At 41.9% G+C, this 144,179-nt stretch overlaps 6 protein-coding genes across 7 annotated transcripts in view; 3 read left to right on the forward strand and 3 right to left on the reverse strand.

Moving 5' to 3' along the window:
• Positions 1-25,261: 25,261 nt before the first annotated feature.
• LOC136675828 (BMP and activin membrane-bound inhibitor homolog) lies at positions 25,262-28,017 on the reverse strand. The gene is made up of 3 exons (XM_066652595.1): positions 27,557-28,017; positions 26,921-27,172; positions 25,262-26,217 (listed from the first exon to the last, which is right to left on the reverse strand). Exons 1-3 carry the CDS (start codon positions 27,630-27,632, stop codon positions 25,796-25,798), a joined length of 750 nt encoding a protein of 249 aa, XP_066508692.1. The 5' UTR covers positions 27,633-28,017; the 3' UTR covers positions 25,262-25,795.
• A 2,085-nt stretch (positions 28,018-30,102) lies between these two features.
• LOC136676013 (WW domain-containing adapter protein with coiled-coil-like) lies at positions 30,103-41,800 on the reverse strand. 2 transcript variants are annotated; one of them, XM_066652861.1, is made up of 13 exons: positions 41,608-41,800; positions 40,792-40,825; positions 38,872-39,058; positions 37,841-37,929; positions 37,099-37,214; positions 36,900-37,015; positions 36,240-36,488; positions 33,817-33,939; positions 32,985-33,133; positions 32,667-32,767; positions 32,298-32,463; positions 32,086-32,213; positions 30,103-30,558 (listed from the first exon to the last, which is right to left on the reverse strand). In XM_066652861.1, exons 1-13 carry the CDS (start codon positions 41,682-41,684, stop codon positions 30,489-30,491), a joined length of 1,605 nt encoding a protein of 534 aa, XP_066508958.1. In that variant the 5' UTR covers positions 41,685-41,800; the 3' UTR covers positions 30,103-30,488. The 2 variants fall into 2 exon arrangements, with proteins under 2 accessions (XP_066508958.1, XP_066508959.1); XM_066652862.1 differs by lacking the exon at positions 41,608-41,800 and adding an exon at positions 41,066-41,368.
• Positions 41,801-43,797: 1,997 nt separating this feature from the next.
• On the forward strand, positions 43,798-98,603 carry LOC136675938 (MAGUK p55 subfamily member 7-like). Its single transcript, XM_066652756.1, has 18 exons — positions 43,798-43,912; positions 45,949-46,067; positions 51,473-51,554; positions 53,391-53,467; positions 53,710-53,853; positions 60,502-60,580; positions 60,749-60,834; positions 60,984-61,058; positions 61,202-61,398; positions 62,626-62,690; positions 67,939-67,947; positions 68,168-68,209; positions 78,224-78,394; positions 85,566-85,646; positions 90,847-90,940; positions 94,796-94,904; positions 96,527-96,670; positions 98,416-98,603. Exons 1-18 carry the CDS (start codon positions 43,885-43,887, stop codon positions 98,593-98,595), a joined length of 1,782 nt encoding a protein of 593 aa, XP_066508853.1. The 5' UTR covers positions 43,798-43,884; the 3' UTR covers positions 98,596-98,603.
• Positions 98,604-118,634: 20,031 nt separating this feature from the next.
• On the forward strand, positions 118,635-132,214 carry LOC136676100 (homeobox protein Mohawk-like). The gene is made up of 7 exons (XM_066652958.1): positions 118,635-118,698; positions 119,166-119,442; positions 121,436-121,583; positions 122,393-122,549; positions 123,169-123,477; positions 131,120-131,150; positions 131,911-132,214. Exons 2-7 carry the CDS (start codon positions 119,246-119,248, stop codon positions 132,110-132,112), a joined length of 1,044 nt encoding a protein of 347 aa, XP_066509055.1. The 5' UTR covers positions 118,635-118,698; positions 119,166-119,245; the 3' UTR covers positions 132,113-132,214.
• Positions 132,215-135,168: 2,954 nt separating this feature from the next.
• LOC136676090 (ras-related protein Rab-18-B) lies at positions 135,169-142,797 on the reverse strand. Its single transcript, XM_066652947.1, has 7 exons — positions 142,673-142,797; positions 141,762-141,817; positions 140,907-140,968; positions 139,485-139,557; positions 139,290-139,408; positions 138,754-138,820; positions 135,169-137,074 (listed from the first exon to the last, which is right to left on the reverse strand). Exons 1-7 carry the CDS (start codon positions 142,738-142,740, stop codon positions 136,902-136,904), a joined length of 618 nt encoding a protein of 205 aa, XP_066509044.1. The 5' UTR covers positions 142,741-142,797; the 3' UTR covers positions 135,169-136,901.
• Positions 142,798-144,161: 1,364 nt separating this feature from the next.
• The window catches only part of LOC136675451 (patched domain-containing protein 3-like), a 3,349-nt gene continuing 3,331 nt past the window's right edge, over positions 144,162-144,179 (forward strand). The window contains exon 1 of the mRNA XM_066652004.1: positions 144,162-144,179. This exon is cut by the window's right edge and continues 699 nt beyond it. Coding sequence (XP_066508101.1) covers positions 144,162-144,179 — 18 coding nt within the window.

The raw sequence follows: 144,179 nt of genomic DNA on the forward strand, positions 1-144,179 counted from the left end.
ACTATCCTCAAACAGCTCTATGTTTAAGTTAGGCCACTGTCCATTGGTTTTACCTTCCCAATTGAGACCAACAAGCTCTTTTCTGGAACTATCCCACGTTAAAACGCTGACCTGTCATTGGCCATACTGCTGCTCCAACAAACTTTCTGTTTTCTGTTTCCTTGGAAAGCAACCATTCTCCCACCGCTTTTCCTGACCACATCCGTGAGTCAATAGACGAATCCTTGTGTCAGATTGGTGACTGGGCCACTGACTCTTCACTTCAGGCACATTTGTGGTAAACCAGCCCAGAAGCTAAGACTGAACGGCACCAGGAAGACGCATCAAGCTGCCCTTTGTTTCCAGTGGGCGATTGCTTCTTCTGCACCAAACTAAGGGGCAGGGCACTAAAATGTACAAGGAGTTACAGTCTGCTCTCCCAGGTTATTTATGTTCTTTCTTTTTCTATATGTCTTTGTAAGACTAGAATTAGCTTCAGACAGGCTTCAAACTATAGCCCTATCCAGATTAGATCAAATTTCCATGGAGTCCTGGGGTAATTCTCTCCTGTGCAGGGGGTCCTCTGTAGTTAAGTTTGAATTAACCACGTCTGTGATTTTCCCCGACGTCCTCTGAGAAAATTGCAGGCTGATTTACCTCCTGTTTTTCACTGAACTCAGCATTCATCTGATAATTTTAATACCATCTGTATGAAAATCTCCACATTTTACCAGGCAGATTGTGCTTTATGTTGGATAAATACCAAATAGGTAATTGGGCACTGCCGCACACCGTATTTAGCCTCTGAGGGCACATTTCCATTGATACTCCCAGAAGATGTTTTCAGAGCAGCAAAAGAATAAGAAAATGGAAGAGTTACTAAACAATTTAATTGGTGCATACCCTTAAAAGTAAAGGTGCTGCAAAGAGTTCTTTAAACAGTGCCATGGAAAACCACTTTTGGTTCCATAAGAATCATTTTTGTTTAAGGGATGTGTAAGTGTGAATAACCTTTTACATTTTTTTTTTTAAAACTATCACTCGATCTTTACGATTTTCACTCATTTAAAGGTATTAGCAAAAATGTCTCTTTATGGAACCAAAAGTGGTTTAAGGTTCTCCAGACTTCACCTGAGAGAGCGTTATCAAAAGAATGAAAATAAAAATAAAATCAATGAGAAAATGGAGATGACACCTGATTAAAGGAATGATTATAATGGCAGCTTATATTACCATTGTGACAAAACAATATATAATTCAGAAACTCACTGATCTTCTAGTATTTCATTTCCATTTGGATACGAGAGTTTTATCACAATTTATCACAGAGGAGGAAAGTAATTACAGACATCCCCCTGAAAGGCTATTCCAATCCGAAGAGGGTTTGAGGAAACATATTACTGCCATCTTCTGAGTCTATTAAACATGGGCTTGCTCTAAGACACATGAGGCCAAACCACCACTTCTTTTTGAACTGCTGCTGATAATTTAAATTTAAATTTTAAAAGGGTTCAACTTTAAGAAAATAAGGAACGAGACAGGGATGAAGTGAAAGCAGAGAAAGGCAACCCCATTCTGATAAACACGCCTGGCTGGGCTCCTGGAAGACAGATTTATTGCTGAACTGTTAAGACCGGTTCTCTGAGCTCGTACAACGATAACACTGGGTATGAGTGTAAACAGGGAATTAAACAGAAAGGAAGCCCTTCCTGAAACACAATTATAACAGGAGCACGCTTAACGTCCTTAAACACCTGTGTACCTCAACTGCTCAGTTGAACAGGAAAAAAAAAGGAAAAAAAGATACAGTGAACCTAAATCTGTTCGTTTATCTGCAACCACTTCATTCTGATTGGGGTCACAATGGGGCCAGAGCCTACCCAGAATCATCCAGTCACACACACACATGTTCACACCTGAGGACAATTTCACACTCCTCCATCTACCAATATTTGTGTTTGGACAGTGGGAAGAAACCTGAGCACCTGGAGGAAACCCACACAGACACAGGTTGAATACACTACACTCCTCAGTCAATACAAACAGCGACCTAAAGTAAACACAGGACCCCTGAGACCCTTCCGTGACACCATCTGCAGCACCACCATGGCACCCTCAACTTACACGAGTTTTCTATAATGGTAAAATTGCGGGAAATCTGAAACAAATTATCAGATATTTTATCCCAAAATTTATAGGCAATGGATTTGTAACCATTTTGCATAACAACACTCTTTGTGGAGCTTTCAGAGGCTTTGGACGTCTGGTTCCTATTACTACTGGGAACGGTCTTAAATCCAGAGTGAAGCATTTCACATCAAAACAACATGATGTGGAAATTAAATGAGTTCCCCATTAAAACCCCTCTTTACTGCGCAGTGAAATCAGGAACATTTAGTCGTTTGAACGCTGGCTTCTTGCAACAAGAAAAATCTCTCTCTAAAATACTGTAGTTTTTATAAAACCAAGTATGAGGAGGTCGGGTTTGGGATTATTGTCACTGAAACGCCCCAAAAAGACAGACATGAGCTCTCACCAGGCCTACTGCTCCTCAGAGTGGCAGCTGAGAAGCTTCAGGGGCGTCGGCATTGGAAAAGCAGCCCAGCTCTCAACCGGGAGCACAGAGGGGAATGAGCCAATGTTGTTTCCGTAGATGAGCTTCTTTTTCCCATCACGCCATCCAAAAAAACCTGAAGATTTTTTCACTGTGCCCATAAAAACCGAAGCATAAACACACCCTGGTCCACAGCCAGAAGCTTAAACTCCAGGACAAGCATCATCTTCTGTCTGGTTATGCACGAGGCGGGCACCATTAGTCCTGAAGACATTGAGGTTTATGAATGACAGCTGGGCCAAGTGCTCGTAATTGTTTTCTTGCTCAATTCTGTCTGAGACTGGCCTGACATTTCATTCATGTCCTCCAACTCGACAGCATCTAGGCCTGCTCAGAGTTAGCTCCCACAAAAGTGTTTAATTAGCAAACCACAGCAAGAAAAAGGTTCTTTTTCCCCCTGCTGAAATCGGCCCTGGGGCCCTTTAAGCCGCCCCTGAGCTTTGATTCGCAGCCACATATTGAGCCCTTTTTCCGACCCAGGTCTGTAATTACGCCGGATTATCAGGAAGCCGAGTTTCCAGTGGTTTGCCGTTAATTCGCTTTTAAAAACATTGGAACACACACCTTCTCTGGATCTTATCTCCATTACTGTTGCCTTTTTGCAGCCACGTTAATTACCCGAAGCCTCCTCAACATGTGTTCATAACAGTGTATAAAGAGGCAAGGACGCTTTAAACAAAGGAGCTGTGTGTTTGTGCTACTTGCGGTCGCAGAGCAAATCTGATCTGGAGCCAGTGCTGATGTGTTATATTCATTATATTATATTTGTATGGATGTCAGCCTGATAGTTTACCTAAATGTCCGGTTCAATTTCATCCTCTTTAGGAACTTATCCAGTACAAACTTGTGTTTAGTTTCTATATATACCTACCAACAATAACATTATGGCCACCATCTTGTTTCTGCACTCTCTGTCCATACTCTCCGCTCCACTGATCATACAGGAGCACACTGTAATTCTACAATTACAGACTGTAGATCATCTGTTGCTCTGCATACTTTTGCCCACATTTCATCCTGTTCTTCAATGGTCAGGACCCCCAAAGAGCTGATATGATTTGAGTGGTTGACCGCTCTCAGCCCTGCAGTGACAGTGGCGTGGTGGTGCTGTGTTAGTCTGCTGTTGCTTTTGTTAGTCTGCTGCTCATTGATTTATCTACAAGCTTCAATTATACAAAACATATGTTTATATCTTGGAGAGGAGAGTAACGTAATATCAATCCTTTGCATGTCCTGTACATATGCAGAATTGACAATAAAAGTCTCTTGACTTGACTATATTTAGAGTCAACAGGTTTTTGGTGATTTGCAGCGAAACTGATTTCTGTGGTGATCAATGTGAAGAGGTTTAATGAAAACGTGTGTTTACTTTAAACGACTTTGCTCCAATTTTAGACGTTTCACTACTTTTTGTTCTGACCAGCAGACTGACCACGTGACTCATTAGCTACAGGAATGCTTCAGCCTGTCATCTCACTGACCACCATCACAAAACAGACATTCCTACACACAGAGATCTAATCAGGCAGGGAAGTGGCACCTCAGGGTCATTCAGGTCAGATAACACCCTCACTCTCCTGGGGCCACCACTCTCTGTGACCGTCAGACTGACCTCAGCTTTTCAGGGCTTTCATCTCTCTCTCGCTCCCTCTCTCTCTCTCTCTCTGATGACTTATAGTGTGTTACTTTTTCAGGAGTTGCCCAGTTGTTAAGCTTGGAAGACTCTTCCTTACTGCAACAGTCAGATAAACATCATAAAAAAGTAATTAATAAAAAAAAAACTAAAATACTACTGTGTAGAAAGCATTTTTGGGCTAAATGTGGCTGAGGACTCATTCGACTGGGGAAAAACATTGAGTTATAAATGTATAAAACAATCCAATATTTTATTAAGCTTGAGTTTAAAGTTGAAGGTCATTGTGCTTGTCAACAGTGTCCAGTTGAAAAGAAGCCTGTTGTTAGTCGACCTGAGGTAAGTTATGCGTCCTAAAAGTTTCCAAATAAAATCTTGGTTAAACATATAATGTGTTTAAACTTTGGATAAACACATTACATGCATTACAAATGACCACTTGCAAGTGTTAAACGCATGCTACTGATCGCACCTTTGACAATACAATGCTAACTAGCTGTTAGCAATGCTTGCCTAGCTAAACACATTACATGCATTACATAAAAGTCTTGCCTAGCTAACACATAGCGACTTTAGATACATAGGTAAATAAAAACTATAATTCAAAAAATGCTTTGCTTACATTTTTATTAATATTAATTATGGGGTTCAATTAGCCTGACAAGGTTAGTTAAACTTTAAGACAAATTAAAACTTTATAAACAAATTCGTAAGGTTGATTTTTCAGTTGATGTGGTAATCCATCATAAAATGAAGGACATTTGATCCCTACAGGAATGTTGGTGTTAATCTGAATCTGTTTGGCTGACACAAGACTTTGTTTTCTTTGAGCTGCTGCAAGTGGAAAAAGTTGAGATCTTTGATTGTGTTTAGAGCAGGAGACAGGCTTTTTACCTCTGTCTGGGGCAGGCGTCGGCCTCTTTAAAGATGAATGTTTTAATGATTTTAATGATATTCCTGCTGAGAGTTGAGTCAGCAGTAGACATTAGCGTTAGGATTATATTTTAGCTTTGAAATTTACCACAGAGTTTTTCTCAGACAAAATGACACAATTTTCCCCTCAGCACAAATTTAACTGATTAGCTAAGACTTATGGCATATTCCTGTTTCTTGTTACTTCTCAAACAAAATGGACACAATTTTCCATTTAATCCAAATTGAATTCATTCACAAAGATGTTTGTTATCTAAATTTTGACTTTCGCTCTTAGTTTAGCCCTGGAGCTATTAAGCTAATTTTCTTAATATTAGTTAAAGTTTCTTAAATTTCTTTACTAAACTTCCCCAATTTGCCCCAATCCAAATTTAATTCAGGAGTCAAAATATGTTTGGTGTATTGATCATGTCTTTTGATCCACATTTAGCTCTAGAGCAATAAAGTTTATTCCACTTTAAAAGCAAGTTTATCATTGTGCAAACTGCATTTGCTGCTTTCCTGCTAACACTAGCTAGTTGTTTGAGTTGTTTAAGAAATTAAGAGTTTTTAATTAACACAAAATATTCACAATTTCGCATTAAACCTAAATGTAATGAATAAGCCAAGGCATGATTCATGTGTAAATTTTGCTTCAGTAGTTTCACACATTGGACAGATATTTACATTTGAATTATATTTGAACCCAACAGGTGTTTAATTTATTTAACTAGGTTCATAACCCTAAAGAAAAAGTTTATTTTCTCAGAGGTAATCCAAGCCAATGTAGGTTTAGATTAGGAAATCACTTTCTAAATAAATGTTGAGGGTATAGCCCATTGTTTTTAAGCCCCAGACAAAGAAGCACTAGAAGTGACAAAACTGACACATGGACAGTCAAGAACGATTTTAGATTGGAGAGATGATTCCAGAAGTGGATCTCCATTTAAATTCTATTGGGATTAACCAACAAAATGGGCCACACTATTTTCCTCATGCTCTTTTTTTAGGAATGTATGTACCAGAAATTTTTCAGTGAGCACCTGCTACTATTAGATCAGCTTAATAGTATCTAGCATTCACTCAAATGTAGAAGACGACACTCTGGAGATGACAATAAGCATATTCTTGCAGACTAGATTAATACCCTGATATAATCTCATTAAATCTAAAATTAAAATATTGTTGTTATTTTTGTTTTTTTGAGAGCTGAGCACTGGAGCCATGGCTTGATGTCTGAACGTTTTTGGGAAATTTTCAAAAGGAGAAGCATCAGAGAGCCCAGCAGAGACAAACTCTTACAGCTGAACTTCAGGTCAGGAAGGGGTCAGCACTGAGAGATATTTATGTGTTTGTACGGGTTTGGGCTAGAACTGCGCCCATAATCAGTGTGGTAGCAATTAATTCACAAAGAATATGGTTCAAAGAGGTAAATAAATCAACAAGAGACCTATTTGTGTTGGATGGGGAGAGGATTTGGAGAATTTACTTTCTGGGTTTTGGTGCCAAAGTGAGAGCAACGGAGACGTGGTTAAGAGTGGACCATCTCTGGACACTTCTATTCCACTCTCCAAACTACTTGAGTCTGTGAAATGTAGTGTGCAAGGTCCTGGCAGGGTAAGTGTACACAATACAACAATGATTTAAATGATTTGAAGCATTCTTCTACTTCTGGAAACAGGCACCAAATAATTTAACCCCTCAGAAAGCTATTTCCTTTACAGTTAATAAATTACATTATACACACTGCATGATTTCTGTGTGTTTTGCACAGGAACAATGTTCAAACTCAGATATGAGTTCACAACTGAGGTAGATGTATAAAATTCCCAATGACTTTTAACTAGCATAAATGTTTAGACACTGACTGGCAGCTTTACATATATGGGTTCCATTTAAAACGATCCCCTTTGCCAGGTTGATTTTTCATAGTAAGTTTGTGTGAATGCACTATTTGTGTTTTTGAGAGTGTGCACACACCTCTGTATACGCACCGTTCCAATCCACTTCTCACCATAAACCACATCTGACATGCATGACAGTAAGTGCTTGCTAATTACAGCTCAAATGTTGCAGGACAAGGTTTTGTGTCACCAGCCTTCCGGAACAATCCCACGATTGTTGTGTGAGTTGATTAGGCAGACAGGGCAGGGCCGTTCCTCTCTAATTATCCCCATTTGGGAGACCATTTTCATGCCTCCATGCCCATGACAAAAAAGAGTGAAGGAAGTGAGAGAAAGAGGGGAGGCAGGAGAGAGAGAGAGAGAGAGAGAGAGAGAGAGAGAGAGAGAGAGAGAGAGAGAGAGAGAGGGGAAAAAAAAGACTGAAATTGTAGGTTCTGCTAGAGGATGGTTTTTATGGGGGCTGGTTGGAGGTCCTCTCAGGGGTATTTAGTTCACTTACAGCTCCAGTGTGGTTGGGGAAAAATGCCACTGTGTCCAGACAAAAGAGAGTGAGAAAGAAGCACATAGCTATAGCAACACTAGCAGCTACAGTCTAGCTTTAGCTTTAGCTTAGCCTTTGGCAGTGAAAAGGGCATAATTACTTATGCTTAAGTACACAAGCAGAATTTGATTTGGACTTTGAATTAGGGAACACTCTGCACTTTCTAGACTTGTGCAGGGACAAATTCATGTCGCTGCTTGTATTAAAAACTACAATTAAAGACAACAACAACAAAAAAGCTAACATTTCAGACAACAGACACCTTATAAAAACCTTCCTAGCAGGATTACATTACTATTTTGGATAGCATAAATCTATTATTGTCTATTATCTATTATTGTATTCACCCATATTTGTAACAGGTAATTCACAATCCAAACTGGAGTAAATTTGTAACAATGGCCTTTAAAATATTGACTCTGCTTTCTACATAATATTACTGTTTTAAATGTAGTTGTAGTTGGTTCACACTTACATTTCTTCTCTGGTGCAACAAATGATCAAGTTTTGCCAATATTTTTGTCATATGACTTAAAAACACCAGCTGCCCATTACATTGTTTGAAAAAATACATGATAAACCAATCGTCCAATATTAGAACATGAATGTGTTCCCTTAGCTTCCATTCAAAGTTATGGAGGATTTTCAAGTTTTTTTGTGATATAGATTACATACTGATATCTAGAACAATTTGTTACACCAATGCAGCAGGATGTAGAAGGAAGACAACAGAGATTTAAAAAAGGCCTAACCTAAAAGAAAATTTCATTTCTGGTTTGAGTACAAGTATGAACTAATAAAACATTTTAGAACAAAAACTTATTTCCATTGTCTTCTCAATTATCTTTTTATCATTAATAACTGTAGCAAACTGCAGAATGCTAGTGTAGTTCAACAGTCACTGGAACAAGTCAAACCTTGCAAGTAGCTTTTGATTTTGCCTCAGGATTCAGCTTTAAAAGCTCTTTAACCACATCAGATATGCCTGTCTGATTATTTAAAGGTCCAGCTCATGTTCATGTGCTGGCATCTGACTTTTCTTAAACTATTACATAGATGCTGGAATTCCACCAAATTACACAGTGTTGGCTGCAGTGATAAGACAAAAATAAGCATTTTAAATTAGCATTTTACACAAAATATCCATAACGAAATACATTTCCTTACCAAATTCCTTTGGATGTGGCCAAAAGTTCATCAGGTTCTAAACCTGAAAAATAATATTAGCACACCAAAGAGAAAACTTTAATAAATTAAATGTTAGGTAAACAGATCGGATGTTGCACAAATAAGTGGAAAAAACGTGGGTCATTAATATTCATGTGACCTTATGAAGGAAAGGGCAATAAATGCTGCCACAAAACACTAGCTTTAAAAGTAAAATAATTGTTTTTAAATTTGTTCATATAATGGAGAAACAATGTTTTTTAAATGCAGAATGTTTCATGGTATTTAGACAAAATTGCGCAGCCTTCCTGTAGGTTTATACAGAGCTTAGTGGGAACATTAGCTGTTTTCATGCTAATTTTATTTTGGATGTAATGTTTGCTTCAAACTATGAGATTTTCCTTAAACATAGTCAATCATCCAACAAATTCTTAGTGTCAGACTTGGTCAGAAAATATGCTCATGTCACGTAGGGTTTTGACTAGAGGTTTGACATTTATGGCCCACACAAACACCCCCAGTAGTCTCTGTTCACCGCTGACTGACTTCTATAAGAAATGGAAAAATGTATAGAGAAATATTTAGGTTTCAAATGGCTGCTAAATTTAGACCATTTCATCTATTAAAACAATGCACCAAACAGAAACCACATGCAAGTCTGCTTGTGATTACTGAGTCAAGTATGCAAAATCAGACACAATGCTGAAGCTTTAAGTGTCCATTGTTTGTTAGCTACATTAGCCTCAGAGCTCCAGTGCAAAACCAGAGAACGAAACTTTAAAACACCTAACATGAAATGGCTGATAGAGTACAAATGGAGTTAGCAGTAAATAGAGTGAAGTACTTTCTGAATTTGTTAATTGCTGTGCTCCTCACAGACCAAACTCTGTTGCTTATCTGAGTAGCATTCCTAGCCATCTGTCAACTCCTCTGCTTCTTTAGGTGTCGATTTCATATTATCTCGCTGCTTTGGTCCCTCTGTGTCCCACTCTTGTTTGGCCTGGTGAAGTGAATCTGAACACACTGTTCTGCCCCAGGGTCTCCTGAGCTGAGTTACTGAAGTGGGAAGTAAGAATCATTTTTTAAAATGTCTCTGTTCCTGGCTAGGGCCTATAATTATGTGATTTATAACCAGAAAAGCTCTTTTTTTTCATTTTTGCTCCTCCGTTTCTCCTTGACAATTCACCCGTCTCGGTTTTCAGCGACATCTTTAAATCCAGTCCTGGCTTCATTCATGGGGAATTAACTGAGGAGACATTGGGACAAAAGTTTAAAATGAGTTTTCGACATCATAGCTACCAGTAAGAGGCTAAATGTTTCCATCTGTTTATTTTAATTTGACTCTTGGTCTATTTCCCCCCTCTCTTGCTTTCATTCATTCCTTCTGTCTTCACTTCCTAGTCACTTAAACCAGCAAAACAAGGTATGTCATTGGGAGGAGCTTAAAGAGCATCTGACCAATCAGAGGATGCTTTACTAGTGTGCACTACTTCCTAGCTTTTTTTTAAAGCAGGTTTCTTGGGGTCCACATATGTTCCCCCAATAATGATTTTTCTACCCATTAGCTTAATAGTTGTTTATGGCTGTGAAATGCAGGAATGTAGCCCACTGAAAAAGAGGAGGGGGTAAAGCAAAGTAGGGGCATGTGGGTAAAAGATCACTGTGGTACTGAAGGTGCAACTCCAGATCTGAAAAATAGTCTTTACTCAATGCTATGAGTCTGAAATATCAAGAAATGAGGAAAAGAAATAGACACAAAAGAAGACTATTAGTGCTTGATCTCAATGACATCAGCTCTCCAGAAGAGAAATGAAGTTCTAAGCAGTGTTTCCAGAATGAGGCACAAAACAAGACGGCTAATCAGAGAGAGAGAGAGAGAGAGAGATACATATATCAGTTGTAAAATGTGCACATTGGTTCATTCAGCTTTCCTTCATCATTCTACTGTGTGGTTTCCTCTGTTAACAGGTGTGTTGTTGCTGTGTGTTTGATGGTCGTGGCCCTGTATGTGGAGTCCTGCCCCCGGTCCTCCTCCCTCGGCTCCTGCCAGGGGCTTAATGAAGTCCAGGCGGTCAGTAAAGGGGCCGGTCGCTCTCCTGTGTACAGTTGCTCATGGCGTTAACACAAACCTCCTGTTTGAACCAAATAAAAAGGGGCCCTCTCTGAGCCACTTTATAGAGAGTCGCACTGTCGGACAGATTTCTTTCATGGGGTTTGTCCTGACTTCTTCTCTTTCATTTCAGCCTCCTGAAGCCCCCAAAAGCGCTCGCAGCTTCTGTTCACTTTAACAATGTTTCCTCCATGTAAAAACACACACACAAAAAAAAAACAAAGATGCTAAGTCTCAGAAACCAATAAGAAAGAGACTAGCCCTATCAACTGTGTCATGAGTACCTCTAGAATAACAAACAACTGCATGGACCTTGGTTTGGACCTGAACCGAGTGATTTGTAATTATTTACTGAGCATAAATAATAACGTTCCTGAACATGCACAGCTAATCCAGTTAATACAGCAATAATGCCAATCAAATTGATTGTTTACTCTGCATGGCTTGTGCACTAGAGAGAGCCAGAGGGATGTGAGTGTGAGGACAGTGTGTCCTGCTCCAGAGTAAGGAAAGATGATGCAGAAAAGATGGACATATGGAGCAGGTTGTGGTCATTCATCCTGCAGCCGGTTCTAATCCAGTGGTTCTTACAGGGTCCCAAAGAGTGGCGTTAATCATGAGCCACATGTGCAGCGCAGCAGTGAGACCAAGCACAGATCCTGAGGTTTGGACCTGCACTGGGAGGACATTTTACCAACTGGACCTGGTCAATAATAACCATATAATCTGTAAAGTGCCATGTAATTTGATTGGTCAGCTGAATATGACATCAGAATCGAATTACGAATATAAAGTGACATTTAAACCATGCTTTCAAAACTTTATTTAAATATCAACAGATCTCTGAATCTACGATATTATTCTGAAGTCAGTGTTATGCCCATATTAGGATCTCCAAGATGGTGTTCTCAGATCACGTAAAGGCAACATAGACAGCTCTGGGGAACTACTGTTTCCACAGCAAAACAACCTCCCTTTCTGTTTGTGTTCATTCAGAAGTTCCACGTCTTGTAAAGTGGAGCATGTTTGAGTAAGAAGCTAACTGTAGCTTGTTGGTGGTTGAAGTTTAACTTGTCTGTAAGTTTTTATTCACTGTATAAAAGGAATAGAGTAACATCCTCAAGCCGTTTCATGCTTTTCAATGTTCTGAGGTCTCTCCACCATCCAAAAGCCTCCCGATGGTGTTTCTCTGCTGTGGCTCAGCCAGCGACACACAAAAAGGATGCCTGAGCCATTTTGGACTGAGACAATTATTTTGACTCCTATTTACCAAGCTTATGGCAGTGTACAAACACTGAACCTTTTTCCAGTGCACAAACAGACCAGAGAGCTAGCACATGGTAGGAAAGTTTTGGATTGAAATTGGAGGAACATCTGAGGAACATCCCAATTGGACAGTACTCAACTATGGGCTTAGGTTAGCCGGCTAGCTCAGCTAAATCAGCTGCTGTGGTCAATTCTGGCCTCATAATCATCCCAAATCTTCATCTCTCCTTCTGGAGAAGAGAATGTAATGTACCTTTAATGAACAAAACTGGATTTTTAAACAATGTTGTACCTTTAGTGACCAGTAATGTACCTCTACTGTACCTTTATTTCTGAGAGTGTACCTCATAGCTGATGGGTGGTGATCGGCTGCCATTACATCGTCCAGGTGGATGTTGCTTGTTGGTGGTGGTTGAGGCAACTCCCCAATGTCCCAAAGAATATAAAGCACTTTGTGAGGCTTTATAAAATGCTGTCTAAGTTTAACTATTATTTGTTTATAAATCCAGCACAAACATGTTGCATTTTGAACATTTAACAAGTTCCAAACATTACAGTCCTCCACCCAGTGAGCTTAAAGTGCATTTGGTTTGACAGCAACAATTTCCAACCTGTCAAAGACCCAGCAACTGGGCCATTAGCTGAATTAACAAGCGTCAGTCAGAGTGCATGTTGTTGAAGATCATTGTTAAAGCGTTCCGATCGCTGAGCGCTGGAAATAAGGCCCACTCAGAGTTTGGGAGGGAAGTCCAAAACCACAAACAGATGTCAGTTTACTGAAGCACACATTTGTTTTCACATCCGGAGGCCTTTAGGGAATTATTTGGGATGGAAAGTAATATTCGTTTGTGGGATAACCGCAAGCCTTCCTCAGAGCTGCCGAGCTGTTTGAAGAGCCTATTAATACAAACAAACTACTGGCAGGAGCTGAGCTCTGCTGGAACTGTATCTCTGCTCCTCTTTCTGCACACAGGATTTCCACATACTGCATCATGGGTCGGCTCCTCCGCGTTTGTAAGGAGGATAGTATATCAAACACAACAGATAAATGTGTTCCAAAGCAAGCATCTCATATCATGTCTCATGTTTGACAGTCTCTGCTATAGTTATGTGCTTGTGTACGTCCGGTTCCGGTCTTTGAATACATTAACAAAATATAAAATGGAGTAATAAGAGTGTGTTCAAGTTGTAAGACCTATTCCTTTCTTTCTTTATTTATTCATACGACTGGATAAGGTGAAAATATTTCATGCAGTGACCCTATGGATATTTCAATGAGCAGCAAACTAACAAAAGCAACGCCAAAGTGGAACTCTCTTTTTAACAGTGTGCTTTGTAATGAGGATCCATAAGAATATGACAGTATTCATACATAGGATTTCCAAATCATAAATACAGCCTGCCAGATGATTAAGAACACTGCAGAATTGGAAAAATATGTTCATTTAATTATTAATAGTATTATAAATAATTAAAACAAACAGCAATCAAATTAAACCAAATCAATTGTTATAAAAAAAAGAACCACATTTGTTTGGGGAAAAGGTCATTCATTCATTCATTCATTATCCAGAGGTCCGACCTGGGATCATTGGGCGCAAGGCAGGATTAGCAGCTGTGTATGTGTGTGGGGTGTGTGTGTGTGTGTGTGTGTGTGTGTGTTGGGCTCTCTCTCTCTCTCTCTCTCTCTCTCTCTCTCTCTCTCTCTCTCTCTCTCTCTCTCTCTCTCTCTCTCTCTCTCTCTCTCTCTCGCTGTAGACAGCTTGGCTCATGTATAATTACAGAGGAGGACATTAAATGTGGGGCGAGTTCTGGAAAGGCAGGACAGGACCCAGCAGGAGTCCCGACTGATAACACACTCCACACACACTCCACCCAGTTTAGAATTCAAGAGAAGCACAGGGACAGTAAAATGGTCACATGTTAACAGTTGCTGCAACCTATTTCATACAAACCTGTTTTATTTTGAACTAAACAATGTTCTATAGCACCCTGTGAAGGACTGGTGCCATCTCTGGGTTTCTGGATGGGCTCCGGACCCCACCACGACCCTGAACTGTATAAGTGGTTTCAGACAATGAATGAATGATTGAATGTTCCATATGTATACATTAGTGACTCTAGTACATCCATTGTACTGTTTCCCCTTGTGATATATATCAGGGATCACATTCATTATTATTTGACTCTTTTAAACTTTTTTAATTTCTTCGTATTACATTTGTCACTTTGTTAAAACCAATATATCATCGCTGTCCAGTGAAAAACATATCTCCAAAACAGTGAATTTACAGGAGATGCCATATTATTTTTCAATGGAAGTCAATGTAAAAGGAATCCTATCCATCTTGGATCATTTCTACTGGTCCCTTCACCGTGACATTTTGCTGGTGTTCAACTGATGAACTAAAGATGAACCACAAAAATGGAGATACATGTTTTTCTTTGGACAGTGATGTTATGTAAATAGTCTCTGTTCTGATTGGCTGCTCTGCATTGTGGTTCACTCTCAGAGCAGTATGGACTTGTGGAAGTGTGTTTTTATATTTTGGTGATATTACAAATACAGGATTCCCAATGGGCTGTTTTTCACAGCTTCTGTTTACAGACGCCATCTGACTCTTATTTTGAAAAATAACCTATTTTTCAAAATATGGGCCTTTTAACTGAAAAACAACAGTAAAAAGGAAGTTTTCTCCTAGAGCTTCAGATGGAAACGGCACATGTTGATGTTAAAGTTCAAGTCTGACACTTGGCAGTTCAGGAAGTCAGGTGGATGATGAAGTGTTTTTACTTTCTTTGTCACTGAGACATTCATCTTCCTCAGAAATTATAGTGGGAGCTGTTCCTCTGTTTTGCAGAGTGTAATTAGTTCACTTAAAATGCAGCAAAACAAGAAGTGAACGCATACATTACTGTTATGATTGAAATGTGTGTACCTTGTGGCGCCAGAAAATATCCACATACACACTGTCATTAGCCACAGTTTCACTGAAACTGAAATACTCCCTCCGTTTACCTCCAGTATTTACACACGTTTTTTAACTGTAAGAGTTCTTCATGGTCGCCAAACGGCTGTTAATAAATTCATTCTTCTGTCCACACCTCACTGTACAGCTATGTAGCATCATCTCAACGGAAGACAGCAGGAAAATATTTGTACTAGTAATTTTTTAAAGTGAGAGAAAGGGAGAGCTTTAGCATCTAGCTATGTCTCCAGCGGATCTCCAGTGCAGTCACAGATGGAGCTGAGAGATGACTCCAAACCCTGCAATCTTGCGGACCCATAATTAGAAGAGCGGGCTGGGGGGAGTGGGAGGTTGAGAAAGAGAGAGAGAAGCACTGAGGGATGGCATGCAGTGGCAGGGTGAACAAGGCCCTATTTTGAAAAAGTTTGAAGAAGAAAATTATAACTCTCCCCCGGCTTCTGCTGAGTCATGTGTTTCCTCTGTCCAATCAGAATGGTTCTAAAGGGAGACCACTGTGAAGAGCCTAGAAGTCCTGACTGTTCTGCAGTGCTTGATGGCCATAACAGGTCAAACTAAAAAAATATTACTGCTAAATTTACAAATCCACTGCTGAATAAATCGCCTGCTCACTGACGGCTTTCAGGTGGTCAACAACAACCATCCTACCACACTATCCACTCCCCCAAATACCCCGACCCACCATACAATCCACCCCCTATGTGCTCCATACACTCCTCTCCCCCAATGGCCAATACACTCCATCCCACCGTACAATCCACCACCCCATACACTATAGTCCCCCAAATACCCCATACACTCCATCCTACCATACAATCCACCACCCCATATGCTATACTCCCCCAAATACCCAATACACTCCATCCTAGCATACAATCCACCACCCCATACACTATACTCCCCCAAATACCCAATACACTCCAACCTACCACACAGTTCACCACCCCATACACTATACTCCCCCAAATACCCCATACACTCCATCCTACCATACAATCCACCACCCCATACACTATACTCCCCCAAATACCCCATACACTCCATCCTACCATACAATCCACCACCCCATATGCTATACTCCCCCAAATACCCCATACACTCCATCCTACCATACAATCCACCACCCCATATGCTATACTCCCCCAAATACCCCATACACTCCATCCTACCATACAATCCACCACCCCATATGCTATACTCCCCCAAATACCCAATACACTCCATCCTACTATACAATCCACCACCCCATACACTATACTCCCCCAAATACCCCATACACTCCATCCTACCATACAATCCACCACCCCATACACTCTACTCCCCCAAATACCCCATACACTCCATCCTACCATACAATCCACCACCCCATATGCTATACTCCCCCAAATACCCAATACACTCCATCCTACCATACAATCCACCACCCCATACACTATACTCCCCCAAATACCCTATACACTCCATCCTAGCATACAACCCACCACCCTATACACTATACTCCCCCAAATACCCAATACACTCCATCCTACCATACAGTCCACCACCCCATACACTCCACAACCCAAATACCCCATACACTCCATCCTACCATACAGTTCACCACCCAATAGGCTCCATACACTCCATTCCCCCAAATACCCCATACACTCCATCCTACCATACAATCCACTCCCCCATACGCTCCACACTATCCACTCCCCCAAATACCCCGTCCCACCATACAATCCACCCCCTATATGCTCCATACACTCCTCTCCCCCAATGGCCAATACACTCCATCCCACCATACAATCCACCACCCCATACACTATACTCCCCCAATGGCCAATACACTCCATCCCACCATACAATCCACCACCCCATACACTATACTCCCCCAAATACCCAATACACTCCATCCTACCATACAATCCACCACCCCATACACTATACTCCCCCAAATACCCCATACACTCCATCCTACCATACAATCCACCACCCCATACACTATACTCCCCCAAATACCCAATACACTCCATCCTACCATACAATCCACCACCCCATACACTATACTCCCCCAAATACCCAATACATTCCATCCTAGCATACAATCCACCACCCCATACACTATACTCCCCCAAATACCCAATACACTCCATCCTAGCATACAATCCACCACCCCATACACTATACTACCCCAAACACCCAATACACTCCATCCTACCACACAGTTCACCCCCCATACACTATACTCCCCAAATACCCAATACACTCCATCCCATCATACAATCAACCACCCCATACACTATACTCCCCCAAATACACAATACACTCCATCCTACCACACAGTTCACCACCCCATACACTATACTACCCCAAATACCCAATACACTCCATCCTACCATACAATCCACCACCCCATACACTATACTACCCCAAATACCCAATACACTCCATCCTACCACACAGTTCACCACCCCATACACTATACTCCCCCAAATACCCAATACACTCCATACTAGCATACAATCCACCACCCCATACACTATACTTCCCCAAATACCCCATGCACTCCATCCTGGCAAACAATCCACCACCCCATACGCTCCATACACTCCACTCCCCCATCAAACCTCTCCACTTGCTCTATACACTCCCTCCTAGAGCCACTTAATCTCGTCAGTGGACAGATTACATCTCTTCCTGTTTCTCAAAGGCAGCTTCATGCAATCCAGCTGCCCTTTCAGTGACCACGCTACAGGGTCACCATAGTTACCTGATCTTCATCAGCACAACCAAATACAGCCTACCCCTCTCTCTCTCTCTCTCTCTCTCTCTCTCTCTTTATTTATCACACTCAAAGCGTAGGAAAACCAGCTGAAGTCTGGCCTGACCCCCTTTTGATCAAATTACTCGCTGAACATATAATCAACAAGGAAGAAAAACATATCAAGCTAGCTAACATGCTAAAGCTTAGATCTTAGTGCTGCTACAGCTAACTCGAACCAAATGGAACCAAACAACTTCCCTTCCATCTGAGCACTGTGCTTCTCCTGGAGCAGCACACTGAGCCAAAACACATTCCCAGTTTGAGAGAATTATGAAGCTGGCTTTGATGTTGTTTTGGGAAAGTTGAATTGCAGCCATTACCTCCATAGTCTTCAGCAGTGTATAGAACTGCATCCACTTCCAAAATGCTCATGAAAAGTGTTCAGTCATATGTGTGTGTGGTGTTATTCACCTTTGTTAGTGTGTGTGTGGAGTTGTTTATAAATTAGAAGAGGTATTATTGTGAGTGGACTGAGACAGCCAGGGTTTCATACATCATTAATCTAAGCAACCAATCCTGTCAAATTGCAGGGCAAGGCTTTTGAACTGTAGGCAAACAGTGGAAGAGAGGGTAAACACAAAGGCGGAGACCAATTGCATATTCATAGATCTACACATACTGAATGAAGGCAAAGGTTTTACATCTCAGGCACTTTTAAGGATATTGAGAGAGAGAGAGAGAGAGAGAGAGAGAGAGAGAGAGAGAGAGAGAAAGAAAGAGAGAGAGAGTGTTATGATGTTGTGTGAGAGCCTGGTTTTAAGGTAGACAGTTTGTGGTAAGAGCGTGACAGGACATGATGGAGTCAGTCTGTGGAAGCCGCAAAAGGGGCGGGGTTTTGCTTTGATCTCCAGTTCACCACACCTCTCTCAGTCACCTGTAATGTCAGAGTCCATACATCCATACTGCCATATATTTCTATATTTTCTTGATGAATGGTATCAGTTATCAAGAAACATCTCTTCTCATACAGCTTTAAAATTGAGGTGAGAAATTTTGGTGAGGATTAAATTGCATTCGGCCATGACAACAGGAAGTACTGATGCTGAGTGATGTCTTCACTCATTGCTTTTTCAGTTCAACAGGTTATATAGGTGCACTTCATATTTCTACAATTACAGACTGTGTCCTTCTGTTGCTCTGTATATTTTGCCCACCCCCGGCGTGAGTGGATTAGACACAGCAGTGCTGTTATTATTGTTTCCTGGACTGTTCTCAGTCCAGCAGAGACACTTAAAAACTCTAGCAGACACCTGTATTGTAAGTGGAGCTATTGAAACAGACAGTTAATGATGAAACTAGAAAGTGGTTTTAATGTTGCGGCTGATTTGTGTATATCCTGCCTGTACATAGAGCTCAGTTTGAGGCCTACAGCTGAGGCCTTGAGGGGGAAGGGCAGAGCTGTTTTTATACACAATGTTCCTCTAAATGAGAGGCTTCTCTGACACGTAGTCCATACTCAGGATGCCATTACAATCAGAGCCCTACTTTTGTGGCTAGCCCACTGCCATTTAGCAGTTAGCGCTTAGCAGTTAGCCCCTGACAAACTGGAACGTGGTTATTCAGCTCTTTGCGACGCGGCTCTGTGGAGATCTCTCTGTCATTTTCCAAAACTTTAATCATCGTCCTGAAAATTACAGTTATGGAAATGACTCCCTTGTCTTAAACAGAGGGCAGAAAATAACCGGCCTCGCTAAAGCAGCCCTCAGACTGTTTATTATCCACAGACAACAGCGGGGTGAGGGTTAAAAGCAGCTAGGGGTTAGGGCCCAGATCTTACCAGATATGGGCAAGCATTTTCCCTTTGATTTTACAGTCTGACCATGACGTTTTTGTGAGTGCTGCTGATACATCTGAGATAAACACTGGAGGTGCGTGGGACGTTGTAAAACCTCAGGCCTGTGTTTCTGGACACAGTGAAATCAATGTTTTGGATGAGTGGTATGAAATAAGCTCATTCTGCATTGTTCTGCATTCGAAATGGTTTGGATTTCACAGTATACACATTTACTCACCCTTGTAGAGTGGATGGCAGTTGGTCCAGCCCAAAAGTGCTTCAGATTTACTGATACAAGTAGAAGGCCTTCACAATGCCTTCGCTTTGACATGGTCAGAATATTTATGCAGAACTATTAAATAAAATGAGTGAATTATACTTAAGTTTCCATAATTACATTTATGACTGAAGTGCTACAGTGGAGCGACTGAAAGACCACATCCCTGAATCCTATGGAGTTAAAGCTTTGCTGTTTGGTGAGATGAATGTTTTCTTAAATGAGACATATTCTCCCAAACAAGTGAACACAGTTCTGAGGTCTCAATTAAACATCTGTGTCATTCTCTGGTCAAAACACCACAAGGCTCCAACACCACAGCAACTTTCTTCATTCATTCATTCATTATCTGTAACCCTTATCCAATTCAGGGTCGCGGTGGGTCCAGGTCCTACCTGGAATCATTGGGCGCAAGGCGGGAATACACCCTGGAGGGGGCGCCAGTCCTTCACAGGGCAACACAGACACTTTTGAATCGCCAATCCACCTACCAGCATGTGTTTTTGGACTGTGGGAAGAAACCGGAGCACCCGGAGGAAACCCACGCGAACACGGGGAGAACACAACAACTCCTCACAGACAGTCACCCAGAGCGGGAATCAAACCCACAACCTCCAGTTCCCTGGAGCTGTGTGACTGCGACACTACCTGCTGCGCCACCGTGCCGCCCACAGCAGCTTTCTTCTGCTGTCTAAACAGTCCTGTTCAGAACGGCCGGGTTCAGCACCTGTTCCTTTAAATGATAATGAGCCACTCGCTGTTCACCCCAACCCCAGTGCACAGCAGTGAGCAGTGAGGGGAAACCCAAATGATTGTGCATATGTTCTGAACTTTTTTTTTTTACCTTTGATTTATATAAAGGAAGAAGCTGAAGTACACAGACTTGGCAGCTGAGGTGAGGGAAAGTGGGTGGCAGGCACATGTTAGTCCGGTGGAGATAGGTGTTAGGGGATTTGTAGTCTGCCACATCCCTGCTTGTGCAGTTCGGCATCAGGGGCCAGAAAATAAGGGCAGCTATGAAGGAGTTATCAGAAACAGCTGATAAGGAGAATACAGACTAGTTGGGGAAATGCACTGTAGAGGTGCTGTTGTGGTGGTTGGTGATGTAGCACGTAAAGATCTGATGGAACTGGTGGCACTGAGCATGCATTAATGGTGCCAGTGGGGCTAGGTACAGCCTTAGTCACCAGGGAGGCCAGTGTCAATTTATGGTTGTTCATACTTAAGGGTAAGGTAGGACTGTAAAGCTGACTTGGAGGGGGGTGGGTCTGGGACACCAGACTTCACTGGTGAGCCTTCTGGATGTTACGTGAGCTTAATTCAGCTTAACACTGACGAGGGGAGGTGCCTACCTGACGACCCCTGTGAAGAGCTAGTGATGCAGTGGGTGGTTTGGGTTCTCATGTGATGGGCTCAGTGAGAAACCGTATAAGTTAAGTTTAGCTGGTTGCAGATCGGATCATAAACGGCCACAGCAACCTTGGGGTGTAGATGTAGGAATGGAACAATAGAAATGATGTGGCTGCAGGTAGGAAGAGAGTGTGGTGGGCCCTATGTGAAGCTGTAATGGATTAGCACAGGATATTTTACATCTTATCTTGTGTATGATTATGATATGTAACCTTAAATGTTACAACATTTGCTAAATTGTCAAAATCTTTCAAGCTTTATATATGTCTGGGGAACTCTTTAATACTATGTTTTTGAAAGTTCCAACAATATTCCTGGAAAATAAGAGCCTCATTTGTAAAATAACCAAAATATCTTCAGAAAATATTCACACAATGTTAGAAAAGAAACTTACTAATAGTGTGTTACTAAAATATTTTCTGAACATATAGAAGCTTTCCTGTTTCAGTTCTGCTCCTAGCTTCGATAAACTGACCGTTAGCCACACTGGCCTCGCATTGAAGCGCTCATCCCCCAAGGATATGATTTACTGAAGCATTTAACCCAGGAAAACTGTCTTTCCAGAGCTAAATGAGCAGGAGAGTATGTGAATGCTTTATATTATATCCATTCATCATGTCTGTGAAATTATAGCAGGAAAAACATGAACACAACTCTTTGCAAAGCCCGGGTCTTTGAATGAGTATCATGTGTCCGCGGTTGGGGGACTGAGCAGCAGGCAACTAAGTGCTTCCTGTCTGTCAGCAAGGTTTGTGTAAAGATCAGGACATTGGGCAGGGGTGGGGGATGCCGCGAAATGCTTTACTGCCATATTAGAGCAGCTCAGCATTATCCCTGCCCCCAGGTTTCTACCGGTTCCTAAAGCTGCCTATGGTTTTACTCTCATTGGTCTCAGAGCATTTGGTTGTATTGCATCTTTTGACAAAATTAGACAACAACAGCTGCTCTTTAAAAGGTGGATGAACCAAAAGAAAAGTTCTGAAAAGAGTGAACTTAAATAACTAACTATTAAAAAGCACAATGCCCTGTTTTATACACTACATTGTGAAATTACACTGACCTGGATGAATCAGTTACTATACTTATTCTGCTTTCCATTTACCTTGAGCTGACCGCTTTCTAGTGAAACATTCAGAAAGCTGTATGCCCCAGGTTATCGTTGTTAGCTTGACCCTGGTTAGCATTGTTAGCAGTATCCGTTGACAACAGCACATTTTATGCAACCAAACACTATACACATACACTTTAGGCCTTTGGACAATATACTGTGTGTACGATTGATTTAATTACACACAAATAGATAGTACTGCTAATACACCACTGCTCTTACAGAGTGTTTATATGCAGGCAGCCATCTTGAAATCTGAACTTGGGATAAGTGAGGCTCTCCTGACTTTTCGAGTAGGAAATCGAACTGGTGGGTGCGTCCCAGTTGACATTTCCTACTCGTGAGTTCAAATTTTTCATATTTTTAACATTAAACCAACCTATGTGGGGGAACCCACTCTATGGAGCATAATCTGGTTTATTTCATGTGAGTTGCAGTTTATAGAAAAATGTCAGGAATGTTAAACGCTCAATATATTTGCAGTTTTTTTTTTAAATGACTAATTGCTCTTTTAAGGTCTAGAAAGTTTTCCTTTCTTGCATTTCTGATTTGTCTGTGATGTTATGCTCCCAGTCATTTTTTTTGCACTTAAATAAACCCATCACGTCCATGCATAACAGCCTAAACCTTCAGTGTTGGTGGCTTAGTTGCTGGTGGTTGGAAGACTGCCCATCAAACCCCTCCATTACCCACCCTCCACCACCCCCCAATGCGCTCCTGCATTAATCCACATTCCTTGCACTCCAAGTTCAAAGTGCACACTCGCTCTGTTGATCAGACTCTGCTCAAGCTAAGGATTTGAGCTTCAGTGAAGGATGGCCCTCCCTAAAAAGCCCCCAAATCGGACTCCCCCACCGAACACACACAAACACACTTAGTGACACAAACACACATACATACACACCCCTGAGAGGCTCTGTTCTCACATGACCTGTTGAAATGGAGATAATGGCTGAGGGGGAGGTGTGTGTTTTGGGGCGTGCTGGTGTTAGACAGACTAATGGGATCTTCATAATTGAGGCAAAAAAACATAGGTGGGTTTGGGAATGCATTTCTCCTCTCCTTTTTCTCCTCCTTGCACCTTTTTTTTGTCTTCAGTTGGACTGGATTTCGTCCAGCTCTGTAGTCTCTCATTTAGGACTCTTTGATATTATCCGACATGTTGGAGCAGGCAGAATGTTTCACCATACCAACAGAGGACTAGAGTCTCCTGTGTGGAATACAAAACCAAACTTTCAATTCTAGCTACATTATTAATGCTGCTTCATCCAAAATTTGTCAGAAGTGGGATTTGAACCTACGCTTCCATGTGGAGAACAGGGACTTCTGAGTGCTGGGACAGAACATGCTTTTCCCTTCTTGATCCCATGTCAGAATCCCGCCAAACTCAATTTTGGCACCTTTTATATTACGGCTGTTTCTGCTCTCCAAACAGAGGTGTGGATTCAAATGATGTAGTATGAAGCTGCAGTTATATCATCGCTAGAATTCAATGTGGGGGTTTTCCCCACAAGACAAAGCTTTACACAGAACATTCAGATCTTCTGCTTAACTCTGGTCAAGGCTTAGTGTGTATCTGCCCTTATCCAGATTCCTTGTTTCAGTACATGAGCTGTAATCTACAACATGCTTTCAATATTGCTAGCAGTAACTGGGACATTGGAGAGTTAAACCTTCCAAACCCATTGCCTAAAATATCTGTAAGGCTCCAGAAGGTGGGCCCTGTTATTAGTGTCAGGAGAAAATGTCCGCTGTCCCGTTTCTCTCTCGGCTGTGACCAGAAACCACTAACACAACACAATGTGCTGGAGACTACAGCCAGCGAATGGAACCGGGGGGGGGGGGGAGACAATGTAAGGAAAAATAATGAAAGGTGTTTGGTGCACTCTTAAAACAAAAATGAGTAGGAGGATTAAAGAGAGAGAGAGATAGAGAAATATCATAAGAGGAGAGTGAAAGAAAGCATAAAGATACAAGAGAGACACAGAAAGAGACCATGAGCAATAAAGAATATAAAGAGAATGAAAGTCCAGAGAGAGAGAGCTAGCTAACTATTTGTGGCTAAGAATTTCCATTCTGAGTCAGCTCAGAAGCTGTGTTTCTGTAAAACATACCTGACAGCTCACACCGCTAACTGCTAAGCTACTGCTAATATCTCCAGTCTTTCCCTCTAGCCGTGTTCACCCATGTTGACAAACCAAAACATTGTGTGGCTAAATAAGCTTTTCTGAATAATATGAGCCTTAAAGTGCTAATTCAGTTAAAAGCTTAACAATATCCTTAACCAGGACATAATCTTAACAAGTGTCTGAAGTGTACTTTTTTTTACTTTTTACTGAAGCTAAAATGTTAATGTAGCTAACAAGCTAAAGAGCAGCAATTATAAAATAATCCAAACTGGCTAATACAGTGGCTGATTATTTATGAGCAAAACTAGCACATTTCTATTTCTCAATATTAATCATTCTCAAAATAAATACAATTTATTTGAATCGTACTGTACTAAAACTGCATTATGTTCCACATATATATATATATATATATATATATATATATAAAACTTTTTTTTTGACAACTATGGTGCTTCACTGCTCCCCCTTATGACGTGTCCCAAGACACGTCACTAGTCAACAATAAAGTCAGTATTAATGACATTACTCACTGTTTACAAGTTACTTAACATATGTACATTTCCGTTCCTTATTAGCAACAGCCTTGTAGCTTTCATGCCAAAATAGAGAGGCTAACTACAGATTCCTAACTGATTGGTGCATATTGCTGATATTAATAAAATGAGGAATCTTTTCAACTTCTTCAGCTTAACTATAAAAATACAACCCACTATTTATGACGTAATGAACAGACAGCAGACTGTTTCCTTTTCAGACATGTAATATTTACATGAAGACATTTTTACAGGGAATTAATCAACTTTCATCACTTTGATAAAGGATGAATGATTCTGAACTGTCCGTTTGCCAAGAAGACCTCCGTGCCCCTTTGTAGAAATGTCCTTGTATAGAAAAGAAAACATTATAGCAATTCAACCAAATCGGTCTTTATGCGGAAGTGCAAATTGGTACAAAACATTTCTTGTTTTTGTTTTTTGAAATCCTTCGGTTATTACACAGTACCAGGATGTCCCCCCGGATGATTGAAAGTCCTCCTCCGCTAGCTTTTAATTCAAGTAAAGTGCTTCTACAGCAGCAACAAGATGAGTCTCTTTATTCCTGCAGTTTGTCCTTTAGAAGGCAAAAATAACCACAGTCAAATGAGTCCACGAGTAAAGAAATCCAAAAGCCCATCAGACAAACTCCAGCTTGCCCCTACCACTGTACCGTCCCCAGTGGACGAGGGATAGAAGTCTCTGGCTGCTTAGGTCTGGCTGCCGGAACTTGTCACAGGTCAGGCAGCAGTTCTCGTGGCCTCCCAGAGGCACCATGCACTCCAGGTCCAGTTTGGAGGCTCCTCGGTTTTTAGCCAGTTGCTGCCTGTGCAGGCTGTAGTGCAGACGGGTCAACATCTCGCTGCGCTGCTGCTTTAGCCGTCTGCTTTCACTGCGTAACATCCTCACCGCAAGCATCACCAAGAGGACCAGAATGAGACCACCGGCAATGGGCACGGCAATGACTGCCGCCCGGAACCACACCTCTTTTGCGGAGGGAATTTCTTGGACTCGTGCCACAAGGTGATGGCCACTTTCGGCTTGCGGACGACCCCTACGGTCTGTGGAGAAATAAGAGGAGAAGGTCAGCAGGGAGTACACAATGGACAGACATTCAGCTGTGAACCTTCCACAAAAAATCTTGAAATGCAGTGATCATACAGAAGCACTTTGTAGTCTTTCAATTACAGAGGGTTTTTCTATCGCTAGACACCATCAACCCTGTTCTTCAATGATCAGGACCCATACAGGACCACCACGGAAGCAGGTATGATTTGGGTGGCAGATCATACTCAGTGCTGCAGTGACACTGGTGTGATGGTGGTGTGTTATAAGTGGATCAGACACAGCATTGCTGCGGGAGTTTGTACTGAACTGAGAATAGCCCATTAACCAAAAATATCCAGCCGACAGCGTCCTGCGTCCACTGATGAGGGCCTAGAGGATGACCATCACAAACTGTGAGCTACTGTCTCTGACTTTACATCTTCAAAGTGGACCAGCAAGGTAGAAGTGTCTAACAAAGCGGACAGTGAGTGGACACCAGGTTTAGAAACTCCAGCAGCACTGCTGTGTCTGAGCCTCCTAACCAGTGCAACACACACATCAACCAAATAATGCCTGCTATGGGGTGGTCATGTGAGTGTCCTGAGCACTGACAAACAGAAGGACTAAGGTCTGTTTCACTGAGACTAACAGAAATATATATTTCTATGGTCTTTTAAAAGGTATTTAAATGATTCCAGAGACCCATGAATCTCTCACCAGTGTTCTCTCCTCTGTGTGTGAGTTCCTGTAGCCCTCTGTAGTTGCACATATCTTCATGACAGCAGTCCAGCACACCAGCTCCTGAGTGGCACACACTGTCCGGTGTCATGGACTCGTAGCAGCCGTGAGAGAGCAGAGACCTGGAGCTCTGGAGGTCCAGGATCCGTGTGAAACAGACATTCTGCTCCGACTTACACATGTAACCAGTCGCCACACAGTGGGGGGCATCACAGTAACATCGGATTTCGCCTACAGAAGGAAACAAGCCGAGTAAAAGTAAGTGACCATGGTAATGGAGCTTTCCTCGCAGCAAAGAAGAATATATTTATATTAACTACAGCAATCAGTCATGAGAATAAGGCATGGATATCTGCAGATTATTCTTTGGAATTTGCTAAATGCATCTATATATGAGTGTAACCAGGGTTAACTTTCTCAGCAGTTGACCAGAGGTTCATATATTTCATATTAGTAGCCTACATTACTGGTAGATTAGTACATATTTATATGTACGAGTGTATGCATGGTATCCGTGTGTATTAGACAGTATATGCTCACATATCTTTACATATATTTCTATGCAGCTGTAGAGGAGAACTTAGTTTCTCCTCATTCCCTCTCCATTCGCCTCACCTCTGGTCAGAAGCACGGCCATAGCACACAGCTCCAGCTGAAGCCAAATGTGAACCAGACTCGAGTGTCTCTCCATTTCTGTCTCTCCTTCCCGGGCTTTTACTTTCCTCCACTCTTTTAGCTCTTCCACAACAGAGAGAGTTGACCACAACCCGAGAGATTTCTTCTGTCCTCCACATCCGTCTGCATCTCCTCGGAGACTCACACCGAGGTGTCAGAGAGGTTTAACTGAAGAATTCTGCCCAAAATGGACAAGAAAAACACCCGATACGTGTGACTTCGGGAGTCTGACTCATCAATGTATATCTAGAAATTCCATATTAGTAGTTTCCTGGAGTTTAAACTCTGGAAATCTAAGCATAAATCCACAGGAACCCTGCCCCACTCCTCGCTGCTGTAACTTCACTGAAGACCTCCAGCATTAAACTCGACCAGCTCAGACTGCACAATCACAGCCGCGACAAGCCCCGCCCATAACTATTCGCATTGGCTCATTCCCTCCTTATTTACATAAGACGCCTGCAGTAAGGCCCCGCCTCTTGCCCATTGATAAAATAGTCAAATGCCAACGCTGTGTCAGATTACATGTTCTGTTAGTTATCATTAATGGTTTTATAATTACACACACACACTATTTAGCACCCTATTACCTTGTTCTTCAGTGGACCACCACAGACCATGTATTAATTGGATGGCGGATCATTCACAGCGATGCAGTGACATGGTGTTGAACTGGAAAAAGTGGATCAGACACAGCTGTGTTGCTGGAGATTGTAAAAACCTGTTTCACTGCTGGACTGAGAACGTTTTCAAACTCTGTATCCACTGATGAAGGGCGAGAGGACAACCAATACCAACAACCATGCAGCAACACAGACATATTCTGGTACACGTCATATTCTTTAAAATACCATATTTAAATTTGCTGCATATCAACACAACAATTTGACCAGCTGGGTTTAAACGTTAGCACACAAATGTAGCACAGTCTAAAAAGCTCATGATATAGGACAAAAAATATTGTGAATGGTAAAAATATAAATGCACTGAAATGTAAGAAAATAAATGATAATGATTAAATGTGGGGACAATTCAAATGATGGTATTTTCTTTTAGTGACAAAAGCCCAAAATCAACCCTGTCCTGCGTGTAGAGATGAGAGATAGCCCATGTGATCATCCTCTTGTTCAAGAATGCATTTTCCATTTAATTTCCTTGGTTTATAACATAGAAGTTTAAATGAAAAAGGCAGGGTTGGGGGTCCTGGATTAGGCTTCTCTAGTCTACCATCTGTGAGACGTTTTCCTCCATCTCTACTGTCTTTATTTGACTGATACATTAACTCATCTAACATAAAAAATAGGGTTTTAATGTAGTAGACAATTTTTTCCCCACTTAAGCCAAAGCCTCTTAAAATTCAAGGGGGGGGGGGATCCAGGAACACTTTACAGTATGTTGTTAGACTACGAGATACCTACACAAGCCTTTCATGGAAAATAACATCTATAAAAAACTATTGTCAGTCTCACATTGCCTTTAGTTGCTCTTTTGACCAGTGGCACTACATGTTTGTATATATATATATTAATGTATATCTAAAAACTCATTATTTCTAGGTAATAATCAATGTCCCAGTTCTCCAAATATAAACGTTTGTTATATTTTTACATATGAATATTAAGTGTGAATGACCAGTCAAAAGAAACAAGGTGCCAGGAATTAAGCAGCAGAACATTACTTAGTAGATATTTTTAATTCATATATATTTTTAAGAAATGTACAAAGCTAGACACCACACCAAGTCCTTTCTTCCCAGACTGGACTCCACCTGGAGCACTGGTTCTGCAGACTTTCAGATTACAGACTCCTCACTGGAGGCACAGAATGGCATAAACACATCCTCACCAAGTACTCACAACCACTAAGCTGGGTGCAGAATAAGAACAAAAAGACCAAAGACCAAGATAAAGTTATTACTGAAGGCAGTTAGTGCAAATGGTGAAACGTCTACTGAAGAGCTGGGTGACGTTGGTCAAAAATCAGAATATCATCTCCTCTGTCCTCAGTGTGGATTCTGCATACAGATGTTACTCTTGAATCTTAGTAACCCTGTGCAAGGAATGAAAACGTCTGCACTGAGATGGCCAACTAAAAACAAACAAAACAGGTGACAAAACAGAAGGTGAGGCAGCACTGGGTGAAATCGGGCTATTTACAAAGCATGACAAAGTAACAAAAAATGGCCACGAAAAAAACATCTTTCAGCAGTGGTCAGAAAGCAGACAGCCAGGATCTCTTCTGATCCAATACACAGCTTTGTTTATTTAGGAGAGAGACAGCTGGTCTACATCTCCACTATGGACGCACACTCAGGATTCCTTCACGAAACAGTCACGGCTGTTGGAAGATCCTACATGATTCTAGCCTGTGAGTGAAGCCAAAGTGACAGAGCCTTCTAGAAAATCACCACGTCTCTTAGGCCTCTCTGGCCAAGTCCTGACTGACGGTTCATTTTGTCCTTTTCCGTTCAGTCCTGGTCCAGTTACTTTCATCTAGCTCCAAGCATCCAGCCCTTTCTGTTCGACTCTTCTCTTTAGTCAGACTCTACCGCATGCCCTATTAATCTGTCAGTGGTGATCTTTGTGAATGACATATGAATGGTAACTGCTTTTATGATAGAGAAGTGTATGTACATCAAGGAAACTCGAATGAATCTACGGGGCTCTCTGGGCTTTAGGTAGCAGAAACAGCATGACCCTTGTTAAGCTTTTATTATTTTTTTTTTTTTTGTTTGGATCCCCTGTCTGGGAGAAGAGCCCGGTCCTGTTCAGCTGGGGGACAGACCAGCCTTTAGGTCCACAGCCTCCAGGAGCAGTGAGAAAAGGCAGCCAGCTGCTGGGTTCCTTCTGAGGGACCAAGTACTGATGTCTTCTCAAACCATGAAGGAATTCTGATTTTTTAGTTTCTCTAATTCCTTGATCTGCTGTCTCAGGAAGAGTACCCTAAGGGGAGAAAGATTCAATTAGAATAAATTAAAGCAGGTTTTTTCAAACTTTTTAAGCGACCTACATTTTGTTCACTGAGTTTACTACGTTATAAAGTGAAATATAAACTGATGTTGGCCCATTTTTCCTGACCCCACTATTAACAGTTTTCAGAACTAGGGTGACCCACAAACCCACAATGGTCAGTATTTTCTCCTTTATAAACTATGATAATTATATTATCTTAGTTCAATGTAGTTTTAATGTGTTTGGCCCTAAGTAGCTAGTTAATATCCAGTTCCACCTTAAATGGTAAACCAATTACATTTAGCACCTGCAACATTTAAGGTGGAACTGGAAATCAGCTTCATATCACAGAAGAGTTAGCAGTGGGTGATGATATAGGACTGTTAAAAACGTCTGAAGGCCCATGACGCCTTAAATTTACTTAAAGTCCTGCAGTCTACTGATATCTCTGCAGACTGATGCACAACTACTTTAAGAGCACCGCTAGTACCCTGCTTTTTTTTTCTTTGTGTGTGTTCATAACCTATTGTGCTCTTGTAGGTTCATTTTACATTTATTTACATTTATGCATTTGGCAGACGCTTTTATCCAAAGCGATAAAAGAGTGCAATATGCCAGGAAGTCATAAGTGCATTAAAGAAAGACTTTCAGTGCAAGAGATAGTCTCAGAAGAGCTGGGTCTATAAGGATTTCTTGAATGCGGAGAGGGTTTCTGTTGCTCTGATGGTGCTTGGAAGCTCGTTCCACGAGCGTGGTACCAGAGATGAGAATAGCCTCGACTGACCTGTACGGGGGGTTGGCCGTGTTAGTTGGCGCTCCTTTGAGAAACGGAGAGGGCGGGCGCTAACGGATGGTTTTAAGTGTCTATTGAGGTAGATGGGAGCAGAGCCAGTGAATACTCTGAAGGCCATCATTAGTGATTTAAATCTGATGCGAGCAGCTAAGGGTAGCCAATGCAGCTCAACTAATAGGGGCGTGACATGTGCTCTTTTAGGCTGGTTGAAAACCAGGCGTGCTGCAGCATTCTGGATCATCTGTAGCGGTCTCACAGCACAGGCCGGAAGACCTGTCAGGAGGGCGTTGCAATAGTCAATTTTGTTTAGTAGGAGAAGGTTTTAACTACATTTACTTTGTTTCAAAGATGACACTTGAAAATACTGGGTAGAGAAAAAGCTAAGAAATGAGATTCACCTTTAAAGTTAGAACAGCAGTAGCTGCAAAAACTAGACAGTCACATAGTGTAAAGCTTGCACAAAGGGTGTGTTCATTTACATGTTTGTTTATTTATTTCTGAGTCTAATAAATGAAAAGAAGTGATTAAAAGTAAATAAAAGTAATACTGTGCGATGGGAAATTTATATAAATGCCCATGTCCTAAACAAGATCATTTAATTTATAATACACTTCATGGTCATACAAAGCATCCACTGCCAATTCGCTGTGAACATAACCTTTAATAAGGAACCGTTGTGAATAATCAAGTTTAGAGCGTATTTACGCTATTATAATTTATGTTACCTTTGCTCTCTGAGAGTAGCTTGTATCTCACAAACTCGCACCAAGGACCGGAGCTTTTTCAGCTCTGTGCAGATCTCAGACATGTTGATGCTACCCATGATGTGCACCTCCTCGCGTGACCTTGAAGCCTGCGTTGAAACAGATTTAAAAACATCAGCATAAGGGTCTTTACACATCCAGAAAAACACATGCTAAAGCACACAGGGTCACACCTGCTTCTCTACGTGATCCGTAGGCCAGTTCTGAACATGTCTGATGAGATTCTCATTGAAGTGCAATGCTAGGGAAGGAGTGAAGGTGGTTGGAGGGCATGTCGGGGCACTGCCAATGTTGGTCACAACACAGCCGTTTGGCCCTGAAAGTGCAGATCCTTGGCTACTGTAATGAAATTGACAGAGGGCGTATGAGTATGAGATAATAACTCATACTGCAATATCACATGTTACCAGAAGAGGGAGCCATAAGCAAACAAAACTACCAAACACTCAGCAAATAGTGAAAACGTACAGAATAAAATGCAACAATATATTTGAGGTCAAAAATATAAAGGAACCCCAATGAAGCATAGAAGACAGTATTACTTTTGCCTTTGAAGCCGTGGGTCCTCAAGTTCAGTCACTTTGTCCGTGCTGCTGGAGGAGTGCTGGAGCGCTGACCCCGATTTCATCACTGACTCGCTAACCTGAAAGAAGAAAGACCCTTTGTTTCTTTCTTAAAGCAGACACTTCACCCAGCATAGAACTGCTGCCCGCAAGAAGGTATTTGCAGAGTGGAGAAACAAGAGGAGTGTTTGATAATAAACTGTCAAGTCACAGATGGAGAAAACGACACGTGACATGTTATGGAAAAGGTTTTTACATGTTAAAATAAGTGGTGCGTGGTTTGTGGCTGATGTTTACTTTTTGTTGAGCAGGGAGTGGTCCAGCACTGTGGAGGGACTTTGGGGTGGCTGTGTTGTTCTGAGGTGTGCTCACTATGGGTGACACGTAAGACCTTGGCGATGAGGCATCTGGCGTTACAGACATAGGCGACTGCCCAGACTGCTGAGCTGAGGATTGGAATTAGAAATGTGTTACAAATAACCATATAAACGCTAAATGACATAGCATTTTACAACAGGACACACTTTAAACATCTTGCAAACAGCTACAGCAACTGCACTATTTAATGTTTTATGTTATACATAAGGTCTATTTACACAGCATTAATAATACCTAGCAAAGATATTTAACATCCAAGTACTGGTTCCAAGTCCAAACATGAAAACTACTCTGTTTTGAATCATTTATTTAGTAGTGTCAAAAACAACACACAAACTTTTCAATTACTTTAGCCCAAACTCATTCACACTGAAATGATGGGAGTCTTTGAGGGCAGTGGGTTGTTCCACAAAGGATTTCTCAGTTTAGACAGATAACGTAAGCCCACAGTCAATGGGAATAGAGCTAAGGTATATTCCTATAGGACCACCCTGATCCCTGGTCTTAAGTTGTGTCTCTAACTGAGAAATCCTATTTTGGGTATATGATACAGCACAACGCAACTGACAAAAACAGAGCCCATACATTAGTTTTAAGGGCAACGCAGTCTGTTTAATTATAAGGTTGAATAATATATAAAAATCAAAGCATGAACAGAACAGAAACTGCACTTTTGCTATATACTTTTCAGTGGCCATTTGTGGTTACGTGACATATGACGTGTCCAGAGTGCCTGGAACTGTGAGCATACCTTGAGTGGATAACTGAGCAGCTTGGGAAAGCAGAGTAGTGATGTTGAAAGCAGACGGTCCAGCATTGAGAAGTTTATGAAGCATAGACTGTAAGGAAGCTTGGGTGACAGCAGCTGTAAGGACTTGGAGAGGGAAACACAGAGAGAAAGAGACGCAAACACAGAGTCAAAGCAGGATTACAAACTGAAAGCCACTGCACAGAGACAACATAGGACTGTACACGAAACACAGTAGACTGTAGAGCTGGAATGGAGACTGTTAGAAAATCAAAGTATTATCACATCATGATCAGCTTTTCAGAGTGTACAGGGGATGTCCGTGTTTTGAATGATCTCAGTCTGGTGCGTTTTTCTATACGGCAGTAAACAGGAGTGGCTGAACTTGTGCGTGACAAAGTAAAATATTAAAACTATTTAAATAAATCGGTAATTTTGTGTCTTGATTTAATGTTCTAGTCACAAGTATATGTTAACCCCATGTTATCCACAGGCTAACAAGCTTGACACCAGTGCAACACAATATGACACATAATGACTAAATCCCAGACAAGTAGTCTAAGTATCATGAAATAATTTACCAATGTCATCCACCCCGTACACTGGATGTCATTAGTAGCCCCTGTGGACTAAGGCTTATGTTTGTTTGTTCAGACTTAATCTAACCTGAAGCAGAACATGAGAAACACAAGCAGTTAGCTGCAGATAGGAAGACCTGAGGCAAACAGAAAATAGATGAATCTGACTAAAACTACACAACATTTTATTGAAAACAAATATTCATGGCAGAGCAAAACTTCAAAAAGGTAAAGCAGGTCATGCCACCTAGTCACGATACCAAAATCACTATAATTCTCGATACCAATTTCGATACCACAACAAAAACTAAAACAATAAAACAAATGCAGGTCAACATAAATGCTTTTATATAAAAAGTCCCTTTTCAGCAAAAAAAGGGAGCAGTTTAGTTAATTATTTATTTATTTATTTATTTTTTGCTTACATTTGTATCTAACCCAGTTCTCTACCCTTTAAATGCCAAACGTGTTGGAAGTTGGGAGCTTCACCCTGACTGGCTGTAGAGCAAGGCAAACTCTCTCAGACTACTCCTGTATTTTAACTGTCTCAGTTGGAGAAAGGCCCCTAGTGAAAGAAATCTAAGCTTTGAAAACACATTCATTGTGTTGATTGTTGTTTGTTCAGCTTGTGAGTCGTATCTGCGTGGGTCCTTTAGGCAGGGAAACTGAATGCTCTCTGAGTTTGTCCCACCTCCTTGGTTGTGCATTGCCATAACTTGGCTCCTGATTGGTCTACAGGTTTGCTGAGAGCTTTTTTTTGTACTTTGTAAACCTTTTGCCAGTGCTCTTTACACAATCGTGAGGATTGCTAATGAAAGTTTTGACAAAAAGACTCAAATTTGGTCTCGTTTTGAAGGGAACAGCCTAAAGTAAGGTAAGCTTTGTGGGTGAGTGCTTGTGGGTTCTTCAGGCTTTGTGATGGAGCATTCTTGTTTGGTCGTCAGACTCAAACACAAAATTTCCATACGCAATTTTATTTTTTTTTTTGCTTCTCCTGCCGACGCCATTCCTCATGTTGTTGTTGTTGTTTTAGCTTTCTCAACGTATCGTAGGCTTATTATTGAGACCATCAGTGAAGCCTTCGGTACCTCTGGTACCACAGGAAACAAGAACCGTATCGTTTTCCGTATATTGGTATCGACGTGGTACCGAAGAATTGGTTCTTGTGACATCACGATCACCTAGTACAACAAATAAAGGTAATCTTCATTGCTCTTAAAGCCCTTCAAGTAGAATCAGGTTTGCTTGACAGGTCACACTCAGGATTAAGAGAAGATGACTTGTTCTCAAAGAATATTAAAATCATGCATACTCTCAATAAGCTTCCGACATGCAATGCTCTGTAAAACACTGAAAAAAGCTAAACGTTTTCACGAGAAGCACAACACAGAAAAGCTAGAAAAAGAAAATGTAATTGCTCTGATTATCAACAGGGCTGTCACTATAAGCTACACTAGAAATGTGGTATCTACTGATTATTTTGATGACTGAGTAATTATTATTTAACTTCATAAACATAACAATTACAAACCATGCATTATTTTCCAAAGCCTCCAAAACCTCTTACTAGAACAAGACTAACAAAGAGTCCTTGAAGAAGACAATGAAAAACATTGGAAAAAATTTTATGTAAATATTAATTTGGTATAAATACGTATAAATGGGTGTGTTATCTTGTTTAAACTGAGTAACCATGTTCAGCCATACAAAGGTGACAGCCCTAGACAAGAGAATTTTCACAGAGGAAGTGAGAGTATTAGTCACACTGTTAATACAGCATCAGGGCCCCACGTGACATGCAGAAAGCTTGAAGTAAAAGAAGTAGAGACCACTCTTGTGAGCGCTTACCCTCATTGATCTTGCTCATGTCCACGCTGGAGTTGTTGATCTGCAGGGTGGCCTGTAAAGCAGGGAGCAGCTGCCTGAGGAGAGCCGGGTCTTGCAGAAGAGTGGAAGTGTGGGACTGCAGGGCAGGAGACACTGTGACTGAAGAAGTCGACGAACTGGAAGGGGCTGAAACGTGCAGACCCACAGAGGAACTGGCAGACGCCTGAGAGAAGCTGGTATGTGATGAGGGCTTGTCAGCTGAAGTGGGCTCTAAAGATAGAGCAAATGTTTGAGCAGGAGAAGCACTGCAAGGCACATAAGGACTGCTGCATATACACAAAATATTAGTACTATGATTAAGATGGATGAACAAAGAAATAATAAAGAGGTAATTCTCTGTTATGTTAATCCAGGAAGCTCTATTCCCAATTTCTGTAATTTATAAATCTTGTGCAATTTTATTGCTACCCAATATGACACATCATACTACACAGAAACACATTAAAGGATGGATAATGTAACTTGCCCTTCATTATTTGAAAAGGTAGCTAATTTATCTGGTTAATATAGTGTTTAATTTGAGGGTTCATCTGTCATTTGCAATGACACTAATATACATTTCTAACCTTTAGATCATCCAGCTATTACAACATCACAAAAGCCCTACAACCCTGTACTTACTCATACCAGTGACCGCACTGGCAGAGGCGGCCTGCATGGCCTCTTGTCTGTAGTCTCTATCTTTGGGGAAACTGTTGACCACAACAGCCTTAGAAGCTTCCTTCTGTCGCTGCTCCCTACAAAAAGAGAAAAGAGGTTTAAGGGCTGGAGTTTGTTTGGTTAAATTGCTGTATTACACATAAACTCACAAAACACCCACCTCTCCAGCCACTCCTTGGGCTTCTCCCACTGAGACACCTCTGTTCTGCAGTTGTAATAGTACTTCTTGCCTGAAGAGCTAATGTGTTCTGACCAGTCATCAGCCGGCTCACGTGGCTGAGAGGAAAAAAATAAAAAAAGGGAAACAAGAATAATTCATGAAAACCAAAACCACTGACAGAGAATGTGACAGTATGCCATAAAAAAGAACATCAGGCTGTTTAGTCAAATGGTTGCGTACCCAAAAATCAAATAGGTCCAATCTCATGCATAACTGACTTTTCTCAAACAGGGGAAAATACAAAGGAAGTAACCAAACTTGCACCATGCAAATTTAACACAAGTTGACAAAAATGTGGGGCAAAAGATAACACAATGAGTGGCCTACATGCTGCTGCTGCTGGTGAACGCTTTGTGGAAATTTCCACAATTTGAAGAAGTCTACAAACCTTGGCTTATTTAATAAGTTGAAAATCCCATAACGCTGGACTTTGTTATTGAGATACAGTCAGTGAAATAACATGGAAATTTAAAAACTAGAGAGTAGGCCACTTCTTGGCAAGTACATTTTAATACTTCCATTTAGATTTAAGCCAGTGTGGTGCATCGAGTTGTACTGTAAAATTCATACAAATCGTATTTTTAATTTTGTCCCAAATTATCAATTCATCATCTCAGGTCTGTAGTGAACGTAGAGGGTACCCTGCAATTTTTCAACAGAGAACAGATAACTACACACTTACCATTTCAGGACATTTGTTAGGAAGGGAGTGAGAGTTGGAGCCGTGATGGCCATGATTGACGGAGTTCTCTTGTGGTGAAGAACTGGTGCCTGAAAAAAAGATATACAAAATTCAAATGCCCACCTAAACCCATTTTTGTATTTTAACAAGTCTTTGGCTGACAGGCTGCACAGAGTGTGGAAATGCTTTAGTTGTCTAAACTCACTGTAATGAGTCAAGACTTCATTTGAAATGTTTTACATGCTACACTGCTGTTAAATGGAGACATGTGCCACAGCTCAAACTGTGGAAACAGTGGTGTCAGGATAGGGTGAGCCGCGTTTTCCACTGACCTACCGATTTGGACCAATGGCATACAACACCGAAGCTAAACTTTCTGACATTTTCCAGAGATGTACCAGTTTTTTTTTTTTTTTTTCACTGACCAAAGAATAATTCAAGCCTCATCACAAGCTGTCACAGCAGTAAAGCCTTTTCCGCTTGTTTTTAAAGCTTTAGTTCCAAAGTGAAACTATGTAATCATACAAATCTCTAGAGAACAACCAGTCAGCTAAGGAAGAGAGTAGCTGTAAATACATCACTGACAGTGGTCAAAGATTTGTTACAATTAGGGGGGGGGTGGGGGGGAGAAAAAATAAAAACACCATGCCCTGTCTGGAACTGTGTCACCCAAAGGAGGTAGAGAGAGATGCTTCTGGACTTGATTCAAGGGCTTTGAGTTCATTCTGACCTATGCGCATTTGTTCTGAGCGCCAAATTACCACCATTATTATTACTATCATTATTTCCCAACAGATTTTTATTTAAAAAAAGCTGTGTTCTAATTCTTCTCTTCTCCAAATTATAATCATATCAGCAAACAATATCAAAAATGTAGCTGCTGACCAATCCTATAAAAGGTGACCTTTGAAAAACAATAGTCTATATGGAGTACTACCAGAGTTGTGTACATATTATACATGAACAAGCAGAAACATTGTCTTCTGGGTTTCCCATTACAGAAAACCTTAATCTATACTGTTTGAACTTACTGCTCTCTTTAGGTCGAAGCATGTGGAGCGCTCTTGTATGGCCGTGTCCGGAGCCATCACTTTGCTTGTTGTCTGGGCTGTCTGAGCGGCGTAGCATTTTATTGGGTGGAGTTTGGTCAGACGAGTTGTGGACCTTTTCATGACGGTGGTCATTTGTTGCGTGACTTTTAGATTGGTATTTGAAGTTCTGCAAAGTAAAGGATGAAAAACTAAAGGCAGGAAGATAGGAGATGGGGATTCAAGCCCAACAACATCCTTCACACTGCTGAAACTTATTAGCACAATATGTTTACTTGGATGACAAATTTTTTAAGTTAAACTAAGTATTACAAGCAATCCAGGTGCAAGAGAGAAAAACTACAAACCAAAAAAAGGAATCAAAAACTAAGCCTGAAAAAGAAACAGACCACACAACAGATTTCCTTCCTAACAATTACACTGATGTAGAAGAGTTAATATTAGAACTTCTCTGATCTATTCTGAATGTCAGAAAATGTATGTAATAAACTGCTGCAGGGCAGTCTGTTAGTTGGTCTGAGGTAACGTAATATCCCATAGGATGTAAATAATCTGAATAAGACCTTATCTTAAAATCATTTACTTCTCCTAAACATTGTTTTATTTGACATCACTGTGAGATGTAAGGAACTGTTCAATATTTATTTGATCACTGCCTCACTAGTGGCTTAACTCTTTAGTATCAGACCCCTCTCACTCAGTACTAGCGGAAAAATATTTACAAAATGGCATGCGCAAGTGTAAGATCTCATTGACTATATAAGTACACACATTAATAAGCCATTATATGATTACCACCTCCTTGTTTCCACATTCATAGTCCATTCTCCCAGCTCTGCTGCCTATAGAGGTGAACGTTGTAGCTCTAAAATTACACAGTGTAGTCCACTTGTTGCTCTACAATGCTTAAAACCACCACAGTGGGTGGTGGATCATTCTCAGCGCTGCAGTGACACTGATGTGGTGGTGGGTGTTTGTATGTGTTGCCCTATTATGACTGGATCAGATACAGCAGAGCTGCTTAAGTTTTTAAACCCTTCAGTGTCACTGATGGACTGAGAACAGTCCTCATATACACATACACACACCTATAAACACCAACCCTGTCGATGCTATACTAAACTGTACTATATACATTTTTGGAACTCAAACTTATTACTTTGTAGTTTACTAAGATGCCCCATATTTGCACTAGATGTTTAAAAGTGGCTCTGAGGATTTGGTTGCATCCAGGACATTAGTGAAGTGATGCAATGCATATATGATGTGCTATGAATAATTAATTCCAATGAAACCCACTCCAAGGATACAGAATGGTGCTACATCACTTCAGAGAACAAGTTCACTATACTACACTCCAATACTGGGAGATTCATACCTTGATATTGGTTATGGTCACATTAGGCGTATATGCAAATATTTTCTATGGCGATAATATCTTTATAATGTTATTGAATGTCTGTGTCAGCAATGGGTGCACTTTAAAATAGCAGATATCACCCAGTACAAGAGGGGTCTACAGACATTTGGATACATAATGCCCCAGGCCTGAAGCAGTCTGCCTACAAATCAGTTAAACCTGAAACCTTATATTTGATAAAATGGTTTTCAGTTCGATATTTAACCTACAGTTTGTACGCAGTTAAAATGACGTAAGTCTAGTAAAGATTTTAAGCTGTCGACAATAGTCAACTCCCCTACGTTTATTGTTAGTTTATCATTGAAATTCACAGTTCCACCTTAAATTTTGCGGCAGCCTATGGAGCTGGAATGGAACCGCTGCAGCATTTAAGGTGGAACGGAAAAATTCGAATAGGAAGCTAAATTCAGCTTTGCTTATCTAGATTTCTTCGCAGCTAAAATAGAGATTTTATTTTATTTTCTACGTGGACTTTAACTTACCTGATAAGACTGATAATCCCTTCGGTCACTGCAGCTATAAAAAAGAAGGAGAGGGAAAGTTAGTAAAGTTAGGAACAATGAAAGTCAGTGCGTTAACTTTAATTTGATGTTTAGATGCTAACGTAAAGCTAAGCTAAAGCTACTCGGCCCTTAAACGAACTGCAACAGAAACGAGGCTAACCGTGGGCATGTTTAAAGTCTTTAATGTTAGTTTAAAGTGTGTAAAGGTGTTATAAAATGTCAAAATAAACATAAATTTTGTGGTTGTTTTTACCCATCAGCTAGTCTTGTTTGTTTCCGCGCGTACATTACCATTAACGCTTCAGCTGCGGATGTGGACACTCGCCCCAAAACACTGAGAAATTAAACTAAAAATAATACAAAATAAAATCGAAAAGTGCACCACGCTTCTGATACGTTTTACCCGTAGTCTTAACAGTCTAAATAAAGTTATAAGGATGTGTAATGTGCTGTTTTTTTGCTGGTTTTGCTTCTCTTTTCTGGGGCAGAAAGCCGCCGGTCCATCGCTCAAGGATTTCAGAATGGCGCCCCCTACACCACCTTCAACACATTTCTCTCATACAGCACTTCATTAACATTTCTCAACCTCGAAAATCATATTGAGATACCAAATCGATAGTTATACCACCTTAAGCTATAACACGACACATTAAAAAATAAATAAAGAAAGAAAAACTATTTCATGTAAGACCAATGACTTTGTGATGGTGTGTTAGTGTGTGTTGCAGATCAGACACAGCAGTGCTGGAGATTTTAAGGTGTCCACACACTCTCCACTCTGTTAGACACTCCTACCTCGCTAGTCCACCTTGTAGATGTAAAGTCAAAGACAGTAGTTCATCTGTTGCTGTACAGTTTGTGTTGGTCTTCATCAGTGGACAGAGAGTGCTGCCCTCAGGACACTGTTGGCTGGATATTTTTGGTTCCTGAGAACAGTCCAGCGGTGTCTGCTGTGACAGATCCACCTGTACCAGTGCAACACACACTGACACACCAGCACCAGCATCATGTCAGTGTCACTGCAGCGCCAAGTGTGATCCAACACACAGATAATAGTCTACCTGCATTGTGGGCTCCTACCCAGTAAACAAGGAACGTCCCTGGACGTTCAAAATAGGTCTAAAAGTAGTCTGTCCGTCAAGGACATATTTTAAACGTCAATGGACGTCCAAAATCCATCTTAATGAGTTAGTTAATTGGTGACCAATCGATAACGTCAGTGGACGTCCAAAACGCGTTTTATACAAGTAAATTATTTCGGGACCAATTAATAACGTCAATGGACGTCCAAAATACGTCTAATAGTCGTCTTTTCAATGTCTGTGTTTGGACGTCTTTTCAACTTTCATTTCCAACCTTAAGAGAACGTTGATTAGACGGCAGTCATTAAGTTATTTCAACGTTGAATCAACGGCTAATTGTTTACTGGGTAACCATTGAAAAACAGAGTAAAGGGGGGCAAAATGTCTGTAATTGTAGATTTACAAAGTGGTTCTGTATTGTGTGAGAGGAGGGACAATTGGTGTTCAGTGTGTGTGAATATACCCACACACAGTAGATGATGGTGTATTTATTGGCAGTGGAAACAGGGAATGGAAAATCTCACTGAACTGAACCCTGGTACATTTAGGTCAGTATTGATCACTATCTTGTTGATCAGTTGCAAACTGATTCATGCTCTTCTCGGACAGTATTTTGGTAAGTCTTATATTGTTGTCATATATTCTGAATTTGTCACTGCTGATTTCCAGTGTGGCTAAACTAGATCTACATGTGTCAGCCATGTTTACCATTATATAAAACAAGCTATGCTGCAGGTAAACCTTTAAAATGACATTAATATTCCGATCTTGTACCTTTGTTTTGGTTATACGTGTGCTAGGAGACTGTAGAAAAAGAGATGTATCCAACAAGATGAATAGAGCTTCAGGTAATTAGAAGGATGTTATAATGAAATTAATATTCGTAGACCTGTTTTACAAAAGTGATTTTCTTATACAATGACAGAGAGCTGCAGCATTTTATTTATGACTAATTCATTTTGAATTGCTCAGAAATACTTGATACAGAGAGTGATGTATGTATAAACTGCTTCAACTATAGTTTATGTTATTGGCTGAAAAAAATACTTTTGAAAATAAAGGCTTATATATATTTATTATATAAATCATTTAGTCATTTACAGCGAATGCACCAGGTGTGAACTGGATTCACATGCTGCATAAATAAATGACCAATGATGGGTGGTTAGACATCGTTTGGATGATACATTCTAACGTACAGTATGTAATATAACAGAGTCTACGTGCCATTTCCTTCGTTTTTAGCTTTAGATTGCACTTATTCTCCAACAGGTGGCAGTATGGGGTTAGTATTAAAACGGGAAGTAAGCAGGCCTCTACAAGTTTACGTCCAAAACCACATATTACTTAATAATCTGATGTATCAGATGGACCTAGTGAAGTAGTGTGGTTTTTGACGACGCAGACCCAAAGTCCGCACTTGCAGCTTATGATTAGATATATTTCCAAGTAAATTAAACGTATGTTAGCACTAAGACACTACACACACACACACACACACACACACACACACATATATATATATATATATATATATATATATATATATATAATTTAAGGACATGAACACAGTCCACAAACCGCAAGCACATCATTAATTTGTTGCCTATATAGTTCCAAACTAAACAGTGTGTCACTTGCTGATCTGAAATAAATGCACAATTAATTCTCCTTCTAAAAACCTTTGACATTTAGGCCTTTGTTGTGAGAATTTGATTGCCTTCAGCCCCAAGAATATTAGTGAGGTCATATATGGATTTTAGATATTTTTTGAATCACAACCACTTCTCCAGCTCATTCTAAAAATACTGGCTGCTGGACCCACATTATTAGGAGGTGTCTGGATACTTTTTGACTGAGACTGTATGTGTGAATGACACAACACTATGTGTGTACCATTTTTCTCTCACCCAGAAAGCCCAGTGAGTTGCTAGCACAATCTCAGTGACCTGCTGTGGATTTCTGAACTCTGTTTTGAAGTCTTAAAGAGATGTTGTGTCCGTCTTCAAATCCTGGCAGTAAGTTTTACCTCAGGCATGCATGAGTTTTGAATATATTCATTATTTTCTTTAGTGAAAATCATTTTAAAGCATATTTCCGTGGGTTTACCTGGCAGTTCTCAAGCTCCTTTTATACTTTCTGTTGTTACTCCAGGTATATAGGACGGATGTAAGTAAATAGACTCTGTTGCGATTGGCTGCCTTCTATTGCGCAACTTGGGTGGAATCACTCTAGAACTTCAGCATAAATAGCTATAGGCTGCAAAGGCAAATATATGTCAGTGCACTGCTTTTCGGGACATCTCTAAATAAATAGATAAAAATTATAAGTCAATAAATAAATGAAGGCTGGGGCTCAATTTCCATTTATGGATGTGGGGAGGGAGGTGTGGTTTAGAAACTTCAGTCACATAACGGTTGTAAACTGTTTCATTTCAAAGAGTGAGGAATAGTCAGCTTTCCATGATGCTGGCCCTTTTTCAGCCAGTCAAGTAGGAGTTGCCCAGGAGCAGGTGGACTGCAGCTGGGTCAGGCTAAGCATGACCATGCATGATATAGACCTGCATGAGGGAGTAAGAAATAGCTTTGTTGTAGGGAGTTAACCAGCTTCATCAAACACTTCAGTAACTAAAGCTGTAAATCTAGCTCTGTAGGTCTGTGTAAGCACACCTGGGCTTTCAGAAGAGTATCTGTTGTCCAGATCCCTCTATGCGGCCTGTTTATCCGACACTCTTTTTACCAGCAAAGTTATTGGGGAGGTTTGTTGGGTTTGGACGCTTTGTGGCTGTCTGGCTAGTTTGTTATCCCCTGCAGAGTTCCTCCTGCCTCCCCTGCTTCCCCTAATGCGACCGCTCTGCTGCTCTTCTCTTCAAATTAAGTTTAATGATGCGGTCTGAGAAATCACTGGCAGCCACATGTAATCATTTTATTTCGCACTTTGAACAATCCCCTCTCGGGTTGTGATAATGAAGAAAAGTCCGGTTTTCCCTTGCCTCAGCCAGTGCACCACATGCTCCTGGAACTGTAAACTTTTCTGAAAGGTGGTGACAGGCGTTCGGGACACTTCCTCAGCCTCGGTCACTGCAGCAAGGATCAAGGAGTGGAGCACAATCATTTTGCTTTTTTGTTCAGTTAAGGGGCACTGTTTGGTTTATGTAGTTATATGCAGAACCATCTGAGGGTGCTGTTTGAAAGATCTTGCTAGAAAAATATTTGAATGCTCTCCCGCTCTCTCTCTCTCTCTCTCTCTCTCTCTCTCTCTCTCTCTCTCTCCCTGTGTGTGTGTGTGTGTGTGGGTGTGTGTCTGGTTTCACTCACATTGTAGAGACCTAAACCAACTTACACACCAACATTTTGAGGGGGTGTGACTTCTTTGTGGGTATAATGTGAATTATAATGTGAATAATACATTTTTACAAAACATATTTAAAGCTAGGGCTAAGCCTAGGGTTAAGGTTAGGGTAATTGTTAGGATTACGCAAGTAGTAGTTATGGTTAAGATTTGGGTAAATCACCACAAATTAATATAAGTCAATGAAATGTCCCCACAATGCATGGAAAATAAAACTTGTGTGGATCCATGCACACACACAATTGTATGGTTGTCTACGTAATTGCAGCACAATGCAAGAAAACTGTCTTGAGTGTGTGTGCGTGCTAATTTAAGAACCAAATGTTCCTACAAAATGAAGGAAAACATTTTTCTGATACTCCTGGGAATTTATTTTGGGAAAGAGCAGGACACATAGTATATTAAAAAAAAAAAAAAACATGCAGCCAACAGACGGCATGTACAATTTAACACATTTGATGTACCTTACACCGATAACCTCCTTTTAATTTATTTGTTCAGACAAACTTTCTAAATTACGGAGGTAACAGATTGTAAGATGCAAAACATCTGAGATGATGTTGGGAATATGAGGATATTCCCAATGATAAAGAGGCAAAGAAACTGGGTGTTTCAGTGGAACAGCCCATAAAGATATTAATACAAGTGTAAGTGTGTTTGTGATTTGAATTCCCATCTCACTTTCTCATCTCCAATTCTCCAGGTGCCTGTAGGCTGCTGGTCACCCTGCTTTACGGACTGGAGTCTTATATGGACGCTACAGAGGACAGCCGTTTCCTACAGGACCTGCTTATGGGAAACACCCTACATGTCCTAATCAAGGTTAACACAGTCTGTCATATCACCCCCTGCATTACTTTATAATAACTACACTCAGACTGATAACATCTACATCATATAGCTCATCTCATCAGCTCAGTTCTGGGATTTGTTTTAAGTTCAGTAGTAAGTGACCCTCTGTGAAGCATCAACAGTGGACTGTCAAAATATGGCACTGTTTTTTTTTATGATTGAGTTTGTATTAATGAGGGTGTATTAATTAGTTATTATTATTATTACTGTCTTAAATAATTTTTATTGAATGTCCCAGAGTAATATGAATTATTGTATTAATTGCTTAAAAGATATAGTTTAATGTATATAACAATTACTATTATTAGTGAATAATTCAGACTTTGCTTAACCACTTATTAATGCTTAATATCATTTTAAACATGATTCATTAATGTACAAATGGTGTATAATTTAATACAGCATTTTCCCTCTCCCATCCACACACACACACACACACACACACAGATACTCACACAATTTTCAATGGAATAGACGGTAAGAACACGGTAAGACCACTCTTTGCCTGTAACAGCGGAGGGTAAAATAGTTCCTAAAATACTGCAGTTAGTGCATGCCCAGTAGCATCATCTGCTGGCAGATGCCTCTAATGAGTCCAGCACATGCCGTCTGCGACACTGAGAAAGAGAGAGGGAGGAAGGTGAGTACAGAGAGGAGTGGGCTCAATGTGCATGAAAAATCAATGTGAGGCTTTGGGTTCATCACCTTCATTTAAATGTTACTTCAGGGATGTTCAGCATTCAACGATATGAGACAATACCGATTTGTTGATAAGCATCTGAGGATACAGGACATTATGGGATGTTTTCAGGAAAAATATCACTAACAACAAAATACATAAAAAATATAAAAAGGACTGTGCTTCTCAAAGACATCCAAAAATCCAATGAATAACAATGACATATCTAGACTGAAATAATACATTTAAGTTATAGAATCGATTTTTAAATGTACTCTTGTCATTGGAATGTCTTGAGAAGCTTTGGTGCTTCATACCAGTGTCTTTGGTATTTATTATGTGATTGTGTTGTACAGAAAATCTGGAGGGCAGGACTATACATGCAGAAATGAAAAAAGAAGCACAAAGATTTGTTCATAATATTTAATACTGGCACTGGTGTTTTTCTTGTTCGTTTTATTTAAAGATGAATACTAGATGATCTACTACCAAGAATGTTTTGTTTATTTTAAGAATTACAATGACTGTTTATTCAATGTGGGGGCAGCATGGTGGTGCAGCAGGTAGTGTCACAGTCACACTGCTCCAGGGACCTGGAGGTTGTGGATTCGATTCCCGCTCCGGGTGACTGTCTGTGAGGAGTTGGTGTGTTCTCCCCGTGTCCGCGTGGGTTTCCTCCAGGTGCTCCGGTTTCCTCCCACAGTCCAAAAACACACGTTGGTAGGTGGATTGGCGACTCAAAAGTGTCCGTAGGTGTTAGTGAGTGAGTGTGTGTCGCCCTGTGAAGGACTGGCGCCCCCTCCAGGGTGTTGCCACTTCTAGTCCGGCCCGGTAGGCGGTCTGGCAAAAAAATAAATTAAAAAAGAGTGTTATGCTGTTAGTTGTTCAAAGGTTGGCGCTAACTGAATGTAAATGGTGGTGTAAAGTTGTAAGCCAAGGTGGCTGGACATTAGCCAATAGGGCTTCAGACATTTTAGAGACAGCACCCTTCATTGCAGAAGTACCAAAACTGGGCATGGGGCACACAAGCAGCACTGGGTGAGAGATGAAATTGCAAAACATAAATATTATAAAAACAAACAAACAAAAAAAAAACACGTTTTTTTGTTATACTTTGAATTTTTCAGATGTTCTACTATGGTAGCTAAAAAAATAAATAAGTATCAACATTTGTGAGGGGTGAGGAATGTAGCATTATTGAGTTTAGAGTCTGACTGACCCCTGGATAAGGAGAGAAACCCAGTGCTGGAACTCATGTTCTATTCATATGTGCTGCTGTAATTGTATTTTAAGCAGTTAATAATACACAGTAAATGTCCTGGACAAATGCTAAAGTCAACACACACAGCGTTGGGGGTTGGGATTTGAATTCATTGGGTTTGAGAGGCCATGTTCAATGTGTTTTTACCGACTAGTAGTAAAGTGCAGAACAGTTTTGTAGTTAAATTAAGTTCCCACTCTGGAGAGCGGGATTCATGTGCCTGTTCATGTGAGCACACTATATTATTCAGTGTGGCTACATATAATAAGTCCTTGCACTCTGGTGCTGGGTCTGTAATGTAATTTGATGTGCTCAGATATTACAACCGTAAATATTGTTTTTACTGTGGACGCATAGCACAATCACAATACAAATAAAATGAATCAAACAGTTCCAGACACAGTTCATCACAATAACGTCCTCATATCATAAAATTGCCAACCCCTAAGTGAATCTGCAAAAGAAGCCTGAGATTTACTCACATTTTTAACACTTGCTCCCGCTGTTAGTGGAGTGGAGCTTAATGAGGTCATGAAACTTATCTACTCAATGTCAACGCCACCTGAAATTCTCCCCAGAGTGTGTGCATTGGCCTAAAAGCTGTTGCAAGAGACAAACACACACTCACATAGTCACACACACAAACACTCACACACACCTGCTGCAGCACCCCGTCAGAGAACAAGTGCTGCATTGGTGAAAGGCTCTCAGGAGATAAGCTGGGACATTATTTACGGCCTAAACACTTCAGCATGAAGTCGAAATATATAAAGTTGATATACAGAGTCTCAGGGCCCAGGCCGTGTTCCAGACATACCCCGAACTCATCTCAGCTGAGAACACAAACACACTGCTAAAAGATTACGCTGCGAGAAGTCTTTCCTCCGCAAACCCGCTGCTATGTGATTGTAATGGGGGTAAGTTTCTACAGGCAAGTTTACACGGAACACCCCCTTTCAAAAACATTCAATAGAATTCTCAGCAGCAGAATCTGGAAACATTAATTACTATATGTCTGTAAAAAGTGAGAAGTTCTGTTTTTTATTGTTTAGGTGATTTTTCAGTAATGCAGCATCTGTTAACAGAAATGTAGCTTATCCCCACAATCAACAGGGATCTAAAATAAGTTTTTTTATGTTTTAACTTGCTTTTATATCATTCACTCACACATTTATCACATATAGCAGGTTGAAAAACATCCACAAGGGGGCACCTTTAACAGTCAAATAGCTATATTAGCATGCTAACCAGCTGGAATCAAGTAGCATGACTTACTACGTAAAATGATAAGAGAGTGCTTTCATCCTCTATTGTTGTAGATATTACAGTAATACATCCTGATAATCAGCTAGGATCAGAACAAATGGTTCACTATTTACATAAAATTAGTTCTGATAATGTGTCATAGATAACAAAAACTGCCAACTCAATGTGAAAAACAGCGTATCTTGAAAGATGAAAATTAGTTTACATTTTACATTTTTATTCACTCATTCACTCACGTTTAGCAGGATGGAAACAATTCCACAAGGGGGCGCCTTTAGCAAATAGCTTTTGATGCTTCATCAGGGTGATGTTGTTGTTGTTTTGCAGATGATTTACTAATACAAGGAAAAGGAAATCAAGAAATTAGCCAGGTGACATGTTGTACTTTACAGCTACATTTCATTTCATGTTTTGAAAATAATAGATTTGTGAGTTTTTCTCCAGTTTTCAGTCTAGACGCCTCATCCCCTCTTACTTCCCTTGCTCAAAGTTCAATCCTTTCTTATGTCAGTCCACCAAGACCATCCTGCCTCCACCAAGAGGACCACAATACATTTTTTTTCAGAACTCTCTTGAAATCGGACAAAATATTTTGGCCCATCCGTATATGAGGTGTGAGATTTGGCAGGATCGGCGAGTGCTGAGCAAGGGACATGATGTATGCAGGGGAGGGTTTTATGTGCAAGTTATGTAGGCTCTGTTCAAAAATCCAGTCTCTAGGGTCACAATCTGCCCAGACCCACAGCCTGCATGTGGCTGCGCTTGGCGTCCAGTATCGTCTATGAGGGAAAAAAAGCAACGCTGACATTGTTTTACTTAATCCAGCTGTTATAAAACATGTCCTTTTTATATGAGAGCTCTTAGCTGTGTGTGGGTTGTAAATATGATTACATCTTTCTTGGGCAATTGTACAGTAGTTTTTCCTTCTGCCTTCTGCAGGACAGAGACAGATAGACATTGCTGTGACTGACAGGGTGTTGATAGACAGGGAGACGGACAGTCAGACAGACAGACGAGCACCCAAACAGACGAACGCCCCGAGACCTTCTGCTTGTTATTCAATAAGGGATTTAGCTCAAGCTCTGTTTAACACATCATCAGCCTTGGCCCAGTGTAAAACTGAACTCCTCGGACAGACAGATTTGTTGGACACAAAGGGCAGTTGTGGGCTGTTCGGTTTGGGCAGCCGTGCCCCAGCCCAGATTTAAAAAAGGTTTAGCAATAAATCAAACTCATGGAATTTTCTCTTTACCTCAGATGTGACTGGTCAGCCAAGACACGTTTGGTGCCCCAATTCACTGAGACTGTGTTCACAAAGCTGGGCAAATTTGTCTTGCTTTTTAAATCTGGTTTCTAGATCGACCACATTGCAATAGGACCGAATCCAGTTCGTACATTGAGATTGTAGATTGATTTATTTGTGTAGCAATGTTTATTTTTCAAAAGAACAGCACAGACGTGAGCATGCTGAGGACAAAACATAAACTAATTACAGAGACGCTACGTCAAATTCAATCTGTCTGGTCAAACCCAATCACAAGGTCAGATATCAGATCTGAATCTGATTTCAATCCACCTACAAATAAGGCTGCTGTCCTTTTTTAAAGCAGATGTATAATGAAAAAAAAATCACATGTTCAGTGCATGTGCAAATGAATGTGTGGATCCGGTGCCCACCAACTCACACACTGTGAAACAAGACCATTCAGCGAGTTCATTGTGATCTTAAGCCTGCTTTTAAACATCAAGTCCAGAGACATTATAATTGCCCCTCCCCCTCGCCCGAGTCTCTCCAATCACAGCGGTGGATTGTAGAGTTTTTTATATGAGAATGCAAAGAAGTCCACTCTTCAGTGCTGTGCACTCGGGGTTTGGGTGAACAGCAAGCGGCTCATTATCATATAAAGGTACAGGCCGTTCTCAACGGTGCTGTTTAGACAGGGGGAGAACGCTGCTGTGAGACTTGATCCACATGGTGTTTTACCCAAAGCAGGTCACAGACATTCCATTGACACCCCAGGACTGTGGAAATGAGGGAGGAAACGCCCCCTTTAATGCAGCTATTGAGATTTTTAATCAGATTTAAGCTGCAAGTCTAAACATGTCCTTACATAATTCCCAATCTCTGTCACATTCTCAGTCTCTAACTAAAGTCCTCTCCTCTCACAGCTCCACGACAGACTGCAGAGGTTTGCGGCTCAGAGGCCCGCTCCGTTCCAGGACAGCGCTGAAGGTCTGGCCCAAGAGGTGAGTGCTCCCTGAGGAAGGTCAGTGTCTGCCGGTCAATAAGAGCTACGAGAAGAGAGACAGAGCACCAGGAGCTGGGTGGAGTTTTTCTACTGAGGCCTCCTGCCTTTGGCTGTCGGTGTGAGGTATACTGAGAATAAGCACCAGTCAGGACCAAAAAATAACAGTAAGACACTGTGTTACACACACACACACACACACACGGAGAGAGAGAGAGAGAGAGAGAGAGAGAGAAACACACACACAGATTACACACAATGGTCTCAGTCTTTTGATTGCTACAGTGGTTTGGCAAATGTGTTGCAGAACTGGATCAGGACCAGACTTACTCAAAAGTCCATCAACACACCACTTTATTAGGTCTTTCTTCTCTCAAGTGGACTACACTGGAGCAGTACAGCATGTTACATACATTATCCAGCTCCTAATCTTTTCAGCAATAAATGTACAAGCTACAAAATCCTGCAGCGAACTTTGCGTATCTGCCCTGGTCTCGGATTTGGTCCCTGAAGGAATATCAACCCCACCTCAGATATTACTTGATATGAAACTCGACTATGAGCGCACTAATAATTGTCTCATCTGTGAATCTTGCAGAAACCATTATCCCCACAGTGGGCTCCAGCTGGTATGGGTTCAAATGGGTAGTGATTGTCGAAACAGAAGATTATCTCTCGGCCACGATCGCTCACTGTATTTCATTAAAGCTCAAGGCAGTTTTGAAGTGATATCACTTTCTGTTTTCCCCGCCGCGCGAAGGCTACGAGGACGTTTCGTAGCACTGAGCTGCTAAAGGCATTTCCCCTATGTCGCCGCTCAGTGTTATGTTTCAATTGTTGCCGTTTAATGTATGTTTAACGTCAGATCCAGTGACATTCAGAACTGCTCTGAGGTCTGCCAAACTGCAGCAGAATCTGTGCTTTCTCTGAGATCATCAGGCTTATGGCTTTTTGGCCTGCAATCCAAACACTGACATTAAACTCACATTAAAAGCCCAGGGGGTCATCCATAAAGTAGGGGTCCTCTCTTAAAGGCAGTGTTCATGATTTTAATCCAATATGCATTTATATATTATTCAGAGAATGGTTCCTCACCTTTTGCTAACTTTCTTGTTTGTTTGTGCACTAGAAGAAGGTCCAGTGTTTGTACACAGGCCTGGCTCTGTAAATTGGAAATTGGAAAAAGAAAGTGTTTATCTGAACTGTCGTACTCTCTCTCAGCCATAAAAGTGGTGGAGAGGCATCCGATCATTGAAAAGCATGAAAAGAGACAAAGATGTTGCTCGGTTCCTATTCTATTCCTGAAAGTAGACAGAAAGTGCTACAAACAGCTTGAGTTCAAAATAAAATTCTGTGGTAATTCAAACATACTGTTTGTTCCACATTAAAAGATGCGGAGCTCCTGAATGAACCCAAACAGGAGAGAGGAGTTTGTTTTGCTGTGAGAGCAGTAGTTCTCCCGAATCGTTTACATTGCCTTTAACCAGATAACCTTAGCCCATAATCAAGTCTGACCAGGAAAGTTTCCTCACAGGTTGGGCTTAAGGCATCCAGCTATATTTGAAATCCTGCTTTGGAATATCCCGGAATATCCCCCGGCTTGGACTGCTGTGGTTTGAAACCTCCAGTGTGAACACAAATGAGTCTAATTCATAATGTTCAGGACAGAGAAAGCAAAACTGAAGCAGCGCTGGCAGCACAAACAGTGACTAGTTAAACTGCAATGATTTTTTTTACAGCTTTATGGACCTCTTTTGCCACGCAGTTAAACAGACTCACAAGTAAGTGTTGCACAGCTAATGTCCCTAACCTCCCATCATTGCCATCTTTTCTGCAGTTAGCTGAGGAGCTGCGTACTTTAGAAGCCACTCCAGAGAGTGTGGAGTTACTACATGTGCTTTCCAAACCACATTTTCAGGTAAGCAGTGGCATCTAGATGTGGGACGGTCCTTGTGTGTGCTCTACGTACATCCTTTTTTGTACTCAGGACTTGAGGATGCACAGTCACTTTCGACATTTTTTAAAAACTGCTTCGTTGTTTCAATATTAAATCTAATGATTAAAAACAACAACTTTACTACGGTTATAATGATTAATATTTTTATTATGCATTTCCTGATCACCAAACCAGATATAAGAGCATGTTCCTCATTTCCTCAGGACCTTCTCTCAGTGCATGATGCTGTGGCGCTGAAGGATTATGCCCCCAAACTCCCCCCACTGCAGCCTCTGCCAGCTACTGAGGATGAGGATGTGGAAGACTCTGTCAGAATTATTCGGCTGGTCAAAAGCAAGGAGCCACTGGTCAGTCTCTCTGGGTTAATGCGAGTACTTTTTATCTCTAAGAAACCTGTCTTTCGTGTATAAAAGATATTATATATGTATTACACAGGATTTCTACCTCATTGCCCTGATCAATAAATAAACACCAGCTTGTAACAAGATGGAATAATGTCAATAATGTAATTAATTAAATGATTAAATGCTTAAAAGAACTTAAGATATATTTTTAAATGATTAAAGAGTTATTGTATATTGAGAGGGAGGCACGGTGGTGCAGCAGGTAGGTGTCGCAGTCACACAGCTCCAGGGACCTGGAGGTTGTGGGTTCGTTTCCTGCTCCGGGTGACTGTCTGTGAGGAGTTGGTGTGTTCTCCCTGTGTCTGCGTGAGTTTCCTCTGGGTGCTCCGGTTTCCTCCCACAGTCCAAAAACACACATTGGTAGGTGGATTGGCGACTCAAAAGTGTCTGTGTGTGTGTGTCTCTGTTGCCCTGTGAAGGACTGGCGCCCCCTCCAGGGTGTATTCCTGCCTTGCGCCCAATGATTCCAGGTAGGCTCTGGACCCACCGTGACCCTGAACTGGATAAGCGCTTACAGATAATGAATGAATGTATATTGAGAATATTGTACTGTAGGTGTAAGTGGGTGCATTCATTTATTCATTGTCTGTCACTGTTTTATCCTGGTCTGGGCTGTGCTGGGTCCAGATCTGATACAGAATCTATTGGGTGCAAAGCAGGACAGAGCACCAGTCGATCACAGGGCGCCACAATTTCACACACTCAGCCAGTGACTCACACACTCACATCTCTTGATGAGGTGACTCCATCTATCAAAACATGTTTTTGGACATTTACACCAGAAGGAAACCCACTCAGACACAGTGAGAACACATCAAACCCGTCATAGACAGTGACCCGAGGTGGGCATTGAACCCAGGACCCTGAGATCCTGCAGGATTGAGGAAGATGTCCACCGTGCCTCTGTGAGGGTCATGAAATACCCGGTGAAATCTAGTGTAAAGCTAAGAGGCTCAAACTCTATAAACACAAAACCTTATACGTAACGTATTTCAGACAAAGCGTAAATAAAATAATCACTCGTAGGTCTCGTGATAAACATTGGTTTAAGGATGTTTTTTTTTTCTCCCCTTTAAAGATTCATTTTAAAGCCCTCAGTGGACCATATCTAACATGGCCCTGTAGGACAGACTTTGAGTGTGCGCTTAAAATGAGAGCTACAAGCTCTCGGGCCATTTTATGAAAGAGATCATGATATTATGAAGCCACAAAGATGGATGCAGGCTACAATAATGGAGAAGATCAGAAGCGAGCCCCTGCCCTCCGCAGAACCTCAACAATCAGTTTTTCCATTTCCCCAAAGCTCCATCTGCACTGAGGCTCCGTTCATGTTTCCTAGATATAGCACTGCACTTACAAATAGGGAACATTAAACAGCACCAGAGTTTAACACGCACACCTCACAACAAGCTTCGTCTTTCTATTTCTAACACAGACCATCGTTCTCTTCCTGACGCATGACATGGCGTCCGTCCCGATGATGTGTAACTAATAAAATGTTTTATATTTTAACATTGTTACCTCTTCCATATCTTCTAACATCTGGTGAATAACACTGAAGGGAACTTGTCATTTATGAATGGAGCTTTTTTATGAAGTCCAGAGTCAGTAATGGAAAATTTATCATCACTTCAGTTAGAGTCCCAGAGTGCTATCTCCACGCTCTACTGCGTGTTTCACTTTCCTCCTTATTTCTGCCGCAATTATGACATTAAAGGCCGGCAATAATGTTACATTTTAGAGAGAGGTTGTGTTTTTTATGAGCAGCACGGAGGTGCAACTGGTAGTGTCACTGTCACACAGCTCCAGTGTTGTGCGTTGGAGCCCTGCCTCAGGTCACTGCCTGTGAGGCGTGTGGTGTGTTCTCCCTGTGTCTGTATGGGTTTCTTCCAGGTGCTTCAGTTTCCTCCCATAATCCAAGCACACATGTTGGTAGGTGGATTGGCCTAGAGTGAAATTGTCCATGGGTTTGAGTGTGTCAGTGACTGAGTGAGTGTGTGATGCTCTGTGATGAAGTGGCACACTGGCCAGGGTGTGTTCCTGACTGGAGCCTAATTCTGGGTCGACTCAATACCCACTGAGACCGTTATGAAGCGGTTACAGGAAGAAAATGAAATAAAAACGAGGGAATGCTTTTATGTTTGTTTTGAATAAGTCAGAGAAGAATGCACTGGACTGTCTCCTAGTTGTCTATGCATTGACTCTATTATCAGGAGATCGGGGAGTCCAGTCATTCTAAGCATTCTAAGGTAGGATGGCCCTCTAAATGTTGGTAGGTGTAGTATTTCAGGAGGTGGATAAGGTGTTACAAAGTAGCTGCAAACATATCCTGCAAGGAGGTTGGCACGGTGTTACTTTAACATAGCAACACTATGTTACAGGTTGTGCTTGCTAGGTGGTTTCTAGGGTATCCCAGGTGGTTACTAGGATCCCTATGGTATCCCATATGTGCACTTTATCATGGCCAGTGTGCATGTGCCATGATGAGACACACTTTCAGCCACAGACGTCCACCATTCAATCCTATTGAAAAAATGTGTCCAATCAAGTAAGAGTTCAGTGTAAATAATAATAACCTTTCGAGTGTTGATAGGTCTGTTTCGAGCTGCTGAATACATCAACTATAACATATAATCAGTGCTCTGTCATCTATTCAGTAGCAGCCTGACAATGTGATACCAACAAATATGGTTCCACTTCTCTGCACCAGCTTTTGCCTGTGCCCCTTGGGTCTCCAGTAACCGCCAGGGATGATTAAGCGTTAAAGAAATGTCTATAGTGCAGTGCTGACTGTCAGACCCTCGCGGACATATGGAGTCCATCAGATCTGATCATGCAGACGCTGGGTCATCTTACTGATGATGAGTAATTGGACAGCCATGGGGATACAAAAACCCCTCCCTTCACTCTGATTGTTCACCTTCCAAACTTGTCATTTTCAGAGAACCTCCATTCAGTAAGTGGCTATTTTCTCCACACTATGGCGAGCCGGCAGTAAACAGTGGGCCCCTGCGCTCCAGTCTGGGTTTAACCCTTTATTACCTAACTTATTGTTGGTGATATTTTCAGAATGCTGGATGATATTTCCTTTTTTTACTGATTAAAAGTTGCCCCTGGAATTGTCCCTGTTAGTAAAATGGATAAACATGTGGAATGTCTTTAGGGTACCAATTTAGAATAGCACTACACTTAAAAAGGTTTATAAATGGTTTACAATCTTTTTATTAATAGTTATTCATTAGCTGGTAAATACATTAAAAAGTAATTTTAAAAGATTTATTTTACATAGATACAAAGGGAAACAATAATCTGTTATTTGCCAAATAGTGAACCCATATTAATGTTAAATTTCAGATCTTGCAAAATACTGCCCTTAGTTTTTCTTATCCACCAGTCGATATGAACCCTTCCAGCTTCAACACGTTTGTTAATAATTGTAACCATTTAAGCAGCACATTTAATCAATTAACCACCAATTATAATATGGTGTGTACCTTAATATAAGAAAATGACTAAATGCACATTCTCAGGTTGTAGCTTATTCTTCACTTTGATATTTTTAGTAAGTTATCAGACACTTTCAGAATTAGACAAAAACATAATCACGGTTGCTCTTATTATCTATTAATAACATTTAAGCTGTTTACAACCTAATTAATAACCATGTAATAAATAGATTTTTAAACCATTTATAGACCTTTATAAATGTAGTCTTATTTTAAAGTAGTACCCTGTCACATTGTCTATCACTATGTAAAAGGGGCTCCATGCTTCTTTTATTGTTAGATTGCTGTAGTTGTCTGCTGTAGTTGACCACTTGACCAAGGATGACGAGTGACTGTCAGAGACAGGAGAAAGGAAGGTGACTGTCACCTTCTTTTTGTGTTTTTAATTTCCACTGTGTTTCGTAATTTCATCATTTGATCCACTGCCCAAATCATACCTGCTCTGTGGTGGTCTTGTGGGGGTCCTGACTATTGAAGCACATGGTGATGGAGATGGACTTCACGCTGTACTTATAGAACTACAAAGTGCTCCTGTATGGTCAGTGGAGCTGATACAGTGGGCAAAGTGTGTAGAAACATTTGAATCATTTTAATGTTATGGCTGATTGGTGTATGTTTTATTAATTTATGCTACTTTGTAACACAAACCAAGACAAAAATCAGTTTAACGTGTCACAGTAAAGTGATGGCTGTGTTAACAGAGGGAGGGAAAATAGTACAGAGCAGAGTAAAAAAGCAGAACCTGATGCTTTTCTTTCTCACAATTAAAGTGGTAGAAGTGGGAACACCTCATGATGAGACCACAGAAGCTTCTCCAGAAACGAAAAGCTCATCACTGTGGCACTATGATTAGAAAGTGGCGGCCATGTTGGCTGCTCCTGTGGTCAGGGAGCTTCTTGGGGTGCTCCTTCCAGCAATTCTGCCTGGTTAAACTGGCCACCAGTATCTCTTATTATTTGCTCTTCTGTTGGAGGCCATGTGGGGCCATGAGGCTGCGGGAGGAGTTTCTCAGAGGGGCCCTTTGTAGCCTGAATGGCTGTCTTTCCACACAGTTTGGACAGGAGTTTATTTTAGGAGCTTGCCTAGTTGTTGACATGTGTTTGAGGGCTTAACCTAAACAATTGTGGTTTAAGAGGCCGTGTTCATAGCAGTTCGCCCGCTGGCAGCGCTGGGAGTAGAAGTGCACGAGGTACTTCTTACAGTCGTGTTTTGAGAGCTTATTGCTTGAAGTAGGTGTAAGGTGAAGTGACATGAGATCATGTTAATGGATGTAGAACTGAGGCAAAACACAGAAAGGCATCAAGGCCAATAAAAACTCAAGGTACGGACCGAATGGGCATGATTCGTCATTCGGGTGCTGATTTTCTTATAATGTGGCTTTAAAGACGTGAATCAAATGTTTGACTTCTAATGTCAACAAACTGAAGGATTCGAACAAAGTTTCCTTGTCTGCATTTGAGCCCCCGGGACCAGTTTTTCACTCATTAAGTACACGCTTTCTTTTAGGCCCATAGCACTTGGCCTTATATTCCCAATGTAAAATACTTTGACATTTTTAGAATCTCGCAACAACGATCAAAGAGGCTTCAGTCTTCACTAACATCCCTCTGTTCTGTTATTGTTTGTTTTGTTGTATGTGTTTTATTGAGTTGTATGAAAAGCGCTATATAAAACTGATGTATTATTATTATTATTATTTTACTGCCCTTTAATCTACTCTTTAATATCCTAATCAACAGTCTAATATACAACAAAAAAGAAACACAGCAAATCAGATCCAAACCACATCTGGAAGTGGCTTAAAATCTGATTCTTATCAGATTTTTACAGATGTGTTTCAGTTTGATTACTCTGAATTCTCAAATCAGGGTTGAAAGTGTCACCACACTTTCTAGTGAATGTCATCTGGTGCATTAGAACATTAGAACAACCACAGATCATCATTAAATGTCCTGAGGACTACTTTGCATCTGACTCCACACCTCTCCCACAGTGCTCATTTTATCTATCTATTCAATTTGCCACAAGAACCGTGACTACACCTTCACCCAATAGCTGCGTCTCTGGTGTCAATAAGGTATAGTGTACATGAATCGCTAAGTGAAGGAAAGTGGATAGCAAGTGTCTTGTCTTTTAGCACAAACTGACAATGCACTGCTTTTTTGGCTGAAGTGATGAAGTGAAAGGAAAGCCAGTGGGATTCATGTGTTGAGAAACCCTTGCCATTCCCAAGAAATGCAGAATTGAAGAAAGGAAGGTGCTCAGGAATAATCTGACCACAAAGTTAACTTCTTTCCAGTGATCTAAACAGGGTCTGGACAGTGCGAGAGAGGCAAGTGTGTGGTTAGATGTCTCTGTGTGTCTTTGTTGTGGCCTGTGGTCTGTAAATAATAATGTGGAAAAGGGTTCCCCAACCCTGCCTTAAAGGGAACATTGATTGTGTGGGGAAACACAGCTCTAAGCTTCACGTCTTTTAAGGTGGAACGGTATGTTTGAGGGGAAATAACAACTGTCGTTTGTAAGTGACTGAAGTTGAACTTATCTGTCAGATTTTATTCACTGTTTAAATTACCACAGAAACTCGTTTCTAAATCAAGTTGTTTAGTTTTTTTAGCACTTTCAGTAATGCAGTAAGTCTTCTCCTGAATTTGGAGACATTTCCACCTTAAGTGATCTGAAACAGCAAAAATAATTCAATATTACCCACCTATGGATCAGGAATAGAGCAATATCCTCATTTCAGTTCATGCTTTTCAACGTTTGAAGTTATCTCCATTGTCTAAAAAACTCCAGATGCCTCTGCCATGAGCAGAGAGAAAGAAAGAGAAAGCCTAGCATTCTGGACTGAGACAGTTTTTTTTTTACTCATTCATAGACATTGGGACTTCGTAAACACATTAGACAGGAGAGGAGGAAATGGTGAGGAAACATCTTCTGAATTTTATTAAAAAGTGTTTTTTAATTACAATCATGAACTTTGCCTTTAAAGCCATCCACAAAACATGTTATTGGATGGCTAAGCACACTTGGAGGAAAAGGCTAACTGCCATATATTGTTATATCTAACAGATATTCTGTGTTGTAGGGAGCCACTATCAAAAAGGAGCTTTCGGGTGGCATTGTGGTAGCCCGGATAATGAGAGGAGGAGCTGCGGACCGAAGCGGTGAGCGGTGGAGATTTTAAAATTATATTATTTTTTAAGTAACAACTCAAGATTTTTATTATTTTTTAATAAAAACAGTTCTAACAGACATTAGTCAAAATCAAAACAACATAACTGCTACTTTTAGCTCAGTTAGTATCTTTCTGTCTTGCGTTTTTATTGAATTAGGTTTAATCCATGAGGGGGACAAGCTCAGCGAGGTCAATGGAGTTCCAGTGGAGAACAAGAGACCAGAGGAGATTGTTCCCATACTGGTACGTGGCTCTTAATTTAAGAATAGAGTATGTTATTTGTTTCTGAGGATTTTCTCTGTGGCCCATGCCTCTGGTTTTTATTTATTCTCTTGTGCAACTCGATGTGATGCTCCAAATCCATATTTTCGGAACTGCTTTCATTCTTCCAGGCGAAGTCAGAAGGGGCAGTTACTTTCAAAGTGATCCCAGGCACCAATAAAGAGCTGGAAGCTGAAGACACCAAGGTAACGTGTGCCTCTTTATCACAAATCCAGTGTTTGTAAGGCGCATGCCTTACAAATCATTCGATTTGCACCACCAGATAATCGAGACCAAATGCAGGGGAGAAAAACAGACAACATCAAAGAGTGTTTGTGGATTCTTGTAGATTTTTGTCCGGACATTTTTCGACTACAATCCGAAAGAGGATCCTGCCATTCCATGTAAGGACGCAGGCCTGGAGTTCAGGCGAGGGGATGTGCTACAGATTGTAAGCCAGGAAGATGACACTTGGTGGCAGGCCAGAAGGCATGGGGATGCCAACCTTAGAGCAGGACTCATCCCCTCCAGGCAGCTTCAGGAAAGGTGAGGGACACCACACGCAAAGCTTACCAAGTCCAAATGTATACGGAGTAAAAATAAGGCAGTGAAATGACTTAATTCATGTGCGTACATCAGGAACAACTCAGTGTAGCAGCAGGTAGATTCGCTGCCACACACCTCAGGGTTTGGGGTCTTAGATTTCACCCTCACCTTGGATCACTGTCTGTGAGGAGTGTGCTGTGTTCTCCCTGTGTCTACATGGGTTTCCTCAGGGTGCTTCAGTGTCCTCCCACTGTCTAAACGTGTCTAGAAGTGTAAGAGTGTGAGTGACTGGGTTAGTGTGTGGTGTCTTGTGATGGACTGGTGCTCTGTCCAGATGGTGCCCAGTGATTTCAGGTAGGTTCTGGACCCACTCTGACATACAGAATGTGGATGGATGGATGAATGAATGAATGAATACATGAATGGGTATGTGTGACTTTATCAAATGATTTACCAACAGGTAGCTGGTGTAGTGTGGCATCAAACACCACTAAACTCCACTGAGCAAACTACGGTTTGATTCCTAGCTTAGGCAGGAGCCCTGCACAACCAATAAGAGTCCTTGGGCAGTTTCTTTTTTAAATGTAGTTACCTCAGACATATAAACGGCAACCATTAACTGTGATACTAAAGCCACAACGACAGTATTCTCCATTGTCAAGCTCCCATTCAAACTGTATCAATCAAAGCCAAGCTCCTCCTGCTCCTCTCATCATGCCGTCCAAGGAGATGAGACATGGTCAGTGGCAGACAGGCAAAGGCCTCAGTCTATCAGTCAAAAACACACGTCTCACGAGAGCCACAAAGCATCCTCATCCACATTTTCAGAGCCCCATTTATTACGTCCAGACAGGTATGTACTGGCTTCCAAACAATGACGGGAATTTGTTCGACAGCTGCTCAGTTCTCTATTAGTGCATCTGCCCAGATCAAGTAATCACGCAAAATAATGGCACAGGTGCTGATGCGCTTTGGACACGGAGCGGATGGAAAATCGTGCGGCGCTCAAAGCCGATGATGTGTATCACAGATTTCGAGTCCAGTAGCACTTTCTTGGCAGTTCTCTGTGATTCTGGAAGCGGAGGTATTCAGCAGGCTGTGAATCGAAGCCTTTGTGTTTTGGGTTTGGGCGAGAGAAGTGTGGCGGGTGTACTCTGCTTTAAAAGAGAAGGTCGTGGACTGTGAAAGTGATGGTTTCAGATTAGCTCCTGTGCTCTCTCTGTGCAGGAGAGTCGCTTTGCAGAGGCCTGAAGCCCTCTTTCACGCAGCGAGAGTGCCAAAGTCAAGCGCCGGTAAGCTCATTCATCTGTGATTATGACCAGATCTGTATCAAGGGCCAGCTAAGGACAGTCCAAATTGAACAGATAAGAGCAGTGCTGCTTGACAGTGAACAGTACAGTGGCCACCAGCAACGATCACGTTCACCGTTCGCCTGCATTGAAGTTCTGTGCTGTGATTTGTTCCAAATAAAATACTAAATCACTGAGATGTAAACTCTTCCACATCTATTCAAACTCATGCTAATGCAATGTCATTGTAAAGTTCAACACTTTCAGAGGAGAACACTAACAGCTAACCATGTTGTGTCCTATACAGACTGAAATAGAATCTCCAGTCCATCATTAAAGCAACACTAGGTAGTATTATTACCTTAAAATTACAGCATCCAAATGATTGTGATGATCCACTGACCTGTAATACGGAGAACAGAGCCTTTGTTGTTGCTACTCCAGGCTCAGGACTGCAGAAACTGGACTGTGTAACTTTTGGAGGTGGGTTGGTAACATGCTAGTGAGTGATAAGGACAGAGAAGGGCGGACCCATCCACCCAGAGGTCTCAGACAGCTGTGGCACCAACAGAGGTTGAACCAGGGATTGAAGCAGTTACCGCTTACACTGCTGAAGCACTTAAGAGCCATTTTGATTTCCTATTGTTGAGGAGTGACACCATTTTGTTATTTTTCAGAACCAATATTTTATTCTCAATTTCTATACTCTCCCTGACAATATGTAAAGGCCACATACATGAATCTCTTTTGCGCTGCATAATTGAGACTAATGTCAGGTTTCATCCCTGTTTTGTTCTATGTTTTTCTTGTGCCTTTTTTCCGCTTTTGTTTCCCTTAGCCACGCCCCACACGTGACAAATTAATAATGTGACTGAGCTCACAGGTGCATCCTATTGTTTCTGGTTATTTCAGGACTGTGTGTGTAGTCTGTGCTTGCAGTTCATTTTCAGTGTTTTTGTTAAACTCTGTGTTCGTGTCTTTGCCCTTGTTGTTGATTAAATGGTTTATTCACCTTCTGTACATTCCTCCCCCTCTCACTTTATCCAAAACTCCCTGAAAATAAGTCATTTCTAGATGTTTCCTTCTGGATACTTGGCTAATGCCTGCGCTAAATCTCTGACATGAGGTCCATTTCTCAAAGGGAAATCTTCATCCAAAAACATTCTCTTTAGGTTTGAGATGTCCTTATTTTGTTTGATGACATACCAGCAAAGGACCCAACACTTTGGGAGAGTGGAGTGGCTAAGATATCGAGTGACTGTGCCTGAGAAATGAAGACAGAAGGAGATAGATGGGGTGTTTCTGAGCCTGGGCGGTGAGTGGGACGAACAAACACGATAGCGCTCATGGAACTGCTGTAAATCCCTGCGGCTTTGCTGGACACTTTAAAAAGTGTTTTACTGTGTGTGAACAACGCATCCACCCTTAGAGACCGGAAAGATCCGCGCTCAGGGTCAGGGATTGCAGTTACTTTACACACACCCCCGTCCTGAGTGGCGTTTTTTACAGTTAAAGACTTCTGCATGCCTTCGCTGAACAATGCAGGGCACTGTGGCATTTCCCAGCCAGGGATGAATCGTATGTTTTTTTAAGATATTATACTGGACACATTAAGTATGCAATCAACTGTTCAAAGATTTTGGGTCCCTTATGATTAATGGTTTGTTTATATAAAAACACATAGTTTGGGATGAAATATTCTAATCTAGACATATAAAGATAATTTGATTACAATTATCACTCTACATGACACCGGACACCTGGGAATGTCTTAAATTTCGAAAAAGTCTTATATTTAACAGGCAAAGACACGGTTAAACAGAGTGAAACAAACACAAAGAGTGCAGAGAAGTATGAGCACTGAGTAAACACAGAGAAAACAAAAACAGAAAAGTAAGAGAAATAAGCGAAAACGGCTAAAGACCAGAGCTTCTGCTACTCACTCCCCACTGCTGAGTACTCAGGTCAGGATGAACAGCGAGTGGCTCATTATCATTTAAAGGCTAAGACCCAGCTATATGAAAGTGTCAAACAAATAAATTCAGTGGAATTTGATTTCCTAACTCAAAATAAAACCTGTTATTTCTTACTAATTCAAGGAATAAGGTTTAAAAGACCATTGGTCCCCGCCCAATGGTGTTCGGAAACTCTAATAGGCGTCTTGCCTGTGACGTAGATGGTGGACAACAACTCTAGAAGTTGCACTAAATTTAATGCAAATTGACGAAAAGGTGTGTTGTTTTTGGCTGCAATCATTCAATGTACAGTGGGACATCTGTGCACAAATGGCCCAAAGATCCCAAAATATCCAGAAAATTTACTATATTTGTCAACTTTAAATGGGCACTTTGTAAAGGACCATCCGCTCACTCCGTTATCTGTAGCTCATTTCACTGGCGCTTTTCCAACAATATGGGCATGTAAGGACACCAACGAAAGGTGTTCAAGAGCCTCTGTAACATGGAGGTAAACAGGGTGAGTACACTCACTTCGCCTGTTTTAGTTGGTGTTAGTTAACGTTAGCTTGACTTGCTAAACTCGGTGGCTCAGATTATACTCGGCTACGTAGCTGCATTACGGAGGTTTATAGTGTCGGATGAATTCGAGTTCGACTTCGATCACATTTACAAGAATAACGGTACCTCTAACTTTGAGTTTAGTTTATTGCTAGGCTATTGTCATGAATAATGTTGGTTATTTAGCTAGATACTGTCATAACAGTCAGTCATAACGGTGTTTTTCCGCCAACTAAATTGTCAGTTTTAAAGAAAATTAAGCTGCTATTTTCATTTTAATTCATACTTATATATGTCAGTAACTAAAATAATGTGAAATACTTTAGAGGAGGTCCATTAAGTGGTGCTTAGCATTTAAAGGAAAATGGCAGTTCTAAACAGGGCTGCTTAGAAAGGGAAACACTGCTGGGAGTTGACCCTTGTGGTATTTTGAGGAAAGCAGGTCAATAACGTGTCATTAAGACGCAGAACCATGTTTCCTTGTGGACAAAGTTGTTTAATATGTTTCCTTGGGAAATGAAGAAGTTTTTGAATATTAAATAAGGTTCTGTAAATAAACGATGTACTGTAAGTTAATACTGTAGCCATCCACTCCATATCTCAAAAGTGGGGCGCCCTCTATGTTCGTTTTATTATAAGCTCATTATTAAGGTTATGTAAGTCTCACATTCATTACAGATTCCGAATGACGTCCAGCTCTGTTCATCACTCTAGACACTTTCTGGATTGTCTTTCACATTCCCCAAAAATAATTTTGAATCCAGTAAAGTGGGGAGAGTTCCAGCATTGTTTCAAAATATCATACATCTATCTGCTCCCAAACTGCTTTAATATACATTGCAATGCTGAATAAAACAGATCCTGAATTTTGAATAATAATTCCAAATTTATCATCATTCATAACCAAAACCTAACAACTGTATTTCAGTTGAATAGGTCAGTGTTATTGTGGCTCACTATATAATGACCAGTCCAGCTGATGCAGGGATGTAGTCTTATCTGGAATATTCTCAACACCTCGTCTTGAAAAGTCATCCCACATCTGCAGAAAGTGATGATCCATCCTATAAAAGCCCATCTGTGCTGGCTGTGGAGAGAGTGACAGCTGCCCTGTATCTCTGGACCTTCTCACACTGATGATTGCAGAGGACACACATTCAGAGCTTGGTTTTGTACCCTACTGGGACGTGGGGGGAGGGGTCACACAGCAGCATTTGATGTGGCCACAGCATTGTGCAAAAGTCATAGACCAGCCATTAATGTAAAAGACCTTATTGCAGAGAATATTTATGGGAAGCTTATTTTGAGGCACAGTTGTGATTGGAAATTGTCCTAAAAACGTACAAAAACAAACGTAAAATAACACAAACTCACGTTTGTTTTCATGCATTGTGGGGTCATTGCCTAGGCTATCATTCATTTTGTTGAGACTTACCCTAACAATATACGAACCCTATCCCTTACCAAAACTCAAATCCTCAACCTTAACCCTTAAACTCCCACTTACCCTAACTTTAACCATTCCTTTCCCCCTACCCTAAGCCTAACCCCAGTTTTAAGTCCACACAGTGTGATGTATTCCTGGTACACCCTCACAAACCCAAACACTCCAACTTGGGACAAAACACAAGGTCAAAAACACATCACCTATTAAAGCTGAACCTCTGCTTTACCACTTTAACTGTCCTCCAAACACAGTGGACCGCAGCATGCCTTCCTAAACTCCAGGTCAAAAACCTGGCCAGGACAAGTAGAGCATAGAGAGCTGACCGTTTCCAAAGGCCACTGTTTTTGCTTTTTGCCAGCAGGAATGTTGATGGTCTGGTCTCGTTTTGTGAATCCGTCCTTGACCGAGGCCACACACACACACACACACACACACACAAACACACACACAGTGAGCTTTGGCCTTCCACTATCCACTTTCCCTGCTTCTTCTGTTTGTGACATAAAAACATGTTCTTCCTCATCCAAAATACTCTGGCTTCTTCTAGTCTTTCTGTCTTTTTCGGCACATCCCTCCTGAACCCTACCATCATTACAGTGTTGACGTCCAGAAGGGCAGTGAAATGACAGAGCAGCGATGGCGAGAGGTGTCTAGCTGTGTGCAGTCGTGTGTTCATTCTCTGTGATGTTCCAGATATAGACTTTAAACCTGCCACCACCAGCTCTGATTATACAGCCAGGCTGATTGATGAGGTGCACGGCATGTGGCTGTTCCTGTGTTTTTGCTATAACAGATAACGCAGGCGACACTGTACAAACTCTGTCAGTGTTTTCGACTGTTACACGTAGGTCACAAGTTCAATCCCTAGAAAGACCACTGCCATCAGCAGGCTGGTGTCTATCTTAACTCACTCTGTCTGGGTGGGTCAGTTGGCCCTTCCTTTCCTCCGTTATTAACACATATGGGCGTCTCTGAGGATGTGTTCTCCTGCAAACTTGTTGAACTGCCCAATGACAGCAAATGGACAAAGTTTAATTCTGTATATTCTTGAATCTGTAATGTTGATTCATCTGTGTATGATCAATGCATGTAGTGGGTCAGTCCACTTTTATGTGAAATCCACAAGCTTTGCAAAGGTTCTTGTATGTTTTTGTGATTGTAATTAGGATAGTATTGCCTTACAGGTGCCTAACTGTTTATTTCCTTCTCTCTCTCTCTCTCTCTCTCTCTCTCTCTCTCTCTCTCTCTCTCTCTCTCTCTCTCACTCTCTCTCTCTATCTCTGAACAGACGAGGAAGGTAATATTTCATTGGTCGTTATTTCATTTCATTCAAATGTTCTGTTCCACATCTCTATTTTTCCCACTCAAATTTTAGACTTAAGTGTTTACATCATGTAAAAAATATTACCTGCAATTCCCACTCCTTCCCTTTGCACTGTATACTTTTACATTGCCATCTTCTTTGCTTGTGTTTATCTTTATTTTATTTGTCTTGCTCTGTCCGTCCATCACATCAGAAGAAGACACAGACTACGGGGCCATAAGTGGAATACACATTGGTGAGGAGTTTATTTCAGTGTTACATCACATTCTCTCCCATTTATATGTTAAACTGCTTCTAAACTGAAAGTTATTTTAAGACATAATATTGCACTTATAATATGTACCTTCTGTAAAGGCTTCATCAAGTTCATGACTAAGAAGAGACTAGATGCTTGCCTTGCGCTTTCAACAACTCTGATACTGAGGATGAATCCTTTTTTTTTTTTTAATGGAGGAATATATTCAGATACATGTGGCTGTGGCCTCTGAGTCTGTTCAAAGCAAAACAAATGTGATTAAGAACAGATCACAAGAAGACATTGCAACTCACTTATGAACTGGCGCCATGTCCAGGGTGTGTCCCTGCTTTGCGCCCAATGATTCCGGATGGGCTTCGGATGCACAGCAACCCTGATCCGAATGAAGGAGCTACAGAAATTGAATGAACGAATGAATGAATGCACGGTTCATGATTGTAGTCTTGCAATGTTGCTGTCACACATATAGCATAGATTCGTCTTACAGCTGAGGATCTGGAACATTACACATTCTCTTGCTTTTGTTAGTTTGCTGCTCATTGATTCATCAAAATGTGAGCACTGTTCAGTGCAGTCTGCTGAAGGTGATAATATAAGAGCTGTTTTTTTCTAGGCTAAAATAGCATATAAACAGTGAGCTGCCTTGCTTGAGCCTGAACCACTACAAAAAAATATAAAATGTTAAGAAATCATTTTACTAACATTAAAAATGAGTAATTACATTAGTTTTATAATCTCTACGGGCATTAAACTTTAGAACTGTGGAAATTATTGCATAACCATCTCTCCTATCATACATCTCAAGATACTTTTGCCACTGCTTCTACTTTACTGCGCACGTAATGTTTATTCAAGGCTAGGGCCATTAGTTTTAGATTTACACCGATCTGGTTTGAGCATTCATGTTAATTCATGCCACATTAATAGCCCCAGACTGGGCGTCTGCTTCTGGCCCAAAGATGATAAAGGCCATCAGCGGGCAGGAACAGGCTGAGTGAACATGCGCTGCTTTTTTCAAGAGCCCCTGCTACTGTATGAGTAAAGCAGAACCACATCTCATTTTCCCTTCTCTGGCAAGCGTCCTCCATTTTAAACGTCAGCTTGTCCTCTGCGACTCTGAGGGACAGAGACAATGGCCAAAGCTTGCATCAGTCCCGCTGTGACCCCTTCAAGAAAACATGCTTAAGGCATTACGACCAGGTCAAGCTATGAAGGCCTTCTTCAGCTGGAGGCCAAAAAAAGCTTGAGATTTATCGCAGCATTGGTTCAGTCGCTACGTGATGGGACACGATGGACAGAGAACTTTTTGGTAGCCACTTTCCACGTTGGACATTCTTCAGTCGATTCAATTCCTTCTTTAAACTGCAGAGATGTTCGTGTGGCCTTTCACAACACAACAAACCCAGAGCTTTGTGGGATATGAAAGAGTTTCATGGAGCAGGGGATGGGCGAGCCGAGACCTGGAAAAGGTATCAGGCGAAATCCCAATAAGATCCAGACATGGAAAACAGGGGCACGTTAAAAAATAAGCTCTATTTACAAACCAGATTATTTAATCAGTATGCAGTCCCACAGGCTAGTGGGAGCCAAGACACTAATGCATGGTTGAAACTCCAGATTTGCTTTCCTATTTCTCCAGATCCTTTGGATGCTTTCAGTGTCAGGTAGCCACAGCATGTGTGCATTAGCAGACTCTGGTTATAAGGCGACTGAAGGGCCTCGTTGCCTAGGTAATGATTTTACCAGGCCGCCTCATGCCTGATATCTCCAATGTTTTTATCTGTAGCCGGTGAGGGATGATGTAGGTGAGCTACATAATGAAGTTAAGAGCGGTGTTCAGCATTTGATATCATCACATTTTTCTTCAGAGAAGACAGACTGGATTCCACAGGCTGGGATGCGGTGTCTGTCTGCACCGGTCCTGGACCTCTGCTGCTGATTTAATGTATCTCACATGCTGGGGACAAGAGGACAGCTGGAAAGAGGTTTCTCCTCCACCTTCAGGATGTCCATTAGCTTTGTCCTCTTGGTCCACTGAAGCTCATGATGAAGACTTTTTCTATGCAGATATTGTGCTGAGAAAGAATCCCAAGATGGCACTTACTTTGCTCTTACTGTACTTCAGAGTTAGGGTTAGGGTTAGTGTTAGGGATTTCAAACTGGGATTCAAAGGCATAGACCAGAGGCATAGAACTTGTGAATGTATAAGCTACATGCTACATGCACTATGAGGTACGTAAGTGATTCTGGGGTCTAAATGCGTCCAGTTCCACTACATTCATAGAGACATTCAAACCAGGGGTCTGTGTACCCCTTGATTCTAAGTGGAGGGTTGGGCAGCAGAATGAGATGTGAAACTATTCTGACATTTTCTTATATTTCACAAGTTTCCGCTGCTGAGAAATGGAACCTCATAGATTTTAAGGTGCTGATGGACCCCAGGATGAGGTGAGAAAGCCCCCCAGAGCAGCAGCATGCGCTGGTTGTTGAGAGTTGGTAAATCGGGTTTGTACTATTCTTAACTGGATGTAGCATAAAGCATTGCTGGTACCTACTAAACCGCTAATTCAGTGTGTTAGTTCCATGCTGAATTCCATAACCCCATGTTTGAAATCCATCAGTCTCTCATTTCCATCCATGCTCTCCTGGTTCCATGTACACAGACTTTGTCACTTCCAGGCCATGTATATGTTTCTTAAGAAACCATATCCAAAACACCACTAAACACCAGCGTTCTTTTAAACATATAATGACAGAGAGCCAGACAAGTCTACCCACGTCGTTACAGTAAGCCTCAGAGATGTGCCCGCAGCAGCATGACTCCTCCTTACCACATCCGTGTGGTGAGGGCTCAGCTTTGCTCCAGCCCATGCGTGAAGTAGGCATCTTCTGCTTGCCCTTGCCTTGGAAACTGGATGTGTGTCCTAGAGATGAGTGGGTCTCTGGAAGAAGAGCATGCTCAGGATCTCTAATCTCTAGGTAGTAGATCCTGAAGGTTTCTTCACAGTCTTCATAATGTTATGGTCACTTTCCAGCAGCTGTTGTGAGACTTCTGGGACTCTGTCAGAAAACGTCAGAAAAAGATTGACATGTGCACCCACTCACTCACATTGTGAACAGTGTTACACACTCACCCTGTCACTCACACCTGTCGACAGTTTCACCCAGTCACTCACACATTCACACCTGTGGACACTTTTACACAGTCACCCTGTCACTCACACACTCACACCTGTCGACAGTTTCACCCAGTCACTCACACACTCACACCTGTGGACAGTTTCACCCAGTCACTCACACACTCACACCTGTGGACAGTTTCACCCAGTCACTCACACATTCACACCTGTGGACACTTTCACACACTCACCCAGTCACTCACACCTATGAACAGTTTCACACACTCACCCAGTCAATCACACTGTGGACAATTTCACACACTCACCCAGTCACTCACACACTCACACCTATGAACAGTTTCACACACTCACACCTATGAACAGTTTCACACACTCACACCTATGAACAGTTTCACACACTCACACTGTGGATAGTTTCACACATTCCCTCAGTCACTCACACTGTGGACAATTTCACAAACTTACTCAGTCACTCACACACTCACCCAGTCATTCACACACTCATCCAGCCACTCACACTGTGGACAATTTCACACATTCACCCAGTCACTCTCACACACACCCAGTCATTCACACACTCACCCAGTCACTCACACTGTGGACAATTTCACACACTCACCCAGTCACTCACACACACACACAGTCATTTACACATTCACCCAGTCACTCACGCTGTGGACAATTACACACATTCCTTCAGTCATTCACACTGTTTACAATTTCACAAACTCACTCAGTCACTCACACACTCACCCAGTCATTCACACACTCACCCAGTCACTCACACACTCACACCTATGAACAGTTTCACACACTCACCCAGTCACTCACACTGTGGACAATTTCACACACTCATCCAGCCACTCACACTGTGGACAATTTCACACACTCACCCAGTCACTCACACAGTCATTCACACTGTGGACAATTTCACAAACTCAGTCACTCACACACTCACCCAGTCATTCACACACTCACCCAATCACTCACACACTGACCCAGTCACTCACACACACACCCAGTCATTCACACACTCACCCAGTCACTCACACTGTGTACAATTTCACAAACTCAGTCACTCACACACTCACCCAGTCATTCACACACTCACCCAATCACTCACACACTGACCCAGTCACTCACACACACACCCAGTCATTCACACACTCACCCAGTCACTCACACTGTGTACAATTTCACACGCTCACACTGTGTACAATTACACACATTCCCTCAGTCACTCACACTGTTTACAATTTCACAAACTCACTCAGTCACTCACACACTCACCCAGTCATTCACACACTCACCCAGTCACTCACACACTCACACCTATGAACAGTTTCACACACTCACCCAGTCACTCACACTGTGGACAATTTCACACACTCATCCAGCCACTCACACTGTGGACAATTTCACACACTCACCCAGTCACTCACACAGTCATTCACACTGTGGACAATTTCACACACTCACCCGGTCACTCACACACACACCCAGTCATTCACACACTCACCCAGTCACTCACACAGTCATTCACACTGTGGACAATTTCACACACTCACCCGGTCACTCACACACACACCCAGTCATTCACACACTCACCCAGTCACTCACACTGTGGACAATTTCACAAACTCAGTCACTCACACACTCACCCAGTCATTCACACACTCACCCAATCACTCACACACTGACCCAGTCACTCACACACTCACACCTATGAACAGTTTCACACACTCACCCAGTCACTTACACTGTGGACAATTTCACACACTCATCCAGCCACTCACACTGTGGACAATTTCACAAATTCACTCAGTCATTCACACACACACCCAGTCATTCACACACACACCCAGTCATTCACACACTCACTCAGTCATTCACACACTCACCCAGTCACTCACACTGTGGACAATTTCACACATTCTCTCAGTCACTCACACTGTGGACAATTTCACAAATTCACTCAGTCATTCACACACACACCCAGTCATTCACACACACACCCAGTCATTCACACACTCACCCAGTCACTCACACTGTGGACAATTTCACACATTCTCTCAGTCACTCACACTGTGGACAATTTCACAAACTCACTCAGTCACTCACACACTCACCCAGTCATTCACACACTCACCCAGTCACCCACACTGTGGACAATTTCACACATTCACCCAGTCACTCTCACACACACCCAGTCATTCACACACTCACCCAGTTTCACACACTCACCCAGTCACTCACACTGTGGACAATTTCAGACACTCACCCAGTCACTCACACACACACCCAGTCATTCACACACTCACCCAGTCACTCACACTGTGTACAATTTCACACGCTCACACTGTGTACAATTACACACATTCCTTCAGTCACTCACACTGTGGACAATTTCACAAACTCACTCAGTCACTCACACACTCACCCAGTCATTCACACACTCACCCAGTCACTCACACTGTGGACAATTTCACACACTCATCCAGCCACTCACACTGTGGACAATTTCACACACTCACCCAGTCACTCTCACACACACCCAGTCATTCACACTGTGGACAATTTCACACACTCACCCGGTCACTCACACACACACTCACCCAGTCACTCACAATGTGGACAATTTCACACGCTCACTCTGTGGACAATTACACACATTCCCTCAGTCACTCACACTGTGGACAATTTCACAAACTCACTCAGTCATTCACACACTCACCCAGTCATTCACACACTCACCCAGTCACTCACACACTGACCCAGTCACTCACACACTCACACCTATGAACAGTTTCACACACTCACCCAGTCACTCACACTGTGGACAATTTCACACACTCATCCAGCCACTCACACTGTGGACAATTTCACACACTCACCCAGTCATTCACACACTCACCCAGTCACTCACACTGTGGACAATTTCACACACTCATCCAGCCACTCACACTGTGGACAATTTCACACACTCACCCAGTCACTCTCACACACACCCAGTCATTCACACTGTGGACAATTTCACACACTCACCCGGTCACTCACACACACACTCACCCAGTCACTCACAATGTGGACAATTTCACACGCTCACTCTGTGGACAATTACACACATTCCCTCAGTCACTCACACTGTGGACAATTTCACAAACTCACTCAGTCATTCACACACTCACCCAGTCATTCACACACTCACCCAGTCACTCACACACTGACCCAGTCACTCACACACTCACACCTATGAACAGTTTCACACACTCACCCAGTCACTCACACTGTAGACAATTTCACACACTCATCCAGCCACTCACACTGTGGACAATTTCACAAACTCACTCAGTCATTCACACACACACCCAGTCATTCACACACTCACCCAGTCACTCACACACTCACCCAGTCACTCACACACTCACACCTATGAACAGTTTCACACACTCACCCAGTCATTCACACACTCAACCAGTCATTCACACACTCACCCAGTCATTCACACTGTGGACAATTACACACACTCACTCAGTCACTCACACTGTGGACAATTACCCACATTCACCCAGTCACTCACACACATTAAAAATGTCACACAGTCAATACCAAAATGTGTGTTTGGACTATGGGAGGAAACTGAAGTGCCTGGAGGAAAGCCACACAGCCACAGGGAGAACACAAGTCCCTGGAGCTGTGTGACTGCGACGCTACCTGCAGTTCTACCACGTTGCTGTTACTCAGACTTTATTCTCAAAATACTGCAGCTTTTTTTTTAATATTATGTTTTTATTCTGAAATCTAATATTTTTTATTTTTAAACTGCGCTCTTAAAATGCCATACCTCAGTGTCTCAGATGTGCTGTAAATGAACCAGCAGAATGACTGGAAGGCCCCTGAACCCTTTCTGGAGTTTTCTTGTCTCCGTGTCTTTTTCACTGAATGTGTTCTCATTGTGTTTTATGAGCTGTCCGACTGATTTCCATGCAGTGTATCACTCGCTCGAGCACAGACTTGCTTGGAGTGGGCTGAATGCCCTGCATTCCTACCACAGCAGACGTCAGAGCAGATTTAAATTTGTCTAGCACTATTCCAAAAGCTGCCGTATGCTTTTCTTCGAAAACTAAAGTAACGTGAGAGGAAAGCTATCACTCCTCTCAGATAAAGCCCAGGATTGTCTCGCAGCCACACGTTATCCCCCAAAATAAAGAGAGAAGACTCGTCACCTGGAGACTCAGACTCAGTGGGAGGCTATCAGTCTCCGCAGATAAAATTCATTTTCAGGAATTAGTTTAATCATTTCGCCGGCGGGCCTCCTAACCCCTGATTTATTTACACAGAAGCCGGCTGGCCTTGGGGCCGGTCATTACTCTCCGTATGTGACAGAAATGTCTGGAAAAGTTTAAGACATGTGGTCAGATTCATGTCATTGCTGCCAGTACATGCATTTGTGTTAAGGCTACTCCAGCATACAGCAACTCTGAGAGGGTGAGAATGAGCTCGGAGTGTGTTTTCGACAACTGATATTGAGTAATGCACATGTCCAAACTTTGCAGAGATGGTTTATACTCACTGAATTCAAAATATTATGGTGCATTGTGCTATAAATTAAAATTAGAATCACTTCGATTCCCACTCCGGGTGGCTGTCTGTGAGGAGTGTGGTGTGTTCTCCCTGTGTCTGCGTGGGTGTCCTCCGGATGACTGTCTGTGAGGAGTTTGGTGTGTTCTCCCTGTGTCTGCGTGGGTGTCCTCCGGGTGCTCTGGTTTCCTCCCAAAAATACACGTTGGTAGGTGGATTGGCTCAAAAGTGTCCGTAGGTATGAGTGAATATGTGAGTGTGTGTGTTGCCCTGTGAAGAACTGGCGCCCCCTCCAGGGTGTATTCCTGCCTTGTGCCCAATGATTCCAGGTAGGCTCTGGACCCACCGCGACCCTGAACTGGATAAGCGCTTACAGATAATGAACGAATGAATTAATCACTTTATTGGCTACAGTGCTTGCACACAGAGAAATTTGTTCTCTGCATTTAACCCAATCCGTGCAGTGAAACACACATGCCTGGAGCGGTGGGCAGCCCTAGCCACCGTACCTTTATGGGCTGAACACTCACACATGTTACAGGTCTACAAGGGTTTTTGATTCAAGACAGTAGTTCTTATTAGAATTACTTATATTTAGAAGCATTTGTACACTCACATGGACTTTGCAGGTTGATGGAGGATGTGTTGTGTATGGTTCTGCATGTAGAACCTTTATGAAAATGGTTCTATGTTGAACCAAATAGGTTTCAAGCTGGACATTTTATCTTCAACCTTTTATGATGCTATTTAAAACCATATATTACACATACTCTAATAATTCACCACAAAAACTCACACATTTTTCTATACAGAACTCATGGCTCAATGTAGGTGCACTGTCATTAATCAGGAACCCTCCAGTGTAGTGTGTATACTTCCCAGGAAAATAGAAACTGTTTCTGAAGGAGATGGGGGACAAGCTACCAGTTAATACCCTTCGGCTCAGAAGAAGAAGTTGGATGAGCCGTTTGGATTAGCGTTGTGCTCCCTGTGAATCATTTATGATTGTTAGTACACCCACATAAGTGTGCATATTTATATTTATTGCATAATGTACGTGTGCTCCGGTTAGCATTTGATATTTATGGGCCTTGTGGGAATGGCCAATAAGTCATGTCAATTAGTTTTAAGACTACAGTGAAAAAGAAACCTATATTCAGCTTGATTCATTTTCCCCTCAACAGAAAAAACACTCACCAGAAGACATTGTTGTTAGTAACGCAATACTCCTCCTGATTCATATGCTGCTTTTACAGCGTCTGATGTCTATATGTTCTGTTTATGCGGCTGAGCTGGACGTTTGCATCAGCTTTATGAGTTTGGAGCGATCCGAGAGAAGTCTGGGATGCAGCGCTTTAGCTCGCCCTATGCAGCGTTTGTGGTTTCGTTCTGTTGTGGAAAGTATTGGAGCGATGTGACTTCTTTTTCCATTCCTAAACTCCCAAGTCCTTTGAGCATACACAAGCATTTTGTCCTCATTAATCATGGTGTGAAAAGCCAGAAGCAACATATCGAGTGTCCTTGCATGCATTTGGTGGTCACGAATCAGGATCTGTCACCATTATACGGCACTCGGTGTCTATATGTTAGATGTCTTCATGAGTTGGTCGCTTCCTTGTTCGGTTGCTGTGTGGGAGACGGCCGTGAAATGCTTTGTTGTTTTTGGCGTGAGGGCATGAAAACGCTTGCCGTTTGTGTCTGAACACTGTGCAGGCTTATCAACACTGTCATTTCGAGACTTGAAAACACCAGCCAGCATTTACATTGTGTGAAGTGGTCACAATTAATGGGTGGAAAGGAATGGTCCAAGCTTTCACGGCATTAATGTAATCTTGGATGTTTTACGCATTTGTGATTTTAGGCCTGATTTTTTGGTCGCAGGCAAATGTTTGGGATCTTCAACAGACATTATTATTATTGCTCACTCTCAGCTATAGACCTGGATTACTGTAACTGCTTTGAGGCAAAGTCCACTGCAATAATGCTTTGCCAATACACTGCGCTGTGGTCATGTGTTAGTGCGTGTTGTGCCGGTATAAGTGGATCAGACACAGCAGTACCTGCTTGAGTTTTTAAACACTGTGTCCACTCACTGCCCACTCTGTTAGACACTCCTTCCTTATTGGTCCAGTAGCTAATATGTCGATGCACAGTTTGCGTCAGTCCTCCTCTAGTCCTTCATCAGTGGACTGAGAAGGATCCACCACCCAAACCATACTACATAGACTACTACAGTGTGCTAAATTGAAGTTGTCCATATTCTTTCTTGTAGCCGGCTTGAGGAGAAGTTTCCGGCTGAGCAGGAAGGACCACAAACCTAATGAGATCCAAACAAGATGGAGGAAGAGTGAGAGTGTTGGGGCTAGAAATATCCCCAGCTACCAGGAGGTGGCTCCTTACAACAGAAAGCAGGGAGACCCCTACCGTCTGGTGCTTCTGGTTGGTAAGTTCGCTAAAATCAAACGCTAAGGGTTATTATTATTATATTGACTAGATTTAAGACATTTTAACTTAATAAATGTACTATCTCCATAGTTTGAGGGAAGTGTGAAAGTTAAATATCAGTTTAAAGTTGGAGTCGGTTTCAAATGCTACGCCTAATGCCACTTATTGAGGTTAGCACGTTTGCCACTTGGTAATTTTTACAACTTTGACTTTGTTGACTTTGTTGGAACTCTCTTTGAGACCGGGTCTCAAAGACGTGGTGCCTGTTAGTGCCTTTATTGTTTTGTGGTTTTATTAACAGTGCGCTGTACCCTCAGGGTCCACTGCACTCATTTGTGTTTTATTTAACTTCGCTCTCCTCTGTGGTCTGTGTGCAGTAAAAGCTAACGGCTCCTGAGCATCGCAGCGAGCTCTGGCCCTCCTCCACGGAATCCTGAACAAACATCTTTCAATTAAACCTCTCCTTCTTATCTGGCCTGGTCTGATTTTCTTTCCTCTGAGCTGACTACACTTCAGAGAGCAGCTTATGGATACTTTTACAGTCTGGAAAGTTGCAGCGAGACATGGCTCTGAGGTATGGATCTGTTTTCATTGCTCTGCCTGGGGCCGGCCTGCAGAATGTTCTTCCTAATGGCATTTCAAACGGCAGGCTCCGAATGGTGCATGCTTGTCCTCTAAACACGAAGGCTCTGGTCATTTAGCCTCAGCCAGCTCCGCTCACTGTTTTTCTTCGATATCAGTCCAGTCTCTCATTGCCACAGTTCATCAGGTGCAAGGACTCAGAAAATGGCCATACTGAAATGTCCACCTCCCATTGGGCAAAAGGCAAGACAATGTGTGTTTGTGGACTCAGTGTAAAGGGTGTGCTCTTTTTACACTTTGTTTTGGCCAGAATCCTATTTTGAGGTGGGAAAACATAATTAAGAATCCATGTGACACAGTTCTGGGTCTAAACAAAAACGTCTGTGACCTGCTTTGGGCAAAAAGCCAAAAGGATCAAACCTCACAGCTGCATTCTCTCCATCTAAAAAGCCCAGAATGGCTGGTTTCAGCACCTTTTCCTTTAAATGATAATGAGCCACTCACTGTTCACCCCACCCTGAGCACACAGCAGTGAGAAGCTGTTTTCGCTCAGTTCTCGTTCTTCTTCGTTCTCATTTCCTCGGTTTTCTCCACCCTCATTGTGTCTGTTTTGCTCTGTTTAACAGAGTCTTTGTACTCTCACATAAACACGGGTACAGGGCTGTAATTGGAGAGACCCAGAGAAGGGGGCGGGGCATCGGAAGCTGCAGAGAATCAGAACGGCTGGTTTTATCCCACACTTTCTGATTGGGCAGCCCATAAAAACAAACTGGTGTATGGTCACAGTGTATGATTTGGTAAATACATCAAATGCACACAGAAATATGCATCTGCACATAACATGTAGAATGATTTTTTCATAATTTCATAAGTTCTTCATAATGAATAAGTGCCAAACCACGCAATGAAGCATTTGTGAATTTTAACGGTTTTGTCAGTGTTTATATTTTGTACAAAATCATTGCCTTTACTCAAGACAATAAAAATTTAGGGCGCGAGTTTGCAAAGCCGAACGTAAAACAAATGTAGAAAGAGCTTGTCTAAACCTTTTCATTTCTTTCAGCTTGTTGAAATAAAAATGTGTCTCCGTGGTAAATTTAGGGCCTTCATTCTTAGATATATCAGAGGTGAGAACAGCAGCTGGCGAGAGGATGAGAGCAGATGTAAGCCCCCAAAAAGAGAGAAAACAACAGAAAATGCACAGGAACTTGCTAATCTCTCCGCCAGTTCTTGAAGGTCTTCAGCTGAGCCTTGACTGGGGCCGGCACGAGAGCCAAACTATTTAAGGACTGCGTGGATTTCTTTCAAAAAAGCTTAATCATCTCAGCTAGGTCAGAACCTGGCCTGTCTGCTGTTGATATTTGCAAGAAATGGACCAAAAATGTTGCACATCTAAAGGACAACACACCAGAGAAAATGGATTCTTGGATTTGTCCGTTCTTAACAGCTTTTCCAAAACAGTGAGAAGAATCAGGGCCTTCTACTGTCCAGAAAACCCAGCCTGCGTGGCTGTCATTTCCACTGCTCTCTGTTAATAGGGTGATATTGTGTGTGTGTGTGTGTGTGTGTGTGTGTGTGTGTGTGATAACCAAGACTGAACAAAGCTGGGCATTCCTAAATGTTTATTTTGTTGTGGTCAGAAACGGCCATATTTAACAGCAGAATATAACATCAGTCATTCCTCTGATTAAAAACAACAGAGGTCAGCTCGGACCACTCTCTCACTCACTAAGAAGTTGATACAGCGCCTCCAACAGGAGGAAACCTTTGCACATCATTTCTACAGTGATAGGAGTCATAGGGCACACAGAGACCTCTGATTCTGCCCTGGTTTATTTCAGTCAACGCAGCATGGACATGCACGTGCAGAGACTCCTCTATCAGCAGGTTACACAATGATAGACCTGCGGGGAACTTGAGTTTTGGAAACTCCTGTTTATTCACTTGGAGGTTTTATAAGACGCGTCCATCCTCAAACCATTTTTCCAATTGGGCCTTCTTCAGCAGAGGTCTGTCTCACTTTATGAGCTGTTTTTCACATTATATTTCTTACAAAACAAACAAGACATCCATGCTGGTTTCAGCCCACCAAAGCAGTGTTCAACATCCCTCATCTGCTCCAAATGAGCAGGTTGTTGTGCAAATTGCTAGTTTCAATTTTCCCGTATGTCATTGCTGTGGGTTTTCGTTGGCCCTGGACAGAGGACATTAGCAGCCTCCAATTTGACCAGCTCTGTGATCTCGGCGTGGGTAGGTATGCGATACAGGGGCATAACTTTGAAGATGGTGCGCAATGAAAATACACTGGATCTTCCGAAATGTGTTTGCTCAGGGGACCACAGGCAGAACTTGCAAATACTTCGGGGCCCATCTTCCCTCAGGTTTGTTTGTTGGATGAGTTCTGGTAGCTCCACTGGTGTACGGTGACACTGAGGGGGCAGACTGCACGCCCACATGAGGTCAAACAGGAAGAAATTAATCCACTTATTTCATCCCCTTGCTCACTCCTCCTCTCACTTCACTCTGTGAAACCTATTTGCAGCACGGAGCAGGACAGGATTGTCTCCAATGCTTTCGTACATGATTAGAACGGCAGGTATTTGTGGAATTCTGCTTTACATCCACACAGCCATTAGGACCAATCCTTAAAGGAATATCTCCGGTGTTTATGCCCTGAATCTCCACCTGTAGCTTTTATACCCACAGACATTAAAATACATACACCATGTCACTCACACTCTCACATCTGTGGGCAGTTTCACACACTCACCCAGTCACTCACACTCACACCTGTGGACAGTTTCACATACTCACCCAGTCACTCACACTCACACCTTTGGACAGTTTCACATACTCACCCAGTCACTCTCTCACTCACACCTGTGGACAGTTTCACACACTCACCCTGTCACTCACACTCACACCTTTGGACAGTTTCACACACTCACCCAGTCACTCACACTCACATCTGTGGACAGTTTCACACACTCACCCAGTCAATCACACTCACACCTTTGGACAGTTTCACATACTCACCCAGTCACTCTCTCACTCACAGCTGTGGACAGTTTCACACACTCACCCTGTCACTCACACTCACACCTTTGGACAGTTTCACACACTCACCCAGTCACTCTCTCACTCACACCTGTGGACAGTTTCACACACTCACCCTGTCACTCACACTCACACCTTTGGACAGTTTCACACACTCACCCTGTCACTCACACCTGTGGACAGTTTCACACACTCACCCAGTCAATCACACTCACATCTGTGGACAGTTTCACACACTCACCTTGTCACTCACACTCACACCTGTGGACAGTTTCACACACTCACCCTGTCACTCACACTCACACCTTTGGACAGTTTCACACACTCACCCAGTCACTCTCTCACTCACAGCTGTGGACAGTTTCACACACTCACCCAGTCACTCACACACTCACAGCTGTGGACAGTTTCACACACTCACCCTGTCACTCACACACTCACACCTGTGGACAGTTTCACACACTCACCCTGTCACTCACACTCACACCTGTGAACAGTTTCACACACTCACCCTGTCACTCACACTCTCACACCTGTGGACAGTTTTACACACTCACCCTGTCACTCACACACTCACACCTGTGGACAGTTTTACACACTCACCTTGTCACTCACACACTCACACCTGTGGACAGTTTTACACACTCACGCTGTCACTCACACACTCACACCTGTGGACAGTTTCACACACTCACCCAGTCACTCACACACTCACACCTGTGGACAGTTTCATACACTCACCCTGTCACTCACACACTCACACCTGTGGAGAGTTTCACACACTCACCCTGTCACTCACACACTCACACCTGTGGACAGTTTCACACACTCACCCAGTCACTCACACTCACACCTGTGGACAGTTTCACACACTCACCCTGTCACTCACACTCTCACACCTGTGGACAGTTTTACACACTCACCCTGTCACTCACACCTGTGGACAGTTTTACACACTCACCCCGTCACTCACACACTCACACCTGTGGACAGTTTTACACACTCACCCTGTCACTCACACACTCACACCTGTGGACAGTTTCACACACTCACCCAGTCACTCACACACTCACACCTGTGGACAGTTTCATACACTCACCCAGTCACTCACACTCACACCTGTGAACAGTTTCAAACACTCACCCTGTCACTCACACTCTCACACCTGTGGAGAGTTTCACACACTCACCCTGTCACTCACACACTCACACCTGTGGACAGTTTCACACACTCACCCAGTCACTCACACTCACACCTGTGGACAGTTTCACACACTCACCCTGTCACTCACACACTCACACCTGTGGACAGTTTCACACACTCACCCTGTCACTCACACACTCACACCTGTGGACAGTTTCATACACTCACCCTGTCACTCACACACTCACACCTGTGGAGAGTTTCACACACTCACCCAGTCACTCACACACTCACACCTGTAGACAGTTTCACACATTCACCCAGTCACTCACACTCACACCTGTGGACAGTTTCATACACTCACCCTGTCACTCACACACACACACCTGTGGACAGTTTCACACACTCACCCTGTCACTCACACACTCACACCTGTGGACAGTTTTACACACTCACCCTGTCACTCACACACTCACACCTGTGGACAGTTTCACACACTCACCCAGTCACTCACACACTCACACCCGTGGACAGTTTCATACACTCATCCTGTCACTCACACACTCACACCTGTGGACAGTTTCACACACTCACCCAGTCACTCACACACTCACACCTGTGGACAGTTTCATACACTCACCCTGTCACTCACACACTCACACCTGTGGACAGTTTTACACACTCACCCTGTCACTCACACACTCACACCTGTGGACAGTTTCACGCACTCACCCAGTCACTCACACTCACACCTGTGGACAGTTTCACACACTCACCCTGTCACTCACACTCTCACACCTGTGGACAGTTTTACACACTCACCCTGTCACTCACACACTCACACCTGTGGACAGTTTTACACACTCACCCTGTCACTCACACACTCAAACCTGTGGACAGTTTCATACACTCACCCAGGCACCTGTGGACAGTTTCACACACTCACCCTGTCACTCTCACACTCACACCTGTGGACAGTTTCACACACTCACCCTGTCACTCACACCTGTGGACAGTTTTACACACTCACCCTGTCACTCACACATTCACACCTGTGGACAGTTTTACACACTCACCCTGTCACTCACACATTCACACCTGTGGACAGTTTCACACACTCACATCAACATGTATGTATGTGCTGTGGGAGGAAACCCACACAGACAAAGGGAGAACACACCACACTCCTCACAGCCAGTGACCTGAGCAGGGGATCAAACCCAGAACCTTACACTAACCATGACCTTCCTTGGTCCCCACAAGAAAACAAGTCTCCACAGTGTGAGAAAGTAAACAGATTTTGCACACACACATAATACACACACACACACAGAGGTTGGTTCTGCTAAACTTGTGAGGACCTCTATTGAAATAATGTTTGCTGTAGCTCATTAACACCACACCTAACACTATCTCATCATATCCTTAGTAAACAAAAGTTATCATTTCACTCTTAGTTTTTCACATTAAAGTTTGGTGAGTGAATCTGATACAATGGACAATGAGTGTATAAACCAGGAGATCATTTTCATGTGTTACCACATGAGTCCATCATTGGACAGTAGTCTACAGAATACTCCGTGAAAACCAGTGACCCTTGTGATTTAAACGAGGTTTAAACATCGTCCCAGTGGTGTCTACTCTAAGTGACTTTGGAGTAAACAAGTTCTCTCTTCAAGTTCAAGCACATGTATCAACATTATTGTCTGTGGTAACGGCCTGAATGATACAAATGGAACAGAAAGGGATTCGGTTGAAAAACACCACTGGTGTATTCCTTTAAGTATGTTTCCCGAGAGCTCATCCCATCTTTTGCATGTCACAGACCTTCAGCTGGAGGCTTTGTTGAACGGGTATCAGACGGATCCTTCATCCCACCGCAGGAATATAGCTTTTCCTTCTGGGAGTGTGTCGTCCAGGGCAGAGACTGGCTGTGTGTGTTGTGGAGGCGCGCGAGACTGAAATCAATACAGCATTACCCCATCGGCCCACACTCACGCCCCACTAATGTAAACTGCAGATGCCTTCTGGGAGACGGAGCCACTTCATAGGCCGGCGAGCACACGAACACAGGGTACAGGGCATGTCTGCGCTGATTTCACACATCAGAAAGTGCTTACAAGTGGGAGCAGCTCAGCAGCAGTTTGTACTGAGGCTTAAGCCTGGTATATGGAGTCATCGTGAAAGTGTGAATGTTTACAGCAGAATGATGAGTACGAAGGCTGCAGGGTGATGAAAGTGTAAATAGTGAAAGAGGTGATTTAGATAAGTGTGTTTTTATAATGGCTATGAGTGAGCGCTCAGGACGTAATGCCTTTTTTAGTGCTGTTCAGTAGTAATTCGGATAATGAGGGCACTATGTGTGTGTGTGTGTGTGTGTATTGCAGGACCTGCTGGGGTAGGTGTAAGTGAGCTGAAAAGAAAGCTGCTGCTCTCTGACCCAGAACACTTCAGTGTGCCTGTACCATGTGAGTTCACCCCTTTACAACCTTTCCACACTTCCATGCCCCATAAAGATCTGTACCTGACTATAAACCCTCTACTGTGTGCATTTCGCTGAAGGCTAACAGCTTACCAACATCATCTCAGCAAACATTACTCTGAACTAAGAGTAGTTTCTGCTGAGGTTTTGCAGTGGGAGCCGTGGGAGACAGTTAAACATTGTGCTGTTCATGGCTGTCAGGAAGAAAGCGGCCCACTGAAGCCTCTTAAAGTGTCCGGCAGCCAGTTAGCCTCACTTTTCATTGGTGAGATGGCCCTCCATGTCTCCCAGAGATACCACATGGGTATAATAATGCAGGCAGCTAGTGGGTGGAATTGATAAACTAGGCTTGGGAGGGAAACTGAAATTGAGAAGGTTGGCATGATAGTGCAGTACGTAGCTCCAGGCTCTTGGGGTCCTGGGTTTGATCCTCACCTTGGGTCACGTTCTGTGAGGACTGTAGTGTGTTCTCCCTGTGTCTGTATGGGTTTCCTCCAAGTGCTTGGATTTCCATCCATAATGCATGTCATGTCCCAGAGAGAGAGAGAAAGAGAGAGGGAGAAATGATGGCTTCTCACAGCCAGACTGTCAATGTGGAGTGATGGAGGCCTGAGTTTTTCTCCCTTAGTTGGACGCCTGCCATCCTCCTGCCTCCGGCTGGCGCTTTGGCTGGCCTTTCTCTATCCACCCCCACCCCCCTGCAAGCTTCAACTGACAGCTCGCCGTATTTCTGACCACACTGCAGCACTCCACACTGTAGCGAAACAGGCCCAGGGGCTTTACTCACTCTGACAAACACATTTATTTGATTTACACCTCTCAAGCCGTGAGCGCTGGAATCGCCCTGTTAGACAGAGGCCTTGATTTAACGTCAATACGAGCTGCTTTCTGTATGTGACAGTTACAGCTAACAACGGAAAAGGTCTAACCCACAAAAGATAAACAGCCATGTTGCCATTGTTGTTTTTTTTATTCTGTGATCCATAAAGGCTAAGGTTTCACGTCTTTCTCACTAAAGACATGTAAAGCACTGTCAAATCTGTCTTCTTTGTCTTTTTCACAACTGTAGCTCATGTTATAAACAACACGGTGCAAAGCACCTACTGTGGCTAGTCATTTAGCTGATGTAAGCTAGCTGATAGGGCGGCACGGTGGTGCAGCAGGTAGTGTCGCAGTCACACAGCTCCAGGGACCTGGAGGTTGTTGGTTCAATTCCCGCTCTGTGACTGTCTGTGAGGAGTTGTGTTCTCCCTATGTCCATGTGGGTTTCCTCCGGGTGCTCCGGTTTCCTCCCATAGTCCAAAAACACACGTTGCAGGTGGATTGGCGACTCAAAAGTGTCCGTAGGTGTGTGTGTCGCCCTGTGAAGGACTGGCGCCCCCTCCAGGGTGTATTCCTGCCTTGCGCCCAATGATTCCAGGTAGGCTCTGGACCCACCGCAACCCTGAATTGGAGAAGCGCTTACAGATAATGAATGAATGAATGAAGCTAGCTGATGTTAGCTAGCTCCAAAAAGAAAGAAAATTGTTATTAGTTATATATATATAGTCCGCGACCCTGAAATGGAGAAGCGGAGAAGAAAATGATGATGATGATGATGATATATATATAGTATTTCTATTGTTAACTGAGTAGAAAACCAATTGTGTACCGTAAGACAAGGCCTTATCGTCATCTAAAGTTGCACCGGTTAGCGCTAGTATTATTAGCTCATTGAAGCTTCTGCTGCTCATGTAACTTTGAGTTTAATGTATACATTATAAAAACACAATTATTTACATACACAAAACAATTTTAAATTATGAGCTTTTGCTATTATCTACACCTGAACATAAATAGAATTTTGGTTGATTCTTTTCCTTACCTGCAGATTATGTAGAAATCTAGCTTTTGTATTTTTTTTTATGAAATATCCCACCCTATATTTTCAACCTCCCCTAAAACAAACAAATGTGCGTAGTGCACTCCTAGAAAACATTGAATGTACCCTCAAGTTCCTCCACGATTTAAAAAAAAACAAAAATGTTTACTCCGGGACCTCTGTGGCATTATGCAGCCAGTTTTTGTTGGAAGCCTTTTTTTAACCTCTATTTTCTTTTCAATATTTATTTAGCAATATAAACAGTTGTAAGATTTTCTGCCATTATTTCAGCTTTTGAAATCTCCAAGTATGTGCAAATGAATACATGTGACACCTGCACATGGCAGGGAGATTTATGTGGGTAGACAGACAGGTAAGTCATCCAATCATTTCCTTTACACTGAGTGAAATGATTGGACAAGGTTTCACAGTCCTGTAACCTATAGATAAAATTACTATATATATATATATATATATATATATATATATTTTCCCCTTTTCAGATGAAATGTAAATAGTTTTTCAAGAAGCACAATAAAAAACAGTTTTTAAGAAAAAATTCCAGTTGCTGCCACCTTCAGAGGCAGGGGGTTGTTAATTAACTCTTTACCTGTCAGGTGTGTCGAGAGCAAAGGAATCTCTAAAAGGTGCAGGGCAGTAACCCACCAAGACCAGCATTGAGAACCACTGCTTTAAAAGGACTCTCAGTTATCAAAATGAGTTGGAATGCAAACGCCTACTCCTTAATATGATAAGTTACCAACTGACAAAGGAAGCATGCTCATTTGTACCGAAAAGCCATTCTGAAAAGCAATCAAGTGTCCCCAGTCTTTAGACAGACAGTGTGTGATGTTGACTGTCGTCCATCATGTTGATGAATCCAATGATTGCTTTTGCAATTTCTCTTTATGGCAGATTTATTAGGTTCAGGCTTCCATGGATTGCTATGTTATTCGCCTTATCACTCAGCTGGCTGGCTCCAGTCAGGGAATCGCTGGTGTGTTTTATCTGACACACACACACACACACACACACAAAGAAAAGCATTTGGCCTGCCTTTGTACCCAAGCAGGGGTGGTAAAAAGTTTATAGTTTGTTTTGGCTCTCGTGTGAAACGTGTGGACAATTAGAGCTGGGGTGTGTGTGCTGAGCTCCTGTAGCCTTGTTAAACCCACCTCTGAGCGTGCTTTCGCTGTGACTCAGACCAGTTAAACTGAGGCCTTCTCGCTGCCTAACCCCAGCCTAATCTCACACACATTACCACAGACTGTGGCCCTTGCTCTTTCTGATTAGTTCTGGTTTTATGAACCACCCCAGTTCATCCTTCTGACATTAAAACACATGGCATTGGGGCTGTGCTCCATGAGCTTAGGCTCATGTGGATGTCCCATTTAGATCCGAGAGCATTTTATGATTAAGAAGGTCTCATTTGGGATTCACTCACATATGGACCGTTCCTGGCTGGGTTCTATAGTCTTTTCTTTGGCTACAGTCAGCCCTCCATATCCACGGGTTCAGTGTCCTACGTATCGGAAAGTTTAACGAAAAAAAAAAGCAAAAATTCAAAAAGAATATCTTGGATTTACGGTGCAGAGCACTACACTGTATCCACGAATTAAGTGATTTGAAGTGTACCCTGCTGTAGCCCCCTGCCATTTCACACATTTGAATTTAGTCATTGTTTCCTAAACGGTACAGTACAACTATATACAGCATGGAAATTAGGGATCATCTGTGAGGAGTTTGTTGTGTTCTCCGGTGCTCCGGTTTCCTCCTACAGTCCAAAAACACGCGTTGGTAATTGGCTTGGCTACACAAAAATGTTCATAGGTGTGAGTTAATGTATGTCACCCCACAATGGACTGGCGCCCCCTCCAGGTTGTATTCCTGCCTTGCACCCAGTGATTCCGGGTAGGCTCCGGATCCACCGCGAACCTAAACTGTATAAGCAGTTACAGACAATGAATGGATTAATGAATATGAATGAATTAGGGATTATAAGTTATTGTAACTAATATTATCCCATTTAACACAAGGAACTTTGCCACTATTTTACTATAATCAGTATTATATAACAGAGTTTGTGGATGTTCACTGGTATATTCCAGCTGTAATTAAAATGCTATATTTGTGTTGTAGATACTAAAATCCCTAGTTCTTATCATTCATTCATTCATTCATTATCTGTAACCCTTATCCAATTCAGGGTCGCGGTGGGTCCAGAGCCTACCTGGAATCATTGGGCACAAGGCGGGAATACACCCTGGAGGGGGCGCCAGTCCTTCACAGGGCAACACACACACACATACAGACACTTTTGAGTCACCAATCCACCTACCAACGTATGTTTTTGGACTGTGGGAGGAAACCGGAGCACCCAGAGGAAACCCACGCAGACACGGGGAGAACACACCAACTCCTCACAGACAGTCACCCGGAGCGGGAATTGAACCCACAACCTCCAGGTCTCTGGAGCTGTGTGACTGCGACACTAACCTGCTGCACCACCGTGCCGCCCTAACTCTTGTCATTACAATTTTAAAGTAAGTTGACAAGAAAACAAAAATAAAAACAATAGACAGAAACAGTAAAATACATCAGCACAAAGAAACAAAAAAGATGTATAGGAGGAGATTCACTGATTGCCTGTAACCGCTAATCCAGTTCAGGGCCACGGTGGGTCTGGAGTCTACCCAGAATCACTGGGCGCAAGGCAGGAACACACCCTGAAGGGGCGCCAGTCCATTGTGGGGTGACACACATTAACTCACCTATGGACACTTTTGCGCAGCCAACCCACCTACCAACGTGTGTTTTTGGACCATGGGAGTAAACCAGAGCTCCCAGAATAAACCCATGCAGACACAGGGAGAACACACCACACTCCTCACAGACAGTCACCAGGAGCAGGGCTCAAACCCACAACCTCCAGGTCCCTGGGGTTGTGTACCTGCTGCACCACCATGTACAGGTATAGGTGCAGCTTATTGCAAGAGGTAGATAAAGACTCCAAATAATATTTTGCACTATTAACAAAGTGATAAAATAAGGTTTACTCTTTTGCACCTTGCTGTAGTTTGCAAGGACAGTAAAATAGACTCATTCTAAACGGTATTTAGAAAGTTTCAGGGTTCCGTCATGAGCTGAATTAAATGTAATTGTGTACAGTTGCAAAAAAGAGGATTCCTGTCTGAAACAGAGGCCTGTTTACATTATGTAAACTAAAGTGTAGCCAGTAACTGTCAGCTGTGATTCACTCTGATTCATGCTGCTGTTGTCAGGTGAAGTATTACCTTAAGCACTAAAGATTTTCTCTCTTTTCCAGACACCTCCCGCGAGCACAGAAGGCTGGAGAGAGAGGGAGTGGAGTACTACTTTGTCTCCAGACGCAACTTTGAAAGAGATATCCTCAACTGCAAGTAGGCCAGACCCATTCTGGCATTTGGTCTAAGTGTGGTATAAGTTGTGTGTTGTTTACACTGATTTTAAACCCACTGTGAAGTTTACTCTATTACTGACCATTAAAAATCATAGCCACTGCTCCATCTGACTCTCTCAGAGCATATGAGCTGCTTATGCCCAGTGCCACATAGAGTCACTTAGTCACATAGAGGTGTGTAACACCCCCAGCACTGAGCTGTGGAGCAGTGGAACTGAGGTCTGTGGAGGGATTCAGCACCTGTACCTCTGAGAATAGACTCAAAAGTGTCCATAGGTGTGAGTGAATGTGAGAGTGTGTGTTGCCCTGTAAAGGACTGGCGCCCCCTCCTGGGTGTGTTCCTGAGTTGACCCTGAACTGGATAAGCAGGTACAGACAATAAATGAATTAATTCTGTGCTCAGCACCTGAAATGACATCAGACAGAAATGGACCTGGTTTCAATACAATTCTCACTCCCTAGTCTCTTTCCGTCTCATCCTTTTCTCACTGCACCCTTCTGACTACTCTGTTCCAGCCTTCAAAGATGCTCCTGGAATTTACATCACATATTTAATCCTTTTTCGGTTTTAAAAGCAGCCGTTTCACAACCAAAGACTGACAGGAAATACCCACTTTCCCCTTCTCCCCGACTCTCGCTCTAAAGCAGATGGAAATCTCTAAAGCATGCGTCGGCGAACAGTGTCACGTTATATTGAACGGAGGGGATATTTTAAGAGTCTTCTGCGGTTTAAAATGACTTGTTAGTCGGACATGCGGAGAGCGGAATGGTGGCATGGGCTCTGGTGAAGCAGACAGCCAAACTTTTCCAGGATATGGAGCTGAGTGGGAGGGAGGGAGAGGTGCTGCTTTTCGCATGACTGCACCGAATTACATTCATCTCTGATCAGGAGATGGGTACCGGAGCCAAGGCGAAGATCCACTCTGTTTGAGCCCTTGCTTAGTGTACGTGAAAATGGAGGCCTATAGGGCCAATGTTTTTTAAACACCCATTCATCCAACCTGTCATTTAAAATCAACCTTTGCTGCAGTTACTACTTGACCTCTTCCGAGAAGGTTTCATGCTAAATGTTGGAATCCACCGGACAGCACAGTGGCCAACACGTAGTGTCAGGTAATCGGTCCCCACCCTGGGTCACTGCCTGCGAGGAGTGTTGTGCGTTCTCCCAGTGTTTGTGTGGGTTTTCTCCAGCTGCCCTGGTTTCCAGCAGAAACAGCTCTTCAGTTCAGGCCAGAGGTGTTGACTGAAGCTTCATAACCCACAATGGGAAACTTAAAGCAACACTATGTAGTATTTTTACCGTAAAATGACAACTTCAAAATCAGTGCGATTTTTCATTGACCTGTACTAGGGAGAACAGAGCGTCTGTCGTTGCTACTCCAGGTACAGCACTGCAGAAACTGCACTATGTAACTTTTACAGGAGGGTAGGAACCCACCCCCCACCCCATTCTCCTATTTAGGACAGTGCTGGTAAAGTGAATTACACTCTGTAGGGGAGTCCATTAGCAAAAATACCAAAGAAACACAGTGTTCTGTTAAACCCTTCTTGCCAGTGCTTGTTCGCACATAAGGTGACCTTAAAGACATGTGCATGTCCTCTTTAATGTGTCCACAGTGGGTTCACTTTAAAGTCTCTGGATTGGCTCTAATGGGTGTTTACAAATGTTTGGAACTATATTGTTTATCTACCATGTTATGGAAAAAATTGTTATGGTGATTTTATAACGCACACTTGCCATAAACCCATGATCTATGTCCGTGATCAAATTTAATACAATGCAGTCCGTTAGTGTCAAATCAAATTGGATTAAAACCCCAAAACAGTGAGCATACATGGATGGCTTAGTTTGTTTTCTTGTGCCTAAGTGACAATCCTATGGAAAAAGGTTGTGCTCCATTTTCCCCGGATGGAAGTCTTGGCACCAGTCCCTCAGTGTTTGACCAAACAGGTGGCTCCAATTTAAAGTGTAACATAGGAGATTAGATAAAGCCGTGCAGTGCCAAAATGTCTGGAAGGTGATCTGAAATACGCTACATCTCACTCCAAACACTGCTGCTGTTCCCTCCGGTGGAAGCCCGGCACGTTATTATCTCTAATGTTAACCCAGAACAGGAGATGAGAGGAGTAAAATGTGGCGGGTGGACCAGGGTTTGGGCGCCGTCCCGTTTTCCCCTCTCGCCGTACGAGCACATGAAGAACCGGGCCAAGCGCTCACCACTCTCATGTGCCACATATACGAGCTGCACAGGGATGAGTGAGGGGAGCTGACCACAGGCAAATTGGCTGCAGGCCCTTGCTTCCACAGTCGCTTAAAAAGACCCGTCAATCACAGCTGATGATGACTGACTGTGATGGAGCCGTGGTTTGTGTGTTCATTTCAGACTTGGCCAAAGTTACAGTATATGGACTTTTTATTGTGTAGCATGTAGCCGCTGTCTTTTGTAAACCTCATATCTCAGAAACGGTAACATCAAAGGAGACAGTTAAATTAGGTTTCCTTAATCTGACATTTGTTCATGTAACTTTAAAAAAACATGACTGTAATATATATCAAATTTTCGAGCATCTCTTTAGGTCCATTCATCATGACATTTTCACACAATATGAAGTACAGCTGCTGTGTTCAAACGAACATGGAGATGTTTTCCTTTGGACACCAATGATAATATACACACAGATCAGCTACAAGGTTTAAACCCCTTTCAAGAGACTGGGGGTGGAAAATATCAGGCAACAAACAAGCAGTCACTTCTGGGTGTGTGTAAGTGTCCAGTGGCAGCTTTTGCCAAATCTCTCAGGGGGGTAATAGTTGTGATGACGGCTCGTTCAGTGGGTAAATTAAGAGCTAGCCACTTATACTGGCACACTGCACTGTAAAAATTAATCAGGAATCTCACTTGACAGTGTCATCTAACAATGAAGAGTTTTATTTATGTGGTCACCTCATGTTGAAACACCACCAGTAACTAATACAGTCATAAAGCTTTCTCTTACTCTACACACTGTACAGTTGTGGGGTTTTATCCAGGAGTTCATTATAAAAGTCTTCTTTAACAATGTTCCTCGGCCTCTACAGCAACAATCAACTGTGGTCATAAACAAATAAATTGCCATTGACAGATATTTTGAAGAGAGACCAGCTTTATCACTACTCATATAAAATTCTATACACTTTTCACTATTCGGTCTTCAGATATTTTATTTCAGGGGTGGGAGTCCCAGAAGGTGTGACGAAAGTACGTTGGGACGAACCTTCCCAGAACCCACTGAGAATGAACTGAAGGCTCTGCAGCTCGAAAAAAAAGAGCCTTAACGTGAGAGATTATGAGAGAAGTTTGGGGGAATTTTCCACCATCTTGAAATTGCCCCAAAAAAAGCATGTTGGAAAAAGCTGTATGGAACATACCCTAACGCTGATTGGACTGCGATACTTAGAGGCGTGACAAACAGAGCTTGGTTAATACAGAGCCATAGGTTTTTAATGTAGTAGAATGAAAAATGGAATTCCTCCCTTTACCTTTTGGCAGTGTGTCGCCCCAATGCTCTAACAAACGAAATGCCCATGTAAGGGTCTCCATAACGTGACAATTCTCACCCAGCTTTCCTGCTTTCAACATCAGCCTCAAGAACTGACTGTTCATTTGTGGCTTAATACATCCCCCAATGAGATACTCAATGTTATACAAGTCACTACTCAGTGGTTTTAATCTTGTGGCTGGTGGGTCCATATTAAAAGGCTGTCCAAACTTTTGCATCCCACTGTAAGTGAAGTCTATTCCTTACTCTCTGAGGGAACAAGCGCGACTCATTTTCTTCATCTTTCCATCAATAGGTTTCTAGAGTACGGAGAACATGAGGGAAACTACTACGGCACCAGCGTGGATTCGGTGCGCAGGGTCCTAGCGGAGAGCAAGGTGTGCCTGCTGGACGTGGAGCCGCACGTGAGTGGTGTTCCCTCTGTGTGTGGCAGCATTCAGTTAAAGACATGTGGTAGTGTGTCAGCAGCCCATGTGGAAGGATCTGAGAGAAATGCCCTATTAGGCGCCCTATTATTTCATAAGTTGTATTACAGGTTATTATGGCCAGTGTGATTCAAACACAGTGATCAGTTACGAGACCTCCAACTCTACAAGGCAGAGAGCGGGGGGGGAGCGAGAGAGAGAGAGAGAGAGAGAGAGAGAGAGAGAGAGAGAGAGAGAGAGAGAGAGAGAGAGGAGATGGAAGGCTATATTACATGTCATATTTGTTGACTTTGGAGCTCAAACCCAAGGGCAGGAATTATGTCATCCTGGACGAGAGGCTTCTGTCAGCTCCACTCCAGTTGGTACGGTTCCTGCGGTCCGATTATTTTTCATCAGCTTGTAACATTTATAGAAACATTCTCACTATATTAACAAATGTATTCATCAGTATCGCTGTTGTAAGAAAGTTGTGTCTCAGACGTGTTTCATAGTTGGCGAGAAAAAAAAAATTCTTAAAAAGACTTGATATTAGTTCCCTGTAACACAAAAAAGGCATGACACTCATTGTCCATATAGGTGCCTAATTTTGCGGTGTGGAAATTTCTACCGTCCTCTAGTTACAGACGTCACTGTGTTGCTCTGCACACTTTTGTCTGCTTCCTTTCACCCAGCACAGAATACAAAATACCCCCCACAGAACAGGTATGATTTGAGTGGTGGATCATTCTCAGCGCAGCAGTGACACTGATGTGGGGGTGGTGTGTTAGTGTGTGTTGTGCTGGTACGTGTGGATCAGACACAGCAGTGCTGCTGAAGTTTAAACCCTTAAACCCTGTGTCCACTCACTGTCCACTCTGTTAGACACTCCTACCCCGTTGGTCCACCTTGTAGATGTAAAGTCAGAGAGAGTGGCTCATCTGTTGCTGCAGTTTGTGCTGGTCCGATCCGCTCGTACCAACCCAACACACACCACGTAAGTGTCACTGCGGCGCTGAGAATGATCCACCACCCAAATGTGGTCCTGTGGGGGTCTTGACCATGGAAAAACAGGCTGAATAATTGGTCTACAGTCTGTAACTATAGAACAATACAGGTTGTGCACCCATACATACATAGTGGAGCTGAACAAATGGGCAATAAGCTGATCTGAGTACAGTTATGTGTAAAATGTCTATGTAAACTCCAGACCTACTGGAACATTTCCTGTGGTCATCATCTATGAATGTGGACGACTTTCATAAACCATCCTTACTGCATTAAAGTATAAGCTATAGAGGCATGTGTCTGAAATGGGCCATCGAGCCTCGGGCAGAATCCCGAAGTGCTTTGGTCAAGTGTTCCATGCTCCTAATGCACGGAGAGAATTTCTTGTACTTTCTGGATCTGGAAATAGGATGAAATGAAATTGTGGTTTTACACAGAGTTGATGGCAGACGGCAAAGTCAGCGCCGACTGAATGGAAACAAGCGAAATGCTCGTCTGCCCAAAGGATGTCCCTGTAATGCTCTGACGACTGACTTAGCAAATTTGCCTTAACATACTAACCAAACTGTTATCTCTCTCTCTCTCTCTCTCTCTCTCTCTCTCTTTCCCTGACTAAGGTTATTAAGACTCTGTACACAGCAGAATTCAAACCGTATGTGGTGTTTGTGAAGCCTCCAGCAATTGAACAGCTGAGGCTCAGTCGGAGAAGAGCTAAAGTCCTGTCCAGTCACCGGGAGCCAACGCCTTTGAGGATGTTTTCAGTAAGGTCACTTTACTCAGGTTGGGTTAGGATTTGAACTCTTTATTAAGGATACACTACATGACGACAAGTTAAACTTTACTTCTGAACTGAAGGGGGTTACTCCACAACCAGCCACAGAAATAACCCCTGTATTACCCCATATTAATCCCATGCTGTAAAACAAGCCACAGAAATAGCTCAACAGTAGCTCATCTTTTGCTGCATGAGTTGCTGTGTGAGTCATGGTCTCGTGTCCTTCATCGATGGACACAGCACACTGTCGGCTGGATATTTTTAGTTTGTGGACTATTCTCAGTCCAGCAGTGACACTGAGGGTTTTAAAGGCTCCAGCAGCAACTGCTGTGTCTGATCCATTCGCACCAGGACAAGACACACTTACTCACCACCACCACCACCACCGTACCAGCTTTGCGGTGGTCCTGAGCATTGAAGAGAAGGATGAAAGGAAGCTAACAAAGTTTGCAGAGCAACATATGGACTAGTCTGTAATTGTAGAACTACAAAGTGCTCTTGTACGCTCAGTAGAGCTGATGGACAATGAGTGCAGCACACACACACACACACCACATTTTCACTACATGATGTAGTCAGACATGAGTCTTCAACACACCCAAGTTAACACAGGGTCATGCATCGTGGCCACGTGAGGCACGACCTTTTACAGGCCTCATGGCAAAGGTCCCCTTTAAAACTGCTGCAGGGTGGGCTGCAGGTGTGCTCCTGAAGCGCTGAAACAAGTTCTCCTCTGAGCCTAGGATCGGTGGGGTTTTCTGGGGGTAGTGGAGGTCTCTGGGCATTAGGGTGGAGAGTTCGTTGCTGACCCAAATGAGCCAGCATCTGTGCACTAACTCACTCTAAAGCGCGGAGGTCTTGTAAAACCCTTTAGGTCATCCCCTACACACCTGGACACAGTTTCACATTCGACCAAGCTCTGAGGTGCCACACTGTTGCTCCTCATTCCATATTAACCTTGGTGCAGTGCTTTAACAAGGGTTGTTTGGACATGGCTTCAGTCATGATCTAACGGTCGGGTCTATCTTTACGGCCCTCTGCAACTTTACAGAGCACTCTGCATCTCGTACAAACATGATTCAACGTCAAGGCTGTTATTTCTGTTTTAATTTTGAGATGAAATATGAAAATTAATTAATAGTCATTGTACAGCAATACAACACAGTGCAACACAAGATGCATACCATTGCAACTGTTCTGAGCAAAATAGCCACGTCATTTTCTGATTTTCTTCTTTCTTGGCAATTTCCTTTTCACAGTGCAGGTTTCTCTCCAGCTCCATATCCTTTCAGTCCCATAGAGTTCAGTCGTTCTACTCACACTGGAAGGATGGACACACACACAGCAAGTTATATTTATTTATAACAATATTTGGACAGTAGGAGCACCCGGAGGAAAACCCTGCAGATACAGGGAGAACACACCAAACTCCTCACAGACAGTCACCCAGAGCAGGACTCAAACCCACAACCTTCAGGTCCCTGGATATGTGTGACTGCGACACTACCTGCTGTGCCACCGTGCCGCACTCAGAAGCAGCCTTTATACTTACTATTTTTTACCATCAGATATTTAGCTTCTTGCCTCACAACAAATGTAGCATTAGCCTCCCGAGATAAAATGTTTGGGCATCTCTGAGCTGTGTAGCTATGCTAAGCTAAGTCTGTGCTTGTTTTGTGCTGTCAGTGTGTTTACTGCAGATGTAAAACTCATTTGTTGCACGTTTTACAGGACGCAGACTTCGAGGACATGATTAACACAGCCCAGGCGATGGAGAACAAATACGGCTGCTTGTTCGAGAAGATCATCATCAATGATGATTTGGCCCTGGCCTTCACCGAAATCAGAGCAGAACTGGCGAGGCTTGAAAAAGAAACCAACTGGATCCCGAAAACATGGGCTCAGACCTGAAAAATGTGGACACTGTCATAAGAACTGACTGGATAAACTCTTCTAACTTTGCTTTTTGTCAGATTTCAACAACAGAGTCACAGAAGAATGTTGTGATTGCAAGACTATAAACAAAGTGGTTTTATTCAAATAAATGTACCTTGTTTAAGTAAAAATTAATACCACCTTGATGCCCAACTAAGGTATGAAGACCCACAGTCGAACTGGGGCTTTTGTTTTTGGGAAAGTTCAACATGTCTGAACTCTAACCCAGTACCCAACATGCATCACCCAACAGATTAGACTTATACAAGCATTTTTATACCAGAAATTAGCATTTAATTCATTAGTTAATTCATTTAAAAACAGGAGCACACCCTGGACAGGGCACCAGTCCATCCATAACACACTCTCCCATTCACTCACCCACTCACACTCATGAAGAGTGTCACAAATCACCCATTCACTCACTTACACACACATACACACAGTGTGCCTGGAGGAAACCCACGCAGACACAGGGAGAACACATCAAACTCCTCACGGACAGAGACCCAAAGAGTGGATGGAGCCCTGGAGCTGTTCCAGTGACAGCACCAGTGTGCTACCCATTCATTCATTTGTTCATGAATTCCACTCTGGGAATTAGCCCAAGGACCACCATTGTGTGCTTCAGAGTCCTCCAGTGGTCCACAGCCCAGTGGATGAGAAACTCTGGATTAATACTGTGTCCTGAATCAGTGCTTGTTGTTTTTCTGTTGCGTTGGGAATATGTTCATGTGTTGGAAAGCAGACGTTCCTAATTGCTTCATGTCTCCGTCCAGTTCTTCAATGTGAAATGTTCTGTAAACTGGACAACTCCTTTACTCTCCTTTTCTTTGTGTGCTGCTGTGGCTCATGTTCTGACATTAATCACTAGCAGACATAGACTCTCCATAACAAGATGCGTTCTGAATTGGATTAAGTAGCGTGCTTTTTAATGCAGCTTTAGTTCATTTCAAGACGTTTGTGTTCAGACGTATATATTTTGACACATTCCCAAAGCTCAGTTTCAGAAGTTTCCATTGTTTTGAGAACACTAACCAAATCTTTGCTTGATTTACAGATTTGCTTCTTTTGTGTCTATTTCCTTTTCTCAGTAAGTGCTTCCTGAATGTTCCACATCCTTTGAGACCCATAGGACACAAACAACTGTGGATATTCTCAGATCTGAAGCAATGTTGTAGGTTCATTTTCTCCTCTGTCTTGAAGAGGAAGGCTGGAAGTAAGGTTGTTTAGAGATTCAAGTAAATAAGTAGATGTCTCTGCCTTTTAAACATCAATAAAAATAATAATTAAAAAAATAACACAGTAATAAACGTAGTAATGTTATAATCAAGTATGTGATGATCTGAAGACCACTTCCAGCACTAGCACGGATTTTCCAGGTTGTTGTGTATACTGGACAACTCCTATACTCTCTTTTTCTTTGTGTACTGCTGTGGCTCATGTTCTGACATTAATCGCTAGCAGACATGGACTCTCCATAACATGATGTGTTCTCAATTTGTATTAAGTAGGGTGGAGCAAGGCCACGTTCGGTCCTCTTAGGTTGGGACTTGAAGTATGAACTCTGAACGATGCCGCTGGAACACGTCCAGGTAGCTCCAGCGTACAAGCAGCAGACGTTTCCATTTCCATTTCGAGAGTAAACAAGGTTCCCATTTGCTTCAGATGTTGATCATAGCCCTGAGGCTTACGATGATTTAAACGCATCTTAGTTTTCCTGAGGAACACGGACTCGGTGTTTCGAGCCGAAGTCTGGGGACATCAATCCATCCGTCAGAAGCTCTCAAAGTTCTCCCGCACAAAGAACCTCGTGTTATATCACCTTTTTTTATCATTAGAGGAAGCCAAAAGGGCCAGTGGTTCCCATGCTACCTTTCCACAGAAGCTTTATTTTTGATCTGGAACGGGTGAAATGATGGAAAGGAAGATTTTTTGGAAGCTAGCAGGTCCTTCACAAGCCAGAAGAGGAAGAGGAGTATTTTCTCTCCAGCACTCAATATATTCAAACAGAATTAAAGAGTGACAGGAGACTTTCTTGGGTCACTTTGGCCAGCTGCCTGGGCGGTACAGTGGAGGAGAGGCTCAAACACATTCCTGATATTTAATAGTGAAGACCGTGTGAAAGGACATAATGTTATATGTAAATGTTTGAGCACCGCTGCTCAACTTCTTTTTCTGAAGTGTAAAGAAGCACAGATCTACTACAGAGAACATTAATTCATTCATTCCTTCGTCTTCTGTATCCACTCCATCCTAGTCAGCCATTATATTTAACTAACCTCCTTGTACATTCATTTACTGCCATTTTTTTAGCATCACTGACCATACAGGTTCAGTTAGGAGTTTTATGATTATACTGCTCTGCATACTTGTTTTTCCTCTTGCACCCTGTACTTCCACTTCCCTCACTGGACCACCACAGAGCAGGTATGATGTGGGTGGTGGATCATTCTCAGCACTGCAGTGACACTGACGTATTGGTGGTGTGTTAGTGTGTGTTGCGCTGGTATGAGTGGATCAGACACAGCACTGTTAGACACACCTCAATCGATGTAAAGTCAGAGACAGTAGCTCATCTGTTGCTGCACAGTTTGTGTTGGTCGTCCTCTAGCCCTTCACACTGCACACAGGACGCTGTCGGCTGAGGGGTTTAAGGACTCCAGCAGCACTGCTGAGTCTGAACAGTGTGTGTTTTAGCTGAAGGATGTACTGAGAATGTGAAAATCAAAGCTGTAGCCTTGAAGGTAATTTGATTTTATGCTCCAAATTGTACATTGCTTTCTCTTATTTTGGACTCTTATGTGCTTCTGGAGATGCTAACGCTAGTTTTACAGCTGAGACAATGTTAGACTCATTTGCCGTTGTAAGGTTTAATGCTCTACTTGTTCAGATTCCATTCAGACCCTCCTCGTCCTTAATGATTTAACATTTTAGCAAGGGCAGGAGCTGGGAGAGGAGGGGGACTCCCCCACCGTCAAGTTTCCGAGTACCTGCAGTGGACGCTGGATGCATTTATTGGTCAGTCATGGCCCATCCGAATGTCACTGTCCATCAAATCCAGATTATGTTGCGTCTGGTAATTGATTTATAATGACTGGGCAGGAGAGAAGGTGAATTGGAGGGGGAAGTTTGAAGAGTGAGACAGACACAGATACAATTCGTGTCTGGTTTTGTGAGAGGAATGAGTAGTGCTTTGTGGCTTTTATGAGAGGTCAGTTTCTGGGCTGATGTCATCCCTATTAAAAAGCTATCTGAACAGAGAGGCAGGAATGTGTTAACTGGTCCAGGCTCCTCCACACACATTCTGTAACCTGCAGAATACAGCCAGCACTGGGGTCCAGGAACAATTTTAATGTTAGCTCAATAACTGCTGCTACATTCATGGTGAGCGGCATGATGCTAATGCTAAAACTAATGCTAACACTAGGAAGCACCATGTGTTTCAGTTAAATCATCATATTTCACAAATCCCAGTTCCAAAATGTTAGCAGAGAATGTGGGATACTGATGAGTGTTTAATTCAGACTTGGATTACAAACGCAGAGCAGATCATTTTATCCTCATAAACACTCAGTTTGGTGATTGCAGCATTTTCCAAAACAGTTGTTATCGTTTCTGGACAGAAGGTACCAACTGATAAAGTTCTGAAACTGGAATTTGTTTTGCCTTTCTCTCATTTAACAGTTGTGTGTGTAGAGGGCTTACATTTGTTGTTGTATTTTGCACTTGAAAGTAAACAGACCTGTTTACACCTGGCATTAAAATGCATTTTTTGGAGTTGGATCACATTACAGATTTCATATTGATTACAATCAGATCACTCAAACCACAGTTGGCAGTGGTCATAGCCAGATCTTGTCCACATTTAACACAAGTGTAATCACAATGTGTTTTCTGTGTCTGGACAGAGTTAACAGAGCGAAAATGGAAACCGCAGGTGTGTTGTATTTTTTGAAGATCGCAGGCTGGACTTTTTCACAGATTAATATGAATGTCCATCGTTTTATGTGAAGGAATGATAGGAATCCTGTGTCCTTATAAAAAAATGGACGCCAGTATTTTCTTCTCTATCGTAACCAAAACATCCCTCTGGCATTGACCACTGCAGAAATCACAATGGCTGCAGGGCACAGCCTTTTCCTCGGCCACTGCAGACCCTTCATGTTTTAAAAGTTTACTTCCAAAACTCGAGAGAGTCTAATACACTGGGAGCAGCGTTGTGAGTAACAATGTTTACAGAGTGTTAGAGGAAGGAAAACAGAAATGATGTACATTATTTTCACAAGGGAAAGTAAAATCTGATCTCACCTGGAAAGACTGAGGATGCATGTTAATGACAAGTGTAAAGTCAGAGAAGATCAAGATACAAAACGCATGATAAAGTCAGGCATAAAGACACATTGCATGGTCATTACAATCCTAAACCTCATCTCTGTTCATCAGAACTACATATTTGAAGGTTAATTCCAATTCCATGGCTTAGATTAAACTTTATTCGCCTTTATTCAGTATACGTAAATCTGTGAATATTCTATTACTCCCTGCTCTCTGTCTCTACCTGAAATCCCTGCCCCGCAAGTTGTCATGATTTGTTCTTTAACTTTGTGAAGTAAGAAACTCTAGCTGTCTGAGTCTGTGTTTTTGAGACTGTGCTTGGAGCACTTCAGTATCCAAGAGGAAATATACTTCAGTATCCATCCAGCCATGATCCTGACCTCAGGATACACATTCTAGCACATAAACAAGACCACACAAACATGCTAACAAGGCTAAACACTGGATTTACACCAGAGGGGGTCTTTAAACTGTTGCAGGTGCTTTCTTTGTTTTGTTTTGTTTTTTCTTGGCACCGGCAAGTACAGAACCACAGCCCATCCTCGCATTAAAAGGACTGGATGTGTGTTTTATACCCAGACAAGTTCATCATCTGTACAAGATATTTTTCAGGAGCATTGCATTTCTACATTTGGTCCTGGCTCTTTGGGACTTGGTTTGGATTTTAACAGATAGTGCTGCCCTCCCCAGAAATGTCGTCATGCTTGGGGTGCAACGAAGAAACAGTTTTAGATTTTAATGGGAGTGGAATGGGAATGCTATTAGCGGGTGAAAAACAGTTATTCCAATACTATATTTACACTGTTTAATTACAAATGGAGCAAGTCATTGGACGTGAAGCCGTGGGCCAAACACAATAAGTGTGTTTAAGAATAAGAGTGCCTTGATGATTGGTGAGATGCAGAAAACCTGGCAAGGTTTGCACTCCTAGATTTCCAAGCGTATTTAGTATCTACAACCATGGGATAGTCGGTGATTGTTTTTCGAGTGCCAGCCGCTGATCACACCACCGAACCAGTAAGTGCAAAAGTGCAAACTATTCTAACATGTGCTAAAGGCTTTTATAAATGTGGGCCTATGACAGAGTGGATGGAATGGTCTCCAATGGGCCGTGCTTTCTGTTGGACAGCACAGCATATCTCTGCCAGACCAGGCAATGTTCCTGGAGCGAGTTACTCTAGAACCTTCTGTGAAAAGACTCGAAACACCTTTTTCTCCTGAGATCTACTAGGGCACAGGCTGTATCAGTTATTGCGTTTCAAACTGTCTAAAGAGAGGCTATGAGAATGGATGTGGATACTTTAAGACATTTATACCTCATTGTATAGGTGCTTTGGAACTCCGCTCCCATCAGCTCCACTTTTCTGCAGACGATTGAGCTTGTCTGAAACTGTAATTGAAGTGAAATACGGTCCGGTCTCTTTTCCATCTGTCTCCACACAGAGGCTTAAAATATGAAATGAATAGTCATTTGTTCATTGAAAGATACAGCTTTTGGAGTTTACAAAATATGACAAGTTTAACAGACCTGAAACTGTACTCTGGCTCAGGATTTCCATAATGTTCTCAAACAAGACAAAAGATTGCAATACAGTTGTTTTTGTTCAGCCAACAAATCAAACCACGCTTCATCAGGGGGTAATAACATTTTAGAGAAGTCCAGTTGTTAAAATGTTCTCAAAGCAGAGGTCTCATAGCAGCTAACTGCACTCTTTGGGACCCTGTAACACCCACTGGATTGGAATCGGTCGCAGGAAATTGATCACAACCTGCTCCTTATGTCAACCTTTAAACACTTGCTTTTAAAAATAAGCATTCCCTATTCAGGAAGGTACAGTATCCTCACTCACTGTCGCTTTCTGATTTAAAACACTTTTTTACATGTGTTAAATGTGGGCATTAATCAACAATTAATGTTCATAGCAGCTAATATCAAAATGACCAATGAAAAGCTGAAAAATCAACAAGTATCTCCATTGGCTGCTAGACCTGTCCATCAAACCCCGTATCATTCTCCCGCCTCCCCCATTCTCTCTGTACTGTTTAAGTGTCTGTGCTAAGGTTAACGACTTGTAGCGCGTTTACTCACATGAAATATTACACCAGTGTATTAATCACAATAAGTACTGTATATAATAAGTAAATAAATTAGCTGATTTCGATCAAATATTGTAAGAGAAGACTCTTTTTGCTAAAACAGATTCATAACCCCAGTGTTTTAGGAGAATATGCTGCATGCTGTGGTTACAGGGTGTTGGATGTAGCTCGTTGGAATCCACTAAAAGTAATTAACGTATGTCAATGTTTACTGTCATACACTGTCATGACATTTTACATATGAAACTTCGGTACATGCGTCCTAATAACGATATTTTTACATTTCTGAGCTGTAATTGGTATAAACTGCATTACCTGTGGATTACTTTTACCGTTACTGTCAAAGAAAGATAGTCTTTTCCTGTTCCTGAAAATGTAGGTTTTTGTAAATATACCAAGGTCTGCACTTCAACTTAATGAACGAGAGGGAAACTTTCATTCTTAAGGCCTTCGCTTCAGTCTCAGGAAACAGCCTCCTTTTGTCCCAGCTGAACATTTACTTTGCCTTTTTCATAAACATACCCCATTTTACGGCATCAGCCTTGGCTCAGTACATAAACAGCTCTGTAATTTTTGCACGCTGGTATTAACAGTTCCTATTAGCCAGCGATTTTCTCAGTCCAAGTTGGGATTAGCTGAAACCCACAGGCCTTTTTAAAGCTTAGAGATGTTCTGTAAATGTTTTGTACATTGAAGCAGACATTAACATGTTGTTTTTGTATGAAAGTCAAATCACATCGTTATATTTTTATTCTTTTTTGACTTTTGAGAATGCCAACTGCTTTTTACGTTGCCTGAACATTTTGTGATAAATGGACCGACTGAAATGCTCCAAAATGATTTGGAAGTCAAAAATCATTATAAAAAGCCAGAGACCATTGTTGCTTTATTTTATTTCCAGTTAGAATTCAACATATAGGAAAAAGGTCAACCAATCAGAAATGGGTTATTCACCATTAAAAAAAAGCCTTAACAATGAAATATAATTCAGACTAAGTTCACACTTAGTACTAATTACAGCTGACATTCTTATAGTGAGACTTGTTTTCAGTTTTCATCTGTAGGGAGGATTGTCTGCACCTTCGAAGTTCAGTCTTAGGAGCTGGTTACATTGAGGAAATTTTCAAACAGATGCAGTGACATTGAAGTCTGGGCTCTGGGGCGGCTAGCCCAATGCTCTGAGAATACTGGCAGGTTACTTTTTCCTAGTAAAGGCTACTTGACAACTCCACATCCACAGTGAATGGTTGCCTTGACTGGAAAATATTTCTAAGGTGGTCTCTGAATCTTGCAGGGTACTGTACATTAACATTTTAAGATGTTTTCCTTCTTCTGTAAAATGACCAAAATGACAATTTCAAAGATATTAGATGTATTTAAATCAGTAAATGTGCTGTATATGTCCAATGCTGCCTTGGCAGATAGGTGTCTCCATGTCTCCATTTTTTAACCATAAGGTATGCCCTCACTGAAAATCCCTTTTTCCACTGGCATGATTATTTTGACTGCATATGTTTAAAAGGAAAGGCTTGTAGAACTTAACTGAGGCCAAACGCTGAACAAGCGTGTAATTATTCTGACAGCTGGACAGTTTCAATTAAGGATTATTTATGGAGTCTGTTGGGAAACACAAAGCGCTCACTGGAGGAACAGGGAATATTCTAAACATGTTCAAAGCCAATTATAACAGATACAGCACAAGCAGACCCTCCTCACAGTTCAGTAAAAAGAAGAGAAAGATTAGTTCGCCTCACAGCCCTGGATAAAACTGGCCGCGCCACCTGTTGGGAAGCTACATTGTAATCAATATGGCCGTCAGCTGGGTACAGCAGAACAGCCATAGGATTCGTCAATCATCCGTCATCCTCCTGATGAAAGTGCACCACACAAGTAGCCGTCTTTACCCGAAAGCCTCTGAATGTTGGAGCTTGTTCCCTGATGCTTTGGAGCGTTGTCATCCCTCATGGATAGCTGAACTGAGTCACGGCTGTTACCGCCTTCCAGTCTTAAACAAGGACCCAGTGTTTGATTCATCCTTTGATTTTTAAGAAAACACTACCCCTCAGTTAAGGATCTTGCTCCCTACTGCTAAATGAAAGACTGTGCAGTTGGAGCATGCTCACTATTGTGAAGCCGTTACAGAGGCAACAGCCAACTGGGAGAGTTCTCTATCTCAGGGTTTCTCAAAAACTGGGTTGTGGATCCAGTGATGGGGCGCAAAGCTATACTAAGACCATGGGTTCATAGTGGGCCAGTGATGGCAAATTGTTGTAGAGGTCTTTTTTAATTGACTTAAAAGAACTCTAGGTAAGGCTCTCCCTATAACTACCTTTAAGGGTTTCTAACCCTTCTCCAAAAGTTGCATAGTGCCGTTTCTGCAGTGCTGAGCCTGGAGTTGCAAACCCAGAGGCTCTGTTCTCCATAATACTGGTCAGTGTAGCATTACAATATTTTTGAAGTGGTACTTTTAAGGTAAAATACTACCTAGTGTTACTTTAAGATAGAAGAAAGAGTGTAAAATATTAAACAATATTAATACTCAACCTCCATTGGAACCTAGAACTGGGCCTGTTTCTTTTCCTTTGCTTCTACTAACAAACTAGCAAACACTGCCTCACATTTTTACACTCCATTCACAACCTGTTTCCAATATTTTCCATTATTTCTGCTATCAAACAAGCTCACATTAGGCAAACTAGCTGTTAATATTATTAAATATATTTTGGGGTTTGCCAATGGGGGTTGCCAAAGAAACCCCCCTCAAAAAATAAACATTTTAAAAGAAATAAATAAATAAAAACCCTGTGTTGAAACCCTTTAAGCCTACAGATGTGTGTTTCCCTGCAGACCCTTATGCTTCCTATTCTTCCTGGCCATACAATGGTAGGTGGGCCTTGAGATGGAAAAGGTTGAGAGCCCTTGCTCTGTCTAACTAGCTCTTCTAATGCGTCCTAAACAAACCTGGCACTGGGATTTTCCAGAAAAGCAATATGAACTTAGAAATGGCTGCCAACAACATCTACCCATATTGACTTAAAGAGTGGGCTTTGACTTCATTACATTGGCCACCTCTCCAAAACACGCAAACAGATTGTGTGAGGTTGGACCAGACTGCTGCTCGCACCTTGTTCACGTGGCGTTTTCATGATAGTCATAATATAAGTGTGCTGGAATCTCTTATTTTCCTTGGTTCGTGATTTACAGCAACATCCGATGGGTTCCTATTGGTGCAGAACCAGCCGAGCCTGTGGACTTAATGGCCTAGAACCAAGGAGAACATAAAGAGCCACAGAGACCTCATGTTCACCTCTAACCAAATCACTCATGGCCCTTCAGCACTGAATCTGGGATTAGAAAAATGTGTTTTTCCTTACCATGGACTCTGTCTCAGTGCTGTGTACAGAATGTATATGTTATATAGGTATGCTTTCAAAGTGTGGAATGGCAGCGGTGGGATTCAGACTCATTGTGGACAGACTGGCCTTATTTTATGTCTTTTATACTTTGGGGTCCATGCTCTAAATACCAGGAGGCAGCACGCTTTCCCTCAGATTCTTTGAAATGTGACTTTCCCTTCTGAAGGAAAAAATAATATTTGCTACTCATTGTGTGAAAATTGAACATTTATGACCAAAGAAAGCAAGTGGTCAAAAGTGCTCTGCAGAATATCATCATCTTCTGGAGAATCCTTCATGAAAAAGGTCATTTTACAACCAGAGTATATCTACAGGCTCCAAATAAACAAAGGAGGACCTGTCTAAGCCAAGTTCTTCTGTCTGCTGCTTACATTATTCATTCATCCTCTGCAACCACTCAAGGCCAGGATGGGTCCAGAGCCCACCCAGAATCGCCGGGAGCATGGCAGGAGCACACACTGGATAAGGCATCATAGGGCACCACACACTCACTCAGTCATTCACACACTCACACCAGAGGACAGTTTCACACACTCATCCAGTCATTCACACAGTCATACCTGAGGATATTTTCCCCCCACTGGGAGGAGGCCTGAGCACCCAGAGGAAACCCACACAGACACAGAGAGAACTGTGTAAGGTTACCCCTTTTTAAATGAAGAAGTCTCCAGTAGCCTATTGGACTGGAAAGTAACTGAAGTGAGGTCTCTGTCTTTTGCACAAGGCTGAACATTCAAAAAGAGTCGACAGCAGGTTCATGACTCACTTCTCTTGATGTTCCTTTGTGGAAAACAAGCCTGCAATTAATGTTTTTTTTAAGAAGCATCTCTAATGAGGTCCATTTATTGTGGTTGAAAGCGGCCTGTCTTTAAGCATATCCTCTTATATGGACTGAGCCGGTATGTTTTGGCTTGGACAGGGCATTGGGCAGAACCTGTTTTCCAAGGAAAACACTGTTTAATGTGGCTGCTGTATTATGGCCATTGGAAGTGAAACATGGTTCTGAAAACAGGACATTTCCTCTCTGGGGTGCTCTCCGCTCTTGTCCTTGCCGGTTGCTGGAGGTACAAATAGATACAGCATAGAAAAGCAGTGCTCTTTCAACCCCCAGGCAGATAGAAACATATTTAGCCTGTGATTTTTGCAGCTCCAAAAACAGTACTGTTCCCCTTCCAACTGCTCTCTCATATTGTTTTGTGTCAGGAGATTTCAGGGCTCTGACCAGTCCTCAGAAAATCAGCAGGGCCTTAGCGAGGTGGGACTTACACCATGACCTCAGCACCGTTGCTTGTAGGAACTCTCTTGTTGGGGTGATTTAAGATTGTTTATTTTTCTGCACAGTGAGAGAGACTGTGGCCACCTGCAGTGCTGCTCACTCAGCCATTCATACCATACCTAATCTTACAGCTCTTTTTGAGTGGTGTGTGAAGCTTGGAAAGAAGCTTAGTCCTATTAAAGTCCATTTAACCTTTAAATTTACACCTCAAATGGCTAATGAACCTTGACATCACCACCACCCCATACCATTTAAACCCCCTAAATAATTGTATTGTTTTGTAACACATTACTACTTTTCTCACTATATGTTAGCATAATGTGATTTAAATACATAATTGTAGTGATTTGTTACAAATTAGTGGCTCCAAAATAACACGAGTTATGTACATCAGTGCAATTGAAGTGTTTTTCACAGGGGAAATAATAGTTTTGGACCAAAAAGCCCCTTTAAGTGTGAATGTAATCAGGAGAAATAGAAAGGTATCTCTTTAAATCCAAGCTAAACCTTATTAGCTTAAATTTATTAGCTTATTTCAAGTGAGACAAGCTGCTCAGTCTCAAACAAAACAGACGTTGTTATCTCCCATTAAATAAGCTTCGGATTTCACAGCAGACTGACTTTATCTCATCTAAAGGTGCTCTGAACCTGACTGTTGGTTGTACATATAAGTCTAAAGAGTGTCTTCTCTGACAGACAACTTGGCGCGCTAATCGCTAAGCTAAAAAATAACTTACAAAATTCCTCCACCTGCTGCCAAGCGTTATGTTATTCCACTGTTATGGGAGATTCATTTTCCATAGCAGAGAATCCTAATTTGTATGTCTGCTCTTCCATTTTGGATGGCCTTTTTTGGAGGATTATGTCTTTTGCTTGTTTGCTTTGGTTCACGTTAGCATATCGGGAGTGCGCTCAAGCCTTTCCAGACTTGAAATATTGAAACGGCATTCAAAAGTGGATGATGTTCTCTGGGCCTGTTAATCCAGCTGAAAAAAAGACCAGTCTAAGGCTGTTACAGTTAGTTATTGATGTCCAGCTTCTTTCCATGGTGTTAACCCTCACAGTACTTGTCCACTGCACATATCTCTCTTGTGTATCATTTTTCTGAAACCTGTTCAGGATGTGGTGGGTTCAGAGCCTACCTGGAATCATTAGGTAAAGTATTTGGATTGGGAGAGGAAACTGGAGCACCCAGAGGAAACCCTCACAGACACAGGGAGAACACACTACAGTCCTCACAGTACCGGGAGCACCACCATGCTGCTTGAGTGCAACTATTTCCAGAATATAACTGAATAAAATATATTTATTTACAAAAATATATTCAAATAAGGATGGCCATTTTGTGGTTAATGTTGCAGATGCTGTTTACTGAGCTGCGGGCTCTCAGCTGTTTCACACACGAGCCAGTGGAGCTTAGGAGCTATGAATCACTTCAGAATCTGGAGAATTAGAGCATCGTCGTCCTCTGCCTCCTCATGGCTTTCCAGACTCACTCATTATCAGCCACACGCTTCATTGAGCACCGTTTAGAGTCTCTCAAAACTGCTGGACAGTAATGGACTCTGTAAGTGCAGGTGTGTTCTTCCTGATCCTGGGCCTAGCGCTGTGCTGTTAACAGTCAATGAGTCTAATGAGGATCGAGGAATAACAGAGAGTTGCGTGGAGTTTTACCTCTGTTCTGCATTATAAGGGCAATTGGGTGTGAAAGGCATAAAATTGTCTGCTGCTGACCGTCGGAAATCAGCATGATGCTAAGTACAGAGACGTTAATGTGCTGCAGGGGGATTCCAGCCTTGGAGTTACGAGCAAATGTGAAAATATAAAACCGTCAGCCTTGAGGGAAGCATAGTTAATAAGGCTGTCAAAATCAAGTATTGAAAACTTTAACCTACGAAACCTTAAGTATAAATAACTCTCAAGAAACTCTTCAAGAAACGCCCAGAACCCCACATTCACTATGTATTACGAAATGTTTCTCCAGTAACAAGCATGAGCCGATCCATAAACCATGATGTAGGCCACAAGCTGAAGAAGGCACGGAGTAGAGAATGTGGCATGAACACCAGGGGTGCCTTAGAGGAACATGTGGGAGCTATTTGTTGAGTTAATGATGCATTAGTACCAAAAGGTGATTGATGGGAAAGTCATAATTACATGATACAGTAACTACAGTATTTAAACACCAGGGGAGCTTTCAGGGAACGAATGTGCAACACATTTCAGCAGCCGTTTGTTAGAGAAAAAACTCTCGGGGCGCTGGATCTTTGGGATGGGGTTTATTTTTCAGTAATAAGTCACAACACAGATGTATGAAGAGATATACAATGAAAATAAAGTTGCTGGATATCAGAAGATTTTTGGAAGAGAGCTCATCGCGAGGGCGTAGGTTTGATTTTGAAATATGTGGGTACATAAAAGCAGTCCATAGAAGGGTCCGCTGGAAGCTGAGGCTTTCTGAATTTATGACAGGCATCTGTCATCTACAGCCTTTTTTTTGTAGATATGGTAGGCCTCATACATTAGCACATAACGGCAAAGCTAACGATGCTAACTGTTGACTCATAATAGAGAATGAGATCTGTTAACTGCTTGTGTACCACCTACATTGATTAGGCAATGGTGGACATTTATATTTTAATATCTTTTTCACAATTATTGCTAGAGACAATGCAGTGTTCACTGGATATCCAAAGAGGCGTGTCCCCACTGTCTATACTTAAATCTACAAACTAGGTTTATTGTGGACAAAAAAGAGTCTTATAGGACCAATAAATAGCAATGTGTTTAGCAAATGTAAGTGTTTTTATGTTTTCTGGGCAACTCACATGAAGGACATAATGGCTTTGTCCCTCACTGAACAGGTTTGTGCTCCCTAAAGTCCCTGAAACATAACTTTTAAATCTCAAATAATATCTTAGCTGTCTCTGTACATGTGAAGAAACCTTTATTTATGAATGCAATCATCCAGTAATATAGTATTTTCCCTCGCAGGTGCACTCATTTACTCTGGTGTTAGATGGTGCTGCGATCCACTGCTCAGAGTGCCATGGTTAGCAACAAAGCTAATGGCATTTGAAGCATAGCTAGCTGCCAGAGATCGTAACACTGAGTCTGAATTTTATATAAATGAACTGTACAGGGTTTTGAACACACCCTTTTAAACAACAGCCCCTCCAACAAAGTCCTTATAAGAAAGTTTGGCCTGGCAACTCAGCAGCCAGTCATTTCTACTCATAAAAAACTAGGCTCTCTGTGAATGGAGAGAGAGAGCTACAAACACAAAAGTATGAGTCAGATTTATGTTTAAAAAATACTTATTTGAAATTCATATTTAATGAAGAAATTGCTCAATTCAACAAGAAATGTTGAAATAATATAAAGGTTCACCAGTGTTTTAAAATGCAGTGAAAGTATTCAGACTTCCACTGTGGGCTCTTTTAAAACGGCTTGTATTCCAGTTTATATTTATTTCTGTGCAGTGCAGCAAAGTTGCATCCAGTGCCCTGTCAGAGGCCATAGTGGTCAGGCATTGTTCTATAATGGGGTGAGGACATCAGAGAGAGCCACCTGCTAAAAGGCTGACAGAATTAAACCTGTCCCAGTTAGTGTCCTTCCCTGCAAAGCGCTGGCCCGCTGTTAACTGGGTCAAAAGAACCATTTTGGCCTAATCATGTCATGAAATATATGTGATGAACCATCACCCAGTGGGCTCCTGTCCCTTTCATATAGTTCATCATCTGATAAAGTTTAGTAGCCTGCAGATCCCTGCTACACTTTTAAAAATGAAGCTGACAAAAAGGGTTTGGTGCAGCGGTGCCATCAGAGCAGAAGGCAGCCCTCTGAACCTCCAGAGATGGTTTGAAGTTTTTTTTTTTTAGGAACTAAAAATGGCATGTGGTTAAATTTTAGTTCATTTTAAGTCGTCATACTTGTATGGAGAACGTAGCAAGGTGATAAGCTCCAGGGTCCTGGATTCGATCTTCTCCTCGGGTCACTGACTGTGTGGAGCGTGATGTGTTCTCCCTGTGTCTGTGTGGGTTTCCTCCAGATGCTCCAGTTTACAGTCCAATCACACATGGTGGCTGTGTGAAATGGTCCACATGCATGCATGAATGTGTGAGTGACTGGATGTATGCGTGAACTTATGACTGGGTTTGTGTGTGAATTTGCCCGCTGTTATGAGTGTGTTAGTGACTGGGTGAGTGTTTGATTACATGGGGCGTATGTATCCAGGGTGTGTTATGCCCTGCATTGACAGATTTTATCCTTCGACCAGGATCAGGATGAAGTGGTTACAGAAGAGGAATGAATGAATAATGAATGCTTGTCTTATTTATAAGATCTTCAGGATCTAACACATTTGTAATTTGTAGTGAAATATGAGCCGTAGTCTGTTCGGTTTTAATCCTGGTTTAAAGATAATGGTTCATTCTTTGAGAATAAAGTTAAAAGAAGTTTTTCATATCATAGAATGTCTTTACGAATTGAAAGTTCATCTTAAAACCTTTATTTGTAATAAAATAGTTTTCAAAGTACTTGGAAAATTGGACTTGTGGGAGACCCAGGTCCCAAAGCTAATCTCTAACTCCAGTCTAAAGCCCAGTCTTCGGAGCAGAACTCGGCCAAGCAGGTGTCCAACCTCAAACGGTCAAGAAGGAACTGATCTATCAAAGTCAGCTCTGCAGGGTTCTGTGTATGTGGAACATGGATTTACCGTCTTCACCTCTCTATTGAGCTGCTCCTCAGCTAATGGGCAAAACAGCTAGCATGATGACGCTAGCCCTGGTTTGTGGTCAGGCACAGTTTACTGGGCCCTGTGGATGATATTCACAAGTTGATTTATTGTCAGAGAAAAAACACATGACGCAAAATGGCCCTAGGGGATCTGATGTTGTTGTTTTTTTTTTGTTTTTTTCGATATGGCAAAAGTTGATTAGCGATGTTTGAGGAATTACGAGAGCAGGCGATGCTAGGTTTGTTGGTTACACACGTGGAAATGCAATTTATCCTGGGCTAGCCCACACAAAGTGACTGTATTCTTTTACTGATGATTGGTGCTCACTGTTAAAAACAAATAGATTTATTAAAGCAGCTGTAATCATTTTACAAACAGAAAGTTTCATTGTCTGTAAATGATTCTTCAGTTCAGAATCACTGGGCGCAAGGCAGGAACACAACCTGGAGGGGGTGCCAGTCCTTTGCAGGGTGACACACACTCACACATTCACTCACACTCACACCTATAGACACTTTTGAAACTCCCACTTTTACAGCAGTCACAGTGTGTGTGTTTTTTTTTACCCTCTTCTAAAATTGACATAGTTCAGTTTCTGTAGTGCTGAGCCTGGAGCAGTAACGACAGAGTCTTTATTGTCCCTAGTACAAAGACAGTAAAGTCATTTTAAGGTAAAACTACTACCTAGTGCTGCTTAAATAATAATCAGACAAAGCAAAACACCCCGAGGACCCTTCTGTCAACGTATTAGATGTTCAACTACCTCAGAATTTTAAGTTCAAATAAATCTATTTTCACAGTAAAATGTTTAAAAATCCATTTTCAGCAAGTGGTCCTGATCTTCTTTCAATCTCTCAATCCCAATGGGATGGAAATAGCTGTGTTCAGCTCAGTAGCACATCTGCCACATCTGTCCACCTTCTCACCATCTGACTGTTGATTACCTAAATGGAAGTAATTGAGCGTTATTCACTCCTCTGCGTGGCCTTGAGGTTCTCCACACTTTCATCTTCTCAAATATGACTTAAATACAGCTTCAAGCGTTTGACCTCATTCCCCACATATTTCTTTTTTCTTGATTTCACTCACTACTTTCCTTTTTCCACCTCTCTCGTGATTATGTTTGGAGTTCTTGTCTCTGAATGGAGATCAGTGTTCAGCGTTGACCTCCGACACTGTGATGTTTGAATGTGCTGCTAAATCTTAGCCTAAAAGGAAATTATTTCACAGAGCAGTTCTGCTGAAGATAGTGAAGACTATGAAGTGATTACAGTAACTTTTGAAAACAAATTTCTACAACTGAAAACAAATGAATTCAGAACCTGTTATTGACAGTGACTTTTGACTGAATGTTATTGATTACTGGCAGAAATGACTGGCTTACAATGGTCAATAAAGCTGATGAATGATTAATAAACAATAGACAATGCATGTTGACATTTGAAATTTGTAAACATTTACATTTGTTGATAGATTATTGTTTGACAGCAGACAATAACTAACCAGCATTTAATAACTTGTACTTGTCAATTATATATTTATTATAATAACACGTTCACTGAACATAAGTTAAGTAACATTTAACTAATTGTTAAAAAGGGGAGTTTGGGTCCTGGGTGTGATCTACTCCTCAGTTCACCTACTGTGAGGAGCAGTGTGACGTATTTTCCCTGTGTCTGTGTAGGTTTCCTTCCACTTTTTTAAACACCCATGTGGGTAGGGGGTGTGTGGGTGTGTGAGTGACTGGGTGAGTGGATAAAACTATCCACAAATATGAGTGTGTGTGTGACTGTGTGATTCTGGGTAGGTTCTGAACCCACCACGGAAACTGATCAGGATGAAGCACTTACAGAAGTTAAATGTAAGACCAGATGGATGAATGGATGAATCAATTAATGAATCAATGTTAACTGACATATACCTTCCCAGTGAGATACAGATTATACACAGTTATCACATATATAAAGATACATATCAGACAGATCTGACTTATAAAACATATCACAAATATCTGAAAGATTGGGATCGATATTTGAGTTCCTCAGCTCTGGTATAAGGTTAACTTTGGTGTAAACGGTTTTCTTTTACCCTATGGATGGAGAGTGGTGTAATAAGCCCAAGTATAACTTTATTTCCTTGATGTAAACTGTAGTGATATTTGATGTGTCAGGACTGATTTGAGACAGAGGTCTAAGTTTAAACCAATAAGGAGTTAACATGTGTGTTTGTCTGAGAAATGATCCGTGCTGGAACCCTGATTATTTAGATAAGACACATGGAGCTGGTTATAGACTAAAGACACACAGAGTATTCTCCTTTACACACTGCCCTGATCTGTACACACAAACACACGCACACTGTGACCAATTAGATCTACAGCTGCCCCCACCGGCCAATCAGATGCAGCATAAAATCAGTCACTGTTAACACCAAAATGTAGCAAACAATATTCATATGCATCACACACTAAAGCACTCAGAGAGGGAGCACACACACACACACACACCTGGAGTGGCAGACAGCCCTCCCAGTGTCCAGGGAGCAGTAGGAAGTTAGGTGCTTTGCTCATGGGCACTTCAGAGTGGATGTTGAGGGAGGAGACAGTGCTGTTTTTTTTGTTTTTGTTTTTGTTTTATCCACCAACTCACACTTTTGCTGACAATCTCAGAGATTAAAGGGTGACCCACTACTCCCAAGCCCACTTCACTAAATATCAGCCCCTCAAATCCACATATTTACACCCTATCTGCTGTATATACAGTATGTGTGCATTTAGGGGATGATATTCATACCAGTCTGTAGTGGAAATCTGTATTTTAGGAGTGGTCATTTGTGGAGGCTTAATAAAAGAAATCAAAAACAGTAATTAGGGGAATGTTAAAAGGGAAAGTGGCTGGGGGCAGTGATGTAATGGCACATGTGGCTTGTTTGGTGAACAGAACAAGGCCATAGGGCATACGTCCATGAGAATCAGAACTCGTGTTGCTTGCTGTTTCTGCTATTGGTTTTATTGTCTGTCGCAGAACATTTTGTGGCCTTGGTGTTTGTGGTCCGGAGTCGCCTCTAATTGGTGCTATAACACTGTGTCGTCTAATGCTTTTCAGAAGAATCTGTACAGCTGTGTTCCTGCACTGAAAATTTTACAGCCTCATAACCACAGCTCTTCATACGAAAGCTCCAGAGACAGGGCAGCACTGTGTCCAGTTTGAAACTGAGTCCAAATGAGGATATGGGGAGCCCACCATCTACAAATAGCACGGATTAAAGTATTATACAACTTCAATTACAATTATTCAACCATTAGATTTATTAGCAAAACTTGACAAACTGTCAGCTGTTTAAACAACAGGAATAATTTAGAAAGCTCAAAAAATTAATATAACAAGAAAAATATATCTTAAAAACCCAACAAAAAATGGCATTTTCAATGACTACTGCGGTCTCAGAATTATTCATTTATGCAATGTCCAGTCAAAATCATACTTCTGCTGTGAGGAAAAAAATAAAACTTAACACATTGGGTCTGAAAGGTCGTGGACCCGTGAGGAAGTGATTACAGAGGAAAGGAAATTGATAAAAAAAAAAAAAAAGCTACTGGTGTACTTTAAAGCAGAGGGCTAGTAATATCTGGCACTCAGCTGATGGTATTAAACGTACACTTGATGGTGTCTGTTGTTCATTTGTATCTAGTGTTCACTTGATAGTAGGCTTTATATGGTGCTTCCCTGATATATCTGGTGCTTACTTGATAGTACCTGGTGTTTATATGATGTTAACCAAGTGAGTACTGGATCAGATCAGGTGAATATTATGTTGCTTTTATCTGGTGCTTATCTAACACTAAATTTTTTGAAAAAGCATATATAATTGCACTTGTGAGTAAAGCTTGTATCTCCAAAATTATACATTTACAGGTGGAGACAAAAAAATCACATTATGAAAACGCTGGAACAAAATGGAGATGCAAGGTTTTTGTTCATGATAATTTATTTGTTTACTTTGCTAATGTTGTCCAATCCCAGCACTGGTGGGCGTGGCTTGTCTATATTCCTGTTGTGTGAATAAATAAATGCCCCCGGAGCCCCGCCCACTGGAGCACGCGGAGCACTTCATGCAGTCGCGCGCCTCTTTCAGCGGCTCATAGATGGAAGCGGAGGGGAGGAGAGGCACGCGCAACATGTCCAGCTCGCTGCATTAACTCCTTCACGCCTGCAGTAAGACTCCTTTTATGGATTAGTGTATTTGGTTTGATTGCTTGGTTGTGTTAGCTGTCTGTACTAGTCTTAAATATATATTTCTGTCATGTTTGATATTGCATGTTGATAGAACGTTGTACACAGTTGTTTGCAAACGTTTAGACACTCCAGGTCAGTTCACATAGTTTGTTTGTTTTTTTTTTAAATGAAAATAATGCCATGTTTAACAAATTCCTTTTCAAAGACAATTCACTATTTCTGTGCAAACATAAAAGACATGATTTAAATACATCATAAAAGCTGCCAAAACGTGTTAAATGTTAAATGCAGCAAATAAACACATTATATTTTGAGGATGTGTCTGTTTTTAATCAGAGAAACCATGCTTTATATTTCATAGTTATTTAACTGGGGGTCCCCAAACTTTTGCACAGCATTGTACATATTCCACATGTGCTAACTTCATCATTATTATCTCCCCACAGGCGCATTGCTGGATGGTGGATGCATTTCTGGAGCCACAGATCTACGCCTGCCAAAAACAAACAAAAAAAACTATAAACAAATGGACACTTGCAAAACCAGGAAAAATATGAGTGCCATTGTTTTTAATAAGCTCGAGGAGCGTCTGCGTTTTGAGGAGAAAGACGTGGAGAGGAACAGCCTGAACTATTTAGATGTGATCGATGGACAGCATCCAGAGTTACTGTCCAGACACAAGGGGCTGGACAGCCAAGGGGCTCTGAAACTCAGGAGGAGTGGGTACGTACTGTGCTTTTTGGGGGGGGGGGGTTTGTATTCCTTCTTCACCTCCACTCAGAGGAGGGCTAGGGTCTTTTTGGAGGTGCTTTCTTCTGGGTGTTTATAGTTCCTACAGATAAAGGAGCATTCGACTGACCTTTATTAAGTCATTTACACGTGAAGATAACGGTATTAATATGTGACATGAACACAGCCGCTGGTCAGCAGTCCAGTCACAGCTCATCTGTGTTTCTAATGATTTCTAAGGCTTGGTTTATAAAGTGCTTCACTGTATCACAGCTTGTCTTGCTTTCCAGTTTTAATCAGCAGCTTCATGTATTAGGTCTATTGTTCCATTCAGCATGAAATCCAGGCACAGTATAAACAATGGCTTGATTTCTTCGTTGCAGGGCTGAACGATTAAACATCATTTTAAAATAATCACATCACAAGAGCTTCCTTTTTACTTTAGCCTCAATTATCAAGAACAATGTCTTAAGGTTAACGACTAAATGAAAGCCTAGAACTCTACATTCAATGTTCAGAATCAAAGCCAGAATGACTTTGTTATTAAAGCAGGTCCGAGGATTAATTTCTAGAAACGATTTATAGTTTGAATCGCAATCATATTATTGGTCAGAATCATCACAATTAGATATTTCCCCCAAATGAAGGCCTTTTTTGTAAAATAGAAATATTGTCCTTCTATTTTTGTTATTTATTCATTAATATATTTGTTTGTTTGTTTGTTTATTAAATTATTAATTAAGTTATTTGGAGACAACGTAAACACTTAGATTTTTCAGAAGTTTGGTCATTTGTTTGTTTGTTATTTTAAAAGTCAAGCTTTTTATTCTCACCAGTGTTTATTCAGAAACAGAGCTATACACTGAAGCTATATTTTATCATTTTCAGAAAAGATATAGTCAAAAAATAACTCAGAGCCTCTTCTATTTATATACAGTCCTTTCATATTACAATACTGGAGATGCACGGATTTGATTGGACGAGAATAATAATTTTTACTTCATAATGTTACTTTGTAGGTGTACTCACCCTAACCCCACTGTTCTTCACTGATATAAACACTGAGAGATTCCATACACATATCACACACTGTGTTTAATGACAAAGGAAGAGTCGTTTCTGTTTTGGGTTTGATGTAAAGTGTGTTTATGCTGTGATCAGGGTTTGTGAATGTGCTCTGTAGTGATGCTGCCCGATGTGTTCAGAAGACTGATGAACACAGACTGGACCCTGTGCCAGATGCAGCTGCAGTAGCACTCAGTAGCAGCTTTGCTCCACAGTGACATCTGCTGATTAACAGAAGTTCAGTTCTAATGCCAGATTAAGACAACCACACACTTCTATATCTGTAAAGTAACTGAGTTTGCTGTGGGGCGACCGGTCCTGTCTTCATGCATCTCGTCTTTTTCCTGTTCTCAGTAAGGGCTTCTCTCCAGCTCCACGTCCTTTCAGACCCAGAGAGCTGAGGAGGTGTTCAGTGATTGTACATCTTGATTTCTGTTGTCTGTCGGTTGTTAGGGTTCCCATGTTGTGAATATGGTTTAATGCTGTTCTGAACATCAGTTTCAGAAGCTCTTGCTGTATGTCTCAGAAATATACCTCCTCAGAAAAAGGAATAACTTGCACATAATAGCCATTTTAACTGGAATTTAAGTAAATATTAGAATCACTTTTCTGCATTTAACCCAATCCGTGCAGTGAAACACAGATTGACAAACACACTAGTGAACACTAGTAAATATTGGCTGGTCATTAACTTTTGACCAGTACTTTAAGTTATAGGTGTTAGGAGTTAAGAAGAGGTCCGGAAGGTGAAGGGGTTTCTGCTTGGTGTTTTTTTTTTCTGAGCAGAAGGTTGAGTTTAGTGAGATTAAATTATGGTTCTGTTTTTCACATTGTGGGCTCTCTCTCTCTCTCTCTCTCTCTCTCTCTCTCTCTCTCTCTCTCTCTCTCTCTCCTCTCTCTCTCTCTCTCTCTCTGTGTACAGTGGGGGGAAGGTCCGGCACAAGCGGCAGGCTCTGCAGGACATGGCTAGGCCTCTGAAACAGTGGCTTTATAAACACAGAGACAACCCTTACCCCACCAAAACGGAGAAGATCCTCCTGGCCCTTGGCTCCCACATGACCCTGGTCCAGGTGAGGTCAGCGAACAGACAGCTCCCCACACACTTCTATTTTGTTACTAGGTTTAATGCACTGAGCATTAATATATCAGTTGCTTGGAATAGATCATTTGTCCCCTTTGCTGCAGTTACAGCCTTTGATTTTCTAAGATGACTAGGTTGTTGAACATAGCTGTTGGGATGTAATGGTATTCAGCAATTAGAGCATCATTAGTGAGGTCAGGGAATGTTTAAATTTGATTTATTTTTACTGTGGCATGATCTGGTCTGGGCGGTGGTGCAGCAGGTTAGTGTCGCAGTCACACAGCTCCAGGGACCTGGAGGTTGTGGGTTTGATTCCCGCTCCGGGTGACTGTCTGTGAGGAGTTTAGTGTGTTCTCCCTGTGTCGGCGTGGGTTTCCTTCAGGTGCTCCGGTTTCAATGACTGTAACCACTTATGTGGTTCAGGGTCATGGTGGGTCTGGAGCCTACCCAGAATCACTGGGTGCAAGGATTGAACACACCCTGGAGAGGGTGCCAGTCCATCGCAGGGTGGTATACATTCACTTACACAGATGGATACTTTTGGACTGTGGGAGGAAACCCATGCGGACACAGAGAGAACACACGAAACTCCTCACAGACAGTCACCCAGAGAAAACCCATATGATATAGTGTCCAAAATTGTTCACTAACCCACCCACTTCAGTTTACTATAATGGTGCACTATGTAGTGAGTACTGTAGGGTGAGTAGGAAGCCATTTTGGACAAAGCCATATAGTGTACACTTATGATTCCTTCTGGTGAAAAGTAAAAACCCAGTCATTTTGTGGATTGCCCAGGTGTCAAACTGGTTCGCTAACGCTCGGCGGAGGCTGAAGAACACTGTCCGGCAACCGGACCTGAGCTGGGCTTTGCGCATCAAACTCTACAACAAATATGTCCAAGGGAATGCAGAGAGGCTCAGCATCAGCAGTGATGACTCTGAGGGATCTGAGGGTAAGAATGGATGAGAGGGAAAGACAACTGGAGGCTTTGACTTCACTGAATGCTGGGGTCAGCCATCTTAAACAAGCAGTATGTTATTAATGTAGTAATTGAAAAGTTGGGTGACTTGGGGTTTAGTGTTGCTTAGCAATAAGAAAGATACTATATGAATTTATTATTATTATTATTAATTTTATTTATATTAATTCCCCCATTGGTGAGTCTTCTCCCCAAGTCACACACAGTTCCACCAGCATCTCCGAGACACTCCACTGCCAATCCACTGCTTCTTTTTGAACAGCCACTACTAGCTTAAAAGAGAAGCAGTTCTGTCACATCAACTGGCAGAAGCTGAACAGAGAGATGATTGGAGAGGAAGGGTATTCCTAACAACCCTAAAAGCAAGGCCTATTGTCCTCTCTGACTGCAGGTCTCAGTTGGCTGAGGCTTTGCGGATTGAAATACCAACATAAGGCCAATACTTAGACTGCTTAGAAGCAGCCATATGCAACCCAGTGGATGCATGATAAAAACAGGTGTTCAAGCTGATTTGTGTAATACAACAGTATGTTTACATGAGGACGGGGTGAAATATGCATTGTACTATGTTCCATATTTTTCTTTCCCTCAGATGGAGAGAGCCCTCTACAGACGCAGGCGTGTGAATCTGAGTCCAGTCGACCCAAGAATGTGATCCAGGACAACAGAGGCTTGAGGACAGATGCTTCTCTGTGTGCAGACTATGTGTCTCCTCCAAAATACAAGAGCAGCTTGTTGAACCGTTATCTCAACGACTCACTGCACCATGTCATGACCTCCAGCAAAGCCCTGGAGTCCCGGAAAAGACACCATTCTGGATCCTTCAGCTCCAATGAGTACGACGATGAACTTCTATCTCCGTCATCCTCAGAGACAGAGGCCAACTTCACCTACCGCTCAGGTAAGAGCTCAAACTGGTCTTGTGTGTGGATACAGATGTGTTGGACACTCACTGTCTGCGTAGTTCTACAATTACAGACTGTACATCTGTTGCTCAGCACACTTTGTTAGCTTTCACCCTGTTCTTCAAAGCTCAGAACCCCCACAGTACCCCCACAGAGCAGGTACGATTTGATTGGTGGATAGTTCTCAGCATTTTTGGATGCTGATATGGTGGTTATGAGTTAGTGTGTGTTGTGCTGGTATGAGTGGATCAGACACAGCAGTATTGCTGAGGTTTTACACATCTTAGTGTCCCTGCTGGACTGAGAATAGTAGGCCAACCAAAAATATTCAGCTGACAGAGTCCTGTGTCACTGATGAAGGACTTGAGGACACAGAGTTTAAAAACTCCAGCAGCACTGCTGTGTCTGATCCACTCAGACCAGCCCAACATGCACCAGCTCACCCCCACCTCATCCGTTGGACAACAGGCTGTAATTGCAGAGCTACAAATCCATACTCCTAGTAATCCTTTATAAAATGACTTGTAATTCCTTAACTTTTTGGTCATAAGTTTGGTCTCTCACTTCAAAATCACAGTTACAGCTGTAGTTAATTGTGTACATGTACATTAAGTCTGCCTGATATTATTAGCTGACATCATGTGACAAAAAGTTTCAGGATGATGTGTTTATTTCGGAGTGCACTGAAGGTGGTTATATGAACTGTGGAAAGTTCTTTTACTCAGTGGTGTCATAGCTTATAGGAACACCTGCTAATGTCTCCGAGCCGTGAGCGCTTCTGTCAAGCCAAAGAGGTTGAGTTTAATTCATCGTTTGCATAATTTCCACCGCAACCTTTTCAAACGTCCTATTACTCTGTTGGTTTTGTCTCCCTGCCACAATGGAACAGCCTCATTTTGGAGGGGGAAAAAAATGAAGGAATGTTCTCCTTTTGATTTCTTTATGCGCCTGTGCTAGTAATTTAAGCAAGTAGTTATTTGTGTTGCTTGCTTCGAAGCCAAACAAGGTAGCCAACCACAGAGTGTGGAGAGATTACATTTCCCTAATGGGACATAATAGCAGTGTGGGTAGCATTAGTTGCTTATCTCTTGATTTTATTGTGTTTCCACGCACAGGTTGGGTTTTAGGTGGAGTCTGTGTCAGAGGGTGACGTGGCCTAGACATTGGAATTCCTCTCTGAGGTCACACAGGTCAGATTTAGTCAGGTTTTTGGAAGGAGTTACATGATAGGACCAAGAGTTTCTGGACACCTGCTCATCCAGTGTTTCTTGGGAATTAATGAGTAAATTTACTTGTTTTACTCTTGGGGTAAATTTCATTTACTAATTTTAAATTAGGCTTTACACTAGCAGTTTGATGGAGCAATCGATGGCATTCAGGTCAGGGACTGATGTTGGATATTAGCTCCAGATCACTAACAGAACTCACAACAGTTTGTCTTAAAGGTATAGGATGGTATTCCATCTATCCAGAGAACACATTTCCACTGTTCCACGGCACAATGTTCTTTATATCCTTCTAGAGGTCTTCAAATACGGACCTAGGGTCCAAGTTCCAGGATGGGATGCTAAAATTGCTGGCTGCTATGAGGGTACGGCTAGTCAGGTATATTAGCTGTTGCAGCTATGGCATCATACAGGACAGCCATTTTAAAATCTCTGTCTAGAAGCTAGATCTAAAGTCCAGATTTGAAGACTTGGCACTGCTTGACAACACTGACAAAATTTGTTCACAGTTACCAGCTCAAAACTGTTTGAGACAAGATTGTAATAATTAAGGCACGTAGTTTGCTACGATGCTAACTGGGTAGCTATAAGCTACATTAGCTGTCACACTTTGGACAACAAACATATCGTCCGTCTCAACGTATAGCTGCTTAGACACTTGTTTGATCTGTCTCTCTTCATTCTTAAATTCCGGCTGTATGTTTGAAATATAAAACGACAGACATGTTTCAGCAGTTTTCCATTTGCTGATCGCCAGGACTGTTGTCAGTCAAAGTTGCATCCCACACAGAAAGGAGACATGAGATATGTACATAATGAATGCTGCTGCCTGTCAGGACACAGAGAATCCCATTAAACACATCAGCAGAGTGCTTCTCTGGCAGTTTCCTGAGGCTTGGCCCCTTTCTGCTGGGCTTGCTCCTAACCTGCTGCAGTTTCATCACACAGGAATGTGGATGGAAACATTCTAGTCAAACCAGAGTGGAACTATGGCACATAAGAGCCATAAAAATCCCCCTCGTGTAGTTTCCTCCAAGAGGTTACGCTGCTCCAGAGCTGGGTTCCATACTGAAGGCTTTCCATGGCCCAAATTTGCGGCGGAGACCAAAGTGTACTGCTACTGAATCTGTGGTATTTTGGTATCTACAGACACAGATTTGCAGAAGTTTAGCATCCAGGGGGCTTTGCTATTTTGGTTATACTTATATATTATAAACCATATCTAATATTAGTTAAAGCTATAGTTCATCTCATTTAATCTTTGCAGAAAAAACATGAGTCTAGGGTCACTTAGCACTAGCAGGACAAGCTGAGCAGTCCCAGCTTTGGGTTGTGTAGCAGTAGAGCGGCATCCTATAGACTGATGGAGCTCCATCTGGTACCTGCTGCAATGGTGTTTTTGTGACCAAGAACGAACCCTACAAAATCAGTACTTGACCTCACTAATGCTCACATGGTTTAATGCCATCTAATACTCGCAGCAATGTTCCAACATCTAATATCAAGCCTTCCAATAATTTATATCTAAAGTATGGTCCACCATTAGGAGTGAAATATAGCATCCCATTCAAATACTGCATTTTAATATGGTTACACATGTTGTTCAAGACTCATGATTACCTCACTGTTTCCCTCGTCCCCATACTTATCATTAACACTGCACGCTCCAGTGCATCGTAACTGCAATCTCAGGGCCCTCTGCCCATCATCTTTGATGGAAAATGGCTTTCCTACAGATCGGTGCTCATAAAGTGCTCAGGTCAATATTTTCACACTATTTTCTGTAGTTAGTGCTGTTCCACTGTGGACAGCGTCCAGGTCTTTAGGCACGTCTAGCGGCTGATAGCGTTGAGAACCGCCCGATGGGGGCAGAGCTGGATTTTTAGAGGACGTAGGGGTGAGATGTTGAGGCCATTCAGAGTTGAACAGAGGCAGGAAAGGAGGAAATAAGCCATATGTTGACTTAAAGCAGCAGAGTGTGAAAAGCCCAGTCTGAGCCAGGTTAGTCAATGTGTAAGTGTTGGTTTTTGTTGAGTTTTAGTCTTAGGAAAAAACTAAAGGACAACAGCATTAAATTATAGGTCCAAGACATGTGCTTTCATTCATTCTTTGTGTGTAACCACTTATCCAGTTCAGGGTCACAGTGGGTCCGGAGCCTACACGGAATCACTGGGTGCGATGTGGGAACACACCCTGAAGGGGGCAACAGTTGCTTTCATTATTTAAAAAGCTAAATGGATCATTTGATTTATATTCCAGGAGCTCATGACTAGCACTTGGGTCTATCACCAAGAGATTTCCAAAAAAGTACCCTGACAAGCATAGTTTGCCTTGATGGGTAGATAGGACAGCCTCCACTCTCCATCACTGTCTGTGGTGCTAGATATCTGTCAGCTGATGTGACAGACCTGGGCAGTTTGCATTCTCCACTGATGAGTGAGAATTGGGGAGAAAATTCAACGAAAACTGAGGATAAAATCATTGTAAAATTTATTTTATAAAACATTAAAATTTACAATCACAGCCCAGCAACTCCTTTTGTTTGATTTGCAAATGGTTTTTGAGTCTGTTTCCTTTTTCTTTAAGTCTATATTTGGTGAAAGAGAAGGTCTTGCACGGCTGTAATGGGTCCCACTTTTCTCTATGTCCTCTAAACATTGTTAGCTGTTTTTCCACGTTTCACTTTAACATTCCCATTCCCTGTGTGTGGACTATGTAATTGATCTAATCTCCTCAAACCTCTCCTGAGAAATGAAAATCTGAAATGATGTACAGGCTCTGGTTTTAAGGCTGGTCAGTGCTTTGGGTTTAAATTGTCAAAGTCAGATGTTAGACGTTTGAGTTTACTTCATTAAAATTCAATTACAGGCCAGCGGTCTTTGAGAGGCTCAATTAGCTGAGAGGCCGAAGAGAGACGTTCAGTAGCAGCAGCCTAATTTATGCCAAATGATTTATTAATGCCTGATAGTAGCTTTTGGCCCAGGTGCTGTTTGAAGAAATCTGAGTGGGAGATGTTTTAGGCAAAGACTATTGAAAATTGTGTGCTGTGTGCGAGAGGTCGCTGTCCAATTTTCCCTCTCATGGCTCCCCTAAGAGAGATTTTTCCTCACTGATCTGGCTGCTTCCAGTAGAATAATGAGGCTGTTTCATGGTTACAGGCCAAATTGAAGCAGATACACATGACCAAGGGCCAAGTCCAGAAGACTACTGTACAGACCTGTCTGTCTGTGGCATAAGTTATTGGACCTATATTTTTATGCCTGTGGACCAGGATTTTAATGCAAATCACTGCTGATGTTACTGTGTGGCTGTTTCTCAGTAGTAAGAATGCCAAGAGCGGGCCTGTTTTCCACAGAAAAATGTTCTTAAAGCTACTTTGCTAGAGCAAATTCATGCAGCTGCAGTGAATGATAGGATTTCCATGTTCCCGCGGCCACAAGCTAATGCATCATTGTTATTCAGGGTGGATCAAACACAACATTCAGTTACTTTATCCGTTCTTTGCATTTGTGCTCTTGAATACTGAAATGTTGCCTGGGTGGTAGAAGATGACATCAAGCAAAAACAAGAAAAACACTATGCACACAGAGAAACACTGTTTGTTACTCTGTGTGGCTATGCATTTTAAATTATGTCATCAGTAAAATCTGTCAGAACACAGCTCCAGAGACCTGGAGGTTGTGGGTTCGATTCCCGCTCCGGGTGATTGTCTGTGAGGAGTTGGTGTGTTCTCCCTGTGTCCGCGTGGGTTTCCTCCAGGTGCTCCGGTTTCCTCCCACAGTCCAAAAACACACGTTGGCAGGTGGATTGGTGACTCATAAGTGCCGGTAGGTGTGAGTGTGTCTGTGAGTGAATGTGTGAGTGTGTGTGTTGCTCTGTGAAGGACTGGCGCCCCCTCCAGGGGGTATTTCCGTCTTGTCCCCCGTGATTCCAGGTAGGCCCTGAACTGGATAAGCGGTTACAGATAATGAATGAATGAAATCTGTCAGCCTCAGTAGTGCACTTTTTGGCCATTGTGATGCCATCAGTGGCCAATATCACATAATGGCAATTGTGATGTCATCATTTGCAAACTTTCAGTAATGGGCCATTGTGATGTAACCATTGCAGCCTGTCATATATTGGCATTTGTGATCACATGCAAAATACCAATTATTAGCCAATGTGATGTCATCATTTGCAAACTTTCAGTAATGGGCCATTGTGATGTAACCATTGCAGCCTGTCATATATTGGCATTTGTGATCACATGCAAAATACCAATTATTAGCCAATGTGATGTCATCACATGAACACTTTCAATAAAGTGTCATTGTGATCAGTGCACCGTCACTTATTGGCAACTGTGTTTCATCACATGCAAAATCTCCAGTTTTGGGCATTATGATGTCATCACAAACTTTCAATAATGGGGCAATTTAATGTCATCAGGGCAGCCTGTAACTTAGTGGCAACTGAGATGTCATCACATGCCACCATTCGTATAAGAGCCGTTGTGATGTTATTGGTGCTGACTGCCACACCCACTGGCTCCACAGGCCTATGACAAACTGAAATCCTCTACAGTGATAATACAGGTTTTTTTTCAACCACATTGAAGTTAATCTTCAGAATACCTTCCCCAGTCATCAGTGAAGAACCAAAGGCATATGTTTTCCGGGGAGGTTTGAGTACAGTGCTGTTGCTCACTGGAGAGTCTGGCAATACAGTGTCAGGGGAACAGAGAAAGTCAGAGAGAAAATAAAGTACTGTAATAACGTTAAACGATGCAAATGAGCTGTGGCGCAGTGGAACAGAGCGCCTGTGTTCCTGACACAACGCAGATATGGTTTTTCCATCTCCTCTGCGCAGCACAGACATAATTGCATTTGTTTTGGCCTGGCCACTGCAGCACGATGAAACAGCCTGCAGCACTTTGCTTAAAGCTTGAAGTGGACACATATGCTCTCGCTAGCACACACAGATTGTGAGAGAGTGTTTCCCAACCTGCTTGGAGTCCCCTGCCCTTCGCTGTTGGTGGGGTTTTCTCACAGAGAGGTGGATTCCACAAATCAGTTCATTCCCAGGCCCGTCTACAATTTAGAATGGGTGAATTTATGCAAGAAAACACTAACCTTCTCACAACATGGGCAGGGGCACCAGCAGGGACACTTGCAAATTTCATGCACAGGTCTTGGCTCCCCCTCTTTTCTGAAGAACACTCAACTTTACTTACACTATAAAAATGAGCCAAATTTTGTGATCTATGCCATTCCTATAGTATTGTGTGTGTGTGTGTAGCTGGGTGGGTGTGTTGCTCTCTCCAGGGTGTGTTCCTTTCCTGTTCGGGTTCAGGGGAACAAACAAACAGCCTTCCAGTCCGAAGCAAACTCCTTTAACCTATAGGCTGCAACTACCCATTACAGATACAATACATTGTTCCAAGAAACACAAACACACTCATTTATCATCTGTGTTCTATTTCACATGTGCTTTTATCCAAGATGTGCTTTTATTCATTCATTGCCTGTAACCCCTTATCCAGTTCAGGGTCGCGGTGGGTCTGGAGCCTACACGGAATCACTGGGCATAAGGCGGGAACACACCCTGGAGGAGGAGCCAATCCTTCACAGGGCAACACACACTCACACATTTACTCACACACTCACATCTATGGACATTTTGAGTAGCCAATCCACCTACTAATGTGTGTTCAACCTGTGGGAGGAAACCGGAGCACCCGGAGGAAATCCACATGGACACAGGGAGAACACACCAAACTCCTTACAGACAGTCACCCAGAGCAGGGCTCAAATCCACAACCCTAGGACCCTGGAGCTGTGTGACTGTGACACTACCTGCTGTGCCACCGTACCACCCTGATGTGCTTTTAATAGAGAATAATATATAATAGTGCAGACAGCTTAACTTTCATGTTTTAAAATATAAACAACATTTTAACATAAAAGCAGAGCACACTACATGGTTTACAAGGGAACTTTAGCATTAGCTTCCTAACACCTCATTACCTTTAGTACAGGAATACAGTTTATTTCTTTATTCAATATGGCTTGTGTTTTGTGGCAGCTTCCTCATTCTGATTATAAATTTAACCAAGCTAAATTACTGACCACTTTCACAGAGGGGTTCACTGTAACAATACCCACCCCCACGCAGTTTTGACTCCCCTGACCAGGGTGGGAAACTGCCCTCAGACATCTAGATTTACATGAAAGCAAGTGCACGCTCACGTGCTCTGGGACGGTTACAAAGCGGCATGGGGTCAGTGCGCAGAGTTACGTGTCCAGTCTGGGTTTAACATTACTTTTGCTTTCTATGTTTTGTCACACAGCACCTAGGCTTTTACAGCTCAGCCCATTGATGTTTAGGTTGTAGCAAACAAAACTGAGGGTTCTTTTTTATTTCTTTTTAGACTCCCTGGACTGCTCCCATCCTTGCGACAGGTGAGAGTTCTCTTCATACTGAAAATACCTTACTGCTATATTTCATAAAATATATTACACTAATTATTTCTTAACCTAAGACTATAGACTAGACTAGCCAAGGTATGACTGGTGTTTGAAATGTGCTTCTTTAGTTTTGAGCTAGAGCTACTAAGCTAATGCAGCCTGTATACAACAGTTAGCATAGTGCAAATAGCATAGCTAAATAGTGACACACATGCTTCAAATCGTGCCTATACTAAGTCTAAATAATATTGCCTATGTTGTTAATGACACTGTATGACGTACTGTAATTTGTCAAAATGGACAAAAGACATTTTCTCAAGATGGCAGCCATTGTTTGTGCAGCATAATATTAAAATGGCCTCCTTGTTTCTACACTCACTCTCCATTATCTCAGCTACACTGTCCCATAGCCGCACTTTGTAATTCAACAAAATCAGACTGTAGTCATTACGTTGCTCTGCATTTATTTGAGACTTTCTTTTTACAGTATTGGTCACAAGACCATCAGAGAGCAGCTATAAAGGCTGTTTTTTTTTTATATAGAAAATACATCATAGGCATTAAGTTTATCTGTCTTTTCACTAATGATACATGATTAGCTCGTTGCTAATACTATACTTTAATTAGCCTTCTGAGTTTAACTCCTGAGCTCCTATTTCCCCACTTTTGGCATATGAGTTTATCACCACTGGTTCAGGGGTCCACAAGGGTTGAGCCACACCTTTGGTTAATAGTCTGTATTTCTGTATTTCAGGAGCCATGGTCTTCATAAAGGAGGAGGTCATAGGAAAGACCCCACCTACTGGAAGGAGATCCACGCTGCAATGGCCCTGACCAACCTGGCCCGGAGTGAAGAGGGAGTGGGCCCCACAGGGACCACCAGCTGTATCATCCAAAAATCCTCCCATATAGCAGAAATAAAAACTGTTAAAGTGCCAATAGCACCTCGGCATTAGCCGTTCTGTACCTGAGCCATAATTACTAGGACAGAGTCACAGTTACCAAAGGCTAATAAAAAAACTCCTTGAAGACTCCAGTTCTGGAAATCCCAAAGTGATCCATTGCAGTATTTTGTAAGGAGGGTTTGACATGCATTGTTTTACCAATGTGCCTTTGTATCTAGGATTGACTATTAATATCACTACCCAACAAGGACAGGAAGGGACCTATAATGATCAAGTTCTGTTCTGTTTGGACTGTTAATGCCGCTGAACTCCAGAGCACAAGATTTACACTCAACAACAGGACCACTTCTTTCCTCGTTTTTTTTTTGTAATTAATTTTGACTTTGACATCCGCCGTCAACATCTGTTAACCTGACATCTTTTCCATGGTTGAAATGTAATATATTCATACGTTTACCACTTTCTAAGTTAATGTTGATGTTTACTGAGGCAGGATTTTTGTCCCACGATACAGAAAAGTGCTTTTGTTTTGTTTTTGTTTTTTTATGTATTGCCATAATATTCTTTCTTAATGAAAATGTTCCATTGAATTCTTACCTACTGTATCTTTAAGTGATTGCTTTGTTATTCTGGGTGACCCCAAGGGAAGTGATGACCAGTCCGTGCATGGTGGTCTACCCAGTGTTGACTCATGCTGCCCATTGACTTCTATATAATTGTATTTTAAGTCAACAGGTTTCCTGCTCTTTTCTAAAAAGGGAAATCATCATTTGCGCTGAAAAACTTTGATTATTCCTTTAACCATAATCCAAGCTATAGTCAGTTGACTAATGTTTTCCAGGATTTTCACTAAAATTAAATTACCTGACCCACCTTATATAAAAGGGCAACATATTGGATAGGCCCCAGTGTACACACACCACATCGGCAAGGAAAGAATCATTTCCATCCAGACTTTAGTAACACATACAGTAGGCTGGAAACCGAAGCATATTATTTGGGAAGGACTCAAAAAGAAGCAAAAAGAGCTTCCAATCTGATAAAGAAATAGCACCCGCCATGCTGAAACAGTTAGCTCCCTTCACGTCCAAACAATGCTCAGATGTTCGCATGTATTCATCCTTAATGGACAAATATGTGCATTTCAGTTATGCACCTTGATAACAGTGTTAGATATGGTGTGGGACTGATCTGATTATTTCCACAAAAGCCAGTCTGGAATCTGTTATCCAACAAAAGCAGTTGTTTGTGGAATTGGATGTTCGAGACCGTCTGGTGACCATCACATAACCCATGGTTCTACTGCGATGAAGTTTCCTCCTCCAAAGGTCAGAGGAGAGGCATCATTTTGAAACACGTTTTCAGTTTTCCATCACCTCGGGCAGTTTCTTCTACTGGAGGACTACACCCTTTGTATCAACACGAAAGCCAAAACAACACGGGTGCTTTAGCGGATGGATCCACCACCTTTTAAAACTGTTTAACACAATTAAAATATCAAGTGTCATTTGGTTTCAGACGAAATGCTTTATCAGAGTTTCGAAAGCTGATGTGTTTATATCTAATTTTAATATCGCTATGGTATTTGTGCATTGTGTCCGTCATGGGTACAGCATACTGATAGTTCACTATTCATTATTCTTAAAATTTCCAGATATGTTTGCGTATTCAGTCAAAGGGCATTAAAATACCCCTTCACAACGTCACAACTGAGACAAATCACAGAGAAGACACCAAAGTAAGGGATTGAAAGGATGTGAAGCTGTGAAAAAAAACCTTGCTGAGAACACAGATTAGTTGAAAATATTTATATCAAACAAGGAAGCTGCTGGTCTCGAAATGACCCTCAATGTAACTCCATTTCTTAGGATTGTGAGAAACCAGAAAATGCAACTGTGTACAAAAGTCGCTTCACTTTTTTTGAAATGTCACCTCAATACAGTGGAAGCAAGACAAAAGCAGGACTTAAAATGAACAACCTGCAGAACTGAAAAGCTAAATAAATACTTTTGCTTCCTGGCACAATACGTTAGGCCAATGGCTAATTGTGACACTTTGATCTGCACTTTGAATTCTTAATTCCCAAGAACATTTGCACTTTTAAAACAAATAGTTCAGGAGATTCCTTCTAAAAGGTATCTGCACTTAATATTAGCGAGTTAAAAAATACACAGCAAAGAAAAACATCCACAGCAGTCATAATAGAAGGACAGTCAGATTCTTGGTAACTTAATACGATTTCCTTCAAACTGACCACCATCCCATTGCCGACATGGCCCGGGAATATGGCATTACACTAGACAAACATATTTCTTAAAGACTTAAAACAACCCTGAGCGTGTAGGTATTTAATGACAGGCAAATTTGGTTGTTTTCATTCCTGACATGTTCATCAATTTGAAAGCAGTGTTGATCTTTTGATACTCTGGGTGAGTGATGGACACGCTGAAGCCTGGAGTATTAAAGAGTGACCCGAGCTACGCCACATGTGAGCACAATAACAGGGAAATCACTGGCACATGAATGGTTCTACTCATCCTGGTATTTATTGCCACAAGACGGCCATGTTTGGAGTCTATGCTCGGCTTATTGTCGTAGTAAAAAGACACTGAGGTGTGGGATCATGTTCCTGCCTATCTACGACCGTCTCTGAATGAACTGCTTCACTCTGGAGGAGGCAGCAAAAACTGACCCAACACTACAGTCATCTGGAGTTCATTTTCTGTCTCTCCGAAGTACAGTATTTATACAATTTATGTAAGTGTTTTGGCCTAAAACTAGGGTTTAATATGTTATTTATTGTGCTAAGCAGCAAGCTGTAGGACAGAATAACATCCCCCAGCCTCATCGAATTTATATCGGTTTCATTCTTCAATGTTGTCTAACTGCAACACCCTGCGTGCATTACAGAAATACATCATCCCATCACTGGGAGTCTCTTCAGCGTCAACCAGCTCTGACTGCTGGCCTAGACACTAATAAATACAACCAAACCAGCATCATTATAATCTGATACTACTCCACTCATAATCATGTTAAGGACCTTCCAGTGTGAAAACCCTCTATACTTGATTAATAAAAAAAAACACTGAAACATATGTATGAGTGACAGTTTTATTGCAAAAGAAAACAGTACAGATGCTCTCAGAGATACATATTTAACCCTAACTCATTACAGAACGGAGTACAGACTTTTGGTTCAGCTTTTAGAAATAAAGAACAGATCTGAAACAGTTAAGATTCAGGATTATTCGACTCTTCCGTGACCTAAAGGAGCTATAGGTAAAAATAAACACACAACGCTGCACTATCATCGTCTTCATCAAGCTCCCAGTAGTGAACATGTACTGTAGTACTTCATCCTTCATCGTTAAAGGACCACACTAATGATTTAACTGGGCTATGCCCACATACGCACTATAGAAACTGGAGCCTGGATATGTGTTTCTTAAATATTTGCTTAAAACTTGCCCCAATATAGCCACATCTGACTATTTTAAGAGTTCTTTGCAGTTTATGTGAAGGGTGGGAATGATTTTACATATAGCTCCTTTAAACACTGAAACTGTTATTTGTATTTGCTTTATTTATTTATTAATATTAGAATAAAGATCATAGCTGAGGAATACCTGTCTACCACTTGCACTGCAATACCAGACGGATTTAGAGTCAGACACAGTGACCGAGAAATGTCGATTTAACTGATCAGCATGTAAAGAACACACAAAACTCAAGTGTGTCAGCTATATTAACAACCCCTGTCCAACAGATTTAGTGTGAAACACCAACAGTGAAGGTCATGTTTATGTAGCTCTAGTCAGCGTTAAGGCATGGTTCCATTTTGAGTAAAGAACAAAAAAAGCCATTCGGACGCAGCCCAGCTTTTTGATATTGATGTGTGATATTTACAGGCTTTTATAAGCAGGACTGCCTGACATCCAGGATTTTACTACGCACATGCCCATGGTCCATGGATAATAGGTAAAGCATACGTAGAGAGGCAGCGAGAAAAATTAAACGATTAATAAGAGTTATTGCACCTTAAGCGATGTCTACAGGCATAAAATAGCTGGCTCAATTACTGCTCGCCAGTAGTTGATAAAAAACAACCAAAAAAACGCATTCCGTATGATCTAACTCTTATTTTGTAGGAACACTTCTCCGCTTTGACAGAAAGGTTCATGCTAATTGACGGTTATGAGGCCATGTGTTATAAAAACAGCAAACGGGACGAGTTGCCAAGCTAAAAGCAATTAACACTGGGGGACGTTTTAATAAAAACACAGAAGTTGAGAATACGTTACATAGCAAAGGGTCTAAGCACACAGGGTATAACATAATGAAAACTTCAGGAGGTACAGACCGTATAAGGACATTTTCATGGCTGTCTGCCTCTGGAGTGAGTTCACCAGACCCAAAAGATGTCCATCCCCAAACTATTCCATATAACTGTTTCCATTCTATTGGCCCCTAGCGCTCCCAAAGAGAGAGAAACGAGTCAGCTCTGTCCTATTTGCTAAGGGCACAGGACTTGGAGGCTCAGAGGAAGGATGTATAGCCAGACCAAAGATGATAGCCATTCACATAATACGTCAGCTACATAGTTGTGTGATAAATTAGATGAGTGTCATAAACGAGAAGTGGTTGCTGAAGTGATGTGAGGTCCTACACTGAGTGACAGACTGTGTGCATGTGTGTGCCAGCGTCACAGGTCCCTTTGCCTGAGCAGCCCGGAGGGAGCGGACCCTCCCCTCTCAGAAGGAGCGCTCGTTCTGAAGCTAGAAAACCACATTCCTTTTAACCTTGCGACTGAGTCCTTTGCCGGTGGAGTGTGGAGGAGTTAGAGCAGGGAGCAGTATCCTCCACAGGCGCTGGGGCCTTGCTGCTGATGCTCGTTCAGCTGGACGCCATGGCTCTGCATGCTGCTCTCCCACAGCCCTGGCGTCTGCAAGATCTTCTCCACCAGTTCCTCGAAGGCACACTGAACACCATCCCGCGTCTTAGCGCTGGCCTCTGAGGAGAACGACAGAAACAGTGCTACAGTGCTGAAACAAGGACACACGGGACCACTGATGCGAAGGACTTTTGTTAAACACGAGTGAGGGAATGTGCGAGAGAGTGACTGAGGGTTACAAGCCTGACTGCAAATACAATCCAAAATAGAGCTGAGCAATCTGCGGAGAAAATATACAAATGCAGTCTTATGATAAATGTTGATATTTAAACTGCAATTATTTGTAGAAATTAACATCAAGACTTGATTCTAACCAAGAAGCAAAGGCTGAATTTTTTAACACTGTATGTAGTTCGTTAGATGGTCAAATAAATTGTGTTTGGTTGCCTCTAACTGATTGATCTAATGTCCCCATTCATTCATTCATTATCTGCAAGTGTTTATCCAGTCGTTGTGGGTCCAGAGCCTACCGGGAATCATTGGGCACAAGGCGGGAATACACCCTGGAGGGGGCGCCAGTCCATGGATAATAGGTAAAGCATACGTAGAGAGGCCTGGAGGGGGCGCCAGTCCTTCACAGGGAAACACACACTCACACATTCACACCCACGGACACTTTTGAGTTGCCAATCCACCTACCAACGTGTGTTTTTGGACCGTGGAAATCGGAGCACCTGGACGAAACCCACGCATACACGGGGAGAACACACCACACTCCTCACAGACAGTCACCCAGAGGAAACCCACGCAGACACAGGGAGAACACACCACACTCCTCACAGACAGTCACCCGGAGCAGGACTCGAACCCACAACCTCCAGGTCCCTGGAGCCTTGTGACTACCTACCATGCCGCCCTCTAATGTCCCCATTTAAAACTTAAGACCTTTATCTTAATAATGCAGGCAAGAAATAAATTTTCAGCTCTTGTGAATTAACCCTGCACTCATATCTTGTGATATAAAAACAACTAATAGTTATTAAGGTTTTTAATTAGGGCTTGAGGAATTGTGTTTTTTACTAAACTAGTAATCTCAAATAGACTGCTGTATAAAGCTTAACACTTCAAAAAAAGAAGTGGCGTGAATTTTGTCACTATTATGGGTTTGACGCCAATGACAAATGTGTTTAAATTCAAAATCTTAATGATCAATATCTTAGTCTGATGTCCCTTTAAATATGAGAATGCACTGGAGGTGAGGAGGTGAAAAGTGTCATCAGTGCAAAGTATACGAGGCATGGATTGTGCAACGCTGATGACATCACACTATGGCTAGAGCACATGTAGGTGATGACACAAGTAAGTAACAGAGGTCAGTCTACAGATCAAGTTCAGCCGCTTGTGCAACAGCGAGGCCTGAAAATTCTAATTCTAATAAAAATTCTGACACCAGAATATTAAACTAACTTAACTCTTGGATTAAAACATTTCAGACTTTGTACAGACTTGGTATAATTGTCACAAAGCACTAAAAACTAAGTGAACTAAAGTCTGTCCTAACTAAGACGACTAAAACACTTGTTGGGAAGCTCAACACACTGTTTTAACTGGACTAAGCTGATTGATGTAAGGAACGTTGTGCGCCGATCTACAGCTTCCAAATGCCAACAATGACACATATTTTCTGACACTAAACGAGGTCTATTTTTAATGGTTTGTACATTTCAAAATAAATATAATTATGAATATGTTCCAGAATTCTCCCCAAACTCCTTAAGTCAGAAAGTCAAAAACGTACCAATGAACAACATAGAGTGTTTACGTGCAAATTTCAGGCCTTCATTTCTGTCCACCTCACGGTTGTCCTGAAACAAAAGCAACGTATGAATTCAGGGAAATAGAACAGCAGAAGCATTTAATATTATTAAATATATTAAAGAAATGGTTCCCATGAATATGTCTTTTACATAATTCCAATTTACACAAGATCAGCCAGGATTTGTTTGGTGACCAAATTTTACAAGGCTACATTTCATCTGCAAAAACAGCTGCAACACTTTTCTGAACCCACACCAAATGCATCCAGGTCTTTAAACCCCTTCGAAACATCAAATGATGCAGTTTTTAGCTTAGCACCGAAGCACAATTTGGAGATCAGACATATCCTGGCAGCTCTACTACACTGGGACAAACAGGCGTATCATGTACTTTGCTTTATTTTACAGAACCATTTTCTTAAACAGAATATTTACAGCCTTAAAATCTAATGTCAGTGTTATCTTGGCACAGGCTGGTTCATTTCAATTCAATTGTAAATAGTGCTCATGTACAAACCTTGTCTATTTTGTTTCCAACTAGCATTTTGACGAGGTCATTGCGTGTGCAGTATGTCTCCAGCTCGTTGAGCCAGTTCTCAAGCTTTGTGAAGGAGTCCCGCTTCGTCACATCATACACTGAACCAAGGATAACAATGCATTAATGTACTGGTCAGTAGTGCACCTTCTTAAACATGTACATGCCTCTACTCACCTAATATCACTCCCTGGGCTCCTCTGTAGTAGCTGGGCGTCAGAGTTCTGAACCTCTCCTGTCCGGCTGTGTCCTGAAAAGATCAGATGTTACTACACAAACCGATGCGGTTTTACACAGTAGCACATGACTCGTTACAAGGGACCTGTGATTTCCCTGAGTCACTGGATGTGATTCAACTCAGCGGCTCATTTTTAAGCCCTTCGTGTGTTTAGCTATGAGTGTGAGGACAGATTACTCAACAAACTGCTGCACTGCGGCCCTCCAGGACCTGAGCTAAACTTTACATCCCTACTATTAAGCAGCACTGACACCTTGTGGGCAAAGAGATCATTCATTTTAACACAGGAAAAGAACAGAAAATGGCAACACTTAATCGATGCTAAAGACTACAGACAGGGATACTGATCGATTACCCTCGACTATACATCATTCTCAATGGAGACTCTAAAACTGACAGGAAAATGGAATCCCAGACTAAGCCTAAAGTCTGTTAACAGGCCCTTACAATTTAACCCCTTAAATGACCAGTCCAGTCTTAAATTTTCACCCTCATACCTACATCACTTAAAGATTAGTTTCAAAGCTTCTCCCAAACAATAAAACCATGGTCACACTAGACGTTGGTCAGTGGAATGTTTTCAGCCAAATCCACATCATTCATTCATTATCTGTAACCCTTATCCAGTTCAGGGTCGCGGTGGGTCCAGAGCCTACCTGGAATCATTGGGCGCAAGGCGGGAATACACCCTGGAGGGGGCGCCAGTCCTTCACAGGGCAACACACACTCACTCACACACCTACAGACACTTTTGAGTCGCCAATCCACCTACCAACGTGTGTTTTTGGACTTTGGGAGGAAACCCACGGGGACACGGGGAGAACACACCAAACTCCTCACAGACAATCACCCGGAGCGGGAATCAAACCCACAACCTCCAGGTCCATGGAGCTGTGTCAAATCCACATCATTTTAATGGAAAATTTCATGAAGCAGAAATCTGGGGTGGATGCATTTTGTGAGCAAACCATAACCCTCAGTTCAAGTTTAGTGAAATTTAAGAAGCAATTTCGTGTCCTCGACCAATAATGCTGCAGCTTTGCCTGCAGTATCCGAGGTGTTGAGGATTTGTGCAGCAGTACTGCAGATCCAGTATTGAAAAAAAAGGAGGAAACAAAAATTGTAGCTGAGTGCCCACACAAAACTTTATATAACACTGTCTGAATGATTATGAAATGGGGCGGTGGGATTAGAGGGTATTTATGTGTTGTGTTTTTTTTGATTGTCACAAACTGGAAATGTCTAGTGTGAATGTGGCTTAAAGCAAAACTAAGTAGTATCCTTAACTTCAAATTACAGCTTCAAAATCATTGTGTTGCTTCTTTAATCTGAATGTGATTGTGAGCAACAAATGTACTTACCCATATTGCCAATTTGGCTCTGTTGCCATCTACTGCTATGGTTTTTACTTTAAAGTCCACACCTACAACAGAAATGAAAAATGTTGTGTTTAATATTTAAAATTATTGTACAACATCGGGCTGGACAATAATTCATTATCAATATAAATCGCACTATTAATGTTTCATTAATAATATGATGTTTAAACAAATTTTCAATATTTACTGTTTATAGCATCTGTCATTGACTGAAGTTCATAGGGCGCTACCCAATTCACTGCCCTCATTTTTAGAGTTGTTTTAAAAATAGTAACATTGACAAAGCCAAGAGGTTTGATGGTGATGTCATGTTTCTTGTTTGTTCTGAACAGTTTTTCTGTGGCTTTTATGCTGTTTATATAGATATCGAAATTATATTATGACTAATATTTAGAAATATATATATATAGTATAATTTTGGTCATATCATATCGATCGTGGGAGCTGAACCAATGATGTTCCAGTCCTAAGCCCTCCTCTCTAACCAACAGGCTACGGCTGCATTATATTTGCATTATATAAGCTTATATTGAGCACAGTTCTAGAAGAGCATTTCTGGTCAAGAAAGGTCTCTTTTTTTTACACATACATATATTTTTACACTAACACATAAGTCTATTATTCTAAACCTGAAGTTTTTTGGTTTGAACAACTGCTTTTCAGGACACAACACCTGCAATTTGTTACTGCTCTATGTAAGTACTGACTTATCTTACTAAATCTTATTTTAAAGCCCAACACGTGGACCCTTATTAGACTCCATGTATGACGTAATGTGTCTAATATGCAAACATGCCACTGAAACAGCTCAGTGTTTAAGATAAGAGTTTGACTCACCAATGGTTGCAGCCAGCTCTGGATCAAATGTGTCATCTGTGAACCTCAGGAGCAAACTAAGAGAAAAGATTTCAGCGCAATTAGAATTGGAATTTACGGTATCCCACTGAGGGTTTAGTTTCAGTATCTTTTCATGTAGTTTACAGTCACAAAAGAGAATGTGTAAGGTTTGACTGGAGATATGAGATATAGGAGTGTCCAGGAAGTCCAAGACCCCCTTCAGTTATTTCATTTCCAGTCCAAATATTAAGTAGTAGTAGACAAGATAAACCACTTGAATAAGAAAATTCTTATACAATAATTAAATGACAGAAAATAGTACTCATAATAACAACTCAAAACCAGGGGTTCACACACAAACTGAACCCCTGAATGTGGGGTTATTTGGATCACGAGAAGCAGAAAATGCAACCAACTTCTAAGACTAGACTTTGGAGGTGTGGAACAATATCTCTGAAGTCTCTGAGAAACACAAGTGGACACAAATTACAGTTAGTTTTAGAGGCTTCTGTGTAATATGTTCCTGAAAATGAATACAATAATCCTAATAATTCTACGGCTGCTAATAAACGTTAAGAGGAACAACTAGAATTATAGCTATGAACAGCTTCTGATTCGAATGTTCGTTCCACCTTAAATGGTTCAGCTCTTAAGGTGGAACGCTTGTTTTTCTACATACAGACGTCAACCTTTTTTTTAAACAACCAAACAAGACTCAAACAAACACTACATTTTGCTTCTTTAACCTGAACACTCAACAGGGTGAGATAACTGAGCTTTAGCATTAGCTTAACAGAAGCTTCCCCGGTGCCAGCTCGGTTTCGCAAGTCTCGGGTTCTGGACGCGAGTCTTTGTGATTAACAGCGTTCAGTCTGAAGTATAAACAGATAGTCACGTTAAGGCCAGTTTACCTGGATTTTCCGACCCCACTCTCTCCGATAATGAGAATTTTTAAGGTAGTTAACACGTCGTCGTCCATCTTCAAAGTGTTTACAGTGAGGATACGCTTTAGCTTCGCTGACGTGACACAGCTGAACAGAGCTGAGGGAGGAATGACAATAAACGTCGGTGGCTCACTCACTGTGGCTCACTCACAGTGGCTCACTCACCGTGGCTCACTCACTGTGGCTCACTCACAGTGGCTCACTCGCCGTGGCTCATTCGCCCAGGATGGTGTGTGTGTGTGTGTGTGTTTACAATAAGTTGAGGTCTACAGTTTGTGCAAAGTAAGATGTAACTGGTTTGTGCAGTGTAACACGTTCTCTGTGCATTTGACAGTATTCTTGAGTTTTGAAACCTGAGTGTCCATCACTGAGGGTGTCAAAATTATATTAAAAATAAATAAATAAATACTACATGTACGTGAACACATTTACTATACAATGTCTGATTATTTGAGTTCAAAATTTTAGTGAAATTTCAAATTGAACTCGAAATTTTAGATTAATTTGTTTTTAATGAGTATGGAATATCATCACATCAAAAACAATCATTCATTCGGACACTTTTGAGTCACCAATCCACCTACCAACGTGTGTTTTTGGACTGTGGGAGGAAACCGGAGCACCCAGAGGAAACCCACGTGGACACAGGGAGAACACACCAACTCCTCACAGACAGTCACCCGGAGCGGTAATCGAATTCACAACCTCCAGGCCCCTGGAGCTGCATGCCGCCCTAAAGAAAAACATATATCTCCAAAATAGTACCTTCATAGGAGAAGGAAAAAACTTTCTTCAGTTTCAATGGAAGTCAATGTAAAGGATTTTATTACAAGTGATTTTGGAGCATTTCTATTGGTCCATTTATCCAGAAATTTTGATACAATGTGAATCTGCTGTGTTCAAATGATGTAGTAATGCATGACTGTCCTTGGACAGTGTTGACATACAATCTTCTTTTGGGTACTTTTATTAATATAACTGTTTCCTTATCCATTGGTTGGAAAGTTTCAGTTGTCCTACATCAATGGCCTATTGTTCTGTCACTGAAGTGGATAATTGCCCCTAGCTCAATAAGGACTACAGGAGGTAGGTAATTAATGCATCACAAAATTACAGGCTATGAGAGAAAGCTACAGCTGTAGGTAAAATACACTTTGGAAACAAGTCCCAATTGTTGACCAGGAGTTCAAAAACACCAAGATCTTTGTTCTCCTTCCTCCATCTCCAGTTTTATTGGACCTCAGTAAGGGGCTGGAGAATGGGACCTAGAGCTGAGAGACACCAAGCATATTGGTAGAGGCCTGGGTGGCAGAGGGGAGGCTATTTTCAGGATGCTTGCACATAATGAGGACACAAGCAGCTATTCAAATGAACTTATACTTAATGGTCAGTCAGAAAGTCTGGTCCTCACAAATTCTCTAAAGCTCAGCAGGAAACATAAGAAGGGCCTGCAGCCATGGTGTGCACCACAGAT

The sequence above is a fragment of the Hoplias malabaricus genome, chromosome X1, assembly GCF_029633855.1.
Source record: "Hoplias malabaricus isolate fHopMal1 chromosome X1, fHopMal1.hap1, whole genome shotgun sequence".
NCBI classification, from domain to species: Eukaryota; Metazoa; Chordata; class Actinopteri; order Characiformes; family Erythrinidae; genus Hoplias; species Hoplias malabaricus.

Bases quoted from the DNA above. Each gene is read 5' to 3' on its own strand.
- LOC136675938 (XM_066652756.1), top strand. From the start codon at position 43,885: ATGTTGTGTCCGTCTTCAAATCCTGGCA. The intron at 90,941-94,795 runs GTAGGCCAGACC...TTCCATCAATAG, and splicing joins AGAGATATCCTCAACTGCAA to GTTTCTAGAGTACGGAGAAC. The intron at 94,905-96,526 runs GTGAGTGGTGTT...TCCCTGACTAAG, and splicing joins TGCTGGACGTGGAGCCGCAC to GTTATTAAGACTCTGTACAC.
- LOC136676013 (XM_066652861.1), bottom strand. From the start codon at position 41,684: ATGAAGACCAACACAAACTGTACAGCAACAGATGAACTACTGTCTTTG. The intron at 39,059-40,791 runs GTAAGTTAAAGT...TTTACTTTGCAG, and splicing joins GGGATTATCAGTCTTATCAG to AACTTCAAATACCAATCTAA. The intron at 32,464-32,666 runs GTAATACTGTCT...ATTTCATTACAG, and splicing joins CCACGGCTTCAAAGGCAAAA to TAGCCAAGGATCTGCACTTT.
- LOC136676090 (XM_066652947.1), bottom strand. From the start codon at position 142,740: ATGGACGACGACGTGTTAACTACCTTAAAAATTCTCATTATCGGAGAG. The intron at 139,558-140,906 runs GTAAGTACATTT...TGATCTTTTCAG, and splicing joins GAGCCAAATTGGCAATATGG to GACACAGCCGGACAGGAGAG. The intron at 137,075-138,753 runs GTACGTTTTTGA...CGTTCTCCTCAG, and splicing joins ACACTCTATGTTGTTCATTG to AGGCCAGCGCTAAGACGCGG.
- LOC136675828 (XM_066652595.1), bottom strand. From the start codon at position 27,632: ATGGAGAGACACTCGAGTCTGGTTCACATTTGGCTTCAGCTGGAGCTG. The intron at 27,173-27,556 runs GTGAGGCGAATG...TTCCTTCTGTAG, and splicing joins GGCCGTGCTTCTGACCAGAG to GCGAAATCCGATGTTACTGT. The intron at 26,218-26,920 runs GTGAGAGATTCA...ATTTCTCCACAG, and splicing joins ACACAGAGGAGAGAACACTG to ACCGTAGGGGTCGTCCGCAA.
- LOC136676100 (XM_066652958.1), top strand. From the start codon at position 119,246: ATGGACACTTGCAAAACCAGGAAAAATATGAGTGCCATTGTTTTTAAT. The intron at 119,443-121,435 runs GTACGTACTGTG...CTCTGTGTACAG, and splicing joins CTGAAACTCAGGAGGAGTGG to TGGGGGGAAGGTCCGGCACA. The intron at 121,584-122,392 runs GTGAGGTCAGCG...TGGATTGCCCAG, and splicing joins CCCACATGACCCTGGTCCAG to GTGTCAAACTGGTTCGCTAA.